This window comes from Manacus vitellinus, unplaced genomic scaffold (genome assembly GCF_001715985.3).
Source record: "Manacus vitellinus isolate BGI_N305 unplaced genomic scaffold, ASM171598v3 scaffold_8_pilon, whole genome shotgun sequence".
In the NCBI taxonomy this organism is placed as follows: Eukaryota; Metazoa; Chordata; class Aves; order Passeriformes; family Pipridae; genus Manacus; species Manacus vitellinus.
In genome coordinates, this window is record NW_021940864.1 from 10628378 (window position 1) to 10761414 (window position 133037).

Below are 133037 nucleotides of genomic sequence, written 5' to 3' on the forward strand. Positions count from 1 at the left end.
GACACCAGTACTGACAAAACTGGGTTGCAGAGTTTAAATTAAAATTTTGGTCTTCATTGCAGAAATACACACTGAAGTCTCACAAAAAAACCAACATGGAAAATATTATAAATGTAAAACAAAATGGAGTTAGGTGGCCCAAAAGCCTGAGTGAATGCAGTGTTCTCTTAAGCCACAAAAAATACAGAGCTTGAGAGACACTGAGGAAGCTGCTCCTGCCAAAATATTTCAGCCTTGACAGGGAGAACAGTTTCTGGAGGAAGATTCTGTTTCTATAATTATCTGGTCCTTTGCCTCACTAAGACCACCAGTTTATTGCATTGGGCCAATAAAGGCTTCTCTGGTGCCAGGAATATTCAAGAGTTTCCATCCTAGTCCAGCACCAGGTAGGAGAAAACCCTTAACCTATTACCAAACCCATAATCCTTTCAAGTGCTCTGGAAGGCGGGGGCTGCACCAGCCTGAATGAGGGATGGAAATTATTCCAGCAACATTATTCAACTTGAAACCCCTACTCGAGTATGCAGAGAGTTTATTTGACCCAACGGGCCAGATCGAGCTGTGATTGCCTCAGCTCCTCGCCAACTGCAACAGAATTGCACAAGCATGAGCGGAGTCTGGTCCAATAACAAGTAATTTGCCATATGGAAGCTACTGAGCAGACATCTGCAGGACACTGGAAGTGCTTTTCTATATACAGGGCTGAGTGCTACAGTTGTGCATTCCACAGAGACTCAGTTTGCAAAGGGATAGAAATGAAACATTATTTAGGGTTCTGGTTTCTTGGCCTTGCGAACTGAAATCTGAAAACAATTAAAGCCCAGTGCCATACCAAATCAGTTATGCAGTCATTCCTGGATTTTCCCATGGAATTTTTACATAAGAATTAGAGTGTATTTGCTGCAAACTTGCACACACAAACAAAGAATTGTGCTGGTCAGAGGCAGGTCAGCTTATAGATGAGTTTTGGGAGTTTTTGCAAATGCACGTAAAAATCAAAGCCATACTGAAACACACTGCTTAAGATTACTACACGTTTGATGACAGCTCACTCATTAAAAGCTCTATCATGCCTTACAGCTTGTCTCTGAGAGATGGTTTTCCACACCCTCCCATACATCGCTTATCTTCTCTGTCACTGCAGATTTCCCTTTCCAGACCACCTTGAATAATACACTGTCCCACAAACTGGGACATTGGAAATATCCTTCCCAACTCTCTTGAAATACCTTTCAGTCATGGCATTGCTGGGGGATGGAACAAGTCCTGTGCTTTTTCAAGGAATGAGCAACCTTTGATGGTAGGTTGGCCGCTGTCCAGGAACACACAACTAAGAGGCTCCCTGCAGCTTTCTCAGCTCTTTGTGCCCGTGTAGCAGCTGGGCAAAATCTGGCCTCACAATGGTATGTCTGTAATGACACCACCAAATCCAGTCCCAGCGTGGAAGGGAAACACCGTCCAACTGGAGGTCAAGCTTTGAATTATAATGGTGCCCTCCAGTCTCTAGCTATCTATCAGCTGCTTGCCCCTTAACTCAGAGCACTATAGCTAACATTTCTTTATCCCATTAAAAGTCTAATTGCCTTGAGAGAAGGGGATTTCTGAGATTCTCTCAGAAAAGTGGAATTTTCACCCATGCAGGAATGAAAAAGACAGCACATCCACCAGGCATAAATATCAGGCAATCAACTCTCTTCAGTTTGCCTTCATTGCAGGAGACCCGATGCAAACTTCTAGTGAACACAGCTGTGCAAAAGAAGGTCTCTGATTATTTCCTGGTACTCTGTTAATGCATTTGATTCTCTCCTCTAGCCCAGTTATAAAAAACAAACCTGTTATAAAACTTTCCAGATTTAATGACAGATGTTACAACCTGTAGACCTGTAGAAGAGTCTTAGAGGCAGTCTTACCACATCTGAGATGTAGACATAATGGTGGAAAGCACAGAGTCACCATGGTGGTCTGGAAAAATAAAAACCAACCAACCAACCAACCAATCAATCAAACAAACAAACAAACAAACAAAAAACAAACCACAACAAAAAACCTTTCCATTTGAGTCTCTTATGGTTAACTCAAAGCCTTTCTTCCATACAGCAAAGTGTTGTCATAGTTTTCACTGCACTAATCTCTAGAGTTCAAATCCCTTTTTTAACATGACACTTTGGATGTGACATGACAAGTGTTAATATTCATTATTCTATAAAGCTATAAATATCCTGAGGTATAGCAACTCACTGGAAAGGACACGACCAAAATTATTTCCTTAGCCCTGTGCTTGCATTCAGATCTTCATCACAGATACTGTTTTTCACATACTGAAATGCTTTTGTTGCACTTATTTTGGCACTAAAGTTCAATCACGTACTTTTATTTTAATGGATACTTGTAAAGTCATAATTAAAATACTCAGTCATACTTTCCAGTTCACAGTAGGCAACTTGCACACACACATTGACATTCAGCCTATACATCATTATCCTGTTGCAGTGCATGAAGAAAAGCAGTCATTTCAGAAGCTGCTGGAGTTTCCCTACTGAATTTTTCCTTTTTTCTAGCAAGATCTTACTTGCAAAGTGTTTTCCCACCAGAGGCTTGCCAGGTTTTGGGGGCAATGCTGAACAAAGGTCTTACCACCTTTGCAACACCAAACAGCATTTAGTCTCTTTCATAAACTTGATAGCCTGTAAATCTGAGATGGTCCACACCCTCTGCATTCCTATGTCGCATACTAACAGCCTCTTCTTTAATTACAAGGTGTGGCATTTCTGGACAAGAGACAGCTAATCCTCCAGACGTGTGTGTTATTTACGTTTACCCTAGAATTTCTCCTTTATGCAAAGCTTTGGCTCTGAAACTGCAAAGGTTAAACCACACCAACAAAATCTCTAGCTCATGGCCACACTTTGATGCCATTTTTAATATTCTAGTTTACTAATGATTAAGTAGAAGTGTTCTGAACATACAGGATCCAGATCTAAAAGCTGGGAGGTATTTGGAACTGAGAGTTTGGTTCGTGTCGGTATCTGTTACAAAACACAACCATCTGCAAAACTTCAACATCAGCCCATGTTAGCATGTAACTTTATACCATCCTCAACTGCAGCTGTCTTGATGAATCCTTGATTAGAAAGGAAAAAAGCTAAAGCTCTGTGTTTCTTACATAAAACACAGCCAGAAGACACGCTGGTGAGCAGTTAGTTAGTGCTTTTGGCTCCTGCAGCTGGGAAAGCAGCACTGCCCAGGTGTGCACACAGGCTCTGGCAGGAGGCTGGGAGGCCCCGGCCCTGCGGCCAGGCTGCACTGGGCTGCAAAGGGGCTGGGAGGCTGCCTGGGCCCTGCCGTGTGGGAATGGTGGAACCAGCCCCGCAGAGCCAGCAGAGCCCGGCTCTGGTAGCTGAGGCACACCTTGCCCGTGGCTGCCCAGGAGGGCCCCTTCCCAGAGCAGGGCGGCCGACACTCATCCTTGGGCTGGTGCCTACCCCGTGCTGGGCCGTTTCCTCACCTCCGTCCAAGTCTGTCACCCACAGCGCTTCCCACATCCCACAGCTTCAGGAAATCCAAAATGCCTCAGTCCCAGCCTTCCTCCAGCCGCACATGCCTCCTCCCTGCTTTTCCCTGAAATGCTTCTCCTATTCAAGAGCTTGTCTCTTGCTGCCATCTCTTCAACCCAAGGGGAAAAAAGACCCTCCCCTCCTTCCTCTCAGCTCTGAGAAATCCCCACTTGAATGTCACATTCCCTGGGATGCAACACCGTGGGCAACACTTCACCAGCAGTGATTGCTAGAGAGGGATTGACTTGGTGGCAAGGTATGACTTCAGAAGGAAAATTTCTGGCCCTGGCCATGCACAGAGGTAACAAAGGTCCCCTTAAACATCCTTCTCCCTCCTCCATAGGCACCTGTCACCATACCTCTGGCTGCATCTGCCACAAGCCTGGCTGGCAGTGTCTGCCCTGGCACATGCTCACATGGCATGCTTGGTGTCTCCGACCACAGCTCCCTTGGCAGCACCCACTGCAGGCAGCAGCAGACACCCCCAGGCATCCACAACACGTCACCACTGGGTTACAGAGAGCCACAGCTGGACTTTAGCCCTCAGAAGGGACTTTCTGATCATGGTAGTAAAAGTCACCTCACTGGGTATCAGTGGCAAGGTGCTGACAGGGGGGTTGCAGGGTCTTCCTCTGTGAGGAGAGGCTGGGGCACCCCATGCCAGACACAGATGGTTCCATCAGGCTCCAGTGGACCCATTCCAGGGCACAGATGAGCTACACGGCCAAACTGGTGGCACCTCAGGGAAAGCATGTGAGGAAAATTATAAGGTGCCCTGCAGACACTCAGGTCTGAGGAGGAGATGCTGCAAGTTCTGAAGCAGAGATTCCTCCGTGGAGATACCCATGCAGGACTGCAGGTCACAGAGAAAACCCACACTGGAGCAGGGAAACAGCATGAGGAGGAAGGAGTGTCACAAGCAGCTGTTATGGACTGACCATAACCTCCATTTCCCACCTCCTGCATCATCTGGTGGGGGAGGGAGAAAGAGGTAAACAAGCTGGGAATGAAGTTGTGCCTGAGAAAAAGGAGGGAGTGAAGGTGCTGCTTTGTCGGGGGGGGTTTTCTCTCACTATCCAATTTATTTCAATAGATTAGAAATTAGTTGTCCCCAATTGCCTGTAACAGTAACTAGTAAGTGATACGCCTCTCTCTATCTTGACTCAGGAGCTTTTCCTCATCTTATTTTCTCTCCCTGACCTGTTGAGGAGGGGGAGTGAGAGGATGGCTGGGTGGACATCTGGCAGCTGGTCATGGTCAACCCACCATGATCATAAACTGGACCAACCACAGGGGAGACAGAAGAGAAAGAGAGGACAAGAAGAGAACAGAGTTGCTCTGACACTGCAGTCCAGACCTGGTGCTCTTGGTTCTTCCTAATGAATTGGGCCACTATCTGAGGATTGCCCTGGACACAGAGCCCTACTTCAACATGCACTCATCATGAAGTTGAATGTGCAGGTTTGGAAGTTAGTTGCGTGCAAGGGGAAAGCTATACCTTCCTCCTGCCCAGAGACAGCATTCTCAAGTAAGACAGGATATTTCCTGAAGCATTACAAGAAAAGTACATTGAAAAGAAGGATCGTGAAAAAAAATCAGGAATGGCACAGATCAGTAAGATGCATCATAATTGGAAAGATAGTATAAAGGCATCTCTTTTGGGGGCCACTAAGAAAGCCAGTACAAAATATTGGGTGGGTTTTAGCTCATAACTTTTTCTAATCAGTGTATCTGTTGGCAAATACAGCACTACTATGCTAATGCATTCCTCTGCCCTATTCTACCTAGGAGTCCTTTAGCCTGACTTCCAATTCCACTGCTTAAGAATGCCAGGCAAGCACATAAACTCTGTGGCTGAATGCAGCAGAAAATTTATTAATGGAAAAAGAAGAAATGCAAAAGGAAGATCATCTCTGGCCACAGCCCATGCAAAATTTAACTTGCCATAACACAGCCCTAAAAGGCACTACTAGCAAAATACCCTGGCATGTTACAGCATCTTTCCAACTTGTATAAAAGCTGCTTTATTGCTGATCTTAGTTTACTCTATTCCCAGGCATAACTGAATTGTGGTTTTTTTATGGGTCGTCTGACCTCTCCAGTTCTAGGCTATCATTAAGGCTGGGTAAGACAAAGCTCTTACTTTTTTTTCTTTCTTCTTTTTTTGCAGAGCTGCTTTCTAGCCTTTTATCAGATGATCTGCAGAAGCTGCAGAATGATATGCAGTACCTCACCTGAAACAGTTCATGGATAACCAACTGCTGCTTCTTCCTCCTGGAGCCACCAGCAATGAGTCAGAGGCTGAGGAGGGTGAACAGTATTACCAGCATTGCACTGTCTCCCAAGACACAGCTGCCTCAGCTCCTTCAAGCCTTGCCTTTACACCCAAAAAAGCAACATTGGGGAGAAAAATGAACCCACATACCAAACTCACTTGCAAACTTCAGATCATGAAGTTCTGGGTGAAAACCAGACCATCTGAACTCAGAATGACAGTCTTTATAACCAAAACTGCTTCCCTCCAGTTCCTCCAGCTTCACCTGCTTCCCATGCTTGACACAGTGAAAAAACCTATGAGAAGTTCATCTATTCATACCCAGGAACTGCTCATATTACTAACTTTCATAAGCCGGATGCAAAAAAACATCAAGACATTAGTACATTCTTGAACCATATCCTGTCATGTCCATTGAGGAAAGCACAATATATAAACTTTTATGCAAAAACTTGGCTTTTTTATCTGTGCTGCATGTAGTAAACATGGAACACAAAATTTGTAAGGGAAGTCAGAATGACCCAATTTGTTTGTCAGGACCCTCTGGTAGTGTGACAAGGAAAAGGGAATTATTAATAAAGAAGTTCAGAAAGTTTTGGTTAAGTTAACAGGGCAGGCCTCTTTGCTTCTGTGGCTGCATAGGGACTAGTCCATTTGTATGGAAAAGCACTATCAGGGAGAAGACCAGATTAAAGAAAAACAAATGAAGAGTAGTGTGAAACTGGTGGCAAAATAAAGGAGGGAAGTGGAAACTTTAATGAGAAATTACTTGTCCATGAGTCAGAGAAGGAGGGCAGCAAATTTCAGAGAAATATTCAATTCATAACCCAGTTACAACACATTTCTCTTTCCTCCCTATATCCTACCAGTCCACTGTTGGTGGCCCTTCTGCCATCATCACATTCTCCAATTTACAGGCAACATCCAGCAATGAGCCTTTGATCAAGAGCGAGAACACCAGTGCCATTTGCTTTCCTTTGCACCTGCTCCACAGCTGAGGAAGAGCAACAGGCCACAGCTCATCTGACAGTTCATTGCTTGGGAACCTATCAGCCCAAAACTCAAACTTATTTCTAGGATATTCTACAAGTCTAAAATGAGCAGGGTGATGTAGAAGAAATTGCAGAAGTAATTGCTGTATGATCCTACACAGTACCAGGGGGTTGCTAACAGATCCATAACCATCTTTCAGAGTGACAAAACCAGATTTCTGGACCACAGCTGCCCCTGCCTCCTCAGTGCTTTGCAGGTAACAAATCAGAAGTAGCATTCCTGTAGCTCCGAATAGTCTGGATTCTTTTCTGGTAGCCCATTGCACCCAAGTCCAATCCTCTGCACTTGTAAAGAAATGGTGGGGGAGGATGCAAGGGAAAAATAGTGTAAGGAAAAAACAACCTCCATGCTGATCCTTGCATCCAAAGGTCTAAAGCTCTTTGCAATTGCCAGTCACTGTCACTGCTCTGGAAAAGAACCTGTCTCTGATTAACTATCTATATTTCTTGGCAGCAGCTTCTACAGTAGCACAAGGCAGAAACAGAGAAGCTGTGTTTGACATCTGCCCATTGTAGAGACACAAAATCTGGACCCAGATCCAAATTTCTGCCTGCAAAATCATGGCTCCAAGCCCACTGGCAGGTGTAATTTTGGATGAAAACTCCTGTGTTTGTCCTTTTCTAGAGAGGTTAACATTTCACTGGTTAGACAGAGGCTTAACAAATGGTCTGAGGAGAGATTTCACAATAAATATGTGATGATTAACTGTAGGATCACAGAGATTAAAGATGGGAAAGATCTATTAGGTCATTCCAGCCCTATGGCAGTTGCAGAGTTGTTCTCTGTCATGTCTCTCTCCCAGCACCTTGTTCAGGCTAGTTCTGAGTGGCTCAAGCAAAGGCTCTCCTAGTTTCTTTCTCAAGGCTATTCCACACTTAAGCAGATCTTGCTGATATGTACTTGATATATAATTTCACCTTGCTCCATTCTATAGCCAAAAGCCATCTTAAATAGTCCTCTTTCCCACTGGTGTCTTTGTGTTGCTGTTTTCCACCCTTATGTCACTTCATAAACTCACATCTGTTTTTCTGGTTTCATTTCCCATGATCAAGATCAGCAGAGAGTAAATAGCACACTTCCATGTATGCTATGCCCTCTTCAACCTTCATTTAACCAATCTAGTCTTTCTTAGACTAGATGACATTGAATTTCTGTTGTTTGACTCATCATGTCATTTCCTGCTCCCACTTTTGACTCTTCATGAGGTGCCAGCCTGACAGAGAGCAGGACCAACCAATTAATGAGATGTAAAAATACAAGAAAGGCTTTTTTGAGATAATTGTCTTTGACAGCTTAGTATGGCAGTAGATAGATGCAGAATCGACCCAAGGCTGCATGATGGCTTTAGGTCAGTTCCTGCTCTTGACTTAGATCTCTAGGTTTTTTACTCTGCATCCTGGGTTTAGGCATAAAGTGCTGCAGCTGGTGCCGATGAAAGGAAATTTGATTCGGTCGTAATGCACAAAGCAGCACACTGCCACTAACTTCAGCAGACCGAGGCTGGGAAAAATATGTTCCTCTCTTCAAGTCATGTTAATGGAATATTTTCTACTGGATCAGGATCAAACACTGTAAGGTAGACATTGTCTAATACAGAGAAGGATGTAGGATGAAAAAATGCCAGAGCGAACAGTCCTAATGACCCTTGCTTTAAAGAGCCCAGAGACAAGACAGAACAAGGCCAGGGCTCCAGGAAACAGCCCGGTGAATGTGTGCACACATGTGCGTGTCCTGGGACAAGTTACGCCCAGCCTCCCTCCGGCACACCAAACAGAGACTGCCGCTGCCTGCGGGCAGTCAGCTTCGGAGAGGTTTCAGGTTCCCATTCAGAGAAAAATGACAGTGTAGCACCTTCACACGCAGTTTTAACTCCGAGAGCCATCACAAATGCGAATGCCTGGTGTTGATCCCAGCACTTCTAAATTTTCTGAATTCCCTGCTTACTGGAGGGTGAAATTAGACTCACGCTCACAACTTCCAGCTTGCGGAAAGCAGCTCGGAGCAGGTAGCGGAGAGTATGGTGCTCAGAGAATAAAAGACGATGATTGTGGGTGCAGAGAAATATATTTCAACAACACAGACTTTGTTGTAGTAAAGTTCAGACTGGGAATTTGCATATGGAAATTCTTTATGAAGGTACTCTCATTAACAACCTGAATTGCACTCTTAAGAGATTACAGCAGTCAGGGAGAGGTAAATGAGCTCTGTCAAAACAGGAACAGCTCTAAGTGATTCCCCCAAAGCAAGATCAGGGCATGCACTGTGGCAGACTTCCTCCATATTCTGGCACTGAGTAGGGAAATTTTGGAGGTATTTCTCCTCTGCTTCAAAGCAAAGGTCTGGCAGCAGTTCTTGTCCAACGATGTAGAATCTGAAAGAATGTGAGTTAAAGCAGCGTTGATGCAAAGCAAAAAACCAAAAAGTATTAAGGCTGTAGTTGAGACACCACAAATCTCCTCCAGTTTCCCAGGCTCAAAGGCACGGGAGATGTCCATTAACAGCCAACAGAGAGACTTCAGGAGGAGCAGAGCAGGGGCAGGAGGGCTGACCCATAGGGTCACTGGCAGCAGAGGACTGTGCCAAAGATGCATCATCCTGTCAGAGCAGCCACCTTTGGATGTTGTGTAGACACACTTCTGGGAGCCTTAGCAAGACTGCAGTTCTTCTCCAGACAATCATATGAGAGCCATAAGGCATCTGTTTCTTCCCCAATAAGTCTCACTCAAATAGGAACAGAACTTTCAAGCAGAATCTGCACATCCCATGTAAGTCCAATCCCAGAACAAATGCAAGGACAAACAGTCAGAGAACACCACTTAGCCACATGCAGGGCTGGCGTGGAAGTCCTCCATAACGTACAAGTTTGGCTGTCACCAAACGGTTTCAAATATTTGCCAGTCCTTGAAGGTCTGAGAAGCTGCATACAGATATATCTACCAAAAGTCCATACACAGAACTCTCTGGTCTTTCTAATCTTCTCTCATTTCTCAAGGAAGGTTTTTGATGTCTTACAGACCTCTGCGGTATTGGCCTGAAGGAAGTACAGTGGGTCTGGCAAGCATCAAGGGTTTAAAGCACTGCAGCCAACTGCTCTCACTGACCTCAAAAACTTTTCAATCCTGCTTGATTTCTGTTTCTTCAGTTGATCTCTGTGAAGAGAAGGAAATAACAACTACATGGGTGTCCTGGTATGGTATGTGGCCCAGCAGAACTCCTCAGACAAGCCTTGCCCAAAGGGTCTGCCCCTGTGCCAGGTTACTGATACCACTGGAGGTGTACCAGAGCAATTACATGCCCATCCTTTGCTCAGTCAGGCATGCTTTGCTTAAATTGACCACAATTCTTATGAAAGAGTGAAATTAGCATGAGAGAAGTCATAGAGCCTGTTTTTCCAGTGTGAGCCGTAGGAAATGGACACTGTAGATGGATGAGGCTGATGAAACTACATGGTTGTTATAGAAAGGAACAACCCAGTTTCTGAAGTGGTAGAAACAGGCTGAGAGAGAACAGACCTGATGTACCTCTACAAGACTCAGAGTAAGTGCTACTGAAGATCCTAGAAAAGAGATTTTTCATGCTTGGGACACACTGTGTTTATTATGCACAAAGAAGACTGTCCCAGGGTCTGTGGCTGTGCACCATGAGGACCAGACTAAAGCTCTGTGGGCTGGCACTGCCCCATGCTCCCAAACCTACCAGCAGCTTAGATGAGATTCTTGCATTTTCAACTCCTGCTTTTTACAATTTCATCTATGCCTATGTGTGATGTTTCACACTCTCCGGGGCTGCAAAGAAGCATTGTCTGCTGTTTAAAAAAACCAACCACACAAACAAAAAACCAAAACACCAGTCTGTGATTTTTTTTTCCCTGAAATGAATGAATGTAAAGCATCACCCAATGACACTCCCTACCACCGAATCCATCGGCACCCGTTGTGTTTCCACAGACATACTTTCCTTATAAAAACCAGTTCTGTCTTCTCTGCTGCTATATGAAAGGCTCAAACAAATGTCAGAAAACTGACTGACAGACCGTACAGGCAAAGAGGAGAACCTGACTGTGTTCAGGGCTGTCAAGTGCACAAAGTAAACAAAAGAATAGATCTGTGTAATTTTTCCTCACAAATCTCTTTCAACTACAACTCTCATTTTAGACATTACTTGTGAAGAAAAGCACAACACAATGTCAGTGTGTTTTAAATGTAAAAAGTCTCATTAGTTTTGACAAATTTTTTTCTCTGATAAATTTTATTATAATTATCAGAAGCATAAAGCCTAAAGAATGCTGTGTTTTTAGTAACTGCTTAAAAGTTATGACTTCCTAAAACTACCACAACCATTTAAGAACCATAAGTGCTACTGCAATGCCCTGGTTTTGTCCTTCCTCAAAGCCTACCTTCAGCTCTTCCCTCAAATTACCTCTGTTGGAGGCACAGCAGCCTCCCTATCTCATCCACAACCAGGATGGAGTCCTAGGATCTTCCACGCTCTTTGCTCAACTTACATCTCCTTGCTTGATGAGGTCGTGCCAAACACAAATATCTGGGTGAAGTATATTCAGGTTTTGCAGAAATCACCACCATGGATGACAGTGCTTACAATACAATACTGCTGCAATACAGGCTGCCTGCAGGGTTGACAGAGCCACCTTCCTAAGCTGGGATTTACTCTCCTGCCCTGTCAGGGACTCTCAATACAAGGGAGCAAGAGAAAGAGTTGCATATGCAGGTTAGATTTTAAATTCCTCTTTCTGACAGCATGATGCAGCTGCATGCTGCAAGAACGTCTGACAGACATTGGACCCAGGGGAGGATCAGTTTTGAAAAACCTTTTCTGAGTTATTTTTGCTCTTTTTACTCCATTCTCTGCATTTCTTCTAGCTCCCAGGATGGGTAATTTTCCTCAGAAAAAAAAAAAAAAAAAAAAAAAAAACAGTCAAAAGAGAAGCAGGGGGAAGGGAGGAGAGAGGTACACTGCAGTGAGTGGGCAGCTGGGAGGGCATGGTGCATGTAAGCTTATTTCACATCAACCAGGGAAGGGACCACAGGTTTTGCAAACACCACAGGCCATATCAGGCTCCATCCAGCCTCTGACATGGGGCAGGGACAGACACATGGGACAGCTTTGCTGTGAGTAAGGCATGAGTGGAGGGTATCACATCTGGGAGCTCCCAGGGGAGGCATCTGGACACGTAGAGGAGCTTTCTGCAGGCTTTGTAACCTCTTGTTAAATCCGTGCAAATCACCAGTGCTCCCACAGCATGGCTTTGCCATTTGCTAACAATGAAAACAGAGCAAAACATGAAGTGCTTGCACCCACAGCCTTGGTAACCCACCAGCTCTGGGCTGGGCGCAGCAGAAAGAGGGGGCTGAGGAACTTGGGCCATCACCCAAGCCTGCATGCCCCAAGCACCAGAGTCCATCAGCTCCCGTACACTAGGAAGAATTCACCCTGAATCCCCCTCAGCACCTTCCATCCACACCAGGGAGAACCGCTCTCCTTGGCCACAAATTCCAAACAGCCACACTGATAGCCACTGGCACCAGGGTTCAAATGATGGCACTTACAACATGACTACATCCAAAACATTCATGGGTTATATATTTTGCAGTTAGACTATTCAAGTTGTTTTCACTTTAAAGGTTAGGGGAATCTATTTATTTTCTTTTTTTGTGTTTTTCCAGTTCTACCTGGAATTCAGATTTATGTAGCACGCAACCGAACATGTGAAGGTATCTGAAGGCTCCACATGCACAGTGCAATACTATAATATAGCTCTTTGTTATGCTAATTATTTCTTTCCAGCTGCTCCTGCAATGAAAGCCAGCCCGACCTATCAAAGGGGAACAAAACCTCCAGGCAGGCTTTCTGTTGCAAGGTCCCTTACCTTTGTGCTCAGGGGGCCAGGGCTGCGACTCTTCTGCTACCTAAAACCAGGCCGAGAGGTAAAATAAAACAATTTAATATTGCAGCTCCACTGTTGCTGGGAACATGAGCTAGGAATTAAAAAGTGATACCCTCTTGACAGCCAGGTTGCCATGATTTACATTTTTCTCTTGGGTATCCTCCCCCTCCACATGCATCTCCTCAGCACTTCTGAGCAAAAGGGAAAAATGAGGCAGTGTGGGAAAACATCCAGATAAACCTCAGAGGATCCGCCAAGGTTCTGATTTTGGCATCCACCAGGGTAGTGCTGTGTGATCACGAAGGATTTTTAGTAAATAGGTGTCAGATTCATGACAGCCAAAAATGCTGGGGTTGCATTATTTAAATGAAAATTAAGTTCCCAAATTATAATAATTTAAGAAAAAGTTTCCTATATTCACAATTAAAAGAATAAAATTATCAGCCTGGTTGCCTTTCCATTATTTATGTTGATATTCAGTTAAGAGACAATTTCTCTTGTCCCTGTGTTTCTAGAGCCTAGAAATATCGATAGCACATGGAAATATTCAAAGGGGAAAAAGGATCTTTGGCAGCTGGAAAGGTACTACTAGGGGCCACCAGCTGCCTGAGAGGCTCAGAAGACCACAGAGAATGGGGACCAACTCATTAGCTGAATGTCTTATTTATAATGGTCACCAGTGAAATACCTCAAAAGCTGACATTACACTGTCATCTTTAAGCCTCAGAATTAGCAAATGGGCACTTTCAATGGGTAATAAGTTGATACAATGAAAGTCCTTGTCTCAGCCTGCATGCAGAATATGGAAAATGATCTGACAGTAGCTTATGCTCTACTCATATTTTAAGATTTTCTTCATGACTGTGATGACTACACAGGTTATTTTGAAGTTGGAACAGTTCTTCAATGAAGGATTGCATTAACACTATGCACCTTACTTCTCACTGCAAACACAAAATGAGATTTGTCATTATGCTAGTTAGTCTGCTGATAAACGAGAAACCAATCTGCTACACAGAGGAAGAGATCGAAGAAAGAAAATACATATCCAACCTACACAGGTAAAATATAGGCTGCTCAAGGTTTAAAAATTAGTCAAACTTTATTTTTAAGACAATAATAATTACAATATTAAAAGAAATGGGGAAAATGCAGGGAGCTTCGGCCATAATTGTTGAGACTCACAGAAGATAAGTTTGAGGAAAACAACATTGAAAGCTAGAGGGTTACATTAAACTTAAAGGCTAGCAACACCTAGATTTATGTGCACTGTCTGATGGTTTGTAAGACAAAGGAGAACTGCATTTTGAGCCAAAACCACATTACTTTATTCAAAGGAATAAATGGCCCCATGGCAGTCATATGGCTGGTTCATGGGGCCTACTCATAGACCAAAGTACAGAGGATTTCACTCTGAAAGAGCAATGGATGGGTGGGAAAAAAAATATTACATGGGTTTTTAGGGTTGATGAAGGAATAGAGCACAGATTTTACACATACACCAAGAGACAGAAACTATTTTGGAATTAGAGAATAAAACTGGATTGAAAACAACCTGCTTCTCAACCTGAACTCCCACTCTCAGAGGTTTTTCCTAACTAAAGGGTTAAATACAGAGCAGCCAGTCCCACACAGTATGGGGTGGAAGAGGGGGACTGTCATTTGAAACTTGTTCTGATTAAGAAAAAGATTAAACCAACAATAACCAAAGGTGTAGGTGGTTGGCTTATAGGACCAGGCCCAACTCTCCAAAAATCAGTGGCACGCCATTATCTCATGCCAGCTAAGGGTCCCATTGCCCATCACTCAGCTGCAAAAATTCTCTGAAATAGTAGCCAGAAAACTGCTAGAGAGCATCGACCCCAGTCACAGTTCACAAGTGAAAATGCTGTATTAGGAATATAAGGCAGTGAGGGGATGGTCGAAGGGATGTTGCGGGGTCCCTCTGAGCTTGCTGGAGACTTGCAGCTGTGACGGCTACACACCACTATCTCATGGAGGAAACATGACAACCAACTCTTGCCACTCCATCATCCTCCTCTGCAATGGCCAGAGCCTTTAGTTGTTTCAGGAGCAGACACAGACCACCATAAAGAAAGATGCATCTGGTGGGGTATTCCACAGGGGAAGTACCACTACAAGAGGTAGCAGTAAATGGACTGACCTTGAGCAGACAGACCATTTATCTCCTTTCTGCAATCCCAGTATGACAGATTAGATGCTCTCTCCAGTAAACTGGAGACTGATGCTGTATTAATCGAGAAGAATTACTAGCCATGGAAGCTAAATTACTTTTCAAATTCAGTACACCCCTGCTTTGGGGATTTTGTTGGTGTTTGGGTTTTTCTGCTCATCTTGCATACTTCTGAGTGTACACAGACTACCCTTTATGGCTTCTTCTCACACTTCTTGCATTCCTCAAAGGGGTAACTTGAGCACAGAGATTAAAAGAAGTTAACATGCTTGCCTACCTGGATCTGGTGAAAAAGCTCTGCATATCTTGCAGTCTGCACCACTTCTGCGAAGCCAAGAAACCAAAACCTCACTTTCCCCAAGGTGCACTCTGTTCCTTGCTCTGACTTAAAGACTAGGGAGAGCAACAACAAGCCAATGACAGCCCCAAAGGCAACAGCTTTCACATGATTACTCCCCTGGAGTTTAATCTAACCTTCTACACCTGACCCAAGACCTCTTGGAAAGCTTCTGACCAGTAATAGTAAATTTGGTCTTCACTTTATGCTCTCTGTGTAGAGCCTAGAGAGTGAAGGTCTCACCCTAACACTCCTTAGCCCTGGGCTGGTTCATATTCAGCCCCTCAGTGTGGACCTGGCTGGCCGGGCACACCTTGTATTAGCAGCCTTAAACTGAGCAGGATTAACTGCTGGGAAGGCACTCGGCACCCGGCCACGGCTGTGTTTACATTAGAGAAAATGGACCTCACAGAGACAGTTTGCAAACACCACAAGACGAACTTTTGTAAACTCCCTTGGTTTAGTCATCTTTCCCCATCTGTCAGAGAAGTTTAAGTGAGATTGAAAAAACACAGGAAATTACTGTGTATTCCAAGTAGTCATGACTGAGCGGCTTGGCTGTTACATGGGATGCCTTGTGGAAGATTCGCATCTCCTAACATTTCCAGCAGGATCCTTTGCAACGCTTTCCTGGCTACGATCGCTTAGCAGGCTCTGCACACCCTGCCAGGAAAAGCCTCTGGGGTGCTTTGTGCAGCTGTGGAAAAACTCATACCAGTACTGAGAAGCCCAAATGGTGACCTCCAGAAAGCAAGGGCAGCCCCTTTCTTCGAGGTTACAAAGCAAGGGATGGACAATGAAAAGGTCAGGTCCCTCTGGGAGGCTTCCACACCAGGGTTATATTCACTGAATAAAACACCAGATGAAATCCTATACCCCACAGTAGTTTAAACCTTTCTCTGACGTGACTGACTGGCTTTTTTTTCGTGATAAAACTCAAGAAACTTCCTATATCAAGATTCCTGGCATGAGTAAGCAGCAATTGCATTTGCTATACCTCTTACTACGCCTTCAGCTCAAGAAGGCAATGAAAGGACACAAGTCAAATCCAGGCTAGAAATCACCTTCACATCTGTACTTCAGCCATAGCCCTCTAATCACCAGATCACTACCACAGCAGCTGGAAAAGCCATTTAGGCGGTGGGGGTGTCACAACTGGCATGAGCCCCCAGAGGGGCCATGAAGCAGCTGCGATACACTGCACCCTGGTTAGTTTGTTTAAATTTTAGCTCATGCGGTGGCTCTGAACCAACTCCCTGCTACTCCTGCACAAACTCAAAAGGAGGTTACATCCACCAAACCATCCTGGCAGTGTGTCACGGTCAACAGTGAAAGGACAGATGGTAGATGAGGGATGCAAAAGGAGGATGGAGAGTGCACAGAGAGATGAAATGTGAAAAAAGTCTCTACCACAATTTTGCTTTGGGGTGTAACACCTTCAGGACTGAAAGAAGCACTTCATTTCTGCGGCTCAGCCTGTGTCTGTTTTCTCTCTGGAACCAGCTGCTATGCTGGCACTGCACATCGGTGCCAGCTGAGGCTGTCTGAGTGCTGGGGATGCTTAAGTAACCATGTTAAGCTGTTTCAACAGATTAGCTAATACAGTAAAAATAGTAAAATTTTACCAAAAACAGTGAGTATGAAGCACAATGATATTATGCCATGTGCTTTGAAAAAGGAACACAATTTTTTCAACTCAAATGAACTGTGCGTTTTCAAGAGAAATGTATTACCTGGATTCTGAAGATAACACTTCTGTTCCTAGCAACAGTAAAATAGATGTGACAACAGAAACATCTTTTTCTGTTGCTGTTTGCCATGTGCTGAAAGGCAAACACTTTATAGTCTTACACTCTAAAACCAGAGTGTCATGATAGAGAGTAAAGCAATCTCCCTAAAAAGAAGCTTTCTGTCCAGTTCTTCCTGGCAGGTAGGCCAGGATCAAGTTCAGGAACATTCATTTAGCAGCTATGTGTGGGACTCAGATGAAAGACACTAGTATAATCTTGTAAAAGACCTATTTCTTGAAAATCTGTGATACTAGCAAAATGTCCTTAGTACTGGAGTGTGCAGTGGGGAAAAGGCCTATCAGTTTTACAGTCTTCACATGTCATAAATCAACCCAAATTTAAACCAGGAAATCCATTCAGCCCAGCCCAGGCTGGAAATCCTATCAAGGTCTACTGCATTTCTGGCAATTGGACAAGGGTCTTCCCAACTCCCTTTTCTAACATGAAATACCTATGTCTCTTCTGAGGCAAACAAGGCAACTCACTGGACTCCTGAGTCCAATACATATACCATCAGTATTTGCTATTATTTTGTGAGGTAGGGTCCAGACAAAGACCACTTATCCACAGGCCAACCTTCATCAGATGACATTTCATCCCTTACAGACCCTTATGACAATAAGATTGTCCAGCCAGAGCTGTAACAGGTTAATTTCTACATGTCCCTGGAACTAAAGAAGCCATTAGAGAGGCCAGACTAGACAGAGTTCTGCCGATCCATCACTGTAGTTCGTGCAAATTCAACTGAGAAGCCTCTGCGACAGCTTATGTGTGCAGGCTTGTTCTTGAAGACCAAGGAGCCCCTTAGGGTCAGAAAGCTTTCAGCCCCCCCAAAAGTGTTAGGTGATTTGTGGTTTGGGCAGCATTTGGCCAGGTGTTTTCCTTGGCTGAATGTGCAAGTCTGCAGAGAATCTGTTGCTTCTCAGTGCACCTTCAGACTGTCCTAAAAGCTCCTGAAGCCCCAAGAAGGCTGAGCTCCCTCATGGACCCAGCTTGAGGGGCACAGTAAACTGCCATGTAACCTCTTCAGCAGTGAGCAGTTTGATTAAACGGCATTTTCTTTGGTGAGGGAGGGGAGCATGGGGGAAAGGATCCAGTAGCCATTGGAGATGTAAAATTAAAATGAATTTTGGTCATTTTAATAAATATATATCAAGGAAATTTCACTTTACTACAACAACACATTAGTATACAAGCATCTAATATTTAAGCTTAAAACATCAAGCGTTTATCAAATATTGGAAAAGAGCAGACATTACTAAACTATCTGGGTATAACACAAGAAAAATCAGTTTTTTTAAAAAATTGGTCCTTGTGGACAAATGTCTAAATTACGATCCTACTCATACACTGTATGAATGAGATCTATATTTAATATTATTATTATTAATAAAAAAGCTTCTGTCTTGGAGAAATCAGGTGGGACTTATACTTCCTTTATTTGTCACTCTTCACAATGATAACCCTTACAAACTTATCAGTTTAAACTCACCTGACTTCATAAAGGTTATCACTGATTGACATCCTGCTCTCTTTTGTGGTCACTTCAGCTGCAGGGGGGGGGCTTTTTTCCAGTGACCACTGGTCCTTCTGACAAAAAGCCATCCAGTTTGCAAATGTGGCTGTGGGGTGCACACGCTACCCAAAATAACTGTGGCCCCAAAGGATTCAGGCTGAACCCACGAAACCCAGAGCAGGAGGTCTCAGAAACAGAGACCTGGCTGACTCCAGTGCCAAGCCAGGGGAGCTCGGGGCAGTGTCCCCCCAGCGATCCTCATGCCCTGTGCTGAGCTGGCTGTTCCCCCAGCACAGAGGTGGTTTCCACCCTTTGGACAAGAAGCAAGGGAGCATGTTGCTTCAGTGCACGATGCTACGGGAGCAGCCAGCTATTTATGAGTAAGCTGTGGCTTGGATGTGGCTATTTTGCTGAGCGCATCCTGCCAGTTGTTATAGGGACTGTGGGAACTAATTAATTTGGTGGATCTAAGACTCACTCTCAGTCCAACCACGAATAATGTCTTCTGGGCATTTTAAACAGCACACTTTTGCAAACCACCTACCTAGGGATGAATAAATGTTGTACTCAGCCACTGAAATCTCAGCTCATTTCTCCAAAATTTTCTTTTTTAAAATTAAACTCCTTACATTCATTCAGATAAAACCGTGTTTAACGTCACATTATTAATTAACATTGTGCTTCTTGCCTTCTTTTCTTGTCTTTTTTTAAATCAACAGCAAAAGTCATAGAAAACTCCCGCATGCTTTTGCAATCTAAAAGAGAGAAATTATGCAAAACAGAATAAAGTATAAAACATGCCACTGGTTCATGAACTTCATTATACGAAGAAGGAAAAAAAAAGAGCCCAGCAACAGACAGTTGCCATAGAAACACTCAAGCATCGAATGCTTGTTTACAAGAGACATCTCTCTATTGTTTCTTAAATCCCTTCCTAAGGATAGCAAATCAAAAAGCAATTGAGCATCAAAAAGGAAGAACAGAGATGTTTGAATAGGAAGTTGAACTCAGTACTTCAAAGGTTAAAGGTTTCTAATAATATTGATCCACCCTGTGGGTTTTTTTTTTTAATCTCTGTTTAGGTTAAATCCCTGCTGTATCACTGATTCATACTTAATTTTCACGCTGGCAAAAATTAAGACAAAACGTAAGGCACCAAAAAAAAATCTGCCCTGTATAACAAGCCTCATTAGTTATTACAGCCGAGGTGAAAACATGCAAGTACTTGAGCTGCATGTCTCATTCTTATTAAGATCCCATAAACAGGTTATTTCTTTATGCTATGTCCTATTTTGTCAGTTGAACAAGACGCTGAATCCAGGAATTCAAGAGTATCAGTACAAAACATAAGGATGGTTTATTCCTAGTCCATGAAGACAGTCCTTTGTCAGAAGGAACACCGAGTTACAAGGAGCACATCATCCTTGCTGGTAGCATCAATTTGTTTACCAGACTTCTAATTCCTTGGTAAACATAATGGAGGTTCTTCTTAATTAATGGCAGACTTCTTGGGGGCGGGGATATATAAAACGATATGTTTTCCCCATCTGGCTGGTTGGCATTTTCAGTAATGAAAGCTACACCATAGCTACACCAGTCTCAGCAGTAACGCAACTGCGTCCTTTATGAAGTCACCATATTTATAAATAGCCCGCTGATGCAGATCACAGAGTATCTTTACGCAATCTGCTCTCCAGTCATTTAGAACTACATGCCATGTTTGTGGCATGATTGTACCATTTGTAGAAAACTATAAAAAATCCATTCAAAATAAAAATTTGATAGAGAAAGAACGTGCTGTGCATGCTTCAACAGAGCAAGAAAGATGCCTCATATTTTACTTCCTTTGTTGCAGCACATTTTATTACTTGGTAAAGATTCCTTTTTCCTTAAGGATTTTTTCCAAGATTCACTTACGTTGCTCTTGTCATTACATCCAGTCTCAAAATAGTCATAAAATTTGCCTCTACATTCGACAGCATGGGTGCCTCTAACAGGTTCACAGTTTAGAGCAGCGCTCCCTTGCTCAGGTTCATTACCTCCTTTCTCATCATTAAATTTTGCTTTTTCCTGATTACTGTGAGACCTGCCATTAGTGATGAATATTTCATTAGCAGGTATCTGGTCATCACTTCTGTAAGAAGGTGCACTGCCAACGTCATAATCCACCTGCTGGGAACAGCTTGGCAAAGAAATGGGGGGGGAAGAGGAGGAAGAGGAGGAGGAGGAAGAGGAGGAAGTATTTTCTGTACCAGCATTAACAGAGTAGGGTAGATTTAAATAGTGACTGCCACATTCTTGATAGAAGCAGCACATGTGGAGCTTCTCATACTCCTCCTTTGCCATCCGAAGGCGTTTTCTGTATGGACAGTCCTGAGGCACAAACCACTCTTGTGGTGAGGTGCCACTGAAGGAGCAGGTGGAGAAGCACCAATTGTTCTGCATGATGATCTCTCCATGAATTCTCTTCATTAGATTGTTGATGAGGACGGATCTCCGCAGGTAGACTTCAGGATCGTCAATGAATTTCAGCTTTTCCAAAGACATGTAAAGAATATGGGCCCGCTCCTCAAACACGGAGATTGTCTGAAAATGCAAAAGATACAAGATATAGAACTGAAGGCAACTGGTTTTTTTCCAGGCAAGGAGAAAGACAATGAAGCAAAGTATTCCCTCTGTGTCACTACTTTACTATTCTCTTTCTGAGGCACCTAGGGCTGGCTTTTCATTTTGCACACCCATGTGCCTGGGAACCTGCTTTTTCTTGGCCACAGCATTCACCCAGGCTTAGGAGGTAAGTAGCTGAGTGTTACACCACAAAGGCAATTGCAAGGCATGAATCCAGGGTGGGAAAGTGAAATCCAGATGCACACATTTGGTTTTTCAATTACATTTGGGGTTAGAACATAATATTGTTGTGCAGTTTCGCTCCAGTAATGGCTGGGGGATTTTTGTTGCAAATGGACCCAATTCCATCATCCCCTGTGGGGTTTCTACACAGCTCTGAAGCCAAGTGAGGGTCCCTCCTGCAGCGTCAAGGTTTGCAAGACGCAGCCAGCAGCCACTGCCTCATGCAGCAAGTGTTGGAGCATTTCATCCACTGCCAGTGGAAGAGGCCCTCCAGCGAGGAGGTCTCCATTTGCCAGGCTCTCTTACACTGCTCTTGTGTACAAAAGTGCATGCAGGGAGGGAGGCAGGGAGAAACCCATCTCAAAGCATCACAGCATCTGGAGAGCAGCTGTTGGCCTGTGTACTACACCCTGCGCTCTGTGGGACCGGTGGGAACACAGATAGGCAGGGACAAGGTCAGGAAACGAAGAGAGGATAGGAATTTGCAGAAATCCTGGCTCGACGCCCACAGATTTGTTCTCCCTTCCATGGTCCTTCCAGGACTCCCTTTCTCAGCACTGGCAGCATAAGCAGGTTACTGCCCCCAGGAGGCCCCGGATTCTGCATTGTAATCGCTACCCTGGGAATCAAAATAAGAGAGGGGGCAACGCATGCTACTGTAAGCAGTATTAACTAATTTTCATTTTTAGTAAGAATTTGGTTTGCGTAGGAGGAGAAGGAGCATAGCACAAAGAGAGACTGCTCTAAATCCCCCCCATCTGTGGCTTGATCATTCTTCCCTTTCCCACATGGTTACAGCATTTTTGCAGAGTGGAAGTCGTAGCTATGAGGACTAAAAGAGCTTAAAGCACAGCTGCTTTTCACATCCATTCAGCTCTCCTCAGCCCTCTAGCTCTTTCCACAGCCTGGTCATGTCTGCGAGGCTTAGAAGCAGCACAGTGCCTCACAAAAACAAAAATTGGCCATAATTTCTTGCAAGTTCACAGCTGAAGCTCTTTGCTAGAGAGAGTAATTTTCTATAATAAATGACTCATTTTAAAGTATATTAAGCCTATAGGTTAATTTGGGTCCTTTATACCTGCTGCAGCAACAGTCTGTGAAGCCATAAAAGCCTGGAGCAAACCAGTAAGCCTTGAACTGGGATTCTCCTGGAGATACATCCTGGAGAGACACCAGTAGGTACAAGTTGTCAAAGGCTTTCTACTACACATTTGCCAGCAGCCCTCTGGAAAGTGAATCTGGGCCCTACCATCATAACCTCTATGGGACAAGTAATCTCAGCACATAACTCTTTACTGGGCAGCGAAGGTATAAGCACGTAAGAAATTCAAGGAAACCTGGTGGGCATCCTCCCTCTGCCAGAGCTTAGTGCTGCAAAGCAAAAAATGTATTTGGGCCAAACTGAAGAAATTGGTGACACAGGGTTTCTGAGGTGATACACCTCTACAACAGCACAAAACCGTGGTTGGGCCTAGTTTACCAGTACCCCTACAACTGTTTTTTATTGCTGTTTGAAAGGGCTAAGAAACTATTCCTCCTCCTCTTTGCAAGGAAATTAATCATCGAAACAAAAATCCAACAATCTAGTAAAAAAGAACAAAACTGTCTGAAATTGGAGAGTGATGAGACATGTGAAACATGCTCACTAACCAGAGCACATTTTTCAACACCCTTGGTGCTGTTTATTCAGTGCTCTGGCAGCAAACTGGATACTTTCTGAAATTAACAGTGGGGCAGTTTTTCACTTTCCCAGTCCAGGTACCACTTGCAGACAACTCCTACTTGTAGCCTTGAGGTACTCTAAGGTCCTTGGAAACTGAACTCAGCACTACTGCTCCTTCTGCTCTGCAGAAATCCCTCCTCTATCACCAATAGAACATGGGTAGCAGTGGTCTGCCATGGGCCAGGTACAATCCAACAAAGTCAGGGTGGTGTCTCAAAGCACGAGCTATCCCCAAGCACTTCATCCCAGGTCTTCAGTTCCAAGCAGGACTGAACCCTTAATGAAGAGGAGCATAAAAATCTCTCACAAAAAAGTTAGATTTAAATTTGTGTATTTGTTAGCCTGGGAAACATTTGTTCTAATCCCTCCCTTGAAAACTTTCATTAAAAAAAATATTCTTTCATCTACTAATCTGGTTTTTTTGAGTTATTAGTTTTTTAATAAACAGGATTAAACACTGAAGGAACTTGTACTTGCTTTCCAAGTCACTCTGCTTTTCTAGAGGACCTGTAACCCGTGTGGGGTATATGGAACCTCTTACTATTTTCCCCCCGGAAAAAAAGTTTTGAATGAGTGGGGAATCTTTAACTTATGTTCTTCCCTTCTGCTGTTCAAATGCTGTTACAGAGCTCTTTCTGAAAGCATGACATAAACTAGCTAAGAACAAAATAGTCTGAAAAAAAGTTATTCTCAGCATTTCTATTTACAGTTGTTATTAACGAAGAAACGCCTTTGCTTCTTAAGCAGTTCGATGACAATACAACAATAAATGTGAAGAAGTGGCAACTATTTGTTTCTGAGCAAGCAGCTGGATCATTCTCCTAATTTCAGCAGAGTATTTCAGGCTTCTGGAAATGGGTCAATTGAGTGTTACTAAGCATCTGAAACTCGGAGTAAAAATAATGACTATTAGAAGACATACTTTATGTGTACAGCTGCTGAGTGGTGGATGAAAATCCTCTTCTTCCACATATTTCCTTTTAAAGTATGTGATCTTGGATGTTGTTACAGGATTTGAAATTCCCCTGTAATGTGATCCTGTGGGTAATAAATCAGATATGACAAATGACATGCGGTTTGCCGGAGGTTCTCCAAACAAAATACTTTTCATTTCCCTTCGCGCTACAGGAGAACTCCGCCGCATATTTTCGCATCTATTCGCAGCGATCAGAAATAAACCCTCGCCTAACTAACACATCGCCCGCCAGCCGCCCGGGGACCGATGTGACGGGCAGCGGGGGGAGCCGGGGCCGCCGCAGGGCGCTCGCTGCCGGAAGAACTTTGCCACCTCCATCGCTCCGAGGATGGCCGGTGCGAACGCCGCGGCCCCCGCGCGGCCGCGCGCCCGCTCCGGACGCCCCGCCCCCGCGCCCGCCGCCGGCCCCTCCCCGCCGGCAGACCTTGCGTGCCCCGGTGGCCGCCGGCCGCGCCCCGCCGGGGCGGAGCGCCACCTGCGGGGGGCCCGGGGGCCGCCGGGCCGGGGCGGGCCGGGGGGCGGGCGGGGCGGGGCGGCCGCAGCAGGGCGGCTCCCAGAGGGCGCGGTAGGCGGCGAGGTCGGCGGCTCCCTCGGCGGCGATGGGCGGCCTCAGCCGCTGCATGGGCAGCACCAGGGTCATCGCGGGCGCCGGCACCTGGAAGCGAAGCAGCGCGGTGACCGCCCGCCGCCCGCCACTGCCCCCCGCCCGCGGCGTCCGCCCCCGCGCCCCCGGCAGCCAGACCTCTGCGCACACGTATATTAAAAACATACGCATGCCGATATCGCAGAGACGCACGTTTTCTTTTCCCCCTTCTTGCGGAAGGAAAACGAGCGGAGCCCTCTGTCACAAAGGGCCGGGGTCCCCCCGCACCGGGGAGTCGGTGCGCGCCCCCCAGCGCCGCCCCCGCCGCCGCGCTCCGCCTGCCCCCGCCGCCCCGGCGCCGCCGGCGGCGTCACACACCGGCACGGATCCGCTCACTGGCTTCCCATTTCCTCCTCCGGCGGTGCTGGCACGGCGCGTTCGGCACCGGAGGGGGTGCGAGTCTGCCTGTCTGGGTGCGTGTGTGTGCGGTGCTTGTGTGTGTGTGCGGTGGGGTGTGCGTGTGTGCCTGTGTGTGTGAGAGAGAGAGCGCCCAGCAGTCCGGGATCGCGTTCCTTTCTTCTTTCTTCCCTCCCAAACGACACAGACAGCGGAGACTTAGGTAGTTGTTTCCACTAGCCCCGATCGGACTGAACTGGATCTGCCTCCAGTCAAAACACTGCGAGACTAAGACAGAAAATTGGCTCCGGTTTCACGCCGTGAGTTGCGGTCCCACCGGAGCCAAGCACAACATCGGCGGAGCGGGCGGAATATTAAGCAGGAGCGGGGACTCCGGGGCCAGCTCCGGGCTGCGAGCTGCCTCCTGCCGCGCCAGCGGGCGGGAGGGGAGGGGAGAAGGGGGGGAAGGCGGCAAACTTTCTGCGAGGGGCGAGGGATGAGTTCATCATAGTCACCTACTTCTTGGCAGAGGAGCGCGGAACAATGCGCCCAGACACAGCCCGACTCCTCCCTCCCCTTCCTCCTCCTCTCTCTAAGAAAGCGGGATGTAGTTTCTCCTCGGCGCAACCCTCCCGGAGGAAGACGAGGGCCCGAGCAGGCGGCGGGAGGGAGGGGCCGCAGGTGGGCAGGTGGAATTTCAGCAATTGTTTGTGTTAGCAGCTGAGCGCTCTCGAACAAGAGGAAAAAATAAACCGCAGCAGAAGAGGGAGGAAAAATAAATCCTTCACATCTGCCAGTTGTTTTCTTAAATCCTGTAAGAATGCAAAAGACTGCTACTTTATTAAGAAACGGCTTCCAGCATGCACTGTCTGTGTCTTGGATGCATGCGTGCATGGGTCTGCTCTGCCTCCTCACTGAGGCAAAAATGGGAGGCGAAGGGACAGTCAGCTGAGTCCCCAAGCAGTTTGCCTGAGTAAAGGTCACCAGACCTCGTTGCAATCGGACTGACCCTTCCTCAGAGTCAATTTACTGCTAAAGCACTGTATGTACCCCTCAGTCACTTTCTTGCAGTAGCCCCTTCATGCCATCTTGCTTTTTCTAAGATGCCATCGTGCTTTTTGCCAAGAAGCAACACAGGGACTGGCAAGCCACTGGACTGGCCCACTGGAAGTTATCCCTGACACAGATAGACAATATATATTATTTATTCCCCACACCTTTTGTTACCAGATGACTACCAATACATGAAAGGAATGGTCAAAACAAATGGGTCAGTCTGCTGACCTAACAGCAGGGCCAAAAATTGGTCCAAGAAGCAGCTAAAAAGTCATATATTTTGTGTCTGAAAAGATTACGCCATCATTAGAAAGCACCAATGGACTCTTCTCATTAATCTGCACTGAGGAATCATTCACAGGGACACATCAATCTTCTCATATTGGCATGATGTCAACACTCAGTGTTTGTCCTGAGAGAATAAAGGTTGGAAGAAACTCGCTGCTGCTTCGGGAAAGTCAGGGTTTCTTTGCTCATAATGAATTCAGCATCTCTTTGTGGATTTTTTTTTTTTTTGGTAATGAGAATCAGAGATTTAAGCTGTGCATCTTTTTCTTACCATATTTCATCACAAATAGGTCTTGCTATGCTCAAGCAGCAACACGCAGGAAGGAAGGAAGGAAGCGTTGGGATGCCTTCTGCACAGTGCTGCTAATTTATCTTGAAAAGCTGAGTTCTCTGGACAGCCAGTAAAGTAAATGAACTGCTTCTGCTATTTACAACATGCAAAATGAATAGAGGCAAGCCAGTTCACTTCCATAAACAGCTACTGTCCATGCACATTCTCCATGTTTCCAAACTGTATAAAACCAAGGCATAAATTATAGAGCTTCCCTGGGAGAAAAAAAAAACACACAACAAACAAAAACCAACCACCCACCAGAAAACCAAAGCCCCAAACCAAGTTTGTAGGTCTCAGCATGTGTTACAAAGCTTTACAGGTGGCACTCAGCTACAAAATAGGTCCCATTTTGTAGCAGAGGGGTTGCTTTAGCACACAGAAGCTGAGAACCAGGCTTTTTAAAGGGCTCATGACTGGGCATGCTATTTGTTCCCCTTGGATGTTCAAAAGCACTGATTTCCAGCTGCTGCAAATGAGTGGGAAGGAAGCTACAAGCACTCAGCATATGGGAAAAGTCAGCCTCCTTGAAGGTAAAGTTGGACATGGCAGAATTGTAACCTGGTGTTTACTGAGAAAGAACTACCAGACCTAACTCCACAAACAGGATCTCTGGCACTGCTCCTGAAGAGCCAGCCTACTGTTTTTCCCCATTAAGGGTGGCAAAATCGACTCCTGAGTATCTTGCCAGAAGTCACACAGCAAATCAGTGTCAGAGCCAGAAATAGAACCAAATCTCATCGTCCTCCAGCCTTAAGCCCAACCCATTTATATTACATTATCTTATGCAATGGAGGGATTTCATCCAAAATCCCGTTGGTTTCAATGAGACTTTGCAGAACAGCACACATATTGTTACATTTCCATTAGCACCTCTGGAAATAAAGGATGAAAGATGTACATTTGAGCATACAACACATTTACTATACAAAATTACAGCAAAAGGTTGACACTTAGGGCTGGATTCAATTTTGAAAAATCCATTTGGGAGCCTTGTGTGGGCTTCAGTGGCATGGAAGCCAGGCATAGTTTTTTATTGAACCCAGCCCTCCATCCTTAGGCTACCACAATTTTTCCATTTTGTCAGCCAAATGTGTGTAGTGTGAGGACACCCCGGGGCATCTACAGCAGCCTGAAGGTTAAAATGCCAAACTTTTTCTGTACTCAGTTTCACACAGTAAGACTACTATACATTGCCACTACTCCATTTGCTGGGGTTTTCACTCCCTATTCCTCCAGAGCCATTATGATGTTAATGAGAGAACTGTAATGATGCCATTCACATTATAACAAGCCTGATGCCGATGTCAGAGAAAGGAGCTTTTTATACAGTTCCAGAATGTCTCTAAAAACCCAAACTTAAATATAAAATGCCCATGACTATAAAGCTGCAGGTCTCACCAAGACCAATAAAAACAAGGGAACAGACTTAAGATGTCTATTCCTTGTTTAACTCCTGGGTTTGTACCCAAATACTGCAGTGGTTTCAGTCCTTATATATCGTGCAGTGTTTCCATTGCATAACAACATGACTTGGGGACAGAATAGCAGTTCTTAGCTGTACTATACCATTGTTAACATCTGGATCGCAGTGCTTAGAAAACAAAATTGCCATCGTTATGATAGCTGTTACCGTTCTGGTGTTACAGAAAATTTACAGTGCAGAAGCAATCAGGAATCCCACTGCACAGAGGCTGTGCAGACCCACTGTCTAAGACAGCAAGAGACAGCTGGTGAGAGGAAGAGGAAAGGCACAATCACATACCCAGACTGATGTACCTCCCTTAGCAAAAAAACCCACTGCATCACCTGTAAACAATTCCAGGCTAACCTCATTGCAACTATCTACTCTTTATGGTTGATGCAACAAAGTTTGCTATCACCAACTGAGCTGAAGGAGGCAGGGCATCCTGTGGACAAGAGCGTCATGGAAGAGGGCATAAAGGCTCCCCTGGGAGCAGCAGATAAAGGCATGAGGATGCCAGCATTACTGGCAAAGAGAGCAGAGCTGTGCTGTAGAGACAATGGTGGACTGATGACAGCTACAGCGGAACTGTCACAACCTCACATGTGAAAATAAAAGACTAGATGGAGGCAAATAAGGAGGAAAGGCAGGAGGTGGCTTGGCTCTGACCACAGCAGCAGACAGGGAAGAGGATGTTGGGAGCTTGTGTTTAAATAGATCGAACTGCCTGATATGTCACAGGTTCAAGAAGGAGGAAGCTATGGAGATGGGAGACAATGAGGGCCTTGATTAAAAAGTTTATTGTCTGGCTAGATATGCACAGAGTTGTAGTAGTGCTATGAATGAAGCAGTGTAAATGCTGGGGACACTGAATCGCAGCACACTGGGACAGCCCAGTCACATTAAACGAAAGCAAAGGGTCAAAGATGATCCCTGTGCTCAGGGCTCTGGAGGCAAGGTGAGCAGCAAGGCTGCAAGAACTGAAATGGCCTCTAGAATTGGCCATGCTGGATTTAAATTGAAAACTGTATTTCCAAGAGACAGACAGTGGTTGGGAGCAGACATGGAGATTTTCTTTCCTTCTCTTGTTGATACAGAATAGCTGAGGAGAACTGCACTGTGCCAGTGCAGAGCAGTCCCTGGTCTGCAGTGAGGGAGATGCTGAACCACAAGCCAGAGACAGCAAGGAGGTGGCAGAGGGAAGAGGGGAATGAGGACAGGTGGCAGCAAGAGAGTGTGAGCCCCAGGCAATGATGATTATCTGTTTCTTCAGCTGTGCCTCCTACCAGACATGCATAACACTATCTAACAGAAGCATGATACAAGGGTGAAATGAAAGGGTTAAGGCTGGCTGAAATAACTAGACTGGTAGAACAACAGGTCGGTGTGCCAACAGGGTCAATTCAGCTTTTCATCCTTTGGAGGTATAGATAAACCTTAGATGTGCCAAGTCTAGTGTTTTTCCCTGTATTTCTTGGCCCTCACTTCAGGGAATTTCAAGAAATCCACTGTTTTTTTCTTTTGCTTTCTTTTTTTTTTTTTTCCTTCTTTTTCTAGAGCTGGACTTAGTGTTTGGTGGAAAAGGAATTAATGTGAAATCAGCAATTGATTTCTGTGTCAAGATACGGCTCTTTCACGAAAGTGTTTCAAAGGTATCATGACTTAACTTCTGCCCTAATTTAGATTATACAACGCCAGATGCTCAAGTGTCTCTTTCTCAAGACAGAATTCTGAGCAAATATTTCTCTAACTTTCCTAATTCCCACAAGCTATTTTTTTTCCTTTACATACTTTTCAGTTGAATTCTTCCCAGAAACACTTCATGGAGTTACTCTGGACCAAAATGCTGGAGTCCCTTGGGTTTCAGAGAAAAAAAATTAAAAGAAAATGTTCCTTTAAATTTTTAACAGTTGTGCCTCTGGTGTCTGTGAAGCAGACCTAGAGCAGGTTACTATACTGACAGAAAAGGTGCTTCCTCTCTTATTTCTTTGTAGGTATATGTCACCTATCAGAACCCCTGGTAGACAATATGCAATGAACTTTTAAATGGTAGTTCTAATAGTTAAATTTTGCACCAGAATTTGTGCAAACATATAAAAATACAAGCAAAATTGCTTCTTTTTTTTTTTTTTTTTTTTTTTCCACAGGGCTCTGGCAGATAAGAGAAAAGATGCGAATAAGTTTACTGCAGCCATCCTCCAAAGGCTGCTTTGCCTGCCTGGTCTGGGAGAACAATAAAGCTCCATGGTATTCATTTCAGTAAGCATAAATATTTTTTCCAGTGTTCTTAGCCAAAATGTCTCATATGCTCTCTGCCTCCACCCCGCTGGTGGCTGCGTGGCCCTGCTCGACATACAAAGCTCCGTCCAGGATCCACTTAGCTCAGTAGGAGTTTAGTTTGCAAAATGCTTCAACATCCTGAGGGCAAAAGGTGCTCCTATCGCTGCAAACTGTAACAGACAGTATTTCAGATTAGTTAACCTTTGTGATGGGTTCTGACACTGAATAGGTGCTCAGTGTTGTTATTGGGACTGAAGTCAGAGGGAAAAAGGAGTCCCAGCACTCAGATGGGGCTGAGAAAAAGCAAAGCCCTGCTGTTACATAAGACTTCCCAAATCACCAGGCAGTTCTCATCACTTGTTTTGTATGAGAGGTACCAATTAAAACTGCTTCCCCACTTAACTTTAGCTCCGGTACAGCAGCACATGCATGTCACTGGCACTGTAAATGAGATGGTTTATGGAGTTAATTATATTGCCTTCTTCACTTTTTGTCTGCTGAAGAAAGTAAACAAAACTAATACAAAAGTGTTTTGGAACAAAGAGCGAGTTGTCTCCCACTTTGCTGTGTGCTACTTTCCACGAAGAATGAGCGCTATTATTATTCTTTTACAAGTTTCCTTCTAAGGGAAATAAACACCAAAGGTAGGATTCCAAGGAAATGACTCACAAATATTGGCAACAGGCTCTGAAAATTGGAACCAGTCTTTGCAAAAGCCTTTAGCAAAATACTAAACCCTCTTATTGCAAAATAAACTTTTCCCAGATGAGCTGCACATCAGCTCTGCGCGTGTGTGTGTGCATGTGAGAGAGAGTGTGTGTATGTGTGTGTGTGTTAGGACCCAGAGACAGGAACAGAACCCATTTCTCACGTCTCCCCTTTTTCCCTCTGGGGCACCGCTGCTGATGCCATTTTTAGCTGGAAGCTGGAAATCTTTAATAACCGACTGAGTCATCCTTGGGAGAGGGAGGGAAAGGGATGTGCCTCACCTTGCTGAGGAGCGTGCTGCCCGCCGGCCGTCCCCACCCGCAGAGACCCCCCGGGAGAGCTGGGCCGGGCAGACGATCTGCTACAAGCCGATCTACAAGAACTGGCAGGAACCTTTTTCCTACAGCTCTAAAAATGAAGGGCAGAGTGGAGAAGGGATTTTTTTTCCAATCCCCTGACACTGCAACGAATTCAGCAGGGCAAGATCAGCCTCCAATAATCTGTTTTCAGTCACCGAGTTAGCCTTTCAGATGCACAGAAGGTAACCATGCACCGTGACTCATATTTTATTTCTTAATCAGGAATCCCAGAAACCAGAAATGCAGACATTGAAAAATCAGGCAGCTGAGCAAAATCAGTGCGGCAGGATTACCATCTGCAAACAGAACAATCTACTTTGCATATTTATTTCTCAGCTGTTTAAAATTTTGAATCATAAATGCATATTCTGTATCACTTGTAATACACACACTCTAAATCGCTCATGCTCTCTCATGTTGGTTTGGGGAATTTGTTTGTTTGTTTTGTTTTTGACGATGTAAATCTGGTTAGACAAGAGTGACAAAAATTGCAAACCTTACACAGAGTTCCTTTGTTGCTTGGTTCTACTTAGACAAGCCTTTTAAATGAAAGAAGCTGGTCCCCTTATTCATTTCCTTTGCAAATTCCTATTTAACCACTCCAAATCGAGATGAAACAAATGGGGATGCTGGTCCAGAGTCAGATTTTTTTTTCAGAAAGTCCCTTTACAGTGTGCCTGAAAGCAACTGGCAGCCAAGTACCTACTTAAGACTCTAAAGGTTGCATTAGTGGAAGTTTTGTGTCTGGTTCAAGGTCTCCAGCACTGCCAGGTAGTTTCTAAAGCCTGTAACTCACTAAGTGTCCAACATACACAGCTTCCAACAGGACCTCTAAGTAAGGAAAGATGTTTGTACAGACTGTCTGAGATATTTGAATTGTGCTGAACTCCAGCCATCGCTCAACCAGTTATAACCAGCTGTCAGGGTTGGGAAGGAAACCAGGATAAACCAGTGTGGTGTCGCCTTACCGAATCTGCTGGCAGGGTGGCACAGAGGGCTGGGAGGTAGGAGCTCCTCGAACCCCACCTCACTGCAGTGTTAATGGGTGAATTTTAATATTCATAATAGCACGGCTGCTCATTTTAGTGACAGGAAGGAGGGATCAGCTGGGATGTGGCGGCTGCTGCGGGGAAGGAGATGCACAGGGATAAAGCCAAGCACATGATAGAAAACATTTAGAGATCCACAAGTCAAAAATCACTGTAATCACTTTGTCTACACCCTTTCTCAGCCTCCTGTGGTTCTCAGCTTTTCATGCTTTCCAGAATGCTCACAAAGCAGCCAGAGCAGCTGCAGCCTCATGAGCATGGCCAGGATCTGATCCTGCTCAGGCACCACTGCTCTGCAAAACCTGGACAAGGGAAAATAGCCCAACCTGCTGCCTGGGTTGAGGTGTCTGCAGGAAGTACCTTCCAAGGGAGAGATACAGGATATCACTCTCAGACATTTTGTAAAGGTTAGGAAGAATAAGTTTAGTTACAGGATAAAGGTCTCCCAGCCACAACAATGTGGCATGACTGTGGTGAGGAGCTGGGAAGAAAAGAGAATGGAGAGAGCCCATCTTTCTATGGGACATGGGGTGTTGATTTTAAAACATGTTTAAAAATGTTTTCTTTCCATAATAAATACTCACGATGCACATAAAATGCCTTAGAAAAAGAGAAATGTTTAAATAATGAAATTATTATAAAATTATGATGACAGTGCTGTTGAGCATCCTTTTTTTTATGCACGATGTAGCTCATGAGGCAACAGGGCAGCACACATGCCCTGTAATCAGTAGGAGATACTTTTGGCAGGGATGGATTAGTCATTCCCCTCTGTGCTCTAGCAGTGTCTCCCCAGAGACAGGCTTTCTGGTGTAGCATCATAAACTACAGTGTTAAGAGACCATATCATATTTTGATGCAGAACTTCATATTTGACTGAAATTTTTGTTGAGAATTTCAGCATTCAGATTAATTCTTACTTACATGACTTTGCCCATTCATTTCTCAGTCTCCTCGCCTGTGTCCCTGTTTTCAGACTTCAACACTTATGATCTATAAGAGGAAGCAAAAAAAAAAAGATCAATTTTATCAACATTTAAAAGGTTTTATTTATGTTTCAGTTTACAATGCAGACCCTAAAATACTAAGTTTAAAAAAAAATAAAACTATTTAAATTCAGTTTTCAAGTCTAATCTATGGATTTAATAGCTAAGGGAAAAGTAATCTCTAAATACTTACATCATATAAAATAATTATGCAATCACTGTCCTTGGACTGATAATATTCTGCTAAGCTCTGCATTCAGTTATTTAACTGGTGCTACAGAAAGTGATTATTCCTTTTACTTGAACAGTAGCTTAAAAAAGCTTGAAGTTGTTCTGAGCATCAGTTTTCAATTAGAGACCTGTGGTGAGATGTGTGTCCTCGTGGAGGCTGGGACTTGCAGCTCTCTGATCCACACAAGTGGCTCTTCCTCCACTGGCAGTTGGTTTTTGCTACCATTTCATTTTTCAGGAGTACTTCTACTACCATGAGCAGGGCCTGTTTATAAGGACAGCGCAGTCCAATGTGGATGACAGTCCCAGGGATCAAGAAGAACCATGTTTGCCCTGGCAGAGTCTCCTGTGCATGCTCCCAGCAGGAGGTGCAGCTCAAGGTGTGTGTGGAGAAGAGGAACACACAGGTGTACTCCAGTTAGAGCAACCCAGCTCCCTGCAGGAAATTTCCCCCTCCTCTACACAGGCAAAAGTAGCACAGCTAACAAAATGATGGGCCCCACACTGACCAGGGCAGGGCCTGTCACAGACCTGGGTAGTCTCTAATGTCCAGAAAGGAAGATAGTGTCATGTGTGGGAGGGACAGCATTTTAAGAGCAGGATCTGGTGCAATGGCAATTACCCAAAGCCATTCCTGCTCGCCTGCTTCAAAACCTCCTCACAGCTACTGCACAGCTGTGTCAACCCTCTTGTTTATCCATATGGTGTGTCCTGGACTATATCTAAGCTCCAGGGACTGGGGAAATGTCTAAGCTAAGTCCTGTGAAGTTTTCTAACTGGTATGAGTAATGGCTGGGGACAGGCAAGTGCTTTAGTTTAAACAAACCTGTGCAGCAAAACTCATGGTTTTGAAGAAATCACTATTCCCCAAATTCCAAAAAGCAGGAAAAGGACTATGCGGAGAAGCACTTGTGTATTCCTTTATATTTTCAAGTTTTGTACAGTATATTGAGTGAGCTCCGATGTCCATATCCACTTTCACCTTCATCTCCAGTAGCAATGACACTGTATAACCAACTCTTCTCAAGCATGCACTCTGGAGTGGAACAGTGAATTTTTTTGATAAAAGGAGAGAGGTTTTTAAACTTCAATATCACTTCATCCATCAAACCACCAAAAAACCCTGAATAATGATCATCTTTGGTTCAATTATTCAGTTGAATCATTTTTGTCATTGCAATAAAATTGCAATTTGAACTCTAAAATAAAATTTAGATCTCATGTTAAACCTCTGAAGTATTTTTTAGCTCCAGCTTAGCTGCTGTTCCATGGTAATGAATCAAAGAGTCTTTTCCTTCCCATGTCTACTTCTGCTTGACACATTCCTGTTCATGGTCCCTCTCAGTTACACATGCTCTCCGCTTTTCACAAAAGGAGGAAAAGACTTTCCTCTCTCCGCTTCCAAGGACCAGATGGTGCCAGCCCAGCTCCCATTGAACAGTTCCTCAAGCTCACCTCACTCCATGAATAGTTTCACTGAGCGCAGTGGGACTGCTCAGCCTGAATAAAGCTGGCACAACCTGGCCTTAAGAAGAAAGATCCAATCAGTCCAAAGACAAAAACAAGCTCACAGCAACGGCGCAGGGTACGGCTCTGGGAGGCACCAGCCCAACTTGGGGACAGCCAGAAGCAAGGTGCCAAGTTTCTGGTACAGCCTGGGACAAGTTTGCACAAGGTTACTGGAGGATTACGCAGAACTCTGAGGGAGATTCGCTGGCAACAGTCTGCTTGAGCAATTCATTATTAGAAGCTTGGGAAATCCATCCTAGTTGTCTTTAATAGGAATACATCACAACCTCTGAAGGATATATCATCTTCAAAAAGAAATCCCAACTGCCAGAAATTTGGATGCTGGGAAAAGTACATTCAATTACAAAGCAAATTAAACGGGTCTCCTGTGTGTGGTTCTGCTCTCAAAAAGCATCAGCAGCTTCCTACTACTTTACAACCATGAGAGCAATTCTTTTACTTAGAAAAGCACACAGTAATAAATAAAATCAGAAATAAAAGGTCTTCAAGAAAAATATCTCAGCAGCAACACCTAATCTGAGGGGCACAAAAGGAGTTAAAAAACCAGCAGAGCATAGCCAACAGTTGAGAAATAAATTGGTAGGAGAAGTTATTCTGGGAGCCAGAGAGGGTCACAGTAAGTTAAACCTTAGACTATGTTTGTTGTCTGAAATTATTCCAAAAGCAAAATTAGTCCAAGAGAGAAGGATAAATATTCTTGAATAATCCAAACCAAAAATCAAATATAAAAGCAAGAATAATATTTAATTGGATTCCAAGTCCATGTCATCTTGAAGGAATTAACCACTTGCCCAGGTTTTGCTGTCTCTAAGTATAGAGACTGGAGAGGAAAGCATTAAGGGAATGCAGGGAATCTCAGGCAGGACACTAAAATTGAGTTATTTATTCAGTTTACATACTGTGTATGTTTTTAAATAAAGTTGATTTTACCTCCCAAAATCTAATCCGGTAATACACGACACATATTGTGTTTCAAAGCATGCTTGTGCAGAGGAAGTACTCACTTTAATAGAAGCCCAAAGTTAAATACATACATTTTAATGGGGATTTTGGAATCAGGGTTCACGCTCAGGCCCACTATACTCTGCAGCCTAAGTCTGATTCACCTGGTACCACTTTAGCCATTACACACACACAGGTGTAAATGTTACAGCTTTTAATAATTCCAGAGTCCCCAGAGATACTTGGTACGTCAGGTCCTTCTATGTCAGGGTGCTAGGAACTGCACACCCACTGTGAGATTAAAACCAAAAGTAAATGCATACTTAAAGAAGGAAAAAACCAAACCGTTAGCTCTGCTAGTTTAGCAAGAATTTAGCTTTAACAGGTAGCATTACAAAATCTAAATGAAAGGATTTACTCTTTATTCATTCTCATCAATGAAAGTGACCAAGATGATTACCTGTCCCTGCTGCTTTTGGGGGCTGTCCTGGTGCAAGGCAGCATAATGCATCACTGCTTCAAATCCCATACTGAAGGATTCAACAGTCATATAAAGTTTGACTTGCATATTTTTTCTTTAATCTCTGAAGTAAATACCTTCATATGCATTTTAGAGGCTGTTGCTTTTAAAGAGACTTTTATGATTCAGCTGATAAAGTATCACCCACTAAAGGTTGTTTAAAATAACAAAATGCAATCCCCTCTGTGCATACAGTAACTTACATTTGGGCTTCAGCTGGCTGACACAACTCTTTTCACCTGGAGAGCTTCAAAGGCAAACAATTCCAGTATCTGTAAAGCATCAATTTCCCCTCATCTTTAGATTGCCAAGGACTCTTCCAGTCACATTTCTTTTTCCAACCATTAGCTATATTTAGAAATACATATATGTAAGAAATCCAAAAGAACTTATGGAAATGGAAATAGATATCTATGGAAACCAGCTAGTCTGGAGACCTTCCTGTCGTCCAGCCTATCTGAAGAGCTTAATAAGCTTGTTTGAAATTATTCTTGAGACTAAAAAAAGAGAAAAAACCCAACTTAGCTGAATATAATGTAAGTCAATTCCATTTAGTTACGGATTTCTTCACTTGCTTAGCAGCTATTTTCCAGTACTGATGCGAGAGCTATTACTAAAATACATGAGCCAGCTACTCCTCCTACAGGTCAACACATTGAGATCTTTATGGGTAAGAAACCGGTCCTGGTGTATCAGAAGGTGGCATATTTTTTTCAATGCCCCAGCCTCATTACAGGCAGCAGAGTATTTCTGGAGGCAAACAAGCATTTTTTGCTGCCCCTTGCAGAAGAGAAGAGACTGTGATCTCAATTGTTTGTATTCATCAAAACCCTTTAAAACATTTCATGACAGTAGGTTCTTTAACCCCAAGGCTTTGGCCAAATTCCAACTCAATTACTGTCTACCTGAAAATTCTCCCATTAAATTAGGATTGATGTATTTGTCTCCTCCCTTAAACTGGTGAGCAGCAGTGGCTTGAACTGTGAAGAGCTTTCTAGGCTTCATCTTCATCAACTGGCTCATTTCGGGGTTAGGTTAGGAACATCAATACACTCCCGTGACACAGGACTATATACCAAAATTAGTATCTGTTAAATGTTTCAACATGCACTTACAAAAAGACAGTAATTAAAGTGAAAAGCAGAACTCCACATTGTATCCAGAAAATAATCCAGAAAAGATTATGTGGAATAATAACTTGCTGAGAAATCCACTGACAAATGGAGTTAGTGGATACAAGTGAAGGCTGAAGATCTTAACTGCAGACCACCACAATGTGTTAGCATTTTCTCAGATCCACCCCATACATAAATGACAGCATTTCTACTTTTGTACATGGCAGAAATGTTTGTCATACAGTGGTTACATGGACTATAAATTCATTTAACCATTTTTGTTCCTTTGATTGCAGTATTTGCTGGGGATGCTTAATTTGGTTTGTCCAGAATGACAATGAACAGCTTAAGTGTATTTTGTATTTCAGGTTGTTGATGCAGTAGATCTTACACCACATGTCTGCCTTGTGAGAAAGCTTTCAGTGAAATATTATGCATAATTAGAGAGAGTAGGATATGCGCTTAGAGAAGAACAATTCCTTGAAATGTTTCTGGAAGGGAAAGGCTTGCCTAAGGGCAGATCGCCCCATTTCACGGAAAAGGGCGATCCATTTCCAAGAAGGAAGTGGAGGAGCAGATCTGCGTGCAAGATGTGCAGTGGTTTGGGTACCAGCATCCTTGGATCTTTATACATTGTCTGGAAACACCTGCTTCTGAATTCCCTTCAGCAATTGCTCTTTCTCAGTTTCCTACTGGTGCTGATGGTCCCACATGTTCACGTGCAACCACCTTTCCTCTCAAAGGGCTCCCTGGGGTCCAAGTACCAGCAGTGGCAATCCTTCTACAGGGGCTCTTGTGTCAGATGACAAAGACAACCTATGACCTTGAAGGGGGTCCTGCTGTGGGACAAGTGTTCTGAGGGGTGTAAGATGGGAAAAAAAAAGAGGGAATGTGGTTGGATGTTTAGGAGAACCCCCAAAATAACATCAACTGTATTAAAAGGACAGAATTTTAAATTATTACATTGCTATAAATTTTTCAATATTTTTGCTTAAAGGATGAATTATACCAGAAAGAAGTAGTGATTTCTGTCCCACTAAAATGACTGTCCCTAATCTAAAAGTTTTTAGATTAATTTCTGCCTGCACCTATGGATTTCACATATAATAATTTTTAACATATTTTTTTCAAAATAAGATGAGAAGTGGTTGGTTAGATTCCAACAGGCAACAGTCAGCAATATAAAATGCCTCCATGTTCAGAACAGCTTTCTCAGGTAGTGATTTCAGTGTCATATTTAGCTGAGCTAAGCGCAGATTGCCAGGGGATTGCCAGCTCCAGCTGTGCACTTCCACTCCCCTCCCTGCACTGGCACTCATTTAGCTTCCAAGTCAGTCACATGGGGAAACTGATCCCACTGAAAACTTAAAAAAAAAAAAAATCTTCTTAGGCTTTATCCTGATCCTTCAGTGACTCTTGCTGATAGCAAGAATCACTGAAGTTCTGCATAACTAAGGTATTCAGCATACATATTTGGCATGTTTAAGCATAAAGAGAAAAGCATTCTTATGCATATAATACCACATATAGCAATTTCTATATAGTAATGCTTTACAGAGTATTTCATACTATCTTTCAATGAAAGAAAAGATGTGCATCTGTTTTACTGATTAATTTACTAGCATGACAGGTCATTTAGTGCCTGGGTATATCAATGACAAGCAAGAAAGAGGCTCCCCAGGGAAGTGGTCACAGCACCAAGCCTGACAGAGTTCAAGAAGCGTTTGGGCAATACTGTCAGGCACATGGTGTGACTCTTGAGGATGGTCCTGTGCAGGGCTAAGAGCTGGACTTGATGATCTTGGTGGGTCCCTTCCAATTCAGCATATTCTGTGATTCTGTGAAAATGGAAATTTTGGCAATGAAAATAAGGGCCAAGTAAATCTCCTGGCTACAAAGCCAGTCTGCATCAAACATCCCGATGCCCATGCTTAGACCAACAAACAGCATCACACTCTTGCCTTGCTTTATTAACAAGTACGCTCAGGAGTCTGCAAACACCCGACTGTCACATCCCAATCAATGCTGCCACTTCGCAGTGAGTGGTGGTGCTGTGGATGAGGGTGGTTTGTACTTGCTGGCAAGCCTTGTGTGAAGAAGTTCAGTTAAAAACCCCAGTGCCTGGAAATGAGGAGCCATATAGAATGACTCCACCCAAACTGCCTGCTTGGCTGTACGTGTAACAGATGGCACAGGCTGAATAGTTAATGCCATTACTTGGTCTACTGGTCTGGCTTGTGTGCTCCTGAGTGTTTTATATGGTCTCAGGAAACAGCAGCAAGCTTGTGTGATGATTTACCACTGAGGCTTACTAAGATCTAGCTACATATTCATGACCTTTAGCCTAGCTGACTGATTTGGAGCTTTTTAAAACAGCTGATTATATGGCTTTTCTTTTTTTTTTTTTAATATAAATATGAATGAATTCTATATTCTGTATCTCCCTGATTTCCTATGAACGCCAGACATTTTCTGGCGAAGGCATTAATGAGCATAGGTTTGTGTGACTGACATTTTAGTCTATTGGTACTTTAGGTCTCTGCAGATGAAAATGCTGTGATATCATAGGAAATGTGTACTTTAATAGACAAATAGAGTACAAATCTGGTCTCCTTTGGCATGTTTAAGCCTGCTCCCTTTCTGAACTGTTGAACTACTGCAACAAGAACTGATATGACAGGATATAAATTTAGATTTGATTACTGACTATTATGTTTAATATGCACATTCATTACATTTATAAAGCTCAGTTGGCCTGGTATTCTGAATTTCTGTTTACAGTTAACCTTTCATTGTAAACAGTGGGCTACAGCAATTGAACTATCTTTGTCACAGGTCTTAAAACCAGGACTTTCTCAGGTAGGAATGAAAGATGAGTTGAAGTTTTCTAATTTCACAGTAGCAAAATTAAAAGCAGAACATAATTTTTGCATAATGCAATGAAATAATATGAAAGGCTACAATGGGAAATTTTATTCTGCCTCTAAAATATACATATTAGTTCAACATGATCTTACACAATTTGACAAGAGGATTTTCATTATTAATAAGATGAAATGTAAGGCTTCTAATTAAGTGGAAAACAAACCAGTGTAAACTACACTCAGAACACACAAACCTATTAGGTTTTAAATTTAATAATAAATCATTTATCTGATTTGTTGCATGATTATACTTGACGAGAGTTTATTTCATTTCTGTGGTTTTCTTTCTTTCTTCTATCCTTACTATTCTTGATGCCAATGCAACAGTAAATTTGTTTTTTCGAATCCCTATGCTCAAATGTAGCTACTCTAAATGACTGGCAGGTAACAAAATGCAGTGGTCTCATTCAGAATTTACGAGTAAAACGAAATGTCTAATATGAACAAAACACTAAATTAGAACTGCACTGTTGGACTGTAAAAACAAAAATACCAGAGAAAAAAATTGCAGATTTCATCAGAAAAAATCTTGAATAGCCCTTACTCATGTGAACCTTAGGAACCAAGTGACTAGCAACTTCAAAATAATTTTAAATACTATTTGATATGTAATTTGCCACATGAAGACAATTCAGAGAAAACCTTTAACAGGTAAAATTGTACCTGCATAAAAGTGATATAACTTGATTCTACCTGTCTGAAGCTATTACTGTTGCACAACAAACTATTTAACAACTATGAGTATTACACATCATTTTGCTCAGCTACTTGCATGAAACATGGGTGACTTACTGCAAGGTACCACACATGCAGCTGAAGCTGTGTAGTAACTCTTTGCTCTGTGATCTTTCAGTAGAAAATGACTGTTCATAAATGGTGAACAACTATCACCCTACAGATAACATATCTATTTCACTTATTCTGACATGTTTTCACAATTTCATAAATCTTTAATTTTTAAGCAAATATTTTTCATATTATTACCTTTTAATAGATTTTATATAATCTCGAGAAAAACATTCCTGGGTTGTTTTTTTTCTGACAGACAAGGATACCAAATATCTTGCAACCTACTAACGAATATGGACACAACACAAGTGTTGTATGGAGAAACTCTCAAAGCTTCTCAAATACCAAATATGTACCAGTCTCCTTATGGAATGCCAGGTTATTTTTAAGTGTATAGCCTTTTGAAAATGCTACCCTTAACAGCAGCAAGTACCATTTCATCTTATTTGCAGAAGTCCTAGGATTTGTACATACGATGATGGGTCCAGATGATCAGGATTGTATAGCAAAGAAATGCACCCCTCTCTCCACTTTCATCTGCTAAAGGTCACTGGGTTATGCTCCTTTCATCTGCAGAAATGGGAAGAAACAATAAAAGCTTTTTACACTAAGTCTTCCTACCTTTAGGACAGGCAAACCTACTTAACTGGTTCTAACAATTCTTTTTTCATGCATGCTAATAGGTATGAAAACATACATCTATTCAGACACCTCCTGAAACTGAGCTGCCATGAAAGCCCAGAAAGCCTTTTTTCTAATAGGTACCACAAAAATCATCAGAGGATAGCACAGAAGACCTAAGACGGGTCACAGTAAAATTATAATCGTTACTTATAGAAAGTGTTCTTTCATGTTTAAATCAAACCTCAATTATTTCAGATTATTCCTTAGAAAGAAGTTAAACATAAGTATGTTAGATGAGATCTTTTCTGATAAATGCATGTGGGACAAAGAAGCAAAGAGAATCACAACAGATGACCCCAAAAGAAAACTGTATCAAGTCAAACAGAATGATCACCTGAGTGTGTCTTTATTTGCCAGTATACACATCATATTTTTTAGAACATTATCACACTGGTTAATTTAAAATTCTCTAAGTAGAAGATGACATCAACAAAGACTGTGAGGAACAAAAAGGGAATTGGGGTAACTCAGGAAATTTGTAAACAGAGCCAAAATGTGTGTAAGGGCTAGGATTAGCTTGCCAAAATTAAAAAAGATTTTATTTTTTTAATGCAGACAGCAGTTCCAATGGTTGAGCAAGCATTACTATCTTCTGAACAGTGAAATCTGTTTTTGTTTACAATCTAATGAATTCCAAAGGAAAGTGACGACAACCAGTTTTAAAAGTGATTTTTCCTTTTTTCAAATACTTTTCAGCAATTAAATTCACATGCAAAAAGCTGATTCCACATACAGAAAATACTTTGTAATATCCAAAGTCCTCAAACTGACAAAAATACATTTCACAGAGATAGAAGTAAACAAAATACAAATCCACAGCTGCAAAGTTTCAGATATGCAAAATGACTATTTTAATGCTGTGACAGACCCATGGTTTGAAAATATACTATAGCATGTTTCACTCAAACTAACATGGGATTAAAGTTACCTGTGCTGTACAGGTAAATATAACTAAAACCAGCTGGTGGCATTCTGGCTCTCCCCAGAATAGGAATGGGATGTGTATGCTGAAAGTCCAGGGTTATTTTTACAGAAAGAGAACTGACAACATTAAACCGTTCCTGTGCACTGGAAACCCTCAAGATTAATATACAGTAGCACGAAAATGATAAAAGTACTTTTTTGCTAGGTAGTAAGAAAGAAAATAAAACAACAAGAATCTGACAACACGCAACTGGAGATACTGTAGATACAATGTGACACTTAATTATAAATCCCTCTGGGGATGTACAGTCTGACACCCAGTGCGCAGATCTGCATGTTCATCGCCAGAGCTCCCGTTTTCACCTGCTGTGGACTCAAATGCCATGAGACGTATGTCTTCCTCTGGATTATAATGACAGCTTCAAACAAACTTCTAAGACTCTAATAAGCTGCATAAACAGCTGCAAACAGTCATTTGCTCTAATTATGTTACTGTCAAAATGAAAAAAAAAAAGGGGGGGGAGTTTTTTTTTTTAGGGAAATTTTAATTACCGCATATTCAGTTTGGAAAAGGAACGGAGAGGAAAAGCAGCTCAAGGAATACTGAAAATAGGTGTGAATTCAGTCACGGGTATTAGTCAAGGGCACCATGGTTCTGTACAGAAATGGAAGTATGAAAACAAAATAAACAAATTCAAAAAAGGAAATGAGCACTGATATTTTACCTCTAAAACCTTTAGTAAAAATGCCCTTTTTTTTAATGCATATAAGTAGGAGCATGGTTGATGACTGCAATATACTCATTTTCTACAATCTTTGACTGATATATAAAAATAATTCTCTGACTTCTGTGTCAAACAGGACTTGCAAATATAACCTATTCCCATTAAAACTGTGCTTGGTGTCTTAAATATTTAAGGCTATACATGCACTGAAATTTAAGGAATTTCGGGTTGAAACAGTAGTTCAAAACTGTGTTATATTACATAAATTATACAATGAAGGGACACTGGTAGGAAATGTACATACAATGCAGCATCAGTCTGTTCCTGTAAGACCAGCATACACGAGATAATTATTGTACAATATCAGGACTTCAGACACAGGAAAGCCAAATCTGTTCTCAAAATAGCACACTTCAGATATAACATGGGTAAACCAAGCTAATTTGACAGCACTGACTGACTTACATTTTTGTTTGTAATAGGATTTTGATTAAAATGCACCAAGAAATACAACCCAAACACTTTGCTACTGATACAACAATGCACATCCAGTCAGAAAAGAGGTATCTGGAATTCTCAGCTGGGAGTCACATTTACAGAAGCCTATTTTGTATTTGTTAACAGAGATCCATCATATCATTTCTGTCTTTAAGTAATAGCAAGTGCAAACATTATTTGTCCAAATAATTAGAAACAGACTTGGTTCTTTGGTTAACACCATGTGACTTACATCAGACACAGGAATCAATTAAGAATAAACAGTCATATGAGGAAGTTTCTTGGACAGGGGGTGAGGAAGGAAATGGGAAAACTTCAAATTCAAAGAAATATAAAGCACTGTGTTTAACTGAACTGCCCTTTGAAACCTCCTGGACTAGAAATAATCAGTTTAAGACATCTCTTCAGTTGCAGTGACATTGCTTACACACCATAACTTTAGTTTCTCTACGTATTAGTTTTATACAAAAGAAGGAAGGCACCGAGTGCATCGGTGACATACAGGCAGTATAAAAGTATGCAAGAAAATGCTACATACTGTATATCCCATACTTTTTAGAAATGTGGTGAATGTGTGCTATCTCTACGCAATATAATGCTTCCAAATCCTTATATCCCAATGAAAGAATGAATTAAGATGTGAAACACATTTTAATAATCTTGCTGATAACAGCACAATTCAATATTTGTATTCACTAAGATCAGTTACTAGCTTATAGTCACCAGAAAAACAAGTTCAAAATCACTGAAGATCAAGGGAACTATAATCTATGACTACACTTTGGGACAGAGCCAGCAGCCTGTATTCATGACAGATGTCCCACTAAGAATGCAGAGGAGGCTCAGTTTTACCACTGTTATTCATGTTAGTAGTGCCTTTCTCTGAGACATCCCAAGAAATAGATGGGACTACTTACAGGGAAAGGTACCACACAACATGAAATACATCTGGTTAAACCAGGACCTGAGTAAAAGGCAGAAGGTTCAGGCCCTTAGTCATTATAGTAGCACTTTTGATTGTGTTAACAGTGATATAGCTTGCTCATAGAGCATTTAATTTTACATTGTTAAGTCTTATATAAAAATAGGTAAGAAAGCTCTGTAAGAAAGTATATATACTATATAAGGAGAAATCTCTCCTTAAAAAAAGCAAAGAAAGGGAAAAATTGAATAAAAGGTTTCACTAATTACACTTTGTCATGAAAATCACATTAAAAACAGTTATCGTAAACAAAACAGTACTGAGCACTAATGAACCTTGTGGTTTACTGGAAAGGACAGCAAACTAGCTGTATAGTAAAAAAAGATCATTGCTCTATCTCCTTTTTTGTAAATATTCCTTAATACATTCAACTGCTTAGAAATTTTCTTAAAATGTCATAATAAGCCATTTGCAAACTGACTATCAAAATTGGTTCAAAGCCCTGCTCCTTGCTTGCACTATGGCCTAGAGATTACATCTCAAAGCTATGATAATGCTTCTAGTTAATTCGGTAGTATCCTTCAAACTCATGCTTTGTAAATAAACCAGAAGTTAAAAAGCAATCCACTTTAGACCCTCAGCATGCAGTGAATGTCCACAGGATTCGCAAAACATAGCAAAAAAATTGTATTGATACAATGGGCAAGACTCTTGTCCTCAGATATAAGAGACAAAAGGATGACATTAATTACATCCCTGAATGTCCATGAGGTATTCCTTCAGTGATATGGTATTACTGCTTCTGCTCTCCTGAGTAGGGTCTTTATGCCAGCTCAACCAGTACATGCTTGCAAGGAAGTGAATGATTCCTTCTTGCTATAAGCTAGCCTTGCCCATTTTCTGGGCATAGCTGTTTCTTGGTCTTCATTCCTACAGGAGCAATACTACCCACTTTCCTAACTCCTGGCACATTCCTCCACATAAGGATCTTATTTCTACATCGTACCAGTGTAAGCCCGAACAGTAAAACCTGATCCAGCATGTACCAGGCCCATTTATTAATTCAGTCACACCATCTAACGTAAGAACTAAGCTTGCCAGCATTAATATAATTGTGCCATATTCAGGTAGGCATAATATAAGCAGATACATTGGGTGCATAAAATTTCTGCATAGTCTGCAGAAAGGAAAAAACCCTGCTTGAACTTAAGGAGGGGCAGTGATAAGTTCTTAAGGCTAAACTAATCCATGTCACTACAGGCCAGTTGGCACTCGCCCTACTCACCCTGGGCAAAAAAAAAAAATCCACCTCTGTAAAATACACTAGTTTAGAAGCCACGTGATGCCCACACAGACCAGTGCTGCTTTGAATGTATGAAATTCCACAATTCCCATGTCACAGTTTCTCTGAGCAGGACCTTCTGAGGGCCACAAGGCTCCAAGAGTGGAATCTGAGTCACTGTCACCGCTACTGCATGAAGATATCTCTTATTTTACTGCTCTTGCTCTCAGATGACATCTCTTCAACTGGCATTGTTGATTCAGTGACAAGGAAATGCTCCTGTGACTTTCCCCTCAAAATCAATCATCACAACAAAGTAGTCTGAAATCCAGCTGTGATGCACTACAAAATCTAGCAGTTGAGTTAAAGAGACCAAAACCACAGAACATTCCTGAAGGCTCGTTCTAACAATAAATTTTGCTGAATGTTCCAGTTAAAATTATCAAGATGTTCGGAACTGCTTTAACATTTTTAATACTAAGTTTTAAAAATATTTCAAAATCTGAGAAAAGGAAGAAACAAATATAAGAGAGAATGATTAAATAACAAGTTTGTGACAATATCCAGATATTTGTGTTTCTACCTTCATTCATAACTGAAATCACATTTGGCTGTGCTGCAGGTTCCATGCTGCACCACTTCTCTAACCTACCAATCCTATTGTTCACACTTTCAGGGTGACGTCTGCTCTCCTGTTGATGCCCATGGGCTCCTCTCACTAACAGTAACAGTAGGCAGGCATGCACATCAGTCAGAGAATTAAATGGATGTTTAGTTGTCACTGAGAATACAGCTTCAGGAGGAAGTCAGTCTGTCTTACAAGTGACAAGCCATAATTTTAAAGACTGCTTTAAACAGGACAGATTTTTTTCCTCCAGGGAAGTATGATAAGGAAGTAAAGGGTTCAATACAATTATGAGTTCAACGAAAAGGCATTCTGCTGTTAGTTTCAAGTTGAAACAGCTCAGGCCAAAAGGCCTCCCCTCAACCCTCATTCCGATTTTACCTCAGAATTTTTGTTAGAATTGGTACGTGTAATAGTAATCTGTATTCAATTTCTACATTAAAATGTCTCCCTCAAAGAAGTTTTCTTCTTCTGCTTCACTACATTAAAACTGATGGTTTTCATTTCAGAAATCTTTGGGAGTTGGACAGGTCACAGAAATTTTGCACCAGTACCTTAAAGTAAGTGGTGCAGAATGTCCCTGACTTCTAAGGCCCAGACAACTTCTCAGGGTGCTGGGGAGTTTGCAGGAGTGAATCATTGAGGAGAAAAGAGAAAAAATCAACAACACAAATTTTAGACAACAAAAAAATTGCTCCAAAGGTGTGACAAATTGGAAGGTACTGATGCTGACACTACATCTGCCATCAAGAATCATTACAAAAATTTACAGAGAAAAATATGTCCCACAGTAAATGCCATAAAATCTGTTTTCAGCTCAAGTGTTTCCTTGATGAATAAACAATGTTCAGCTCTAGTAAGAGTACATACATTCATTCTAAGGGCTCACCCATATTTCCATATCTAATTATTAATGAGCTTAGAAGACATTAATTGCATCTAGAAATAGTGTCATATTTCTCCCGTAGCAGAACTTAACACCTTGCCTAACTTCTGCCTTTGCAGTCAGACCTCACAGTGTGATTACAATGTGGATGTTTAAAGTCCCGAGTGTGAGGAAGCACCACGGTGACAAAGGATTGAATCTTCCCAGTGCTATCCTCCTTCCCTGTGCCACCTGGCTGAACTGGAAGTGGCAGCACGACTCTGCTGACTTCTTGCCTCCACGCATGTGGGAGACAGCGATGTCCTGCAGGTGCTGTACAACCTCTCATCTTTCTGCGCAGTGATTTCATGCCTGGCTGTCCTGCCCTTCACAACCTTGCCCTTACCATAGAAAGGAACTAACTTTTTCACATTCATAATACTTTAAGACGAGCTATGTGAAACGTTCTAAACATTAAATCAAATAGTTCATACACAGAAAGGATGCAATATTTTCAAGAATAGAATCTGCAAGAACGTCATTGTTCTATAATTATTTAAGGCTACACTGACAGGAAACAGATTCAATTCAAGATCTGCAATCTCTACATGGTATACTGGCACACAGAAAAGTAATTAGTTTGGTAATTTTTTCCAAGTGCTCACTGTACTTTTGAACAAAGGCAAACAACAAAAAGCTATGAAAAAAACCACAGCCAACTCTGAGGAAAACACAAGTGCCTCTAATTTGTTAGTGATACTTGGTTCTTTAGAAATACTTTTCTGGGCTTATGATCTAACTGAATGCACAAAACCACACTGCATGTGTAAGCCCTTACTCAGGGTTCAAAAAATCCACAATATCTAAAGGCAGACTTCAAATACAAAAGTATAGGTTCGCATAAGCAATAAGAAAAACAAAATTACAAACAAATCAAATAGTAAGAATGGATTCTAGGAAGAAAAAACAACATGACAGCTATTGGTACTATAATTAACTCACAAAAATCCCAAGACGAATCCAATTATTGGTGTGACTGGTTTTGCATGGCAAATCCATATTCTACTGCCTCGAAATTAAACATTCATTCACATTCTTTATACATTGAGTTCCTAGGCTTTGTACAGTATAAATCCAAGTAAACCAATCCTGCTTCTGTGAAACACAGACTGGTCCTGGATACTTTAGGAAAAGTCATGTGACCTAGAGAGAAATTCCTCTCCCCTAATGTGCCCAACACGGATGACTATAAATCTCTGCTGTGTCTAAATTAAGATTTCAGTGTCTTAGAAATCTAAAGGATTAGATGGAAAGCTGAAGCAAATCAACCTACAAACAGAAACGCACATCATGACACGGTTTAATTGAGTTTGGTTTTGTAAGAGGTTATTTGCTGCACCTTCCAAACTGACTTCTTCATTTGTTCAATAGTGACATTAAGTACATTCTCTACTAGAATTAACTGGCTCAGTTCTTGCTGTTAAATATTGTACATTATTTTATATAGCAAAACTTGTACAAAGAGACAACCATCAAGAGACAACTTTCAGCTTCAGGAAAGAGCGTCCAAATATACACAAAGAGAATGGATAAAAACACTTCCACATCCACTGAAAAACTGCTTTTGTACAGCTTCTAAGCTGTTTCTATTACATGGGAAACTGAAAGGATTGTGAAAATCTGAGCATTTTCCTTATGCATATAAAATTAATGTTGATTTTTTATTAAATTCTACACTCAACATTATATTTCACAAACTGATCAACAAAAAGGACTGAAAGAGTATTGCTGCAAGACCGTTCCTGTTTAAAGAAAGTTTTTTGCATTATTTGTATTTAGTAAATAAAGCTTCTGTAAATGAAGCAGCAGCGCAATATCAGGAGGAAAAAAACCCCAAAAAGGTCTGTAATAGTGTTTAAATCTTTAAATCCATAAAAACCGAAAGCCCGGCTCTGCAAATAAACCCATCAAAAGGCACCAAATAAACCAAGACGTGGAATTACAATATACTTTAGAAAGGACTTAATGCAATTGTTAAGTAGTGTGAGAATTTGAGAACCACATGAAATATCTTTATTATAGCATACTCACCTTCACCAATCTCACTGTACTTGACAGTCTGTAAAATGCAAGGTCAGGATTGTTCGGAGACAGTATAAAGAAATTCAAGAGAAAAACATTTGTCCTAATGAGAATGCTCTAGACTAACACTAATTCTCTCAGCAAAATCCAATAGTCTTCTACCCACCAAGTGCTACAACAGTCAGTGAGGTCCCGTATTAGTAAGACATAACCATCACTTATAAGAAAAAAAAAATCACTTGCTTTTCATACAGCAACAGTTAAAAATAAATGGAGCTTATTCATTACTGGCAAGAAGAATATTTGAATTGGGAAGCTTTTTAAAAATAAATATGTTTACTCAATAACCCACAATTTCAGTAATATGAATTAGATTCAGCAGTCAATAAATTAGTGCGAGTCCAGCTAAAGCATTTGGGACAAATAGGAATCTCAGAAGCACTGATATTTCCCCAATTTTGGTGGATGCCACAAATGTTTACCTGATGGCAAACCTTCTTGTAATACTGTGACTTCTCAACTGTGTCATTAGAAAGCTGTGTTTCCCAGCCTGAACACAAGCAAAGCAAACTTCTGTTTTGCATGGGCACATTCATTCAATTGCTGAAAAATCACTAGAAATATAACTTACTGATGTTCTCTTCTTCAAGAAGAAATGTAAAAACTCCTTGTCTGCTCTCTAGTTCCAGTGAACAGCATATGGTAGTTCCTAAAAGAGCTCAGAAGAGACTCAAACGGATACCTGCTTCAAGCAAAGCCATAGTATTTCACACTCATTCAGAGCAGTTCAACTGCTGCCACTTCCTTCACAGTCTTGCAGCCTAACTTCGATCCGATGACATTTTAAAGAAATTTGTATCAATTTGTTTAATGAAAATATATTTTAGTAAAGTCGTGCTCTATGAGCTTCCTACATTGGAATACATGAATACTGGAAGTGCTTTCAACAGAAAGTTACATAGTTTTACAGTACAACCTGTCTAAGGAGTTTTGGAAGGGACCAAACCAATGATCTGGTCTCTTTGGATTAGGCAGAAGTACAGGCAAGAGGGAAAAACCCAATTTATGCCATATATAGAGCTTGTTCCTGTCACAGATTGAAGAAACATTAGTTTGATGTCAAAGTTCACCTGATGCCCAAATGCTAGTATTTTTCAAACCAACTGCATATCAAAAAATGAAAACTTACTTGTACTAAGCTCCTGGAAAGAAACTCAGTGTAAAACAACAGTATATTTCTATTTGCTATATTACTAAGTGTTCTTTCACCAGTGGGCTGGTTTTTTTTTGCTTTTGCTAGACAGACCATTAACTTTTTCTCAAAGTGCAAACTGTTGACCTTTAATCTGAATGCAGGCAGGTCAGAAGCTACAGTATTAAAGCAATACAAAAAGTACACAAGGAGGAGCTTACATTAATTCAAAGAACCTTACACAAAATGTTTCTGAATTGAAAACCACAAAACAAACCCAAACAAATACAGCATCAGGTGGATGGGAAAGGGACTGCTAATATATCTGTGTACAGTACGGCTTCTCTGACACCAAGGAAGTTTATGACACTAAGTGAAGATTGTATATTAAGTCCGGCCATTTTGCATCTTGTGCATTCTTTATGATGGAATGTTGACCTCAATTTTTGTTTTTTTTACTCCCATAACAGATCTGTTGATTGTGACCAGGGATGATCATCTTCTCAGGAGAACAAACTCCCTTTAAACCATGACCACACTTCCTACCATCCATTACGATTCTAGTAAAGTATGCCATCTACACACTTGCTGTCCTTTAGATTCTTTCATTTCAGTCCAGTGATTGAGTTCGTCTTCTCCTGAGCTGTTGAGACCTAAGGAAATCCACCCTATCATCTCTTTTCGTTTCATGCTGCGCTTATTATATACAGACAGTATGAGTGTCACGTCTGACAGCTGAAACAGAGCCACCTGGAAAACGAAGGTTTCTTTGTACACTGGATTGGGCTGTCCTCGCCGGATGGAGGTTTTGCATTTGGACATCTCTTGCCCCATCGAGTTCAGCAGTGTTAACTTAACATATGTATCTACAAAATAAATCATATTTGGAATGTCAGGTATCTTAGAACAAAAGTTTTGGAGAACAAGATATGTACAAGAAAGAAGGATATGGTGTACACCAGGATGACTGAACACAGCTTAGTTTAGACACATGGAAAGATGACAGGTAAGCAAAATATTACAAACACACTAACAAATTAACTAGCTTCATTACTATGTACATGGGTACATACCAAATTAAAGGTATACCTCATAATCCTCTTCCCGTTGATCCCCCTTATTTAGTCTAAAGAAACTTAAATTGCATTAACACTTAGCAAGCTCCAACTAGGCACAACACTGTAAAGCATACCACTGAATTTTCAAAGAATATGAACAAATGAAGTGGAATAAAGGCAACTAATGAAGAGGAAAAAAAAATAACACTGATTCGCAGTGACTATATCAAAACAGCCAGAATAAAATGTTTATTAATAATCTCTGCATGGATGCGGTTCTCACTTTGGGCTTTTCAGTTTTATTTATTTTGAAGACCAAAATGTAGCAAAGTTCATTCAAAGATGGAAGTTTACACAATACAAAAACCCTATTAATTCCTAGATTCATGAAGGAATACATTAAATACATGTTTAAAGAGAAACAAGTTTTTGCATAATTCAAGATGATTGTTTAAAATATAGTTTGTACAGTACTCTTAAGCATCACATTTAAGAAGCTGATGCAAGTAATGTAGGTAGCACAAATTAAGCGTTCACATTTTGGTATAAACCCTTATTTTTAAAGCTCTATTTTCCTTTGACCAGAAGCACCAAACCATGCTCCTGTAGAAGGATGCACATTTCATGAAGTTAACTGATGATAGGCAACATAAAACTGTATAAAACAATCTTGTGTTTCATTCTTTATTCCTATCTCATTCTTGTTAATGGATAACATTAACTAAAGATTGGAGTTTATGTAAAAAGAAACAAATTGAATATTTTCACTTTGCAGGGTACACTGAAATCCCAACATCCATAATCAGAGATAAATGCAACTTTTGCATTAGAGATTGTCACAAAAAAATAAACATATACATTTATAAACCGATATGCAGGCAGCCGTGGAAATTTTACTGCTGGCACATTTTCTTTTGCATGAAAAAGACAACATCCAATTAGTTTCTACAGGAACTCACCTCGGATTATATAAACCTGTCCACCTATCAAGTGTTTTAGACAACAGAACAGTCCGTCTGACAACAGGGGGTGGAAAGCAGTAAAAGAAATAATGACCAGATGTCAGTAGTTGGGTGAGAGAGGATCAAAGGTTAAAGTTTAAGAGGAAACACTATTCACTGGACTGGAAGAACATAAAACCTTAGCAGCATAGATCAGAAAAAGGACTGAACAAAAGGATTGTCAGGTAAAATTTAATGAAATGAAAATTTTGTGCAGTTTTTGTGTAATCTTTAACAAAAATTACACCACTTACATAATGAGTTATCTTAGCACTAATAGCCACTGGGTTCTAAAACACACTCAACATAGCAAGAATCATGCAAATGATTAGATTGTAGCAAATTGGGTAAAAATCACTGTATCCTTTTTAACAAAACTTATTCTTTTTCATGCAAACTCCAGCATATTTAGGAAAACTGCACATAGTAATTTTACTTCACCTATTAAAAGCAATAAAATGAAAAATCACTTAACAGAAAACTAAGCTGGTTTTGCCCTTAGCTTTTATAGTTACTGATATCTGATTCTTATACTTTAGTTCTTGAGTAGTGATGAACCTGGGCATGAGAATTACTCTGATCTAATCTCTAAAAATAGCTGAGGGACACTTATATCTGAAATTCAACTATGGTTCTCTATTTAGAATGTAAAGATCTCTCTTGTTAAAATCCATGTATTTATGGATTTAATGTGTGTGTGCATGCATACACACACATGCATTTAATATGCAAAAGCTCATACCCTGTTTCAACAAAACTTTAAAGAACATTAAGAAGCATCTTTTTCTCAGACAAAATATTAATTGCCACACAGAGAAACAAAGACACATTCCAACATCCACTGTTGTCAACTGCAGAATTTGGCCTATTTGCCTGTACTCAGTTGTTAAATTAGCTACTATATAACATATAAATATGCAGTAGAGGAGTTTGTACAATCAGGAAGTAGAAATTTAGTATTCAGTTTATATTTGCTGCAGAAGCACTTCACAAAAATTCACAGGTTCACAACCCTTAGACTACAGAAAGGATCGCACGTGGGAAAGAATAATTGCTTCCATTTCTATCACTGTTTCTCAACACATGAATGAAAACTGAACTGCACATGTACTTTCCAGCACTTCTCAGGATTTTGAACCACTGGTACTCTGAACAACAAATCTGACCAGAACATTTCATCATCATCCCTATGGGCCTTAGTTTTCATTTTGTGGAAATGATGGCACAGATTGAGGCTGGCAGGTGTCCACAATGGATTCAACAAGGAGTTAGGAAAGGGCAGCAGTATGCACCTGGGGCCAGGAGTTTAAAAGCAGGTGGCACCACTACTGGGGTGAGGGGAGGGGGATGGCACAAAACAGCCCACAGGGGAAATCTAGATTCCACAATATCCTCTGCATGGTTTTACCAGACCCAGAAAGTGCATTAGTTTCCAGCTTTCTAAGAAACAACAGAACTCCGAACCCACAGCTGCCTAAACAGAACTGGACTATTACTATTATGAATATCAAAACTTTCCCCTATCCTTCACAGGAGATGATAAAAGACAACATGAAAAATCTTCCTTCCAAAAAGATTAGACAGAACAGGGCTACGTGCCATATTCTATGCTGCTTTCTTGCAATCTGAAACAGATTTTTGACCCCACTCACACACACAACTATTAGCTACACAGCATGGGCCCACAGAGCATATTTTGGGAATTAACATAGCAGGGAATGAACACCTCTGTTTACAAAACAAGTACTGAACCCCTCCTAACGTGCATATTCTAAATATTAAATAAAAATTGCCTATCTCTGAGATTCCAGAAAGATAAGCATCTGTTTTTGCTTTAAGGAAACACATGATCCCTCTCTCCAGGTCTTCTCTCCTTTTCATTCCTTCTCCCACCCCAGTGTCATAGGACCTCCTTGGCTTTCTCCATCTATTTCCATACCTTATCTCCAAATAGATGACTCTGGGGCAGCTACCTAATTACATAAAAGTGTTAGAGATCCATCTTTTGCCTTCCTTCTCTGGCCATGCCAACAAAGTCTAGCTCCATCAGTGTGAAAAGTATAGAGAAAGCAAAGCAGAGTAAGGTGAATCAATTAATGAATAGAATAAACATGGGTGAAGAAAGCAGGAAAGATGAGTGAGCATCAGTATCAAGTTGTCTGGCTTACTTCCTAAACTCTGGAGACAAAAGGGAGATGTGCAAACCACTCACAAAATGTTGGCAGCCTGCTACATAATCCAGTCGTGCCAGATAATCTGCTAGTGCCATACTAATCTCGGGTTTAAGAAAAAGAGTGGCTAAAGCCTGAGACTCCAGACAAAATCAAAAGGAACAGGTAGCTAAGTCTCATTAACACTTATGTAAATCAGACTCATCACCTTAAAAACAATAAAAAATATTTTTAAAAGAAATTCGTTACTGAACTTTCTCAAGCTGAAAAGAACTAGAGACAGTAATAACGTTCTCTGTGTGTGACATTCCATCTGGCCCCAGTTTAGAAGTACATAAAGTTCACATATATTTCAGACAAATGTATTTTTGAACAAGTGCTTCAATACACAGTTCAAGTCCTTTCTGATGGTGAACATTCCTTCTGTATAGTAAATATGTGAAAGATCTCAAGTGGTTTCTCTGTTGTCTTCACTGACATTCCAAAGTTACATCTATTACTACATATATACAGGCACATAAGCAATTAATGACTGCAGTATCAACCCCTCTAGGAACAGTAATAACTGTTCAGAGTGTTTATATTAATATTAACTGGCATGTACTTTCTCTTTAAACACTGACTTTTTATTCTTGGCCTGTGATGTGAGGCATTAGTAATTTAGCAATTAATCATTATGATAAAGGTAATTTATTAGTCAGTCATCATGAAAAATTAAAACAGGCTTGTCAACTTACAATTAATATTTTGAATTTTAGATTTTTGCTATTTCCCAACTGACTAGAAATATAAAACATGAAACAGATTAGTTGATGATTGCTCTATTTCATTTTGATTGGGTAAGACTAAGTGATAGGATTGAAGTCCTTGCTACCAAGAGCCCCATCAGTACAGAAGCATTAGGATGAAAAAAGATTTTCACTCACTGGGTGGTCTGTTCGCTGCCAAGTTTTTGAAGTGGCTGCCTTTTATCACTTCTGCTGATAATCTTCCAGTTGTAGCATTATAAAGGAGGCCAATGAGGATTTCTGGAGCTGAGCCATGTACCAGAGACTGACAAGAGGAGGTACTTTCACTGCAGGACACTTCTGACATGCTCATTTGAGAGTCACAGCCCTATAAAACAGATAAAAAGTTCTGTGTGCTTTATGGAACAATGTTACTGGGAAGTCAATTTTTAGAATAATGCATAGAAAATTATGAAAGCAACTTACTGACACTAACAGAAGTTCCATTCAATCACCCAATAAGAAATGTACATTCTTAATATATACTTAATTTGCACATTTTAGAGGTAACAAAGACTAAAGTGGTCTGAAACGAAAACAATTCTTCAGTGTTTCCACTGCTTCATAATTCAGGAAAAATAATAGCAGAAGATGAAGAACAGCCTTTATGGTCCCTATTTACTTCAATTGCTAAGGTAAGACCCGTAACATAATTTGTCAGCATCATGGAGAACATTAAACCTTGGATCTTTTACTTTCCAAAAAATGCAAAACACCAGTGGAAGTTTGAAGATAATAAAATGCAGAAAATTCTTATTCATCCTTTGTAAAGGTTTTTCTCTAGACTGAGAATTTATGAGTAGCAAAATAACAGAACACATGCAAATAGAAAAATGCGCTCTGTCTAGAATAAATTACAAGGAATTTAATTGATACAGGGATACAGAACTGCAATAGATCCTTGGTCTTGGGTGGGAAAGGAGGAATGCCATCCAAAACGCAGCAAGTAATGCTTTAATTTCCATCTTGCAAGCTTCCAAAAAACTTGTATCTCTCATGCAGTCTCACCACATTGCATCTTTAAAGGGAGTTTCTAACATCAATTTTTATCATTTTAACCCCTCATTATTGGCTTTAGAAAAAAAAAAGACATACTTTCTTGACGCTGCCATGCTAATCATACCATGGTTGTTCCTACTTTCATTTGCACTGGCACATAGAGTTGTACTATTAAAAACAAGACACTAGAAGGAATTTATCCAATAGCATGGCAATTTGCTTGGTAGCCAAGAAGAAACTTTTGGATTATCAGCACATCCCTTTATGATCCTATCGGAAAAAATGTAAATTGGATCCACAGATTTTTTCAAATATGGCTTGACTCATTTGGGAACCTGGCATCACTCTTTCAAGGAGTCATGATGATTTTGTGAAGCCGATTCTTCCAGATTCCAAATGTCTTTATCATTTCCAGCAACAGCTGACATGGGCGTAAGATCAGATCTAAACCCTAAATAGCACAAATCCTCATCAAGACAAAAGTTAACTTTATAAGCAAGAAACTTCATCTGACATAGGTGAAGCCCAAAAGCATACACATATAAATGCATGTAAAGGCCAAACACATTACAGAATAGCAAATTATAGAAGACATGATACCTCCAAGAAATTATGAACCTACAATAATATTCTTCTTACTGACATTTTAACTAGTTCTTTTCAATAGAACATTTCCAAGACATCTGACAGAATTTTCAAGTAGCAATCCAGTTCCTCATTAATAAACATTCACTGTTGTTAGAAAATGTATTTTTACTACTAAAGAAGGACCTCAACAAAACTTTCTGACTTCCGTCTCCCAAACTGCAAATTCAAAATTTTAAATCTTTAGTTATTTCTCCAGAAGTCTTTTATTCAATGCCAAGAATAAATTTCAAGTTGATTGCAAATTATAAACTGCTGAAATTAAATATGAGTACACATTCATTCTCTGATTCTTGTCACTCATAGAAAAGGAAACTTTCGATTCCTAGCTTCAACAGTAGAACACAAAATGGAAAGTTTAAAACAAAGATGACTTGATTCAGCAGTCACAGTATGCACTGAACACTTGAAAGACTCAGCCTGTCACAACTGCAGCTATTACTTAAGTTTTCTGGTATTTTAAAATTGTGACACATTATCCCTATGGATATTATTCATCATATTATTTTGCTGAGCCAGGAATTTAAGTACAGTCAACCTGACACTGTTCACTTAGGTCTCAAATTTAATTGAGATCGTGCTGTAAGTCCACAAAAGAGATACAACAGAACGTGAGCAGCTGGGTAACACTTCCCCCAAATTCTCAAAGGGCTGTGACATACCAAGAGAAGGTGATGATAACACATTTGTCCTAATTGTGACTTAGCAGTTAACTGATGTTCTAAGAGGGACTCAGTCTAAATCAGTTTATGACAGAGTTAAACTGATTACAATGGGTATCAGAGTAAGGTTTAGCTTGCTGGAAATAGTAAATAGTAAATGACTGACAACTGAGTGGGAATAAGTCCTGAAGTACCATGAAAGGGAAAATAAGTAGCTTCTGTGTGGTATAACAGAGAAGGAGAAAAACAACTGAAAAATGAAATGTGTGATATTACAAGGGTACATAAGGATGGACTAGAAATATCATTCCTTTACAGCATAATCCTGAGTGGATGGGTGAAGGACAAGACTGCCTTTGTCAAGGCAAGGCAAAAGGATCTCACCAGCTCAATGCTGGGTTGAGAAGACCGATGTGACGTTTTAGATCTGTAAGTGGATGGAAATGCAACTTACTGTACCTTAGAACTGTTGCATAGGAAGAACTGGTGCTGGATGCAAGCCTGATGAAAATCTGGAGAGAGCATCTAACTTGAATGTTTTGCTATGATATTTTCTAAACCAAAATACTTTGCAGGTTTGAGACAAACAAAGGAATGTTGTTTAATCCTTATTATATAATAAACTTATGCATCTACTTCCTACAAAATGCTGTGGGGACATAAGTTTAAAGACATTAAAATAAAGCAATCAAATTCACTTAAGAAAAAATCTAAACCATATTTTGTTTTCCATTTCACATTAAAAAAACAAACTTCAACTCATTTTGTTTCATGCTGACCCAAACATATTTTTAAGAAATGCTTTTCAGTTACGAACTGGAAAATTCTAATTTAAGAGAAAATGAAATATTAAGAAGGAAAATGAAGCAGTGAGGTGTGAAGCAGATTAGGAGACAAAATTACAATATTGGGTAAAAACAGTGTTAAACAAGGTAAACCAAAATATACCTTCTGTGGCTATAATAAGGGAGAAAACAGAGGATTTGTGGACAACTATGTGAAAGACCTGAGAAATGAGGAAGATGAGGTTGCATTTCATCAGTTGTCTTTTGAAAGAAGACAGAAAAGCCCTATGAGGAAGAGAAGATGAAACTGGAATCAAGGATGGTAACAGACAGCTGAGACCGAAAGTAAACTGACTTTGTGTTAAATCCATAAACTGCACTAGAGTTGGAAACAACAGCTTTATTAAAGTTTCTGTTTAGAGGGGTTTTTCCATTTACACAAGTCAGAATTCCAGAAGAGTGCTAGCAAACTCATCAAGAAAAAGCAAGTCAAGAAGTTACATATTTACCTGCTCAAAATATAAGCTTCATGATCAAGTGCAAAATTGTAAAATAGTAACACTGAAATTGCTAATCGGTACAACATGAATACAAACTTAGCTACAATGAAGCTTTCATCTCATGATAACATTAGAATACTACCAGATGCTCTTCATCTCTATCTAGATCTGCATTCAATCTGTCTGTTAATCTATCTGTAGGCCACTTTTACACTGTTCCTTCACTGTGGGAAACTTAAGATTCAGACCAAAAGTTTCTATTTGTTTGAAATCTGTCTACGTTAGTTTATTTTCATAACTCTTCTCTCTCTTCCTTTATAAACACTGTGTGTAATTTAACAAGTAGGAAAAAAAGGACTGAGGTTCCATAACAGAAAAGGCTTTTCAAGGTCAGTGAAGCACCAGAATAGCCTAGCAAGAACTGCTTTAAAACCTTATATGCAAATTTTTAAGAACTGAGTTGAACTGTCAAAGTGTTGATGATCTGACCACAGTGCTAGAAACTGTCTCTTGAGATTGAGGACATTAATACTAAATCCCGAACATATTTTTGTCGATTTAGCCATAATAAAAATACATTCTTAACAGTAAGCACAAGTAAAAAAATAAATGGCAAAGTCTATTCCAAGTAGTTGGTTCAAAGGTCGGTCTTACTACAGTAAATGAAAAAAATTCAGCTTTTCAGTTTTCTAACAGAGAGTTGTGTGCAAAGGACCTAAACCTTTCCCATATACATCACGAAGTATTACTTTATTACAGTTAGTCTGATTTTATTTGACCAACACTTACAAGAATCACTGCTTTCCACTGGATTGTAACAGTAATGTGTTATATTCTACAACAAATTAATTACTAATTCTCCAAACTACTGTCCTTGATGACTTCTTTGCATATATTATCTAGGGAAGAAACATCTCTTTTTAAGAAATATATAATAAAAACATGCCCATTAAGCAGTCTTTGTATTTCACATGTCCCTATTGTACAAAAGTTGTCAATCAAAAAAACCCCACTCTTCTCTCGTGCCAGTGGACATGAACACATATAATGCATTACATCAGACTTCAACCCCTAAGAGGCATTTTCAGTAGTATTTTTCTCTGCCCTCTTACAACAGAGAGAACCATCTATTTGCATCAATGGTAATATAAGTCAAATGTATTTATTTGTCTTCCTGCACCATAATTCCATGGAAACGCAGTATTTGTTACTTACATATTCATCTCCTACTGTTATTTTTCTATACCCTGGAGTTCTGCTTATAAATTTTGTTCTTAAGCCAAATGGAGTTAATGACAGGGAATAATGTGGCCATGCTCTGAAGGCAGTTAAAAGTTCATTTTCCTCAATGCACAGGTTAAAATCATGTCTCTGTAGGCTTACGAAACAAGAACATCCGATTCTCTTGGCTTTTCAAAATATACACAGGAAAGATGAAACCTTGCTGACAATCCTCCAGCAACAAAAATCTGATTCACAGCATGCTACTTGTCAAAATGTCTCTCTCCAATTTTAAATGTTAATGTTATACCACTAATCTCTTAAAGAACTTTTTTGCAACATTACTTTTTCTACCTCTAGGTCAATACAACTGAGAGGTTAGGGAAGGAAATTTGAATCCTAGTAGGTAAAAGAGGAACTCAAGCCAGGCCTCCAACAGTTTTTAGATAAAAGTCTAAAATCCCTCTTAATCACCATCCCAGTGTTGAATCCTGAAGCTACTGTTCCCCTTTGAGGCAAAAGCTTGCTGAGGTGATGAGAGCACCCAAGCACTACACAGGCTCCAGACCAGCTCTTAGGGAGGAGAAAACCAAACCTAGAGGCTCCACATCCTTCATTAGTGTCTGCAGCACCAGGTACGTCATAAAAACATGTTTCAAAGCTAAAATACTTTTGAAAAAAATATCCAGAACGTTCCTGGGAAAAAGAACTTAAACCACCTGAAGAATTCAGCCCTGAAAACACAGGGATGAAAAAGAATTAGGAATGTCGAGGTTTAAAGTCAGCTGTCCTGTACTGTAAAATTAAAAAAACCCAAATAGTTATCAGTATTTTGCTTTTAAACTAATAACTGAACTTGCAAACATTGAAAAATATAGTTTTAAGCATTTCACAAAGATTCAAGTTTAGGAAAGCATCATTATCTATGACAGGTAATTATTTTGGTTGGTTTTTTTTTTTAATAGCTTCCTTGAAGCGCATTCCAGTTAAGTATAATGTGAATTTTTATTTATGCACTTAACACTTTGCAGTATTACTAAATCAACTTAAATCACAAACATGAAAGTAAATATTCTAATATCTCCATTATGTGACCTGATTTTAGGAACAAAAAATATTTATTTTGGATAGAATGGCATGCTTTAAAAATTACCAGGACTTTTAATTAGTCAACAATTCCAATTTAGGATCTTTAGCAAATAAATACATTCAACATTAATGGTATTCATGTCAAATATGGGTTGTCTTGTTTATTAAACTACTATTAATGTAGTTGAAAATCAGACTATCTGAGGTGATAATATTCATATTTCTCATCAAAAGCTTCTGTTCTACCCCGTTTTTGACTCTCAAGAGAAAAAAGTTTTATGGATGCAGAATTCTACAAAACATATTGTTTTCCCACAGATGGAACACTGAAAAATTGAGATCAAAGCAAAATTAATATTTTTTTTATTTGCCTGATTCAAGGGACTAAAACCTTAAAAATTCTATGCACAGCTTTAATTTAGCAGAGATACTATAATGCACAGAGCTATCAAACTATCCTTAGCTATCCTTAGACACGACAGCACCCAAAATTCCATTTTAAAATAATTTAAAATTAATTAATTTTAATAAAAAATAAAATCTTTGTAGGTCTTCTAGTAAGAATACTATATTATTAAAATCAGGTTTGGTTTCAAACTTTAAGATACAATAATTTAGTCATAAAATTAAATTAAAATTTATATATTCTTAATAGTGGCAAATCAACATTCAACTTTTCTGAAAGATTTTGAACAAGTTCACAGAGAGATTTCTGTGTTGCTTTTCCTATTTCATGAGAATTTGCTATTAGTACTTTAAGTCTACATGTTTTTAAAATTATCAGCTCTGCAGAACAAAACATTAATTCTCTACCAAAAGGGAAACACTTAGAAATTTTCTATAACTTCTATTAGCCTGCATTTAAATTACACCTTTGGCTTCCTTGCCAGATGACAAAAGGTCACCAAGTTGTTCCACAGACATAATGGGCTTGAAATTTGCAGAGCAAATCCGAGCAGCAGTGGAGGCAACTGGAAATGAACGTACAATGGAATTTACAGCATTTGCAAAGTGCTGTTTTCACATTGCAGAAGTCTACCAGCTTTTTATACAACCATGGGCTGGGAGGAAAAGAGGCAAAAGGCCTTTTGTTACTGAATTCTGTTTTCTGAGATAAGACATGTAGCATAAAGAAAGATTGAAGCACTAAAAGCTGTCAGATGTTTGTGTTAGCAATTTAGTTTAGAACATCTGACACAAAATGCAGACATTTTACCTGCACTCCTGATGAAGCTATGCTAACAGCTCCTACCCGGGCTCACTCACACCTCCCCCTCTCTTTACTCCCTGTCACACATATAAGAACATGGAGATGTTACTGTGGGACAGCTTCCAAGACTAGAGACTTCTTTAAATGACAATGCTCTGTCCAGATGCAGTTAGTCTATGCTCATTGAGAAGATCAATAGTAAATAATTTCATTTTTCTCTTTTTTTCTCTTGATTACACCCTTCAGACTGGGAAAAGAGAACGATTCAGTGATCAAACATTAAGTACAATTTATGAGTAATCAATCTATGGATTAGTATTTGATTGCATAAACATACATTTTTCACAATGAACAAATCTGTAACATTACAAGTAAGTGCATTTGTCAGTAATTGTCAGTATTTGCGATTACACAGTTCACCCAGCTCTGATTTAACCTCCTAGTGGTACCCCTTTAGATTTGTTCAGGTCACATTTAATCCCGTGATCAGAGGACCACCAGGTGTTTGCAGTTGGAAGGGATGTGCTTCAGTTTTCAGAGCTATCATACACATCACAAAGAAGCAAAGAGATAAGCTGGGTTCTCCTGGGGCCAGCTGACAGCTGATTAAGCCCAACAGAAAGGCAGGAGCTGTGAAAGACTCAGCTCAAGGTCAAACAACACGGAAGCCAAACCAGACAAGATGTTGACACCCTAAGACTAAAAGGAACCCTCGCTAAAGGCACCCTATGAACAGAAATGCTTATCTGATACCAAATACAGGCTGCTTGAATATACAAAAAAAGTGATTACCTGAAGATGCTCAAGTCTGAAATGAAAAATGCTAATGATGAAGACTTACACTGCAAAGCCCAGGAGAAGAATAAGAATCACTGAGTAAGTAAGCTAAAAACTAAACTTGAAAGTTTCATAAACACATACATCATGAATTTGCAGGCTAGGTGACTTCATCTGTTTGTGCAGCATCTCTGATTAGGATTTCCCTCAATGGAAATAAATTGAAGGAAAACAGTGCACGTGCTTTTGCTGAAAGGTACTCGAACCTGCAAACAGAACTGATTCTGTGCTTTGACTTTTTCTAGTTTTCTTGAAAAACAGCAGCAAAAGTGAGAAGGCATTTGTGTGTACACATACATGCAAACAAGAGAGAATTAAAATTATAAGAAAACAAAATATTCCAGAAATTCAGTATTTCTAAGGAAAACAAATTTCACTTAGACAGATAGGTTAAAGCGTACCTCCACTGAAAGAGTGGAGTTCTTGAGGAAGATTTAAGCAGCAGCTCCATAGTCTTCAAAAGTGGAAATTTCACATAAGTAACAACCTTGATAATCTTTACTTGTAACTTCTAAAAAGTCACTTCTGGGAAATTTACAGCACAATTATTTTCCTTACTGCTGTTTGAAATTGCAATCCAGGTTGGGAGACCAGACTTTTGCTAAAGGGTATGACAGTCTGAGAATCTCAGTTACCTGACTTTTTTAGCTTTAGGTATTGATAAGCTTTCTCCATTTTATTTTTTTAAAGATGATCAAATCTACACATAGAATTCTAGATAATATGTTTATCACTGAACAGACTGGCTTTTCTGAGTAAATAAGAGTATTGCTCAGGAGGATTACTTTGATTTAATCTAGAACAGTCATGCACAGCCTGTCATTTGACTGGGGGCATTTTAGAGGCTGAAAAGCATCATCATGCACTCAAAATAGTAACGCCATATCCAAAACATAGTTTCCATTATTTGCTGATGCAAATATCAAAGACTGTGGGGACCAAACTGAGTATATAACTTTCTTGACACAAGTCATTGATTAAAGGTAAAAGATATCAGTTTTAAAATTGTTATTTTACTCTGTTTGTGACCAACTGATGATTTTGACAACTAGATGAAATTCTTTGCACTGCTGACTTCAAAAAATTCTCTCGGTATCCTACATTCAGGGTTATGGTAATAGATCTGGTTACCAATGTAGGAACTTGCTCCCCATCTGGATGACAGCAAGGCAGCTGAAAGTTAACGTTAAATTCAAGTTCTGGTTTTGATAATGTGTTGAAGAAAGCTCCTGGTGTTCCATCAACCTAGCACCACCACCACATTTGCCATTAAACCATGTTCTCAAATGCCATATCCACAGATTTCTCGAGCACTTCCAGTGATAGTAACTCCACCACATCCCTGGGCACTCTGTTCGAATGCTCTACAATCCTTTCTGTGAAATTTTTTTCCTAATATCTAATCTAAACCTCCCCCGGTGCAACTCGAGGCCATTTCCTCTTGTCCTGTCACTTGTTCCCTGGTAGGAGAGACTAATTCTCCCCTCACTGCAACCTCCTTTCCTGTAGTTTAGAGAGTGACAAGGTCCCCACTGAGCCCCCTTTTCTGCAGACTAAACAACCCCAGCTCCCTCAGCCACTCCTCATAAGCCTTATGCTCCAGACCCCTCATCAGGATTTCCCTGTTTTAATTAAAAACATATGGAGAATAAGACTAAGACATATTCCTTCACAGTTTTCAGGTACTTGCCAATTTTTTTAACCCTATCCATGACACTGAGAAAACAATAACTGCTGCTTGCTGATGCTTGCCATGAAATGTTGCACAAGCAGCCAAACACAGGGAGAATGCTTCATTTGCCAAGTACTGTCAAGTTCTCCCACAGCCTCACTATCATGATAACCATTTTCCCCATCACCTAATGGCTTTCTTAAAAGAAATCATAAATAATCTTTCTACTTGTGTCAAAGGATCAATTCTAATCTTCCGTGTTTTACACTAGTAACTCAAATGAATTGAGCAAGTTATTCCTGAGATAACAATGTGCTCAGAATTTAAAGAGAATTGTCCCTTACTTTAAGGGACACAATTTTTACAAGGTAACTGAAAGCATTTTTCACCATCACATAGTAACTCTTCCTTTTGGGTAGAACTCTAGTTAAAACACTAAGAAGAAAATATTTGGGTTTTTTTTCTTTTTCTAGGTAAGTCTTAGTAATTTTTTTTATTAGCAGCTTTAAATATCATACTGGTATTTAATAAAGCTCTGTTTATACATGTGAATTTTGGTATCTAGCTTTCAAAATACAATCCTGGATAGACTATGCCGTAAGAACACAGTAACAGAGTCATCAGTAGTGACTTTTATACTTTTAAGAGTTTGCACAAAGCCTGACAGCTTGACTCTATAATGGACAAGAATTCCCAGGAAAGAAATGCCACTCTGAAAGCTTTTATTCCTGAAAAGATGATGAACTGATAAACATCCATTAAAAAGAATACTGAAGATATGCCACGCATAAAGGGCAACATGAAACACTGTGCCTTAATCATCATGCATAAACCAATGTACACTAGCTGATAAACCACTGTCCTCATAGTGGAGCCAGTGCATGTGTGTGTGCAAGAGTGAGCATCTTTATATGCTGCAAGCATAAATGCCTTCACTCAAAAAACCTGCAATTAAAATAATTATCCAGACGCTCTGGGTATTTATACTAAAGATATACAAAAATAATCTTTTAAGCACATACGATTGCCAACACCATCCATTCTTTGTTATGGAGATCACACCTGGGAGTTCAATGTTAGAGAATGCTACAGACAGAAAGAAAAATAAACTGAATTCTCCCCAGTAAACACTTTGTAAATTGACGATACATAATGAATAATTACTACATTTGCTTAGCAGGAAGAGGTATGTTTTGGTTGCCCAGATGGTATTTCCCAAATCAATCACAAAATAAAAACCATGATTGATTGCTGTTATTCTACACGAAAAAGCAACCTATGGGACGGATTACGTTTGTTTCTTTGATCTTTTCCAAACAGATTTCACTCAATAAACTGCTTATATGTCTTTATAAGCACATTATACTGGAGGCTGTTGTTTACTGTCAGGAAAATTTTTGGGGGTGAGAAGAATGAAGAGCAACTAAAAACAGGTCCACAGGGATTTCCTGAAGATAAATAAACAAAATTTCTAAACTCCAAGACGGGTCAACACAAATTTGTCTACCGTTGTACTAAAAGGAAAATTTATCTGAAAGCATCAACAAAGATCTTCCTACACAAGCTCTACTCTGACAAAACCACAATGTAAATATTAAACTTTTGATGCAATGGACAATTTCTATCAAATCTGAAAGGGACACAGTTTAAGGTAACAGTGAAAACTGCACTCTGCCTAGCTCATATTGGTTCCATTGCTTCCTCTTCACTCAAATATATGCTGAACTTGGAAGGAAACATGTGATAAATAAGGGGGCTGAGGAGGAACTCCCTGTTACGTGGGAGAACTGCAGCAATACAGGACTGTTAAATGGCAACAGGACTGGGGATAATAGCTGCTAATGCAAGACATACACAACGTAGGAAGATGATGAACAGGGTGAAAACTTGGGTGAAAAAGATATTTTGTGAATATATTTGTAAATTTGGAGTCATGTGTAGCTTTGAAACCTATTTAAGGAACATAACAGTATCACGTTCCCACCACAACATACACTGGTTCACATTTTAACTATAACCAGAGACTTGCAGGCCCCAGTCATGTGAGTGTGTCACTATGTCTGAAGGCACTGAACTTGCTGATCTACCTTTAACCACATTCTCCCGTGTATAGCTTTAAGACATCACTGGAAAAAACCTGAACTTCACAGGATACAAAGTGTTCTTACGCAATCAGAAGGCAGATGATTAGCTAATAAAATACATTATTGTAATATCAGGCACAGACGGAAGCAAATAAAATACATTTCTGCAGAAGAGATTAGCATAGATGTTTCAATGGATTAGGGAGTTTCAGTGACAGAAGGTATATTTAATATATAAAATCCATATAATGAGAAGCAGTGAAAAAAATAGGACAACTGTCATCTGTCCAAGAAGTATCTTCATAAAAAAAGCTGTCAAATATAAACACTTCTCAGCAACAAAACACTCTGCAACTAAACAAGGCAAATTTAATTCAGAATGTACAATGTACCTCATCATGGATTTTAAAATTACAAATATCCTTGAGCAACTGGATATATCCAAATTGAAACAACCTTCTCCCGTTAAATAACTCCTGCCTGACACTTATGATTAGTTGAACATAAACATTGTTGTTTTATTTTAGCAAAAGGACAGTTAAAAAGGAATACGACCAGTGTGTATAAATATACCCAGAGGCAAACACCTGAGAAGGGTAAGAACTTACGCTGGCATAAGACCAAATGGTAATAACTGAAATGAAATAACCTGATGTTTTCAGATGAAAATTCACAATTTTGTGATCAAGATGACCTGGTTGTTTCCAATAACAAAGGCTTGAAGTCAAGTGACCCAAGGATGTTCCCCATTTCCAGTCATACATCCTAAGAACACAATGAAATTTAACATTCTTGCAAAACAACTCTATGTTAAATCCTGTAAATCTGCTCACTGGAAAAATATTATACTGGCTATAAATGATAAGAGAAAAATACCTGTAAAGTCAGATGTGAATGAATTTTGAAAGCTTTAAAATTATTTACACAGCTCCAAAAAACCATGGATCCTCATTCAAGCTATCAAGACTCTGAAGGATCCTTTCCAGCAAGGGGTGAGGCTGCTTAAATCTTGTTAAAGCAACAAACTCTGGAAGATACTTTAACTTCCTACCAATATTCCTTATTCCTGTTCCTTACCGCAAAAATTGAGGAGAGAAAAATGATGACATGGCATGCCTTACCATCACAGAAAATAAATAACAGCCTTATCATCTTTGATGCCTCCTGGAATTTGTTTTAACACTCCCTGTCACAAAAAATCAAGAAAATAATATTGAAGAATAACCAGCGCACATATGGGATATACTAATCAATCACAGGCCTGGCTCCTTCATTGGCCTCTGTCACTGACTTCGGTAAATTTTATACAAGAACCTATTGAAAACACACACAAACATAACAAATACATTTAGAATATTTAATGTTTTGTTTCACAGGGTGTTTTTTTCCAAGCTGTGAAACAAGCAAACTTTGGATTAGGAAAGTTTGCACTAGGTAGGTGAACCACTTCATAAAATCACAGAATCATAGAATCAGCTGGGTTGGAAAAGACCTTCAAGATCATCAAGTACAACCCCTGATCCAACACCACCGTGGTTACCAGACCATGGCACTAAATGCCACATTCAGTCTCATCTTAAAAACCTCCAGGGACGGTGAATCCACCACTTCCCTGGGCAGCCCATTCCAATGTCTGATTACCCTCTCTGGAAAGAATTTCTTCCTAATATCCAACCTAAACCTCCCCTGGCACAGCTTAAGATCGTGCCCTCTTGTCTACTGCTGGTTGCCTGGGAGAAAAGACTGATGCCCACCTGGCCACAACCTCCTTTCACGGAGTTGTAGAGAGTGATGAGGTCTCCCCTGAGCCTCCTCTTCTCCAGGCTGAACAGCCCCAGCTCCCTCAGCCTCTCCTCATAGGACTTTTGCTTCAATCCCTTTCACCCAGCTTTTGCTTTCTTTTCTGACCTGCTCCAAGCACCCTCCCATGTAATCCTTTCCTGAACTGAGGGCCAGAACTGGACACAGCACTCAAGGTGTGGCCTCACCAGTGCTGAGTACAGGGGAAGAATCACTTCCCTGGTCCTGCTGGCCACACTGTTCCTGATCCAGGCCAGGATCCATTGGCCTTCTTGGCCACCTGGGCACACTACTGGCTCATGTTCAACTTCCTTCATTCTTAGATTAGACTAATTTGTACTTCTTAAGGAACCATAAAAAATCTGTTCTATTGTCAGTTGATGCTCCATCAGGTCCATGTTTTAGTCTCAGCTTTTACTAATTAATATATTTTTAGTCATTAAATACAACAGCCTTTCATTTTGAGTGTCTTTTGCAATACTCATGTTCAACAGAAATGCCATTTCAATTGAACCAAAGTTTTTTTCAAAATACAGAAGAAATTAATTGCATTGTTTCACCTGAAAAAATACTTTCTTTCCCTTCTTCTCCTCCTTTTCTTTTATTGATTTTTTAACACCCCCCCCCAAATACATACAGTGTATCATCTTTTTCCCAAAAAAGCCCATAATTAAGCACATATACAGCTCTTAAACAATAAGTATTCAAGCACTCCTAGTCTAGGAAGCCCAGACCACAACATGACAAACACTCCCTTTCTGGACAAATGCATACTTAAATACTTACAAAAATTAAAAAGAAGATGCTAATCACTGCCAATTTAGTGATCTTCTGTGTTTATTGAAAGTGATACCTAATGTTTACCCTTAATTACTGTTGCTTTGCTTTATTAAAAATATTTAATTATTTGGGGGACAAAAAATTTTGTTCATCAGGTAAGTAGTTGTTTTTTCAGAAAAAAATCCTTTTCATTTTGAGCTACTATTCACTATTCCACTTCACACTGAATCAGAAATGAATTATTTACAAGATTTTAATCTGAAGTTATTAAAAATGGCTTTATACTCAAAATTCCTCTTTCTTATCTTTCTTTCTTGAAACGAAATAACCTATTGCAAGCAAGACTTAATTGCAACAGATGGAGGGTACTTGCTAGTATGGCTTCTTTTTTTTTTCTTTTTAAATTCAAGTGCTGAGGGTAGTAAGGAACATATATACATATATATATACACACATATATACAGATATGTATATATATATATATATATTTGCATTTATACATGTATTCACCACTGTACCCCTATTTGTAGACTGGAAATTTCTAAGTAATTAAAAGGAAAAATATGGGCAGCTTTTGTAGGTGGAGAGTGAATGTACTTATAGAAGCTCCAGGAAATAATTGTTGTGCTAATACAGTGCTATGGCTGCTCAAAAAAAACAAGTGGATGTGATGACTCTATAAATATACACACTATTCTTACAGAATTCAGGACACTGTATATCACTGCATTCTTATTCTGCCTCATTTAATACTCACAGACAGACTGTAAGAAGGTTCCAGTATCACTGGCACTGACATCTTCCCTTGAAGATTCAATTTTGTTAAGTAAAAAATCTTTTCTCCCACAATCCTCTCTTTTTTCATGCGACGCACGCTGTACAGTCTAAAGCGAACTGCATAATTCCCAATCATCTCAGACTCAACGTGATTAAATTTGAATGTCTCTGTGAAGACAGGGCATGGTCCCCGCTGGATGCTGGTTTTTGCTCTCTGCTTCTTTATAGGGAGAAGAACTAGGTGTACTTGCCACGAGCTTCCACCTGTCCTGCTGTATGTGGGAATGTCTGTGACAGCTGTCACTGTCACCAAAAGCTTCTGTTCCTGTGAGTCATAGTCAAAAGTCACATCCAGTGTGCCATATTTAGCTACTGGCTCAGGATCAAAAGGTTTAGGAAGCTGTGAAGATGATCCTCGAGCTGACATATCCTGAAGAAGAAGAAGAAGAAAAGTCATTTATTTATTTATTTATTGTATTCTATTATTAAATCTAGTGTGGAATTACATAGCTTTCTTGAGACAATATGAAGGCACTATGATCCTTTTGTTCATTTCATAAACAAGGTTATCAAACACCAAAAGCCCAAGGAGAGGGCTGACTAGCAGACAAGAAGAAATCAAAAGACTTCACCTGGCTGATACCACCAAAAGCCAGGAGCCAATCAGACAGAGCTCAGACTGAATTAGGCTGTACTGATGATCTCTTCTTCTGTGCCCACATGTAAAAATGTATATACATATGTTAAAAGACAGAATTACCTTATTTCAGTGTGAGTATACACACATTTTTAAGGTAATATATTACAGTGTTTGAAGAGCTGGCTAATGACTGAGAGCACAGTGAGATACCAGCAAAGAAGATAGGAATTACAAACCTACTTGCATGTGTAGCTCCTGCTGCAGTCCACAAGAGTTGTATGAATATGCCAAAAATTATCAGAGAATCACAGAACACCTTGGGTTGGAAGGGACCTTAAAGATCATCTAGTTCCAAACCCCTGCCATGGGCAGGGATGTCACTATCATGGCTTTATTCAGGTAATTTTAGCGAAACTGTGCAAGATGCATCTCTTTTGAACACACCTTCTGAACTTTCTGTAAACTGCATCAGTCCTAAAACTGTAGTTTAAACTTAAAATTCAGGTTGTTTATTGTCGCTTCAAATTTTGAACAAAATATTGATCTCCTATATTTTTACAACAGTTAGTTTGATAGTGATACTGAAACACAAAATATTTACAAGTACAGAGCGACCTACTGCTCATGCAATAAGTTATCCCAAGTATGTAAAACAAATATATTTCAAATGTATCTTCATATTATGAAAGATACACTTGTTCACATGAATGAATAGATGCCACAACAAAGCCTTTTGGATTAAAAAATATTCTTGTTTTAACCTGGTTGCTACATAGCTAGGGGAATTCATTCCTCCAAAAGCTTCACTCTTCAAGTTTTGAGTGGTTATAAAAAAAGTTGGCAGCATTCTCAGTTTTTATTGAGTATGCTTACACTAACAACTGGAGTGACACACTGGGAAGAACTAGGATTAGATTTCTTCCAGTATATCCAGGTTCAAGGACTATATGTACACACCATATCTTCATGAGCAATAAAGTTAATACAGATCACAGCTGATCATCAGATACATAAAGACAGCTCACCACTGGAGGACCTTGCAGCTGGGCCTTCCAGATCTAGTACCAACACCCCAGGTATGCAACATCAACTAACCAAAAGGTCTACTTAGGTACATCAGGATTGAGCTCTAATATGTACTTCAATACTTCAGGTAGCAACAAAAGACAAATTTGTACCAAAAGTAGCCTCTTCTGCACATGACATCACTAATTAGACTTACCCATGAATATCAGTGCAGTAACTGGTTGTTAAAGACATTTCAATGTCTTTATGTGTCAGAAAAGATGATTTCTTCACAGAAAAAATACACAGATATCATCACAGTTATAGCAGAAAATAGGAAAATTAAGTGGACCAACCACTATATCACATCAACAATTAAAAGAAAAATCTTCATAGTTTGGTTTTTTTTTCATAAAAGTTGTTTTACATTATAGGGTGTTCAGTTTCAAAAGCATTTACAAAACTTTTATTTAGGTTGTTTGAAAAATTCTGTGGAAGAATTTTGACTACAGTTCTCATAGTGTGAAGAAGTTTTCTGATTGGTTTGAAAATAATTCACACTTACTGGGAGCTTGTTTCAAAGTTAAGGTGCCATAAAGATAACTACGGTAATCTGAACAATCTGAAATCCTACTGTAACAAAATATTTTTTTTTAAATTAGTGAGATGCAATATCAGTGTCCATATAACACTGCACAGATCTTCAGATTAAAAAGCCCTAAAAAGTTGCACTGAATGGCACTTCAGAACACTTAACTGTTTTCATTTACCTCTGGACTAAGAACCGCTGTGCTATCACTTGGCACATCCTCTTCATATCCCTTGTTATGAAAGCTTTCTATTTCGTGCCCCGTGCTTCCCTCACTTGGGCACTTATATGAACATCTTGGACTGTTGCTACACTGGGAATATTCACATTTACTGTCTCCAACTTCAGAAGGCGTGCAGGAAAGATGAGGAGAACCGCTGTCATCCTGGTATGGAGGCGGCTGCAGTTCATCTAGCGGAGGTGTTCTTCTCATCCTCTGTATGCAGTTTGCTGAGAATAAGTGAAAATTCTTTACTTACTTTCTGATTACTTACTGTTGAAACAGTTTTGTGGAAAATGTAAGTCTAAATGTCTGGAAAGAGTTTTTTAAAATCTATGTATGTCTTTTTTTTTACTTTACATTTCAAATCAGATGACAAACACTACAGAAAAAAAATTTGTTAAAAATGGAAATGAATTATCTCAGATGAAAGAAATTTAGATAAAAGCAAAGTTTTAAGTGTATAGTCAGAATGGATTGTGTAAACCATATAGAAATAAATATAGCACAAATATGACATGACAAAAATTCTAGGCTTGGACTTCAGTGATGCTTACCTTGCAAAAACCTTTGGATATCTTAAGTCAGATTCTGTGCAGGTGGAATGTAGACCAATTACAGAAGCAAAATGCACTCCCTAAAGCCACAATATCAAACTGATCACCTCCCATGCAGTTGCCCACCAGGGAGATATCAAATTGAACTCTGAAGACAAATAAGGTACTAATAAAGGCAGCCTTTCACACAAGTAAACTCTGCTCACTGGCGAATTTAAAAAGTGAAGCAGTGTCTCAGATCCTTCATTACTTGATAAGGACAGCTAAAGGGTCTGGAAGTTAGACACTAGATCGAGTGGCTAAAGACAGTGGAAAAAGGATCATGAGCAATCTTGTGCTTGGGATGAATACTTGATACTGACATCTTTGCTTCTCACACTAGATAGATAGATAGAAATGTGGTTATACGTCTCCTCAGAAAATAAACCTGATACACGGCTACAGATATAGAAAGCTAATTCAAAATAATTACATTTCAAGTTTTCATCTCATATTTTACTATGCAGCATTACACAGTTGAACAGAATTGGGAAAAGACAGCAAGGTGTGCAGTAGCCGAAATAAAAGGAACATCAAGGATAGGTGATGACCTGTGTCACATTTTGTTTACATCTTCTGTAGAGGTTTTAACGAATATTTCAATGCTCCTCACACATAGAATTACCTTTTCCATAAAAATTTCAAAGCAAAAATGTCTTCTGGTGTCAGAAATTCTACTTTCGCTCACAGAAAAATCTACCACACAAGGAAGTTAACAAAAGTATTAACATTGGAATAACGTAAGCTTTGATTTCAGATTCATCTGAGAAAGAAACTGATCTTTCCCACATAACAAAGGTGGTACGTTTTAGTTTCATCATCAAATTTTTGTATCCAGGATTGCCCTGACTGTGTCCTAAATTCTCCAACCTTTTAACTCCTTCAGAGGTAATCACCAGTTGTTCAACATATCATATAAACAGACTGAGTATGCATAAGAGTTACCTTTATGGAAAAGGCCAAGAACATAGTCACACGGCTCTCCTAGGAAACAAAGAGTCTTAAGCAAAAGGCTCTCTTTAGCTCTCCTTTCCTTTGGAAGGCTGGGCTGTATGTGACTGTGGCATGCTGGAACACTTCATAGCATCTAAGACTTGATGTAAAGCCCAAACCACCATGGTTTGGGTGCACACTGCCCATGGCAAGCACTCCCAGACACACTGGCTACAGGGGAGACAATGTGCACTGCTGGGAAAGGACAGGACAGCTCATTATGGAGCATATCTACTGCACATACAAATACAGGCCTCAGAGATAATGGGGGATGCAGGGCTCTTCTCTATTTCAGTGGCTCTTAACAGAACACCTCTTAGCTTTAGCTAAGGGAAATGAGTAATTAAAACACTCCAATGAGATGAAACCACTGTCAGGAACCTCCTCTTCTCTGATAAACCCATCAGAGTCAGCCTGCCATTCGGAGTGATTCCAAATTGCTGTTACAGCGCTCCTGCTCTTAGTTAGACCAGTGCCACTAGCTCTTGAAACTTCAATCCCATGGGGTTGGAAAGCAAAACAGCCAGCAGGGAATCCTATTCTTGAATTGCAGTCATCTGTCTAGTAGATAAACACAAAATCTTACCTACGAATATCAGATAACTTTTGCCCATGAAACTAGGTTGACATAATATTAGAATCTAAACTGGTGTTTTAATAATAATACAATAATAATACCTATCCATACCATGAAAACAGGGCTTCCTTCTCATAATTTATATAATTAAATATTCTAGCAAAGACAGAGTAACATTTCTGCTCATTGTTGCTAAAAGGCAACAAACAGCATTATATGAAACAGTAATCACCATGCAGCCCTGAATTTGATATCTTTCTTTTCACTTGAAGTCAATTCTGCAAAGACTTTTTACCTCCTAGCTTTTGCACAGTCTAACAATATGAAAGTGTGTCCAGGTAACTATCAACACCATTATTGTCTTACATGAGTAAATAAATGACTGTGTGACTCACTTTTTTCACTTTCATGAACTCCATTACATATCCCTATGGGAAAACTCTACAGGCTGTGTGACAGAAAGAGGTGCTTTTAATGTAGGCAGAAAAGAAGTGAAGAAAAGAAAATTCTTATTAACCAGATGTGATTCAAAAATCTCAGAAAAAGCTAAAGCCCTGGGGCAGGTTTTAACTAATACATTTTTGAAAGTTTAGTCTATCAAACTGAAATAGCACATACATTCTTAAAACAAGGATCTGGGATTAAAAATCTAAGGACACCTCTGTCTAAACAGGCACAAACTGGTTTTGAACAAAAGCTTTATCTGCATAAAAAGATATCAAAGTTTACAAATTAATTTTTAAAATGAAAATGTCTCATTTTAAATTATTTTCCCCCTTCCCATAGTAAATGATGCAATAAAATGAATTTTTTGTTACAACTCTCTGTATATAATATATATAAAAATACTGAAGATTTTAATTACATTAGGATATTCTAATGACTGATGATATCAATGACAAATGATACCAGTGAATACAGCAACATGAAATATCTGATACTGGGTATTTTCCTTAAAAATTGCACAGAAGGAGCAACTAATTTCAACAATCAATCTGTCAACACAATTTTGCATATGCATCAAAGTTTAACACAAAAAATCACTGCTAGTGCCTGCTGGCCTATCACTGATTGTCTGGAGGAAAACTTTTGGAGCCGAAAGAAAAGCATGATCTGAAGTGTTTGCATATTTACCTGTCAACCCCCTGTCTAAAACATACCTTGTACCTTTCATTTAAGGCATAAACTTAAAACACAGGTACACTTGTGCATACTTTTGTACTGTGACAAAGCCAAAGAACACCCTTCAAAGACCACTGAGCGTGCTTAATGACATCTGCTAAAGAGTTACTCTTAACAAGCAAATGGTTACACTGAAAATCTAAAATTAATGGTTGAATTGTTTCTTTGCACATTTCCAAAAACACTTTCCGCTCTCAAATCAGATAGAAAATAATTTTTGCCAATTCCCCCAATGAAATAAATAATATTAAATTACCATAGCAGTTTGCACTAGACAGGATGAAAAACAAGCCACCATACATCCCAAAAGTGGAAGAAAGATACAACCACAAAGAAACCAAATCGGGTTTTGAGGTTCCTACCAGAAAATGCCAGAACAGAGAAAAGACAAATAGAAAGAAAGATCTCATACCCAGCTTTCCAGCCAAAGTATGTGAAATGACTTTGCATTCTCATAATATGAGTGAAACTAAATTTGTTTAGTAACAAAGATTTGGTAAATTCTACCTTGAGAATTCAGCATATTGTTGCCAATAGGCAGATTTGAATAATCAATTTTTAAAGGGTTAGTTGCTTTAATAAAAATTTTCTTCCTTCCTTAGCAGGCTGGAAAAACACTCATATAGTGGTAATAGTAAAGGCCTTGCTTAATAGCTAAACAAATCTGAACTGTAAGTGAAACACCTGAGAAACACAAGCAGATTAGCATTTTGCTGGTACACTCAGAAATTGCAGCATGTAAACTGTCATTGGCACATTTAAGTCAAAAGTAAATAAATATCTTCTTTTTAGTACTGTTCGTTAAACAATGAAGGATAATCTCTTTCCGTATGTCCCTTCAGGACATACTGCAAGCCATCATACCTAACACATACCCTGCCATCAATCTCAAGAGACTGTCAGCAAAAACTGACACAGCAACAACCTAGGCCAAAGTGAGTATTCCTGGAATAGCTATGAGCTATGAGTCAATAGCTATGAGAAAATACACAAACTTTTTTGCTGTGTGGAATCAAAGTTTAGAGATGCAAAAGCTTACCAGAAGAAATGCTTTCGGTTTGCAGCTACTGTCTGAGCTTGCTAATTCCAAAGCTCCTCACTTCTCATCTCTATCCTGGTCTCTTGTGGACCATGCTAGGCTGCCCAACATTTTGGCACGTAACAGGTCATGTTCTTTCTTTTCCATGTTTCTAGTGTTCAGTCTTTGCTATCTTAATAATTTTCCAAAGGTTCTCAGCAGCAGCACAAACTTAGCCCTCCTTAGCCCATATTTCCTGAGTAATTCCAAGAACACCTATCTCTTAACATATGGGTAAAGAAATCATCCTTGTGCCTTTAATTCCCTTGTTTAATAAGCAGTCATTAACTACATTTTTGCAAGTTCGATTTTCTCATATATATTACTTCTTTAAAAATTCCCACTAATGTGGGAGGCAACGTTACCCCAACAGTTCTTTTGGAATCTGTTTTCCAGTTTCTTTAAAACAAATAAGCACTATATAAATTAGTAATTTTGGCAAGTCAGATTTTGTAATTTTTAGAATATCTTCATATTCCAACAGTACCTTTTCTTTCTCTAATATATCTCCACATACACTATGCTACATGATTATTTATTTTTTTAATTGAACGTAAATTTCAAGTTTTCAAGCCTTCAAGGGGTTCTATGTAAATGTTAAGACAATTTAAATAAAACATAAAATGAAATACATGTTTAAAAATTAAAGAAACCTTTCTTATTCTGAATGATTAAATACCCTTAGAGATTTCTGATAAGCAGCAGACAGTCCAAATGGAATTTTCATGTTTGAACTTTTCTACCATCCAAAAATATTATGTTGACTGAATTACCCCATATTACGAGGAGTATAAAATATAAACATTAAATATTGAATAAAACCTCAAGCCTCTCCTTCCTTTAAAATCAAAAGCTTACATGCATCTTTGTGACGACAAACCCCTTATTATTTCACAATATAACAAATTATCTAGGCATTATTCTATTTCTCTTCCAAAACAGTTATGGCATGAGGCTTGCTTAGCAAAAAAAAGGGGAATATAAGAGTGGTATGGGGTCATTATGGACAACAGAAAAAAATTCTTTATGAGATTTCCTTTTGCATTTGCCACATTTTAGACTTTTATTCACAGCTGAACTATCTTCTACATTAGGCAGATGTTATCACCAGATAACAAAAAAAAATAATCATATCTCTGGTTGGGTGGGTTTTTTTTCAATAAAAGATAATTCTGTTTCCTAATATTTAGAAAATTCCAGACACTATGAGCTTAATTGCTGACCTGTGGAAATCAAAGCAACATTGCTGCCATTTACATCTGATGTCATGTGAAGTTCTTAGCACTGCATTTTCCTCACCCTCTAAGGCTAATGCTACTAGTCATTGATGTAAAAAAATGTTCTCTTTTGCTTTTTATATAAAAGTAATCCAAAAATATAGAATTATCTTTGTGTTCAGTCATTAAAGCTTCAATTTTCTTCCACAGGAAAGGTCTAAGAATGACTGAAATTACTGAAACATGCATAGTTTTTGGTTTGGGGTTTTTTTTAATGTGTCTGTTTACATCTTTAGCCTGCGGAACCGGTTGGTTTTGTTTCCAGACAAAAGAAATTTGCTCTTTTCTGCACTTACTAGAGCACTGCTTATTTGTAAGAATTTATGGTCTGTTTTATAGAGCAACATTGAAAAGCCCTGCACTGGTGAAAAATTCTTTCTCTTTCCCGAATTAGCCCAATTTATAACATTTTAATTATAAATATATTCTTAAAAGCATTATAGTGAGCCAGCTGTCAAAGACATTCTTTTGTTTCCTTCCCAAATATTTTGGTCGGCTTTCAATGAAAATTATATATTAGCAACTATTGAATTAATTTGCTTTCAATTTAAGTATCATTTTCTGATTCCTTATACAGTATTTCTATTAATTTCAATAGGAAGGAGTTCTGCTACCTGGTTTTGGATTTATAATTTTCACTTGTCCAAAATAATGCTTAAACCTAACGGTTCAATATTTCAATCTTTTATTGATGTGAATATCAATGCATCAAGCTTTCCAGAACCTCTTGTTTTCTGATACTACATCCAGCTCTTAAAGCTTTGCAATCTTTAAGAAGTGAAATTATGAATTTGATTGCCTTCTTTTCCATAATTATACTTCCTTTGGTAAAGCATTTGTTCTAAGTATGCTCATTCTGGTAGAAAAACTTATTTTCTGTTCCATTTAGATGCCGGTTTCACTTTTACTACTTTTATAATCAGCTAACTTTCCTTTGCACTACTTTTCAGATCACTACATTGGCTAACCTCTTAAACGAACAGGTGTTTCTGTGCACCTCTGTCCACTGTTCATTTCTTCCAAATTATCAAAATTTTAAGAAAAATAGCACTTCTAAAAAGATAAGTTGAATGAATTCATAGAATCTTCCTTTTATTTTTTCTTCTCTCTTTTAGAATACACTAGAAGTCCTGCTTGCTGAGGGTGATTGACAACCGGCTTTGAAATCTTAAGAGTATCTTGGTGACAAGGAAATGCCTTTTATCATCTCTGTGAATTTTCTCCCAAATTTGGCTTTTTCACCAGCATTTACAAATGCTTAAGGGAAATTCAGAGCTTTACAGCTAAAAGCTTTGAAAACTCCACCCGCTGTAAACAATCTCAGGCCCCTGAGAATCCTCATTTCTCACCAATGTGTGCACACTGGCATCCCCCTCGTACCCCTAGATGGTAGCAGCTGGATGTGGGCTTCAGAAATATTTTCCTGTCATTGGTATACTTCATTTGAGTGCAATTACCACTTTAAATTATAGCTCAAAATCCAGTCCAGTTTTATACTACTACAGCTGCGGTATTAAGCACTGGAGCTGAGCAGCAGGATAAAGTGCTGAAAAGGTGAAAAAGATCCCACAGAGGTCTAAAATCAATTCCCAGTAAAGAACTGTAACACACAGCTAATATTCCTGTAATGTTCCTGCTCTCATTCTATTCGGTCTCAAATGAGGAAACAAAGTGTGATTAGAAAGCAAGATTAATGTGTTGTGAGTATAATTTTCTTTAACATACTAATGTTTTTGTGGTTCATTTCAGGCATGTTCATTTTTATATTTGACAAAAAAAAAAAAACCCTAAAGTTTTCTAAGTGGTACAGAAAGCCCCCTGAAGATCTCAATAATTATTCATTTGCCAATACAAACAGATCTATTCAGCAGTATATACAGCACTTACATGGGTTCCTTAACCATCAGAATTCCATCACTCTTTTTTCCATACTTTTATTTTAAATAAGATACAACTACTCCCTTTAGTGGGAATTCTTTCTGCAAGTTCAAATGCTATAACTTTGTAGTGTCTTAAAAACAGCTTCACCTTAGTATCTGTTTTGTAATTTAAAAAAAAAAATCTGTAAAGTTCCTTACTATTCTAGCTTTCTATTTATTACTTAATCCTAACTGGGGAAAACGAACCACGAAAGATATTTTCCATCAAGACCTGCTTCTAGAATAGGAACACAAAGCTTGTTTTGATTGCTTTGCCTTATTTTCACAGCAATTTCGTGTGCAGAGGATGCTCTGTTAGAGAGAGTGCAGCAATACAATAATTCTGCATGAACCATTTCAGTAGAGCATGAGTTATATTTTCTGCCCATCCACTTAAGATACATATATGATCCCAATTTGGCTATCTTGCAGCTGTTAATATATTATGGTGGACAATAGTAGTACTATAATAGTAGAAGTTAACGTTTGGCACTTTACAGATGAAGAACTAAAGTACAGGGTAAACAAAGAGGTAATAGATTGCTGTGAATCTAGCTCAGAAGTGCTCCTAATCACAGAAAGTTTCCAGTGAAGCGTAGAATTGAAATCAAATATTTTAAGACTAGTACTCTAGGCATTTATTCTATTTGTTTTTGTGGTTTTGGTTTTGGTTTGGTTGGTTGTTTTAAAATTTTTATTTATTTTTACTTCAAGCTTTTTAAATTATTATTAATCTAAAGTTCACCTGAAATGTATAACACCAACAAGATGGAAATCTCCAAGTCACCAGCTTTTTAAGAGATATACCCCCACAGAATTTTCCAATATCATCAGCTTCGTAGTGGGAAAGAAAGAAGAGAAAGGATGAGGAAAAAAGTACAGGGAATAAGAGAAAAGGCAAAAGGAGAAAGTAGGAGCAAAGATTCAGAAAAAAAAAAAAGTGATAGGTTGTTGGTAAATGAACAAAGAAAAGAAATAAAGGGAGAGAAGTGTAATAGATCTGTACAGAAAATGAGAAAAGGTGCAAAGAGAGAAATAAAAAAGATGATGCAAACAGGAATGAAAAATTACAAACGGGTAAAATAACAAAGCAAAATGACAGAGGAAGAAAGGTGAAGGAATGGGGAAAATAAAACAACATATGACATGCAAAAAAGTGGTTCAGATCTGAGAAAAAAGCAATGTCAACAGAGCAAAGAGATAAAAGAGAAATCAGTGATGTCTGATGGGTGGGAATATCCATATTTGTAGGTGAAAATCTGCACGACCTAAAGGACACAGCTAGTTACATTCCAGGAGCAGCAAGACATTTCCCACAATAAGCACTTATTTTTACATTTATATTTTAGATTTATCATTATTTTTCCTTTTAACAGGGGAGACAGTGGTAATTATTTATTCAGATCCTAAGATTCCAAAGCACCTTGATTTCTCTTATCTATTCAGGCACTTTTTTCCCTTCTCTCTTTGACACACTGGCTCAGTGACTTGCTGTAGTAAAATGGACTGTATTTCCTGCAGTATATCAGAGTATTTCTGTAAAAAGGATTTCAGAAAAAAACAGAATTTTTTTTTTTTTAAACATCTCTCATAACTTTATCAAATAAAAAGCAGCTAGAACCCAGAAGAAAAATCTACTATGATCTCAGTTTGCAGGAGTACCTAACAGGTCAACAGCAGAAGAAAACTATCTATGTATGCTCAAGAACTACTCTGAAACCTTTTACATATTAGAGCCTGTAGAAAGTATGCTTAGGAATGGCACTAGTGCCACTTATGAGGCCAACTCTCTAGAAAAAGAAAGGTAAAATAGACACTGTGAAATTATAGGAAATGGAGATGCTTTGAAACCAAGGTATCTTTGCTTCACATACCCAGTAAGAGGGCTAAGAATTCACAGAAAAGGCACAGATTAAGCAGCGGGGAGCACATCAGTCTGTTCCACTCACTCCAGCAAGGCCTCAAACAAGTTTCTCCAGGTATAAAGAAACACAATTATTCAAAACTAAATTTCTTGCACTTTTTTGCGGCGCTTCCGAGACCTCCCACCGTCACAGACGAGCTGCTTTACTAGGCTTATATGTAACATGTGATGTTGCTGTGTTTCCATAGTTGTCATACAATTCACAAAATAGGGAATTTTCTGCATTTTGACAGGACTAGATGAATATGAGTCTGGTTGGTAAAGATCCTTCCATTCAGGCATAGCACCAGCCATAAGAGGTAAGCAAGAGTTTGTGAGGATGAGAGAAGAGGGGCCAAGCTGCATATTGAGCACAAAGGTCTACTGAACGATGCTTCAGACCTCAGCAAATAGCAGGATAGGAACAGGTCTTCCATGTCACCAACCCAAAGAAACAACAGAGCTGAACAATCAAGGATCAGTCATTCTCAACCCATTTACCTTCCCAAAACACTATCTGGAAAATTGTGTTGCCATGAACATGGTGGTGTAACTGTAAGTATTTACAACACCAACTTACTAGCCATTGAGACGGAGTGAAAACATGCATCTCCATCAAAACTCATTTCTTACAGATCTTTCTTATACTAGCAAAAAATTTATATATCTAATTTGAAATTACTGTTTGATGTTGCTTGTTGAATAAGAGACTTAAAGGTGGTGCGCAGCAGTTAATTAGTAATCAAAGTCTGACAGCTACAGCTGCAAAATGTTTGTATGATAATTTCAAAATTGAAAATTATTTATTTCACTCTACATGAAATTAGTGTACGCTCATTAGAAAGTCAGTGATTATCTTGAAAAGTACTACAGGAACATTTCAGTAGCTTTGATACAACAGCAGAAAATATACAACATATGTCTCCAGACCAATTACTATCACACCCTTCCTCGTAATTTGGTGTCAGCAAAGTTTTTAGATCTCAGCATTACAACTGAAAACTATTCAGCAGAATGATGTTTAACATGGTTCACAATCAGAATGTTACATTGCTGCATCCTGCATTAATTACATATATCTACCAGCACAGTACTTTCATTGTTAGAAACAAACACAAACACCAACTAGCCAAAAACTACACAGAAACCCAAACCCACTGCTACCACCACCAAAAAAACAACCCCAAATCCAGTCCCAAAGGAACAATAATACAAGGAGCAAAAGAGACTCAGAATACTTTGTTAACTGGTGACATGTTACTGTAGTATACTCGTTTTAGACAATGTCGTAACACTGAAAGTTTTACTGTGATAAAAATAATATGTCAAGACTTACTTTTACATTAAAAGCATCCTAACGATAGTTTACACACACAGAGAGACATATATTTAAACATACATATGCGCCCCCTCCTGAATGCCAAGTATCAGTTAAAGGAAAAATTTAAGGTTTATGAAATATTAAATATAATTAAGATTACAGTGAGGAAGTGATATGCATTACAAAATGCTGATGTTAGACAACAAATATTGACCTTTAAAATTTAACAAATGAAAGAGCCTTAATTTGCTTGTTATTCAAACTTTAACAATAAGTATGATAGCTTAGATAGGAAAAAGAAAAAAAATCACAATCCCACAGCATTTGCCGTCACTTTGCATTAACATTTTGACCAGTCAACAATTCAGCAGTGATGAAATGTGCAGTTTGATTCAAAGTAAGACAAGGCTATTTAAATAACTCAAAATAAGAAATGGGTATTGAAACATTAGAATTTTGATAAGCGATCACAGCTGCACTAGAATTAGTTTCTATAGCAACAGAGGAAATAATGTGGAGAATTGCACTGCAATACAAGATGGATCCCTTACAAACACTGCTGTTCAAATAGAAAACTTTGAAATTATTCACTGTATTAAAATATTTTTATTAAAATGATTATTCAAATATCCTATACCTTGTACTTCATATATTGTTCTATTTTTGTTCTCCGGGATTCAATTCTAGACCATTCTTTCAAGTTTTCACACTTTTCCCCATTGCTTACCTTCCTATTTTAAATTAATTAAAGTGACTTACTCTGAAAAATACTGTATCTTTGATCTCAAATTAATCTGTATTTTTAACCATTTTTTATTATCCCTTCATAGAAGCACACATTACATTCATTTTTCAGCAGTGCACTTGCAAAACAGGAGAGAATGCTTTGCTTATGCTATTCATAAGAGGCTGCATCACAGCCAGGAGAATTAACATCACTATGGAACTTCGGAAACTTACAGTCATATGAGACTTGCTCTAGCTTTTATCAGAGTGCACTCTCATGTCCTAAGCATGATTAAGAAACCATTGCAAACCTATTAGTATTCATGGACCGAATACCTGTAAGATGGTAAGATAAAAGCCTTTCAGATTTCAAGTGTTGCTCATTTCTAATACTAAGAATTATTGTTTCATTGCATCATCTCTGATTCTAGCTATTTTTGGTAACTAATTAAAAGCATATGCCTGAATCTTTTATGTATTTTGCCCTTATAATGAGACCTATTACTCTGGCTTATTCTATCCTTTTGAGTTCCAAAGTATCTTTCGGGTTACCATGGATACAAGTGATATGCTTTCTCCCACAACTGCTTTGTGTGCCTTATCGAACACCAGAGAACTGGTACAGTAGGAATCTGAGAGATCTATACAGGATGAACACCTAACCACTTTAAGTGTTCCTCTTCCTCTACCCCCCCAAAAAAAACCCCTGAGGTACGACATATACTACCATCTGTAATGAAATAAACAGGCATGTTTGTTTCTATCTGAAATCTAGTACTTTTGCTCAAGGAAAACAAAATGAAAAAAGGTACAGACATAAATAAATTTAGTCTGACCAACACTGAAACAGTGTTAAAATGAAAATGGAAGTACAGAGATTCATTCTGAGTTTGCTGTTTATTTTGAGTTGGTAGAGTTTGTGTGTTTCTAGATCAGTATAACCACGGGAGATGTAAACACTGCAAATTTCAGCAAGTGTTTCTGAAAGGAGTTGCAGACACATTGTATGCAACTCCGAGATTATGCATAAACTAGAGTAAATAAAACTCCTTTAAACAGAAATTGTTAAGCCTCTTTATACCAATTTATTATGGACATTTTCAAATGCAGACTGCTTTCCAACAAGCTGGGAATAATTTGTACTAATTCAGTGAGGAAGAGGGCAGTTAAACTGATTTTTCCCATTATGCTTTTGTATTCTGACCTCTTCTTAAAAACAAAAGACTCCCTCCCACTGAGGCAGCAAAATTTACACAGGATTCAAAAACCAAGTTCTGATAACATAATCTGAACTGATGTATGAAAAGTAAAGGGGAATAATCAGCAGGAAAAAATAAATTATTGTAATATGAACTCGACATAGATTCAGAACTGTATCCCACCCTTCCATGCATTAAATCATCGGAAAGACATCAACTGCATAAACAAGTGTCATGGAGGCAACTAAGAGCAGGAGAGCCAGTGAAGAATGAGCAAACAACTGCTGCTCTTGTCTCTTTTCCTCAGCTACCTAAACTTCTCTAAGTACTACAACAAAACACTCAACAAAAAATGTATTTGACTTCTTCATATCCACAGGCTCAGATTTGCTTTAAAATACAGACATTTTAAAGTATAATATCTGAGGCAGAGACATTGATGCATAAAAACCAGACTCTTACCCTTGTTTGTAGTAACATTACAAAATAACTGTATCATTCTGTAAGTTTCCAACAATCACATACAGACTAAAGACATATTAAATATTTCCATTTTTCTAACAGTGTAGGTTGGACTTACATTTCCAGATTTCATAAGATGCACTTTATTTTAAGTTTTAAATTTAACTTTGTACTGTCTCAAACTTTCTTTGGGGTATGAAAAAATCCACATAATATTTTTACCATGAATATTCAACTATAATTAAATCTCATTTCTATTTTTTCCCCTGAAAATGTCTTTTAAAAGTAACCAAAAGCTAGAGAATAAGGAAAATGAACTTAAAATTGACTGCTACATTGTGGCATTTATGCTGTCGCCTGTATTATCAAAATATTACAGTTCTGTAGTTCTATGTCAGAACCACTCAAAACAAAAAAAGAGCATTTGGAACAGTGGAGATATTTACACAATGGCTCTGTACTCAGGCCACTACATTCACTGTTACACATGCTATCATTTTTCCTCTGTATAATGTTCTCTTGCATTATCTTCACTGGGCACAAAAAACACACAAGAGATTCCCCCGTTCTTCTCTGAGAAGAATTAAAGTGCAAACTAGTCTCTTTTAAAGAAATAACTGCCATTGTTACCATCTCTCATGAAAAAGATTCATAAATTCTTCCTTCACAAAATATTGAAGTTGTCTGGAAGTTGCCACTGTTGTTCCCTACACCTCTGTGGCCAATAGATTGCCTTTAACACTAATGACAACTACTATTGCTATTTCAAAACATTTTCTTCTTTAAAAGCCCCTTCTTCTTAACAGGAAGGAAAAGCAGATGATTCAGAGCAGTGGTTCTCATTGACAGTGAAGGGAATTTTGTTCTGGTTACAGTCAAAGATAACAGCTGTTACCAAACAGGATGATGAGTTTTTCAAAGGAGAGCATTAAGTGCTAGTCTCATAACAAATTAACTAGTCCTCAGTTAAAAGGAAAAATGACCATCAATTCAAAACACCTTTTCAAATTTCACCAGTACTACCCAAGATTTATCTACTGGCCAAATTTTGTGTGAATATAAAATTCATGATCCAAGCTTTGAGAGGAAAAGAAAGAAATATATGAGAGCAGTATAATTAACTTCATCATCAGGAAGAGCTTTTAAGTCACACATTTGCTTGCAAATTTCCATGGATTTGTTATTATATTAAGCAAATAAATGCTTTAAAGCCCAGGGAAAAGACATCATTATTCTCTCTCAATCTCATAATCTAGAAATAGTTCCAATCTGATATTATGTACAGCATTTAACATAGCCAAATATGAGGCACTCCAAGCAAAATAACTTTGAGAAGGTAGTATTAATTAATGCAAAATCAGACTAGTTTCCTGGTTTGTATCCATCAGATGTTGAAAATAAGTGCAAAAGATTTTTGTGATTTTCATTCAGCTCACCATATTGCGAAAAACTCTACATATGCAACAGAAACATTTGGAAATATGATAAGTCTTTATAAATGTAACATAGATGACACTGTACTTTTCATTTCAGAGTTGTCTTTTTTTTCCTATTAAAATTCACAGGAACTGGGACAAAATTCTAAAAATATACTATCTGTTTTTAAATCTTACTAACACACTGTTTTTAGTGCTAAGGATTTAAAAACAAAGTTTCAGAAATCATTACTTGTACTTCCAAACTACAGACTGCTAAAATACAAACAAACAACCGATCAGATACAACATAAACAGGAACTATGAGATACTGGAAGCCACAGGAAGTTTGAGCAAAATCAAATAACATTCCAAAGCAGATTCCTTGAAGATACGGTGAAATTAGCCTAATCACTAGAGTTAATCTTGACCAATTTAAACAAGAACAGACACTGCCCCGCTTTTTTTTGCCAAAAGTTGCAGGGTTGGCCTTCACCTTTTGGTTACGAGTGTGTTTTCCAGTATGCTTTGCAGCAGATAACAGCAATCGTGTCACCTGCTCAAGTCGTATGTACAAGCTGTATTTGTTCAGGCCAAGCAGTTTCAAAGAAAAGAAAATCACCCCTGAAGTCAGTCTCTTGAAGACACGACCCTTTTGTCGTTTTATTCTCCAAGATTTGGATTTTTCAGATACACATGCTCTTATCGGCTCTATTTTTAACCTGCCGCTCATATGCTCATATAGGATACTTAAAATTCTGAACATGTTTACATTATCCATCCAGCAGGCTAATGGAACTGCATACCAGACAGTCATGCATAATTCAAATCAATATCCTCAGGCTTGCAACTCTAAGTCAAAGCTGCCTTTAAATAAGCTGGGTGTGACTTTAACATGAATAAAATGTATCTAATTTTTAACCTTTATCTGACAAATTGATATATTTGCAAAGGAATGTCACAAATTTTCTTTTAAAATTAAAACAATTAGAAAATTGTGATAACTGAATATCTTTTGCAAAACACTTTTAAGGACAAAATTTAGAATGGTTCAAAAAGACTAAAAGCAAAAAGGTCAAAATAGAGAGCTGGGTCACTTTTTTTTTTTCTCCAAAGCAAACTGTACAAATATATATACAAAAACACATACTGCCAGACTATTAAGCAGTGTGGAAGGTGAAATTTAAAGATCAAGCTTTAATTGAATTGGACATAGGTGACTCCACACAGAAAATCTTACACCCAGTTAAGCATGTCTGCTAGCTTCTCTCAAAGGACCAGATCTGAATTTCCATAATAAAATAATTTTCCCTTTGAGTTTTCCTATGTGCTTTCATGAGACCTGATGTGCTGCACTGGAGTGACCAGAAGCACAGCAATTACACTAGCTAAGGATCTATTTCCAGCTTGTCAGTAGAGTGGAGGAAAAGTAATTGCAAACAAACCAACCCCCCTGCCCCCAAAAACTCACCTCAAACCAAAAGGACACAAACAAAAAAATATTACTTCAAGTTGTATAACATATCATGCTTTTCCTTTTCCCCGAGGAAAATATTCCAACAATTCCTAAAAGTTGGGGTAACTTTGTAACACAGAAGTGTTGCAAGTAGCACCTAAGAGCTTATTTTGCAAGAAAACAAATTACATATCTTTCCCTTCACACAAGCTACAGAAACAAATTCATATTGTTTAGTCAGATACTAAGTAGTCTCAATAAATAATGTACATAAAGTAGCTATGAAAATAGTTATCCTAACAATAAAATGCATTTTATTAGATAAAAATGGTAACATTATTCTTCTTGTACAAGGACAAAACATTCATTAAATAATTCCAAGAGAACACTTACAATATAGTTAAGGAATACCTATGAAATCGATATATATGCATAAGGAAAATAATCTACATTAGGTAACAAAACAAAAAAAATAGTTCAGTTACAAAAAAAATCCCTGTTGTTCTTCTTTTATCAAAGAGATGTGTTGAATGTAATGTGATCAGATTGTAAAAAAAAGGCCTAATGGTAACCTGTCCTTAACCTAGGGGGAAAAGGTACAACTAGAAGGCAAACATTAGTCTCAGATTAGAGTTAAAAATCTTTGGCTGTTAACCTTTAAAGGTAAGAAGAATGCTCCATTTATCCACACCTGCAACAGAGGAAGAACTCATAAGCCGTTCTTTTGTAATGTTCTTATGTAAAGTTCAAGGCCTGGTTGGATGGGGCCCTGGGCAACCTGATCTAGTGGGTGGCATCCCTGCCCATGGCAGGGGTTTGGAACTAGATGATCTTTAAGGTCCCTTCCAACCCAAAACAGTCTATGATTCGATTCCAAAGCTGTAATAACGACTTTAGTTCTCATATTTACGTGAACTGCTTCACTCTGATGACCAAGTAGCATGACTGTTCTCAGCAGGTAAGTAGAGTACAGAGTAAAATCCCTTTTCCCCATGCACCTAATCAATGTCTACAGAGGTTTCCGGTCTACTGTTCAATCCTGTTTCTTAGTCACTCTTTCCATGATAGAGCCATGAGATCTTTTGAGTTAGGGTTAAGACTAATGAAAACTGTACCTCCTTCTGTCTGTTCCGTGAGAGTCTTTCAGAACAAGACACATGCCCTGGTATACATGCATAAACACCAAAGTAATTGCTACCCTGTATCGCTGGATATTACCACAACACCAAGAAAAAAAGAATGCCCACTCTCAATAGCTTTTAGATATTAGTACAAGAAATACCCAGTATTCAATGTGAACTCTCAGAATCAGCAAAATCACGTGGTTCATCAAGGAAATGATCTTTTCTGCTGATACAATACTCTTGTGTTTTTATCACAAAACAGCTCAACATTTTATGAACGCAGAACATCTATTTTAAATAGGAACTATTTCAGTCACAAATACGTATGTGAACTTTTCCAAGTTAAAGACAGATCTTGATTCTTTCATAAATTCCAGATTCGAATAGATGAGAGACTTATTAAAATAATAAGTTTACAATAAAATGAAAACTTTCCTGTTATTATTAATGTATGATTTACATCATTTCAGAGATATCACATTGCTAAGGGTGACTTTCTTCAAAGCCTTCACATCAATGCAAAGGGTGGGTATTTCTTCAAAGACTTCAAAATGCTGGCAGGAGGAACCTAATTTGTGAGATTGCTTTCCTCACTTGTGCACATCAGGAAAAAAAGCCCTTTCCCATTGGCGGACAGTTTTTCCTCCCTCTTTGGAGTTGGCCTAGCTGGAAAAGGAATTTTTCTGTTGAAAATCTTATCATCATCCCCGACTGAGTTTTGTTACTAGGTTTCTTCTCTCAGAAGTAGATGACATGCATACTTTAACAGCATCTTTTTTTCCCAGCATCTCTGCTGCTAATCACAGGGTAAATTCATGGTTTCAGAATTCTCCAAATTCATTCTATCAAGCACTTTCATGTGTTTCCTTTGGTTGAAAGACTGTGCACAACTTTGATATCATCTATCTGGCTTTTAAACTCTCAAGTTCTCAATGTAAATCTGTTCTCTTCCAAACTGTATTTCCACTCAGACACAGATCTCCTTTGCACTTAAATCCCATGTTTATATCTTGCCCCCTCCATAATATTCTTCAAGAAAATTACAGTAATAATATTGAATTACACATGTACTTTCTACCTCATCTGTGAATTCTGTCCATTCTAGGACAAGAGACTTTCCTTGTCTGCTTTTCCTACAGGTAAAGAGTTGTAACCACAACATGATCATAGCCTAATACATGAATTACTTACATGAAAAGTTCCTTGCTATCAGGAACTTTTCACAAGACAAATGGTAACAGTTTCTTGGGAAGGATAAAAGATCTGAACTCTGTAAAACTGAATAAAAGACAGAGCAAGAGATAATCTTTAAATCACCTTAGTCTCTGCAATGTTCAGTTGAGTTTATTTTGGGGAAACATGCATCATAAATTCAAGTACTTAGGAGAACTATCTTCCAGTATCACAGAAGAATAATAGAGGTCTGTCATAATGCACTAGGAAGCTACTTTGGCATTTAAAATAAACCTAAAAACCCACACCAAAAAAAAATTTAACACCAAAAAAAACCCACAGAGAAGCCCCAAACCCAAAAAAGCAGCATCAGAGATCGTAAGTAGAAAGTGCTGCTAATCAAGTTAGTTCTGGACACTATTCTGCAAATCCTCAAATTACAAAAGTATCTTTTCTATGAAAGTATCCCTAAATATTCCCTTGATAGAAGCTGATACAGCTATGGATTGAATGGTCACACTCCCCAGAAGCTTCAAAACCACAAGAAATTCGCTGTCTCCAATTTTTAAGGGCTTGAAGCCAAGGAGGACTCATTCCAATTAACCAGAGGAGGCAGACACATACAATCAGGCATCAGACCTTTGTATTATTGCATCACTGCACTTTCTCCTGTACCACATGAAGATTTTTAATTACTCTTAAAATAAAAAATGTCATGGGTAGATGTCCACATAATAAAAAACAAGCATAAGGAAGCTGTATCAACTAAAAATAAAAAAAAAAAATCTCCAGAAAGTGCAACAAGAATGACATCAGTTGTTAGTACACAAGCATTATCAGGTAGGATACACGAGTATGAATATCTGGAGTATTCACAGCTGTAACATGACTTGGCCTTCAAAATACACTCTGAAGCATTTATGAAACACTGCTTCGAAGGTTTCTTAAGACTTCTCTTATATCTCTTGACTGAAGACCCTTTCAAAGTCTCTTGATGAATGTACTATTTGAAACCCTAAGTCTATCCAAAATAGCAGGACAAAAAGAGTATTTACTTTCTATTAGGTAGGAAGAAATCTCACAGGTAATCTGATAAAGATGCATCAGAAAAAAGTGGTTGGCCACCTTCTTGCTAAATACTCTTTCCAGTATTTCTAAATCATTTATTTCAAGCACATTAGAGGAAAAATAAAAGAAATAACTATTTATGATCAAGTATTCAACTAAGCTTTCCAACTTCCAGTGTGAATACCAGTGCACAGTTCTTTTTCCATGTAAGCCATTGTCTTTGCCTGTAGTTCATAACATCTGAAGTGTACAGACAGACAGACCAATTTTGAGAGAACTGTGGCCTTATTCTGCCGAACACAATACAACCATACCGAGGCCCTCACTCTATAATTTCAAAACAGTAAGTCTTCATTCACACTTGGCTTGAAAGTAGATCTACTAACATGCAAGGAATAATGATAGAAGATAAACTGGAAAATAAACTGGTTATCATGGGATTCACTGAGTAATCCATTTTTCCTCTCTCAGCCTGTTCAATGGGTTTCACCTCAGCTTGACAAGTCTGAATAAGTAGGATCCTACTTCACAGAAGGTATTTACTGAGGAAAACTTCACAGGTTGCTTTAACAAACTGGGAAGATTCACCTGTATACCAGTTTTGAGGTGCTTATGAAGGACTTTTTGGTGCTTATGTTGAAAAGATATTGAGAGAAAATCTCTACATATACTTTAATTCAGTGAGGAGACTTTTCCCAAATAGAAACTAACAAGAGAGAAGGAAAAGGCAAAAAGCTGCCTAAAGAATTAGATCCAAGAGATTCCAGAAGAACAGTCACCTTCATGTGCAAAGATTGACACTGAGGAACAAGGCAAACATATGTCCACAGACACATCAACATAAAGTGCCAAAAGCCTAGAGAAGAATAGAAGAGGAGAAGATAAACTACAAAAATAACATCATATTCTACCTTCACAATATGGAAATGATGGATAAAATCCAGTAGCATATGTCTGCTAGAGCAGCAGATTCTCATTTAAGAGAACTTATGTTTTCTCACTGCAGTCTTTTAGTGCTTCCATATGTTTCAAAAAAACCTTGCGAAATGTAAGGCACTTGGGCCAATCCCAGAAATAGAGCCTCTGAACAAACATGTCTTCAGTCATGGGGCTTTACCAATTGAGAAGTTAGAAAAAGACTTTAAAATAGGCTGGAGATGGAACCTGTGGTTGTAATAGAACTGGTAAACTATAGCTAAATAAAGTACATCTAAGTGTGCTAAGTCAGCAAGTGAGTTTACTCCTTTTTTCCATCATGATGCCACTTACTTTGTCTCAAATTAGGATCAATCCCTCTTGCTTGCTCCCTAATCCGGAATTTTGCACAGCTGTTAAAGAGGTAATTTGGGCAAGACATGCTTTAAGAGTATCACAAATCAACTATGAAAAAATCCAAACTGCTTTCTTCCCCTCTTCTACCTTTCTCATCTCAAGGGATTAAGAGAATCTTGATTTCAAAACCAAAGGACCATCTATAGTTTTTGACATCTGCCTGCAAAACTGTAATTCAATACATTTACCTGAACATTTCTAAGTTTAAAAACTTAAATATTTAGGAATTTAGGGAACCATCTCTTTAAAGAAAACATCTTGTACTTGCCTATGAGGCTTAGAGAGATAAGAAAGATACAACGACTTCTCAGTGTAATGCTTGGTTAAAGCTGAGGAAGTAGCCACTACTGGAAACAAAGAAGCTAGTTTAATATCATATTTTACATTTTAAGAAAGCATGGTCCATTTAAGATCACAACATAGATATTAAAAAATATTTCCAAATACGAAGTACAAAGAATAATGCCAATGTGAAACATAAAATTTTTACACTTCCTTATTTAAATCCCTATTTGAAATTATAAACTCTTGGTTAGCAAAAATATCTCATGGTGGGTTTTTCCTTATTTTTGTTCTATATTTTCTGAAACAGACATGTAATATCACAGCCTATCTTAGTCCCCTCTTCCAAAACATTACAAATAGTTGGAGTACATAAAGGCAATACTACATATTCAACATATTGAAATGGTAGGAAATAATATAAGAAGTAGGATACTTGTTATAAAAACCTAAAATGAAGTTTTATCAGGATGTGTGTGAGGAAAAAGGAAAAGAGGTCACTTCAGGAAGTGACCATAATATCCATACTTTATTGGATAATATTAGAAATAACACAAATACTACTACTGGCAAAATTAAAATTTCGAACTTTGAGCTGACCCTGGAATTCTGGACCCAAGTACAGAGATTAAGTCCACATACACTGTAGTTATACAGGTTTCTCTTTTCGGTGATTAAGTTTTTGGTCATTTGTGCAAGAGCTGAAAATTTCAGGTGCAAACCTCTACCATTTTCCTTTTAATGATGACATCTGTCATCCACTTGATTTTCTAATGAATTAGATTTTCCTTTAGCGATATTATGGAATTAAGCCTGCCCATGAGAACCTCACTGCAAAAGTTACATATTTACAGTAGCTTTGAGTGTGTAGAAATATTTGCATCTAAGGACAATAGTAATTTACTTTTCATTTTAAGTACGCACTATAAATTATTAAAATCTAAATGTATCAAATGTGCAATACAAATATATAAAGTAGATCAGACACTGGTCATAAGCAGGTATTTGTGAATGAAAATTTAAAACCTTAAATTTCACAGAATTAACTAAAGTGCTGCTAGAACATTCCATCATCAAAATAACTACCGAAACCCACAGAATATATTGCTTTCTTCATTCAACTATTACAAACATGATACAAAATGCCGTGCGAGTTCTATATAAATACGTTGAAAAGAAAGATTAATATGGCCATCTAGAGGAGAAAAGAATGATATGAAAACACAGCACACACATTTTCAGGCTTTGGAATATAACATTTTTAGAGGCATGAAGCCAGAAAATGGATGTAATAAACTAATTATGTAATTGATAATAAGTGAACCTTAAAATAATGTGATCAGACATTTTGAAGGTCTTAGTGATGCAAACATATTAATATTATACATGTTTTTAGCAAATCTAATGGGGTGTATTAATAAAGACAAGATCATATTTTTGTCTTGTTAAATTTTGTGTGTGCAGACTTAGACACATCTAAAGAAGTTTAAACAGTGAAGACAGAAGTTCAGAGTAAACAGTTATTAGTAAAACTGTTTATTGACTCCCTTGAAAACACACAGCTCACTACTGCAAGATACAACACGTGATAGATATTAACTGCTGAAGAGAAAATTCAGCAGAGAAAAACAGTTTTCTGAAAGTGAAATATTTGCATTGCTCTACCTCTGACAGAATTCACAGAATCATGGAATGGTTTGGGTTGGAGGGGACCTTATGGACCATTCCAACTCCCCTGCATGGGCAGGGACATCTTCCACTAGACCAGGTTACTCAGAGCCCCATCCAACCTGCCCTTGAATGCTTTCAGCTTCTCTGGACAACCTGTTCCAGTGCCTCACCATCCTCGCAGTAAAGAATTCCTCTCTAATATCTATTCTAAATCTACCTTCCTTCCGTTTAAGACCATTCCACCTTGTCCTTAATCTTAATGATCAGGGGCTGGTTTACTAGCAAGGAGCAGGAGGAAAACAGAGATGAGACAAAAACGAATTCTGTCCTCTCATCACTTCACTGTAACATTATCAAGTCCTGTTTAACATATGGACTAATCAGTGCCATAAGAGGGAAATACAGCCAAAATGCTAAAGACTTAGAAGTAGAAATGGTAAAGTACATATGAAAAAACAGAAGCACATGAAGTCAAATGGAGTGACAACTTTTTCTCATATGAAATAAAGTACATAGGAAGACATAGCTTGCTCATCTTCCACTACAAAGAATCAAGAAATGGTTCTATTACCTGTCTTTACATTTCCTATAAAAATAATTTAAGTCATGAAAACCAAGTATTTAATGAAATTATTTTCCAAATTTAAGGAAAACAGTAAAGCTTTACACCTAGTTACACTGAAACATCTGGAATGTTGATGCTCCCCCCCCTTGGAATCAGAGATTTTTAATGTCATCTGTTCAGTGGACTGTTCCTCTGAACACATATGAACTGTTTGGTAGCAATAGCCAGTCCCTCATTTATTTAAGACTGTAAACTTTCTTCATGAGGTTTTCAGCTTTCTCTTTTCATCAAAGTTCTAGGTTTGGCAGCTTTCCCTCTGTAATGATCATAACATAACAAGGGACATTCTGCCTTTTCCTCTATTCTAAAACATTTTAATCATTGTGCAAAGATTCTTTCTTTTTCATTTGAAATAATTTAGGAGGAGTGTGAAAAAGTACTAACACTATTCTAGTGTGCCACCTTCAGGTCACTGAAAAGTGAAAACCACCAGGTTGTTAATCTGTTGTCATGTCCAATACTAACCTTTTTTTTTTAATAATATTAAACATAATTTTGTTGAGATTAATACATTCCAAAAATGAGACAATCACTCCAATTTGCAAGCATCTTGCCAAACACTTTAGAATGACTGCAGGTTGTCAAATAAATAACACTGCTGACTCTCCACTTCTTGTAAAATGTGGAAAGAGAATGATGTCATAAGCAGCAGCAAAAGCAAAATAGTCACTATTAAAGATTTATGCAAGTAGAAGTATGTGGTTAAAATTTTCAAATTTTCTAAGTTACAATGTTTTGACAGTTTTTGCTTTAAAAGGGTTTTTTTCCAAACCCTGAATATGTCTGCATATATATAAATGGGGTTTATATCCAGCTTGCTCCCCGAATGAAAGAGCACTGAGAAGGAATAGCACCTGGTGACAGACTTCTTTAGCAATAGAAGAATAACAAAAAAGGAACAGAGGAGAAACAATTGTAACTTTCCTGATGCAAAACTTGGACTTGCCAACAAGGTTATTTTGTCTTAGATTGTAAAAATGATATAGATTTCTAGACTGGAATTTTCATTCCCCAGAAGAGGATAAAAATCAGTGACTGTGAATCCTGATGACCTAAGAGAATGATAAAGAAGACAATTACAAAAAAGAAATAAAATACAACCAAAAGAAAAAATTAGATACAGGCTAGCACGATGTCTTTGAAGCTTAAATGTTACAGGGTCAAAGTAAAAAGCTCAGATGAACTGAGGACTTTTCACTGAGAAGATGAACTGAGGTGGATAAAAAAACTGAGCAACGATGAAATAGAAAGACAAATGTCATGACTATGACTATTTCAACAACCAGCCTCGGTGGTTTGAAAAGAAACAAATACATTATTTGGATATGTGAAAGTAGTCTTCTTGTATAATTTGTACTATTTGCTGAAAAATACCATAATTTTTCCCTCTCCTGTTAATATACATCATCACTTTTTCCCAACAGTGACACAAGCCGTATAAAAAATTAGTATCTCGTCTTTCATGTTTCCCCAACTAACACTGCTGAGAGATCTCAGTAGATATAAAACCCAAACATGATACTTTTATTATCCCTCTTCCTTGTCCTTCTCCATCATGGTGTCCAAGGATCAGTTCTTACCACTTGATCTCACCTCTGCATCTCCTTCACTATTTGCTGGAACTCAGCCTTCCTACAATCTAACAGCAAAGGAAAGAATCGAATTTTCTCATGATCAAAAACGAATTCTCTTACTCTGTAACTGAATTCAACTATGGCTTTCATGTGCTTTGGGTCTTAGCTTGGGATCATGAATGATCATACACTAATTAAAAACTTCAATGGCAAACAGACTTTTATATAATTTAATTACATTACACAGTAGAAAATATTTTTTTTCAAGCACTTCTGGACTATATAGAACATTTAAGGACAGATATCTTTTAATTACATGTATCCATGCTTATTAGAAAACATCAAACACCAAAAAACTTCTGCATTTTAATGTACTAAAGGGAGACCAACAAATATCTTACTATAGCACAGTACCTGTATTAGAATCTGACTTTTATCTAACTTCCACAAGAGCTCACTTTTCACACTCGAAACTGGCTACAGACACAATTCTCACATACAGCTATTTTCAAATACAAAAAGCATATTGACAAAATACTGACAGCAGAATTCTCAGCCTCTAGGTCAAGTTGTCACCCTGACTTAAAATCAAAAAATATACAGCACATAAGAGAATATCCATTGTTTACATCCAACTTTCAGCATCATGAAAAAAATACATTAATCTAATCTTTGTAGTAATTTCTTTCAAGAGAAGAAAACATACAGAACATTCCAGTAATGCACACTGCAATGACCATATGCACCATAGCCAATAATCTATTCCATTTACTTTGCTGTTATAACAGCTTATCAAGAGAGGAATAACATGTCTCCTTTGTATTTATAATACCACAAATTCAACAAGAGTTGCCATGCTTCCTTCCTAAATCAAACCAGTTTAAATTTCCCCCAAAATTAAATTTAAAGAAACTTAATATAACAAGGTATTATATCATTTGCAGTATTTCTGAAAGAATGCACACAAGTCTGTGCCTTTTTTTTTTTTGAGCATGCACAAATATAAAAGGTGTCTGGATATTTCTTGCAGATCTTGACTATTTTCTAGTCAAGCTGCTCTCGTCTAGGACTTACTTATCCAGAACACAATTCTGAAATTTGGAGTAAAAGGAAGGCTTTTAAATCACTCTTACCTTCATCTATTGAGGCTTCACTACTGTATCCATCATATTCTGCAGACAGGGGACTATATTTTTGTCTGGTTTCCCATATATAGTTTTTTTGCTGTCTGCCATCCACCACTGGCAGCCTGGAACTCTGGGTTCTAGACAAGGCCTCATGATATTTACCCAGTGCTTCATCTTCACTCTCAGATGATGAACCATGCTGGTCTTTACTCATATAAGAATTGTCTGTTTGAATAAAATAAAGCAAATCGACTACAGCTCAAAATAGAATACAAGAAAATAACCATAAAAGGTTATCACTGAAGATATTTAAGATATTTCATTAAGAAATTTTCATTAAAATTTCTGTAATATTTTAAAAATATTTTATTGTAATTATAACCATTATGTGATTTTGTAACTGGTGAGAGCTATTTTCATTTTCTAGAAAACCTGAAAGATCATTAAGCCCCAAATACCATTCTAATACTTATTCAACAGAAAACTGATCGATTCTTGTAAGGCAGCACGCACTGACATTCTTGAAACCCTTCATTAGGTAGGAAAATGCATTTGGATACCTAATATACAAAAAGGCAGCTCCTGATCCTACATTCCCAGCTGATCCTTGCTGTGAGCATGTAGCATAGCATAGAAATGAAACTGATTTGCCAAGAGAAGCCTACAAAAAAATCATCTTGGGATATTTATGCCAGTAGTGCTTAAACTCATAATAACAAATGGGAAAGAAAATGCTAGTGAAAGATGTTTGCATGCACAATTTTATTTAACTTTAAATAAACAGCCTCTTGTTCAATAACTGAAATTAATGCAGATTCTCACTACAGACATCTGGCAACGGCAAAAATTACATGGAAAAAAATCTATCTAGTCAATTCTTTTATGTCAGCTCTTCATAGTGCCCACTCCTGTGGCTAACGTTTTCCAACTACATCTCAAGCATGACTTCCTCCCACAAATCAAAGATTCAGCTGCATATTTATCTCTGTAGAAGGAAAGTTTCCTCCTCCCTCTTCCAAACTTCAGATGGATTCCACCCAAATTTAACATGCTTTGCACAGGTTCTGTAAATCTCAGACTCCAATAAGCATTAAGAGATTTCGTGTAAACTCAGTAAAGGTCAGCATGACCACTACTCAGTGAGCAAGCCTACAGCATATGATTTGCCAGCGAAGTTCCATTACTAGAAGAGCTTTGAGACACCCAAAATGTTGTTTTTCAGCTCCTGATTCTGTGAGGGAATGTTCTCTAACATGCTGTCCAGTCATACTCAACTGCTTCTCCCCTCCCTGCTTTTAAGACCTCTTCCCAGTCCCTGTCCTTAGCTCTAGTTCTGCATTTCCACTCCCATTAGTCTCTGCCTTCACACCCAGTCAGTCTCACTCCTTTGGCTGAGTATTCCTACTAAAGGAAGGATTCAGATTACTCAAAATGCAGCCATTTAAAATTAAAGTAACTCAACGTATTTCAATCATATAGGCCTCTTCTACAGTCAAGTGTTTGCCTAACAACAGAGGTCCATCCTTCCTACTTTTAGGTAAGCCTCTAGAGCATATGAATAAAACCACTTCCCATCAAGGTCTTTTTCTCCCTGGTACTCATACAAAAAAACCTATGCTACAAGTTTAGGTAAGACATCTTTTAGAAAGTTACATTTATACGAGTAAGTTCCTGCTTTCCAGCCCCATTGTTGTCACCCATCCTACTTCAAATCCCAATCTACTGCATGCATCACATTATATTTGTTCAGGAAGTTTCTGTCCTCACAAAGGACACATTTATTCTCAATTTTTCTGTTCAAACTTCCACTGTCCCTCAGCAACCACAAACATTAAAGGCACGATAAGACCTGCTCTATTCCTCAACTCCTAAAATGAAGCATATGAGTGCAAATGGGATGGTCAGTGAATTTAACAAGCAAAGTATAAGAAGTGTTTACCATGTCTTTTCAAAAAGCAAACTTTCCAAAAATTTACAACTTCATCAAACTTTGGGGTTTTTTTTCATAAAAGAACATGGGCCTCTCTGACACAGGAAAAGTGCTCTCCCACATTTCAAGTACAAATTCCAATATACAAAGGTGCCAAAATATCTTAGTAAAGCTGATGTGAAATCTACTTATTTTGTTGCACAAATACCCAGCATGTTTTTCCCATAATATATTTTTGGAAACAGCTGAAGATTTTAAAGTATAACTTGAGGGGGAAAAAAGAAGAAAAACAAAACAAAACAAAAACCTAACGTGATCTCCAACAGAAATAATGCCTAATTTCATCACAGATTTTTCAAATTTAGCACACAATTTTAGGGAACTGAAAATAAGGTCTTGAAATGGAAAAAGTCAGAAAACCTTAACTGGATATGGTGCTACAGGTCTACATGCAATGTGTACATAATCTTAATTTAGTATTTACAGGAAAAATAGTGCCTTAATAGACTGCTAATGAGCAACTAGGTCTTTCAAGTCTAGGCTATCAATTTTAAACCAAGTCTAACAGATATGGTTCTTCCCATTTCATGGATGTCTATAAAGCAAGTTCAATTTCACTGATCACTTATTGAAAATATCACACCAAGCAGGATCTATTCTGGCTAACACATTCAGTGCAAGAGGCTGCCCAGAAAAGCCTCTGCTGGTACACAGAGTAAAATTTTATATCTCATACAGCCCTCGATAGGCTAAAACCTGTCAACTTGGAAACTTCTGCAGATTTCCACAACTATAATTAAAGCAGAGCATACAAGGACTAAAATATAGTGCCAGACAACAGTATTAGATGTATCCTTTAGCATTGCAAGAAATGTATTCACAAATATGAAATTAGGTTCACTAATCAGCCTGCATAAAGAATGGAATAGTATAAAGCATGATAGCAACATGTTTTAAAGAAGAGTAGAAAGTTATGTCTCTAATAATACACTGACTTTTGTAAGCATCCAGAAGTTCTCAGGGATACCAATTATTTTTTTCTCCAGTTCCTAGCATAAAAGACTGAGAATGTGTACTATTATAAGTCAGGAAGCAAGACCTCTTCAGAGGACTTAAAAACCTCACTAAAGTTAAAACATAAGCTATCGATGCAAACACTTTTTAAAATTAACAATGCTAATCTGTTTCAGATTCTTGGGAAAAAATAGCTTCCTGTACATTAAAAAAAAAAAAAAATCTCAGGGTTTTATGCCTCTCCTTGCCACTTCTTGTTTGACTTTCATATCTTAGTAGGAAACTTGCCTAAGAGAATTCATGTTCTTATTAAAAATTTTGCTTTATTTGGCTAACACGGGTCATGAGTAATTAGTACACTATTGAAATCTATTAATTTGCTTATTATGGGACCTAAAATGCCATTTTTGAGAGAGAATATAGTTTACAAATATAGCATTACATAAAGAAATAATAGATAAGATCATAGTTATCATACAAACATGGAAAACACCTCCTAAACCAAATTAAAAAAAACCAACCAAACAAAACCCAAACCAAACCAAAACCCAAGAAAGCAGATAACTGAAGTTTTCAGATAAGGGAAAACACACACACTGAAGAAAAAAAATGTGTTTCTATTATGAAAGCATTCATTTCTCTGCAGAAACAGCACCTGTGGAAAAGCCTGTGTTGCTTTCTAAAACTTTCCTAGGCAGCTTGCAAAACAACTGTGTAAAACTGCAAGATTTTAATTCTTACTTTTACTTCAACTGTTATTGCAATCCCTTTATCCTGTTGTTTAAGACTAGATGTTAAAGACGGCACACACAGTATTCATATCAACAACACGCAGGTTTTCTTTGAAGACTACAACTTTAAGACAAGCCTCATTCACTTTTTCTATACTTAAAATCACTTAATAGCCATTTCTCATTGAGTCTTGCGTCTTGAAATCATAATCTTACACATCCCAGAAATATTCTGAAGATCTACTGTAATGTAAATGCAAGAGAAGTTATTTCTTTTATCATCTTAGCACATTTTATGCAATGCTTTTAAAATAAACAAAATGAAAACGACATTCCAGAACAAGTATTAATTAATTAATTCATAGTTTTTAACAGAAATCACACAAGGCACTGCAGAGAAGGTAAGAAAAACCATGTAGAAAAGAAATTAAAGTTAGAACATAGGAAAGCCATTTATTAATCAATTCCTTTAAGTAATAGTTTCAAAAGTAATTAACTTTCAAGAAATATCAACATCAGTAGAGAATGAAGCACTGAAAAAACAAACCTACTTTCATCCACAGGCAAACACTATTATTAAATGTGTACATTATGTGAAAAAAGAAGGAATTATCATAAGTTTCAGGAAAGGTTGAAGAATACAGTTTGCTAATGGACTCCTCACCTTTTCCTGCTGTCTTCTTATTACATAGCTCTCTCTCTAATTTCTTTGAGTTTTTCTTTTTACCATCATTTGCAATTGTAGTTGACATGTCTTCATCCTTTGAGGTGAATTTTCCTTTTCTATCAAAAAGGGCTTCTGATTTCTTTTCTTCGATTTCATTAAGGCAATTGGGATCATTGTGCATCTTCTTCAAGCTGGAGCCTGATAATTTTTGCTTCTGTACTTCAACAAGTTTTGTTTCTAAATCTTGGGGAACATTCATGCTATGCACTTGATCAGAATCCTTAAAATCAACTCCAGGTGACCGTGGTTTGATTTTTCTACGCAAGTGATTCTTAGAATTATCTGATACTGCATATAGACAATTATCTTGCTCCTCAATAGATTGCTCCGTGGTAAATTTATTACTTTTCAGGTGACTATCCTTCAAGAACTTATCATTTACAATACACTCATTTCCCCCTACTGCTTCCCTTTTAAAAGGTCCTCCTACAGACTTCAAAACCTGAGGTACTTCTGTATAACTGGATGGATTATCATTATCTGTGCCTTTCAACTGGCTCTGGTTTTTGTCCAAGACATGGTCAGATACTCCAACTTGACTTGTACCTTTTTTTACAAAATCTAATGAATTAGAATAATGAGTCTCTTTGTGTTCTGCAACACCTCTCTTCACTTCCATGCTAATTTCCTGAGAATGAGTTAATGGTGGTGTATGTTCCCGTCTCCCCTCCACAAGTTTATCGTTCTGCATTTTGGAGCTCTCATCTTCTGCACGAAGGCCATTTATCATGCTGGTTACTTGTTCTGTTACTGAGTCAGCTACAGTGTAGCTGACCTCTCCAACAACACTTGCCAGATCATCCACAGCACTGCTAAGCGTGTCCACCAGGGAAGACACAGAGGGGAGGCTCAGATTTTGGTGAAGGTTTTTGAAAAACGCCATTTGTCCAGCCTATTCAGCAACAATTTTTAATAATGAAAGGTCCTCTGCTTCACAAACAGATCATCTCTGTTTCTCCAAGTTCAATTTCAGAGCTATTTGTTTTTGCTATCTCAAAAATCAATATATTTACCAGGGGAAGTTGCAGCTTTCCTCTTTCCATTCAATGTGAATTGAAAATAATGAGAAAACAGCTAAGTAAATACTTTGAAATGAGGCCACAATCAACCAGCAAAACCATAGTCTTTCATCAACTGCAGCACCAACTAGCCATAAAAAAATTCATTATTTTCAAAAACCAGACAACTGTGTGAGTTGGAATTTTTTTTTTTTATCCTAACCTGCAAAGAAGAAGTTGTGAGTTAAATTGTGTCCTTTCATCAATGTCACACTGAAACAAATTTTTAACACAACATAACCAACACAACACACATCATGGAGACTTCTTCACCCCAAAACATCTGCTGCCTTTAAAATAAGGTAAGGTATTTTGGAACATGAAGATTTGGTTTGTAGCAAAAAAGAAAGTTAACATGACAGACTTAATTTCAAGGGGAAGAAATTTTTTTGTCTCCAAGAAAATTGAAAACAAAAATTTAGCTCCATATTTTAAGAGGTAGAGGGGAAGAAGACCTCTCCAATTTCCCATTCTCTTCCCTGGGGCCTTTCTCCTTCTCTCACATCAGCTGACAAAGCCTGTTCAATTTCCATGGCACAAAAGTAGAAAGGGGTTGTTTTACTAACCCCAAAATGTTTTTCAAGGTCTAAGTTTCTTTGTCACGCATGATCACTAAAGACCTTGTTGTATTAAAAGTATTCAGTAATTTGCCAGTCAGAGATGTTTCTAATGTTTTAGTTCTTTAAAATTACTTTCCAGGTGAAAAATGCAAGACCTCCAAAAGTTTGGTGAAGGATTTTAATAAGCTGAGTGAAAACCCAATAATCCATTCACAAATTTACTTGAAAGGATTTAATTTTACACAATTATGGAATGTTTAAAATGAGTTCAAGAGTATTCTCAGAGTGCAAGAGAAGTATCTTCCCATAAGTAAAGGTCAACTCTTTGGTTATACAGCTGTTGAATTTCTGTAGCTCGTGGACACAAAGGTTTGTTCCTTTCCAAGTATTGCACAGTCAGAGGAAAAGTCAATGCTGTTGTGTTGTTACATCCTTGTAAAAATGTGCATTTTTATAATTAAGTTTAGTACACTGTATGTCAAATACTTACAAAGTTTATCTTGTGAATTCTTTCTTGTAGTGTATCCTGAATCGAGATCTGGGAAACCACTAACGTTTTCAAAACACATCTTCTTATTAATATATAGGAAAAGTAGCAACATGAGAATAATGAACACCCCAACTGCAGACAGGAATCCAATTGCTTCAGGAGATACTAAAAGAAACAGAAAAAAACACATTTTTCAAAATCTTGTAAAAGTTTATAAAGTTGTAACAGTACCAGAATTGATCATTATTAAATACCTGTAAAGTTGCAAATATATATGCGAGATATAACTAAAAAAACACCATTTAAATTTGAGTTAATGTTTAGTCATCTTTTCAAAGAACAGAAAAGCATCTGGTCCTAATCTAAGCGAGGACTGACCCTTTGAGGAAGCGGTTCTGCCAGAGTACTGGACCCCATAACAAGACAGAAAAATGGGGAGATTACCAGAAGACGTCAAGGCTGATGGTTTCTGATGGAAGGTCTGACAGAGTGAGCACTGGAAGGGAGCTAGCAGCAAGCCCTCTGGAAGGGAGTTAACAGCAAGCCCTCTTCCTGGAATGGGATGGAGGTTTGGCTACCTGGGCTCAAGGACAACTCTGAGATAGTGTTACTGGGGAGGGACTGAGGTCTTGCTTTGTCAGCCTGTTATGCTCAGCACCTGGCTCCTCTTCCCTTAGGGACCAGCTGGCCTGCGCTGCTCCCTGATAACCAGGATACCGTGTGAGCAAAGAAAGGAATGAGAAAAAGCATGTATGTTCACTTGCATATGAACCAGAAAGAGCTATGTGGAATAGAGATAAAGCACACTTAATCAAAACCAGGTAGAAGTAAAAGAGACCAAAGGAGACTGACGTGTCTTAGCAACCATGTAAAATAAAGAATATGTAATTGCTATTGAGCAGGTAACTGAAAGGGAGTATTGGTGATATTTGACAGGGGTAGAAGCTTACAAGTCCATCAGTATCTAACAACATCAATAAGACCATTTAAGGCCAAGATTATCAAGGAAAGGGTTTTAGAAATATGAAATCTGCAAGTGGATGTAGCAAATTGGAGCAATAGGGAAAGAGCAATTAAGGGGCAGCTTGTTTATTTGAAAGTAGAGTGGGTAGAGTAAGGTATATAGAAGGGTAGGAAAAACAAGTGTCTAGAAATCTAAGAGGTAAAGAACAACTCATAAAGGCAGTACAAGTACAAAAGTGGGCAGATCTTTTGAAAGGCATGCAGATGCCCACAGACTCTAATTAAGCTGAGCTGCTTCATTAATAAAGGGTCAGAGGGAAGACTCATGGGAAACCCAGTGGACTCTCCACAGGGTCTACATCCAAAACACTCCAAGTGAGAAGTTAAAAGGGTGACAGAATTGTAAAGTTGTTACTGACTGGGGTGGGAGGTTAAAGTGAAGGTTATAGAACTGTAATTCCAAAATAATACAGTGCGACTGATAAGAAAAAAGTGTTAGAACTCAATAATTACATGCAATTAACAATGGTATAAAGCATTATAAAACTGTGATACCTAGTGGATTGCTGATTAATTATCTGTTAACTGGTTTATTAGTAGTGATCAATTAAGAAGCATTATAGCCTCAGTTATGTCTCAAACCTACATTCTAAAGAGAGAGAGTAAGGTCTTGAGGTAACAGACACCTTAACACTTAAGAGTGGTTTTTGTCACCGCAACACACAGACGTGTATCTTTCAGGATTGAACCCAACTGCATTCATTGGGATGAAAGCTAGGATTTCACATACCCCTTTATTCCTGCTGATTTTGCTAGACTCTCTACTCACCACCATAAATCACATTCGTGATTTTTTTTCTATTTATTAAAGATTTACAAAGATTTATCAGATTTATGAATTCTGTTTGCCAAGATTTTGGCACTTCACTTTAGGACTATAATGCTGCATGGCAACATTTTCCACTGTGTAAAAAAGAGTAGGATTACAGAAAAGTTGGCAACACACCCTGCATTCTCAGAGATGCAATACAAAAGAACAAGAGGCAAGAGTCTGAAATAACTACAAGAGAAATTCCAGTTGGAGGGGGGAAAAATCCAGAATAAGAGGGATTTATCACTGGAACAGATTGCCTAGATCAGTTATAGAATCCAACTTTAACGTTACCCCTGTTTTGAGGAGGGGCCTGAACTTCAAATTACTTTCCCAGGAGCCTTCCAAATTAAATCATTCTCTGATTCGACATATGCCCTTTGTAAATCTGGGCTCATACATCTATGTAAAAGTGCTGACTGAGAAACACATGCAGTTCCACAAACTCTTCAGTTCATTCTGCAGGATGACAGGGAACATTTGGGTCTGTGGTGCTGTTCTTAAATTATTAAATACGTGTCTTTCAAAAACTGAAAGATCAAAAGAAATGTGCCTTCCACCATCCAAAATGGATTGGTCAGACTTGCACTTCTGTTTTGAGCTGGACATCCAGACCTATCTGAAACTGTGAAAATTATTTTTGCTTCACTTTTTAACTTTGACCAGAAGAGATCACATAACATTGTGTCTACAACCCTGAAAATTTTTCCATGAAAAGGAACTTGCCAATAACTTCAAGTGAGACGTCCTGCTGCATCAAGCAGAGCAACAAGGTGAGAAAAGTGAAATTTTATTCTGGAACAGAGAGGAAAGGCAGCTAGTTTGTTGTTGTTTTGTGGGGTTTTTTATATTTTCATTATCATGAACAAATAGAAACACACAAAAAAAATTGGCATATGTCAGGTGTTGATTTATTGTTTGTCAGGCATTCCATTTTCATGGAATCTTACTACATATGGGAAAACTCTGAGACTTGACAAAAGCCTAAGCTCATTTTTGACCACAAAGTTTAACAGATGACATCTCCCAAGGTTCTGCTGGCAGTAGGCATGCTCCTACCCCTCCCAAGACTGCATATGGATAACTGAGAATGTCTGGGGCTATTGGAACAACACTTAGTTTTCTTTGAATTATTGGTCCTGACCCAAATGAGACTAGAGACTGGGCCAAGAGCAGAAAATCTTCATTCTTCAATGAGTTCCAGTCCCTAACACTTATCAAACATAGAGGCAGTGGCAGAAAAGGCAGGAAGAAGAAAATGTGATTCACCAGAACGCAGGGACCAACAGAAGTGAGAGTGAAGTAGCAGGTGGCAATTAGACACAAGTTAATGATGTCCAGTGAGGAAATGGGAAGCATGAGTTATGAAGATGGTGTAACATGGAGATGGAGTACACAGAACAAGCCAGAAACTGATGAGAAGGCAAGAAAAGAAGACAGATTAGGAAGGCTTGACAGATAAAGATCATAGGACAACAGAATTTATCTGTGAGAATAACTGCTTTATTATTGGAGTAGGCTGTCCTAAGCAAGTTTATCTGAATTCAATGTCAACGCTGATTTGAGCAGGAGACTGAACGAAATTCCAGTCATGGAATGGTTCACAATGAAGGACAGCAAATGTTTCCTTCTAATAGGACAAATTGTGCAACAACTTCAGGGAAAAATGCTCTTGTGTATTTCACATTCGATCTTTTAAAACTGTAGGTTTAAATTGTTATTTCTTCTTTTTTTATTTATGCTTACATTGCTCAGCAACCAAAGCTGCTTTGATGCATCCAAATATGTGCTTAAGGAAGTTCGCCACAACCTAAAAGTAACTTGAAAACCTAAAGCCTTTGAGTTTTTTTCTCCAGTACTTCATGGATACTAATTAGTAAAAAAAAAAAAGCACTGTCTGCAAGCTTGATAGTTCTCTATGGAAACACAGTATCTGATGACATCTTTCTGGAGTGAAAAAAGAAACTTTGGCTGATACCTAACAAAAAGAATGAAACTTTAGCCGCAGCAAGACTAATTAATTATTAATGTAATTCAGTGTGAACACAGGACTTGAAAATTGTATTTTTGTATCAATTTGCAACCATGTAAAGAGTCTTAGAATACTTGTTCACAGATTAAGTATATTATCAAGTTGAAATCCTGTAATGTATTACCATTATAAAGCCAGGGGAAAAAAATTGTACTTCAATTTTCCACATGAAATGTGTACAAATTCCCATCTATGAATACAGGCTTTATACATCACATTAATCTTTCAATTAGTTTCTCACCGTTGAAGTGTCAAGCAGGTACACTTCGTAGACAGAGGGAAAAAAATTCTTTTTTGCATATAAAATAGATCTGTGCTACATTCAGCACCAGAATTATTCTGATTCAACACACATTGTCATAAATTCTGACTTGTCTGGGCATTAATTGTACCATGAAATGCATTTTAAAAACTCTCAGAGGTTCCCAGTGGTTTCTTCTACTATCAGAAACAAGTAGAAAAGCATTACTTTCTCAAAGTCATATTTCAAATTCAAAAGTCTTACTTGTATGAACTTCATAATTATCCTCAGTTCTTAAGAAAAACAAAAACAAAAGTTTGAATTTATTAATTAATTTATGTTTGAAATTCATAATAATATAACACAGTTTTAAAAATACTAAAAGAACTAACATCTTCCTACAGTCATTAAGACTAATTGAACTGCTGGCTATGGAAATGGCATAGAAAGTTATACTCATTAGAGAAGCATTACATTAACATCACTTTATTTCACTTTTATTATTATCATCACTAGAATCAACATTATTAGAATACAGAAACTTACCATCTCTTCATCTTAAATATCAAATTAGCATGTCTTTCTCAAATAACTTCCCTGTTATGAAATAATTTTTCTTTTACAAAAGATGTTTCAAACTCTTCAGAAAATAACAGCATCTTTAAAATCACCAAAACAACAAACATTCTCAGACACATTAAAAATAATTTAATATTTTTAATATTAAATTTAAAAGCATTTAATGTTTTTAATATAGATCTACCCCCAAATTGTATTTACTATCCAGTCAATTGGTTTTAGAGCTTCCACATTCCACATCACACTGCTCACTCAGTACTGTGTACAAAGCCATGTAGTTATTTTAATGATGCTTCAATTATTCATTTACAAATGCAACACTATCTCTTCTGCACACAAATCAAGGAACTAGGGGGTATGAGGTGAAGAACCTCATTACCTTTAAGATCCTAGTACAAAAAAACAATTAAAATGTAAGTTTGTTTTTATTTATAACCTGTTCAATTTTTTTACAGTTTGATCCAAGATATTTTAGCCTATTAAATTCTTTTAAATAAATAGGACTGTTGTTTTGCATTTAGTCTTGAAGAAGAATTATTTCTATTGTTATTAATTTTTTACACCATTGCATCTTAACATTACACAAAAATAACCTGTACTGTCCAGCTCAAAAATATTTTCATCCAAATGCTATTTACTGCTGCTTGTTACTTCTTTCCAACTTGCACAAGAAATTAACATATTCTCAGAAGGTTGCACAGATTATTGAACCAAAAAATGAGATTTGTGCCTTGACTGCCTTTTCTCTATGCTTGAACTACTTATCTCCAAGGAGGAGGTATTTATTTCTCACAGGCAACTCGTGTCATAACAGAAAAACACAAACAAAACCCACTATGCCTCTGTCTGCTCCCCAGTCTGCTGGTCTGACTGATTACTCAACTGTACTTTCATATGTGACAGTTTACATGTAAATATTTTTTCTTTTTATAACTAATTACACAGGATGGTCTCTTCTCTAACAGTAAGTAACTGAACTTGAAGGTTACCTAAGGTTTTGTGTTCTTTCTAAACAGCTTTTCTTTGACAACGAAAACTCAATACATAATGTTTCATAACAATTTAGCAGCATTAGTAACTTCCTGTTTGCTGGAGTAGTTGAAGAAGCACTAACAAGTGAATAGAACCTCGTTTATCTGGACAAAATCATATACCTAGAGAGGGCAATATTTTATCCAATGTTGTGTCAGAAGACTTAAATATTAAATTCTTGACTATCTGCACTTTTTACAAACTTAAACTGTCTGGCAGGTGAGATCAGTATTAGAATACTTTCCCCTATAAAAAACAGGAACAACATTTCCACAAAAATTGACTACCTGAAATCGCTGCTAAAAATCAATGACAGACAATGAAATCAAAATTCTCTCTAAATATTTATATTAAACATGTCAAAAGACAAAATTCCAAACATATTTCCTATGCTTTCTGTTTTAATCTTTCTTCTTTATCTCATATGAAACATTGGAACTATGTCATTCCCTTCTACGAACTTACCTATTTCTCTTATGTTTTGCCGAAACAATCTGGAAAAGTGGTTTAGCTCAACTTAAACCACACAATTACATCTCATTTATCAATGGTTTTAATTTTTTAGTTACATTAGACAACATTAAAACTGAAACTTTCCTGTATAAAGATGCTGCCCCTCCAAAACTTACATTTTGGCTTTGTTCTGCAGCACAGACTTTGTACCTTGCCCCACTACTAAAGGCTACATCTGTCAGTGTATTATGTTAAATACACTTTATACTGCTGGTCTTATGACATTCCTTCATTTGTGCCTGTTGCTCATGCATCTTGCACTTTTTTTGTGCAGCAAGTTTACACACTCGCCAGTACAAATTAAAAGCACCTGCAACATGAGCTACCTATATTTCAGCACTTTAAATACCTATATCTGGTACACTACCTTGAGTGACATGCAATTTCAAACGAATGTAAACTTGAAATGATAACTGAATTTCAATCCAGAACTGAAAAGAGCATTGTATTTCCTAAATGAGAAAATTATTAACAATCTTAGCGGCGTGAACCTTTCAGGAGCTTTTAGGACTGACAGAATGAAATCAGGATGAAAGTGCTTATTTAACTTTCTATTTAGAATAATAATGCCCTTTAAATAGACCTTTCAAAGTAATACTGAGGAAAACAGAAAACTTACATTATCTGAAGTGATACATGATGCCACTTATGGGTTAATTTCTAAAAAATTTCATACACCTATTATTAAGCAAAACATAAATGTGCTTGTTTACATGAGAGGTTCTCTGGAATTAGTGTATTGTGACAGCTACACTGCTCTAACTCCACTGTCACTTTTATTCCAGTGGAAACTTATCAGTAATAATAGAAATTTTTTTTACCATTTGGTTTATGTCACTTCACACTGGCTGAAGGATAATATGCACTTCTACAGAGAGAAATCAGAACTTCTTCTCCTCTTCATTCTAATCACAAGGACTAATAAGAAAAATACATTTTAACATCTAGATTCCAGGAATTCTTTCACATAGGAAGAAAGTCTAGAATTCATTTTAATTAAAAAATTCAGTTTATTTGATTTTATAATTAGCAATTAAATTACTTGACTAAATAAACATCAAATAAAGTTCATTTACTTCATAAAATACAATCACAGAATCATAGAATATGCTGAGTTGGAAGAGACCCACAGGGATCATCACAGTCCAACTGCTAGCCCCAAGTGCCACACTGTGTGCCTGAGAGCATTTTCCAAACACTTCTTGAACTCTGTCAGGCTTGGTGCTGTGACCACTTCCCTGGGGAGCCTGTTCCAGTGCCCAGTCACATTCTGGGTGAAGAACCTTTTCCTAATATCCAACCTAAACCTTCCCTGACACAACTTCAGGCCATTCCCTTGGGTCCTGTCACTGGTCATCACAGAGAAGAGATCAGTGCCTGCCCCTCCACCTTGTGAAGAAGTTGTAGACTGTGATGAGGTTTCCCCTCCATCTCCTGTTCTCCAGGCTGAACCAGCCAAGTGACCTCAGCTGCTCACAGGTTATGATAAAAATGGCTGGGTTCATTAAGTTAACTAATCACATACATAAGAGCATGAAAATACTTGTAGCAACTCTAGTATTGCCTCTGCAGATTGTCATTTCCAGGATCCTTTTCCCTTTCTTTTAAAATACCATGCTGAAACTGTCTTTTGGAAATAAATTTCATTACAGGAAAAAGAGGACTCTGGTCTCTAAAATACCACTGATCTACAAAAGAATTTAGGAATAACTGAAGTCAGAGTCGGAGAAGGAGATTTAAACTTTTGACAGAAATCTTTTAATTCCTAAATCCTTATGGGCTGAGGAAGTTGTCAGCCTGCCGTCCCTGCTGATTTACCAGTCCCTCAATGCCTTTTCTCTCTAACATGGAATTCATCTCCTATTGAGTAATATCTCACAACAGAAATCTCCGAAAAGAAACAGCAAAGGAAGCATCACATTGACACTCGGAATAGACACTGATCATGGAATCATGTTGATTACCAGCAAATCCCAATAATCTGTTGCAATTACATAGCATATTACATGACTATTATCCACGCAGTGGGTAAGAGAACAGCAGTGGTTATAAATTTTTTAATGGCATTCTCAAATAATCCTCCCAAAGCAAAAGTATTTAAGACCCACAGGGGTCTAGAGACTTGTGGTTTAGAAGTTCATACCTATTACAAAGTAGGTCTCCACTATGGGGGGAGGAGGAAATCTATGTACTAAAAATCTTCTAAAACCACATTTTTCCCTATCAGACACTACAATTAACATCAAAGCATGAGACAATCCAGCACAGTAATTAACTAGGATATACAGCAAAGTACTGTGAGGTAAAAATGATTATATGAACATGCAAACTTCTTGAGTGAAGAAATACCAGGGTTTAGATATAGCAAAGTTCTTACACAGAAAACTTGCTATGAAAGAAGAGGTACTGCCATAGCTGGAGTTAAGTGACCTCAGCAGCTGCTGCTTTCCAGAAGACTCCCAACACAGGGGAACATACAGAAGCAATACTCTGCTTCAGTAACCTCAAAGAAAAGTATTTACTTCATATTAAATTTTCTCTAATCCAAAACATATACATACAGATTACATTTCCAACAGAGTGCAGAATTCAGTATATATTCCAGTGATGTTAATTTTAACATTATAACTTCCATTTTTATAACATGTAGCCATACTTCTAAAATATCTCCCAGGTCTATTAAGTTTAGCATTCATGGAATAAAGGACATAAAATTTTTTCAAGCCTTCAGAAAAAAAAAGTATTTGTCTATTTTAAACTAATGAGTGTACAATTATGAACAGACTAATTACTATTTTCTGCCTATATTATAAAAGTAGCTTTAATCGTGTATACCTTTTTAATGAAGAGGTTTTATTCCTATCTTTAAAAAGAGAAAATGCACTTTACTTTTTACTGTCCAAATCTGAACCTCTAAATGAGCATAGAAATTACACATATTTAAAATCATAGAATCACAGATTATCCTGGGTTGGAATGTGAGGTTTCCTAATTTAAAGAAATTTGCTACCGTCTGTGGCATCACCTTTCTCCTTATGAAGCACAAGGAGTTCTATCGACTAGATGACAGCAGGGAGAAAGGGGAAAAAATATTTTATTTCTTTTTCAGAAGCAATTATTTAGTGTAGGCTATCATAAAAATTGTAAGATAGCTTGAGCATCAGATGCAGTTGATTTGCAGTAAAATAATGTTTCTACTTGTAAAATGAAACTCATGAATAAGTACTATTTTTTTCCATTAGGATTAAATGCAGTTGGCAACTTAACATTCAGACACATGCAAATGGATAAGAATAGTTGACCAGAACATTAAAGAGGAATAGTTCTGCTTAAAACATACTTCTGACAAAGCAAAAATTCATACCTTCTTATCTTTTCAAAATTATTATTACAAGTGACATTTTTCATTGTCAGCCAAAGACATTGTCTTTTTGCAACTTCTCTTTTGCATATTAAAGAGAGCACTTCTGTTCCATTATTAGTCACAAAGTCAGTTTGCTGAACAGTTTCCTTTGTTTGCAAGACTGCCACAACAATAGACAGAAAAGAACATCTTGCAAAAGAAAAAAGAGCTTAAAATAATTTTTAAACATCTGTGCAACTCAGCCCTTACTCAGATACTCAATCTACAATTCCATGAATTAAATACAGAATACATTGCTGAGTTAGAAGTATCACTTTGCATTACTTTGAGAATAAACAAATGAACAAGGGTGAGAGACCTGAAAGTAATATGGTCATGTATTTTCTCCTTTAATGTCACTTCCATGCCATACGGTGAATATCATACATACCAGAATATATTTAAGAGAATACCAGAATATATTTAATATTTCTTCAGTAACACCTTAACATCATAAGCACTCATCTCAAGTTTGATTTGTCTGTACAAACAGAACTTGAAAACAGCCTTAAATAAAATATTACTGCATCTAACAACTGCCAATTCCAAGTTGGACTTGCAGCTACAGTGCACTACACAACCAAAAAAGATACATTTTTCTCAAGTGTGATCTCAAGTTCCCTGAATTCTTTTATGTCAGTAGCAAATAACCAAAGGAACACCTTACATAACTCCCATGACTCTCTCAAAAACAAGTGTGTACTAGGAAAACAACCAGCAAAAAGGCAAACCATTAACTGAGTAGTTTCAGAAAAACTGTCACCTGCTGTCAAAAACTAAGCAAGACTCTTCTTTCCACAGCCAAGTCTTCAATTTGTATTGTCAGATATTGAATATGTGTATGTACACAAAACAAACTTGCATTAAATAATAGAAGTGAACAAGATGTTAATTTATAATAAAACTAGAAATATGCTTTTCTTTTCAATTTTCAGAGTTCAACAATGTGTAAATACAAGCCCATGCAAACAATTCAACCACTTAACTGTGTTAAACATAGGAGACACAAATTTTAGTGCCTCCCTAATGGGTGATCGTACATCTTTAAAGTTATTTTTGATAGCTGGAAAGTGACTTGTTCAGGATTTTGTGGCTATTAGATGTTACGTAATGGCCACAAAATACATTTTCAGGACACACGTTCTCTGTATTTATGCATTTAGAAGAAGCCTCTTTAAAAATACATATGAATTAGATTTTAAGGCTTTCCAGAAAAGCCTATCGGTCTCCTTACTTCTGATCAGCTCTTTGCAGGTTCTTCTCAAAAATGTATGAATCTGCTAAAAGCAAACCAAATAACCAAACACTATAAAAGTACTGGAATCCTTGTGCAGACCAGAAGTGGACGCAACACAGTCTCCCTTGGGCAAAAATTAAGCTGTAACTGTATGAGACATGGGAGCAGCCCTGTGCCAGACCACTGCTACACCTTTGGGGTAGCAAATCCAAGTTGTGTATCAATACCATACTGAGATCATATTTACACTAAATTTCAGATAATCTCAGATATTCAATGAGCATTAGAACTGGTACTTGCAAATCTTTGAATCTTAAAAAACTAAAAATAAATCTACCAACCAAGTTAGGTTTATTTCAGTGGAAGCATTGTTAATATATAAAAAAAAAAGCTTTAATGATGCTTTTAAATGAAAATATAAACAAAAATGCAACTATTTGCAGTCTAGGCTAGTGCAGCCTAGAGTACGTAAAAATTTGAAAATAACAAATGTAAATAAAAAAACCTCCATGGATTTGACTAACCTGAGAAATAAAAAAAAAATTAAAATAAAAGAAGAAAAATTATGTTTCAGGTTATTTTAACAGCTGAATAGTCTCAGAGCAGACATTTCCTTTTTAAGGCTTGGGTTTTGGTTTTACAGCCTTCACATGAAGGTAAGAATTTTTTATGATGCTATTTGAGCTAAATGGTCTGGTCACACATAGCCTTTCAGACCTTTCTAGTCACCTGCCACATTTTATCATATGACACTCCAAAGTTCCTATTTTCCTAGCAAAAAATTAATAGGCAGTCAAGAAAAAGACAATTTAAGAATGTGTTACTTTGACAACTAGAAAAAAACCTGATCACAGCAACAGGTGTTCTTCAAGTCATATAATCCCCATATAAATTGTAATTACACTCCATCACTTGAAACCGGAAAGTTTTCCCCTGCATTATTCATAGAAGACACATGCTTGCTTGCTTGCTAACTTTTCCCTTTTCCTGCTAACTTTTCCCTTTTCCCTATTCAGTACAGGAAAAATAAGATGGAACTTATCCTACTAGTTGTTTCTCAACATGGACAGATAAGCAAAGCACAAATGTACACGGTCGTCTCTAAGAACTTTAGTTACTTAACACTGGCTATTTACTACTAATGTTTCATTCAGGGGTTCCACAAGGGCACCCTAACTACAGTCACAGGGCAGTCACAGTTGCCCACCATCCCCTGGCAGAAAACATCAGAGGCTTTCAGGCAGCTAGAGAACCATTTTGTCAAACACTGCACCAGCTCTCATAGCCTCACTGACTGTATTCAATGAAAATGAGGGAATGTATGAATGCCCAGAGTGCTGGAGTGTACTCTCCTGGTGCCACAGTCACACAGACACCAGTGAAAAAGGAGAGGGGCACACTGCAAACTTACTCAGCACCAGACAGGACTGCAGGACTACCTATGTGTTGATGTGAACACTTAATTTGTCCATCCAACTTCTACAGTGTGCTCACAGACCAAAAAAAGGCTTGGCTTTCATGGCACTGCCAAGAGATGGTGAACTACATCCTGTGTAAGCTTGACATGAGTATTCAGTGGCATTAATGACAAAGCTGGAAGGTCTGATTTGACCAGCTCGAGACTGCTGGCAGCGAGGAGTTCTCAGTTTGGAAATGCCTTCCTATTCCGAGGAGGTCAGTAGAGATGTTGAGTCTGCACCCTTATCCTGGCAAGCAGGCAGGCCTGGACAACTGGCAAATAAAGCAATCCTTAGGAGCCTGGCCTTGGTCAGAATATAAAAGCATCTTGGATGTGTATCAGATGATGTAAAGTCTTAGATAAAGTAACCGAAACTCTATACAACTGGGAGATTCTTAGTACAATGGCAAGCACCTTCTTCTTTATACATACACATCAAGTAGGGAGCAAAGACAGACAAGAATGCACCCAATCCATGCACTACAAGGAACACAGCTGGGCATAGGGACACACAAGGTTAGAATACACATGGAAACTCCTATGACCTAAAAAGGAACCCGACATAATGTGGGTATAAATGGTACTAGGAGGATATTTCTCTTTTAATCACACTTAGGCTAATTTATAACCACCAATGCTAAAACACAGGTTCTATGCATCTGTTATTTAAAAAAAAAAAAAGGTGTATCATATCAATGGCAAATGGAGCTTAGAATCTAATGTTCAAATTTAACTTAGAACCTTAAAAAAAGCACATATTTTCAATTTAACATCCCAGCAATTAACATTAAAGCCATAGAGCACTGCCTCCAAGAACTCAGAAGAATTGTTTTTCTTAAAATCACTACAGCATCCTAAAATAAATCGGGATTAAGAAGATTAATAGATTTTGAAATTTTATCAGTAGGCTTCCTGAAATTCCAATGAGTTTCTCAATTCAGGAAGAAAAACAGGGCCTATTATAGAAGGAATACAGAGCACTGTGTGTACCGACATCCATCAACAGAAAACCAGAGACAGCAATAAAGATGTTTTTTAAAAAACAAAACCAAAGCCTAAGAAAACATTAAAAGAAAAAAAATTCACCTCCCCTCCAAAATACAAACGAAGTAACAAAAAAAAGCAAGATCTAAATGATTCACAGTTTAGAAAAGCAGAGAAATGTTTTTAATTACAGTACTGTCAAACCACACACAACATTCAGTAATTCTTTTAATAGATATTTGGAAAAGATGACTTCTGACCATAAAGCTGTTTTGACCTTAACCGGTAAATTTAATTCTGAGGTTAGGCGATGTTAAATAAATGTTTCAAAAAACCCTCAAAATGTTACTAAAATCTCTAAGTGAATGCAATGGAAACTAAGAGGACAAACAAAATTTCTTCCCACAAAGTATGGTGTGGTTTGACAATACGATTGAGCCAGTCTAACACTTAGTTGTTGTCAAAAGAGTCTTGTAGACTTCCTCCTCTCCCAGCACACTTTCTTACTCCTTTCCTTTTGAAAGCACCGAGACTCTTCTGACCTAACTGTGACTCCAGTTCAAGCAACTAATCTTTGAAGAAGCTGGGTTTTTTTATCCAAGGGTAGCTTTCAGATCAGAAGACAGAGATTCAACAGCAATGCTGCAGGAGGGAGTGCAGGGCTCCCAAAAGGGACAGAAAACAGAACTGTATCTAGTCTTTATATCAGCTGAGCTGTTCTGTCAAGCTCCAACTTCAATCCCTGTAGCTCAGCTTTAAGCCTGTAACAGTTTTCTCTTGAGCAGAGCTCTGTTCCGTGCTCTGCCAATTACTGGTTTCACTACTGATACAGTCGTTGTCAAAGAAGTTTGAGTTATTAGGATCTCACCTGAAATCAGAGGCAGATATTGCCAGTCCATTACATCAGTTATTTAAAACATCCTCACAACTTTCTATTACTACTAAAAATCAAATCATCCTACAAATATGCAGACAAGGCAAAGATCAAAATTTTCGTGGTTACCCAACACAGTTGAGCAACATCAACAAATTCCATGTAACTCGGTGAATATTGCAGGAAAACCTTTATCCTTCTTGCAAAAAATCAAATTTTATTTTGTAATTTCACTTTTTTTTTCTTTTTTTTCACTGACACTGTCAGCATCAAAAGATTCTGCAACACAAAGATGCAACACTAAGACCCAGAAAAGGTGAGATCATAACATTAGGCAGCAGGTTTCTCACCAGTACTATTCACAAGCTAAGAACTACACTTTCACAAATCAATGCTTACCTTTCCTAATGCAGATCAGCTCATGTACACCACAAGTTCGTTCTCCACCTATGTGGAAATACATAATTAGAAAACAGTAACAAATAAAATATATTTGGTTTCTTAATAAGATTTATAAACAGTGTAAAGGAAAGCACCAAAACTATGTCATTTAATGAAAATGCAAAAGACCGACCTAACAAATTTTCCATTTATACATTAAATCCTTTGGAGAAAACCATAAATGTACCTTTGGCTTAGGATTGCTAATGGTGGTACAGTTTGAAGAGCTTTACACTGAATTTATACAGATAAAATTACAAAAGCAAGCACTTTAACTCAAGCCACACTAATGTTTCCCAAGTACAAAACATAATTTCCTGTTTGGAGGGAACTACCCTACAGAAGGGTATCTACAAAAGAATTGACAATAACATAATGCCAAAATAACATTATTATTATCTTCCATGGCAAAAAGAAAAAAAAAAAGGAGAGAAATCCTGTTACCAAAGGTTGGGTTTGCCTGGAATTTCTCCTTTAAAGATTTCTTTCATAAAAAAAACCCAGCGGTACAGAATTTAAGATACTTACACAAGAATAATAAAATTGTTGCTAGAAACAGCTTTCGTTTACATTTTAATGTTAGAATTGCAGCTCGTAAACAAAATGCCAGCACATAATATACCCAGTGAGAACAATGAAGGAACCCACAAAGGAAGGAGAATACATTTGGTCAACCATGTTCACAGAGAAAGGTGTGATCCAGGAACTGGACAGGAAACAAGCTATTGCTAAGCCTTGCAGAAGGAGGAATGGGCAGTGGCAAACTGTCGAAGAGATTCTTTTAATGGTTTGTAGAAATGATTGGAAGAGTTGATTTTTTTACTGTGATCGCTTTATATTGAATACATTTACAGTATTCACGATCTTCTTCTCTTTTAAATATATATCTAAAATAAAAACATTTTGGAATTATATGCCCCGTGGTCAAACCTTAGAATTCAAACTACGCCAAGCTATGGCTTCTCTTAATTACGCCCTAACACCCACTAAGCCTTCTTCCCCTGACAACAAAAGACTACAGCATATGAATATAGAAGCGAGGGGAACTGCTGAGGTTTTCATACCCAGTTCTCTGCAATCTCATAAAAATACAAAGCAAGAGATACAAAAACTCACAAAGCATCTATTCCATATGCATTAATCACTACTAGGCTCCAAATGCTTCACGACACAAGCTTTAGGTAACAAAATTCTTTCCATCTCAAAAATATGGAAATACATTATATAGCACTTATTACTCTCCTTTATTCCATAATAAATGAATTTTGACATACAATAAAGCATACTATGATATAATATCAACTAATACTTAAAACTCTTAATTGGTAACACTAGCAGATGGTGGTGTATAAGTTTTAAAGAGATCTGTATTTGTAGTTAAATTTACACTTTAAAGAAATAACTGTAGGAAATGCATATATTGGAAGGAAAAAAGGATAAAAGGGATCAAATAAATGTAGTAAAACATAACTCTTCTAAAATAAAATCAAATGTCTATGAAATTAAAAAGAATCCTCATTTTATGTCAATATTTTTTTTTTCATATTCAGTAATGTGAAATACAAGCTTCAAAGATAGTCTTGAATGGGAACTCAAGAGTCAGTAAGTCCGAGGATTCCATGAGTTTTGTATAGTCATCACCATTACAAAAGCCAGTTATAATAGCAATACGATTCCCTCTTTCCAGTGCATTCTAGAAGCTGGACAACATCATTTTAATTCAAAAAACAGAAGAAAAACTAAATTAAAAAATAATAATCTGCTTTTATGACAACAAGGCATTAAAAAAAAAACAATCAAAACAAAAACAGACTTAAGGAAAAGATTACAATCTTCTTTTATGTCATTGCAATCATCTTCAGGGTACAAAAGAAAAACCAGAATAGAGACTGAAAAGTCACTCTCTAGTCTTCTCCCTAGAATTTCTTCTCCCGATAGTCTTAAATTCAGCAGTAAGGAAATAATAAAAACTACTGAAAAAAATTAAAGAATTTTTCATTACGCAGATGCCAGACAGTTAAAAATAAAGATTCACCTGGAAACGACTAAGAGAAGAGAGCAGCAGTAGATTTAAATTATATTCACTTCCCTCAGTGAAATCAACCAGCTTGAAATCATATCATAAAATACTAATTTTAGGTTTAGATTCTGCATTGCTACCTATTGTTTTCTAAAAAAGAGATCTTTATTCAATCATTTAGATGCTAAAATATGATGGTGTTCCACTAAATAAAGCCTTTGCATTAATCTGCACGCTACTTTTTATTGATTACAAAACTATAATAAATTTATACCATTTAATATGCATTCAGTCAGGATTTTATTCCTCTTATTTTGCTAGAAAATGCTGAATGTTATTTCTTATTAAATAGGTGAGTGATCTATCACTTTTTCCCCAAACTTTGCTTTTAGATGAAAATCAACTGTGAAATGAAAACACATCAAGTGATCTACATGTTTTGAAAATAAAGTTGAAGAAAGTATCTTTTATAATTTAAGTTAACCAGTGTATTGAACACATATTTTATCCTCAATTGATCTGGGCAGATTCTTCTTTTCCCCAGTGCTCCTCAAAACTGTGGAACTAATACAGTATTGACACCTTGCTTTTATTCATAGATTAACAAATGAACACAAGTTTTTCTGCCTTTCCAACTCCCAAGAATTCTTTCAGCTTTGAACAACCTAGACACTGAAAGAAACTAAACTGAAAATATTTGGATGACAGCAAATATTTGGATGACCGCTAATTTAGCACTTCAGTCTGAAAAAACTGAGTTTGTGTCAGTTAGCCCACAAATCCCAAATGTTCAGTGGTATGACAGTCTTAAATTTTACTCTTTAAATACTATTTTTAAGTAATTGATCCTAATATAGTGTTAGTTCACCATAATTTTATAGGTAATTAAAAATTAAGTTTGATTTAGACACAAATTATTATTAATTTTACTTCATCTTGACTATGAATGTGATCTCATATTTAAGATTTTAAAATTTTAAGTGAGTTTGCATATAAAACTACATAATATTTTGTCCAAAATGTAATCTGAGAATAGAAACACACCCACCTGGGGATACAGAATTTTTCTTAATTTCAGACAGTAGAAGTAAAATGAAAAATAATGAAAGATTTAGTAATTTTAGAATTGCATATTCAACAAAACATTTTCATTTTCTTGAGTGAGAAAAACCACCTAAAAAACCATCTTAAAAATCTGAAACATTCAAACATTTAGCACAAACAGAATGGCCAGATGGTTTTCAGAGGCAGCTGAAACACCTGATGAAGTTTCATTTTCTCAGTTTAAGGCAAAGATTTTGTATACCAAGTCACTATTTGCCAAGATGACTTATTACACCAACAAGATGAAAAAGTGTACATCAAAGAAGACAAAGTATCTCCTGAATTTTGTATTAATTGAAAATTTTATGTCTTTCTAAAATGAGTCCACTTCCAAATTCAAAGTTCTACTATGTTTGGACTTCAGGTGAAACTTCACTACTGGACGCTGAAAATAATTGTCTAGGAAATGTAACACTGGCATTATCATAGAGGGATTTAGGTTGGGAATGACTTCAGAACAGGACTAGGACCAGCTTTACAGGAGATTCCTCTGGGTCTCAACCAACCAAGTTCTGCAATGCCCAAGATTCCATGACCTCTCCAGACAGCACTGGTTCCCTCTCACTGTGAGCACTTCTTCCTCACAGCCAGCCAGGACTTCCCTTGATGTAGCTCACACCCACTGTCTCATGTGCTTTCACTGCACAGCTTAGGACCTCATCTCCATCTCTGAGACCCCCTTATATAGTAAAAGGCTGCAGTAAGAGTCTCCTCCACAAATGTATTGCCTAAGTCTCTCCTCATGTGCCATGTACTCTGTTCCCTCCCAGCTTAGTGGCACTCTGCTGACAAACTCCAGTTTGTCATCCTCTCATGCTGGGTTATCACAACCGGATACAGGTCAGAGGCACCTGGCTGGTCCCTGAACTTGCTGTTCACCTCAGGGTCTTTTGTACAGGGTTTCTTCTGGCCAGCCTGTCTGCAGCATCTAGTGCTGCACGGGCTTAGGCTTCATTTGTCCTTGTTTAAGTTTCTGAGGTTCCTTCAGGCCGCTTTTTATCTTGCCAAGCACCTGCCAGACAGCAGCCCTGCCCTCCAGCTTATTAACTGCCCCCTACCTGCCATCACCCACAAACTCAGCAAGGCTACGTTCCACCCCTTCAATAAACATGTCGTACAGTCTCAGTTCCAGTACCAAAACTGTGGTGCGTAAAAAATTCATTATTCTTCAGCTCAGCAACAAATCCATATTAGCAGTTGCAGAGGAACACTACATTGTATCACAAAAGCCTTTATCATCAGGTGTAATTTTGGGGATGTATTTTTTATACGATAAATTGCTTTCCTGCTGAGGATTGTATTTTAATTAGCATTTTCATAAGTTTGGACCACATTCAACAAATGTTTACTTAACATTTTATTCAACATTAGACAACTATTTTTTCCCTTGGCAAATCCGCAAAACTCCAGTGCAGAACAACAACACTGCGCAGGTTGAGTTGCACGAAGAGGGTGAGGGGCACAGTGCTCATCACAGCCCTTGAGAGTCCATCTTGCTGAATTACAGAGGAGTAGCTGCTGCCCACGCACAGCAATGGCAAGGGACGTGCATTTCAGCAGAGCTCCTTCCCTCCTGCTCTGGGACCCCTCGTCAGACACGGTCATAGTTAAAACTACAACTCACAGGTAAGGCTTGAGTGTGCAGGACTGTCAAATGAGAAAGAAACAACAAGGCTGTGCAGCAAGTGCATGAAATAGAAGTGTTACAGGGCAGAAACATAAAATGGGATACAAGCGAATAAAGCCTAACACCATTAACGTTACCGTGTCTGAAGCATGTGGAAATACTAATGCTTCTGCTGTGAACACAAGATACTCAGAAAACCCATTCTTATGCTAAGCTGTTTCACGTAACATACTACAAATTTATCGAAAGAGACAACCGTAATGAAAGTGTTCTGGGTTACATACATCAACAAATCTGCTCCTTGAGAAACTGTCTCATACCATGAACTGAATTTAAGGAAGAATCTGGTTTTAGATGAACAGACAGCTAACAGCAACGGAAAATAAAGTTGAAAAGACTTTGAAAGAACAGCAACTCTACAGCTGGCATCAGTATGGTGTTTGTCCTAAAAAGGTTACATATATTTATTAGCCCATCCTTGCTCGTGGTGTAAAATCACCTCTGCAACCTTTTCACAATTTTAGTCTATAAATAATATTGGTTATGTAAAAAATGTAATGTTTAAAGTTGAATGCTGAGAACTAGTCAAAAAGTAAACTAAAAAGCAAACAATGTCTGAGTTTATAAGGAAAGAGAGAGCAAGTTAAAAAAAAATAAAATTTGCTATTTTATATACTGATTTATGTTTTATGCCCGCATCTTGTATGTTTTATGCGGTTTTGGTCTCCTCTTGGTCCTTCCACCTCAAAGAATAAAACAGAACCACAGAACACACAAAGAAATGCAAAAAAAAAAAAATCAGTGAAAACAGTTAAAACACAAATGGTTTTCATATGAGGAATGACTTAATAGACTAAGACTCTAGAATAAAGACAATTATTCACAGTCTAACTCACTAATAAGAGAAATAAGTATCAGATTAAATTAGCAGCAGACATGTTCAAGACCAGAAGTTTTCAAGAGTAAAAGTCAGAAATCAATGTTCTGGTTTTAAAACGCAAACTCCTATGGTAAAGCCTGTCTTCTTTACTAGCACCATTTAAAATGATCACTGTCCAGTAATTTCTTAGCCTAAGGATAAGGTCATCTACCTTTCCCAAATATATTTTGTTTGCTGTTATGCAACCATAAAAGTATTGACAAACAATAAACCAGTTTTCTCATGGAAGATATTTACTTCTGAATTATATTTGTAATCAACAGAACCAATGGCACTGATCAATGAATTAGCAATCAATGACAATTAATCAAGACTAGCATAGCCGTTTCTGGAGACAGCACGGATTTTCTAAGCTGACCAAGTAATAAAGTAAAGAGGTTATTTGGGACTTTCTCTCCCATCATGAAAATAGTATTATCTCACCTTCCTTCCTACCCAGAATGACCAGACACTTTTCTTTCCCTCCTCTTCTGACAACTGAAATAGAATTAGCACTTAAAAAAACCAAAAAAGTTCTTTATTTTACCTAGCTCTCAGTCAAGTACTTCTTCAGGTTAAGTCTTACTGATGGAAATAAAGAAATACAGTAAATCTAACTCACACAGAAACATCCATCCAGTATAAATGGTTCAAATCTGATGACCTAATATAAAACCTTTAAATTTTTTTTTAAAAGAATTGAAAGCTACAAAAGGAACTTCATTTCAAATGCCAAAATTATTAAATATGCACTGCCAAGCAATGTACACTCTTATCAAATGTTCTGGAAATAAAAAGGAAGATGTCAACAAAAAAAGTAGAAGAAAAAGGATGAAAAATTAGCACAACTTTTTAGCTAATTCTTGCATTTTTTAGTTACCCCCACTAGTCACTACTCTAGAGCAGAGTTTCAAAACAGAAAGTAAGTTGAGAAATATTTCTATTTTTAAAATGATTCTATGGTCTATGGAGAAAAATATACTCACAGAAATAATATCAGTAACTGGACTTCTCACATTTCACACAATGCAGTAAGTCTGTGATACAAACGGAAATTACTACAAAGAATTTGTATTTAAAAAGATTCCAGTTAGTAGGAAAACTGCTTGTGTCAGCCATACTGAACCTACCCCTTTTCACACTGAAGACTATGCTTCTCTACAGAATGCAACCTATTAGTTCACAAACTCAACACTCATTTGCTGTCTTAAAATTAACTTTCAAAATCCTCCCAAAGTTTCCCCCTCTCACTCTAGAGACAGAATTACTCAGAAATCAGAAAACACCTAACACCTCCAAGAGTTAAATATGCAAAAATCAGGAGGTGCAAGGATTAACTGATGACTTGAAATCCATTTCAACTTTTACATACAACATAGGCCCTTGGCCTTATGCAGTTCAAAACCTGACAATATTCAGGAAAAAATTTGTATCAGCTGTGAATAATCCCTTGCATTATTCATTACAAAAGCTGGAAGAATTATAATTGAATTAGGTTGAAGAGAAAATATGACCTAATAGTTAAAACAGTTGAAAGTTCTCCAGAAGACAGCAAGACTCTTTCTTCTCTTAGAGATCTCCTGTATTTTGATGAGCAGCAATATAAGCCAACATCTTTAATCAAGTAGTGGCTGTGTGTTCGCTTTCCTGCACACCCATCTTGAACATCAAGAGTTCCAATTTGCAAAACTGCTAAGCACTAAAAATGAACAGAATTCAAGAAGAATTTCACCCTGAACACATCACCTGTTCTTATATTAACTATGATAGTTACATCTCAGCCCACAGGGAACTTATCAAAAAGAAGTCTGTAGAGCATTAGAGTGTAGATGTCTTTTTTCAAAAAAAAAGATAGCCCCCTCTATAATCTGAAAGGTGATAGAGACCTAATGGCTTTCCTTATTTCAACAGATTCAACACTACAGCTATGATGGTGTAAGACAAATCCAACCAGGAAACTGGTGATTTTGCATATGGCACAAGGTTTTACTGTCATCAGCAAATAATGCAGAGAATCATCCTTACAATGACAATACCAGGCATTCACTGAATAGTTTCCACTACAGACAGTGAACAAGCACAAGGCAGCATTAAACCGATTCTCCGTGGCTGATCAAATCTGATACCCTGACATATGATCCACTCCACAATAAGCAAATGTGTTAAAAGTGGGCCTAAGCACAAAATATGTCCTCTTATGTTTAGGCTTTATTTAATACTGATGCTGCTGCTCAACCCCTGTCCTGGCTGCACCAGCTTGGATTTGGAAGCACTACTGCCAGTTCAGATCAGCACTAGCTCGAGGATCTCCATGTCATCTTACACCCTTCTAGTACATGCTGCAGCGATACCTCAATATCCCAGGTAAGTAGGAAGTCAAGATAAAACTGTTCCCCAAGCCAGATTCAACCTACAAGCCACTTAAGATACTCCTACCTAACTGTAAGCAGCTAATTGTTTCATTGTTTCCTTTTCTGGATTCTGGAAATTTACAACTAGGCATAGTTTTCACGTAACCTATATGAAGCAGTGTTTTAAATCCCCTCTCTTTTTGTATACATAAACAAAAAGTAGGTTCATTCAGTAATTTTTATCTTTGTTTCCCAAGGAAATGAGGGTTATATAATTAATCGGCTCGCTTCCTGCCCCATCCTTCTACTGTTTACTATTTTGTCTTAGATTCACTGGCTAGTTTAAGACAAAATTGACAGAAAGTTTTAAGAACTTCATACATTTAGTATTCACTGTTTTATAAACATTACCAGTCAAATGCAACACAAACACAGACCCCATTAAACATGAGGACAGCCCACTGGCCAAAAAAATCCCTGCACAGCACACAGAGCTGCAGATGCCTCCTCCAAACGAAACAGCTGGCACATGAGGAAAGAGAAGGGGACAATTTTTTCAGAAGCATCAAAGAGATCAAGACACTTCAGAGACGCTCAGGAGATGCAAGAACAAAATGATCAAAAACCTAGACACATGGTAAGGACCTTGGCCTCTACATCAGGAAGAAGTGTTAAACTGAAAGGATCACAGGGGAAAAATATAGGAAGCCATGTTCATTAGTCTCACTACCAATAACTTATTAGATGACAGCACCAAGGTGTAATTCTTTCTTCTCTACTAGATTCCTCTTATCTGGCTGGCTCATTATTCTCTTTAATACAGCTTCTCAGTTCTTAACACTAAACTCCTTACAATGTAAACCATAGGAAAGAGTTTAAATTTGAAAATAATTAACTTGTTCTGAAAAGATTAATCTCCAGATGTATTCCCCTCCTTCAGCAACATAAACTTTTGTATAGCCTGTACTACATTAGAGCATGTTCAAGTGCAGCCCAAAAACCTGGTAAAAGTAGATTCAAGAGGCTATGCAAGAGATGTAATTCTGCCTTAGGTTATAAAGTATCCCATCTGTAACCTTTTACATTTCCTTTCCCTCCTCCATGCAATGCAGTGTGGTTTCCATTGCTAGCTCCTCACCTAGACCTCAATTCAACAGACCTCTCTTAAGATGCCAACCATTGCTATTGCTCAAAAGAGGAAAAGCAGCATAGAGAAATCAAGTTAATGCTGCCATAAGGATCACTGCCACAGTGATGCTAAAGGGTTCTCAGAAGTGACTCCTCAACCTTCTCCCCAGTCCCAGCAAACTGCCACAAGACTCCAGGACTGGGCAGCTGTAGGTGGGAGCATTTTAACCTCGGACTGCCTACCAGCCTGGTCGTACTACTGCTTTCAGTTTGGTCTTACTCTCTACCATATTTGTCACCTTCCTGTTCTGATACTCTACTTATTAATTTAATCTTTCCCTGTGAAAAAGTGGAAAAGTTAAGCAATAAATTACCTTGCATGATAAAACAGAGCTCCTAGCTAATACTAATTTTGTTTTGGGAGATAGCTACACAGAAATAACATCTGCAAATACAGTCTTTTAATCTCATTTGTGCCAAAACTTTTCCAATTGGGTTGTTCTTTGTTGTGTCCTCATAAATCTGAGACTGCCTGACCTATGCAAACTGTAACCTGATGTCTTTATAAAGAAATACAAAAGGAACATGTTTTAACATGACATTAACTTTCTAAAGAAAAAGATGTAATTGTTCCTGCAATCACTAGATGAGGGCTTTGAACCATGATCACATGAAGAATACCCATCTTTTAGAAATCTCTTATAGTGATTGTAACAAAGCATTGACACTGACCAAAAGGGTAATGGCCACTGGCCATGGCCAGTGGCTCCGTGGTTCTCTATAACACTTGATACAAAAAGTCTCACTTTTATAAAAACTTTGGAGTTCACTGTCAGCTGGTATGCTGACAAAGTGACACAGGATATGGTACTTAGAGATTTTTGAGAACAGCCAAAAGCAGCTAACAAATTCTATTTTAACTTGAGCTCTTTTAATTTTGTGCACTCTTCACACCTATGTCCTGCACTGAAGGGGTTTTGAACTATTTTATATTAATTCTTCAAACAGAAGTCTTCAATCTTGCTTATTTCCTGTGCCTCTACCAAAAAAAAAAAATTAAAGAATCTTTCCAAATGCTGTGTCTTTAAAACTGAGCAAAGTATTTTCTCTGTTTACTTAAATACATTTACAAATTTACTTGGACACAATGCAAATTCTGTATTTTGACAGTTTAGTCTAGAAATCCCATGGTTTGATGCCAACTTCAAGAGTTAGTATTCAACCAAATCAAACTCATATTTTTTAGCACTGCTGGTCAGAACACAGTACTGCTAAACAGTACAGCCAAGGCAAGGTACTGTTGCACAAACAGGAGGGAGAGAACATCAATATAGTCAGCTATTCAGCTGAAAACAAAGAGGAGGATGCATGCCTGCTACAGACTACAGTAGAAAAATACATTGCATTTTCTGTCTTCAGGAAGAGTACTAAATCAAAACCCAGCAGACCACTTTCGTGATTGGATTTTTTTTTATTCTGCCTCTGCATTTAACTGTAAACTATGCACCCAATTTTCTCAAGAGCCTAAGCCCCATTTTGAATATTTCATATAAGTATCTACAAGAGTTGGACTATTTCTAAAGTCTGGCCATAATGAGAAGTGTTGCATTCTTTTCAAAGGCTAGATTGCTTTATTCATCCATGATTATTTGCTTTAACTTTTAAGAAGTAATACCCTAAATCCTCTGAAAATATTACACATGAATTTCACATACCATGAATATTTTCGGATCTAACAGATTCCCACAGATTTCTGGGATAATGCTGCTTAAATTGAAAACAGAGACAGATTTTGAAGGACTGATAATTTTTTTCTTTCTGAGCTCGAATTATGTAAAAAGTCCAGACCCAGCAGAAATTTTTTGCTATCTTCTTGATAATATTAAGAGGACTTTTCAGCAGAAAAGAACCCGGCCAACTTAAAGCTGGCCAGCTCAGACTCCTGGTGGGCACAGCTTCCAAGACAGGGTGAACATGCAGCTCTGCTTGCGCAGTGCAACTTCTCTTTACAGAGGCCTGAATTACTAATCCAGAAAAAACTGACAGCAGAGGAGCATCCCACATGCGAAACAAACGAGAACAGTTTGTTTTTTCCCCTCCCTCACTGTTTTCCTGGATTCTTTAAGTTATAACAACAGACGTTTTCAGAAAGAAACACCTCAGTCGGGAAAGCTGCATACCTTAGGATCTTCTCTGGTTGGAAATAAAGTTCTGGGATTTATTTTTTGTTTTAAAGGATTTTTATCGAGGTGTAAAATTACTCTCAGAATCGAGAGGAGAGATTTCAGAGCAAAGCTCAGAAGTCTTGCCTTTGAGGATGATCATCTCCAAACAAACCCAACAAGTGTCTCGAACATCTCGCTCCTTTGTTGTTGTTTCTAAGTGATGACTAGAAAGATCTGCGGACACCAGGCTCCTGTGCAGCCTGTTAGCTCCCAGCAACCGGCGGAGAGCCGGGAGCATCCCTCGCCTGGGGACTCAGTTTTCAGAGACTCAGGGGCCAGGAGAGGGCCAACGAGTTTTAAAGCAGTTGGCAAAGTCCCTGCGGGGAGGGTGGAAAGGGCTGCGCACCTCCAGCACCCACATTTTCATCCCGGGCGCGGGTCTGGGAC

At 38.2% G+C, this 133037-nt stretch overlaps 2 protein-coding genes across 6 annotated transcripts; both read right to left on the reverse strand.

The window, feature by feature from the left end:
• Window positions 1-19741: 19741 nt before the first annotated feature.
• On the reverse strand, window positions 19742-24813 carry SERTAD4 (SERTA domain containing 4). Its single transcript, XM_029965037.1, has 3 exons — window positions 24648-24813; window positions 24120-24238; window positions 19742-21210 (listed from the first exon to the last, which is right to left on the reverse strand). Exons 1-3 carry the CDS (start codon window positions 24811-24813, stop codon window positions 20455-20457), a joined length of 1041 nt encoding a protein of 346 aa, XP_029820897.1. The 3' UTR covers window positions 19742-20454.
• Window positions 24814-50609: 25796 nt separating this feature from the next.
• SYT14 (synaptotagmin 14) lies at window positions 50610-121283 on the reverse strand. Of its 5 annotated transcripts, XM_008932916.3 has the most exons (8): window positions 121235-121277; window positions 106648-106812; window positions 100144-100362; window positions 74019-74287; window positions 71584-72033; window positions 56681-56870; window positions 53542-53598; window positions 50610-52390 (listed from the first exon to the last, which is right to left on the reverse strand). In XM_008932916.3, exons 2-8 carry the CDS (start codon window positions 106757-106759, stop codon window positions 52077-52079), a joined length of 1611 nt encoding a protein of 536 aa, XP_008931164.1. In that variant the 5' UTR covers window positions 106760-106812; window positions 121235-121277; the 3' UTR covers window positions 50610-52076. The 5 variants fall into 5 exon arrangements, with proteins under 5 accessions (XP_008931164.1, XP_017940573.2, XP_017940575.1 ...); XM_018085084.3 differs by lacking the exons at window positions 53542-53598; window positions 100144-100362 and adding an exon at window positions 104477-105760 and having other exon boundaries at window positions 121235-121283; XM_018085086.2 differs by lacking the exon at window positions 100144-100362.
• Between the last annotated feature and the right edge of the window lie 11754 nt (window positions 121284-133037).

Coding starts and splice junctions, on each gene's coding strand:
- SERTAD4 (XM_029965037.1), bottom strand. CDS start 24,813: ATGACCCTGGTGCTGCCCATGCAGCGGCTGAGGCCGCCCATCGCCGCC. Junction 24,239..24,647: donor GCCCCCGGGCCCCCCGCAGG/TGGCGCTCCGCC, acceptor ATTTATTACCCA/CAGGATCACATTACAGGGGA. Junction 21,211..24,119: donor TCAGCAGCTGTACACATAAA/GTATGTCTTCTA, acceptor TTGCATTTTCAG/ACAATCTCCGTGTTTGAGGA.
- SYT14 (XM_018085084.3), bottom strand. CDS start 105,422: ATGGCGTTTTTCAAAAACCTTCACCAAAATCTGAGCCTCCCCTCTGTG. Junction 56,871..71,583: donor AACCTTCTTACAGTCTGTCT/GTGAGTATTAAA, acceptor TCTGTTTTATAG/GGCTGTGACTCTCAAATGAG. Junction 52,391..56,680: donor GGCAGCGAACAGACCACCCA/GTGAGTGAAAAT, acceptor TTTATTTTGTAG/ATACATATGTTAAGTTAACA.